Genomic DNA, 144,179 nt, shown 5'->3' on the forward strand with positions numbered 1-144,179 from the left:
CATCATCATCACTCTCCACCAAACCCTTTTTAGTACAGATTTCACTAGCTGGCTGTCCCTCGTGTGTTGTTTCTACAGCTCCAGTGGACTCTTTGCCTCCTCCCTGAACATAACATCATACCTGCTTTCCTCTCCGTTTCCGGTTCAAATGCTAGATAACCGACCACTGGGATCTGGGACAATCACACACATCACAGCACCACTAACCATCACTGTGGGACCCCTGCACCAAGAAAACCTTCCCGTCCTCATCATCCAGGAACCCGTACACAAAGTTATCCTCGTCCTCCCGTGGCTCCAATGCCACGACCCCACCATCTCCTGGTCGTGAATGAAGATCACGGCCTGGGCACAGATGTCGGAAGACGTGCTTTCCCTTACCCTGTGGTTCCACGTCGGTTGAGAGTCCTGTGGTTGCCCTCCAGTCCAACATCCCGGAGGTTTACCAGGATCTCCGGGAGGTTTTCTTCAAGACCTGTGCCACCTGTCTCCCTCCTCATCGCCCCTGGGACTGTGCCATCAACCTGCTAACAGACTCTGTGCCTCTGCGCAGCCGCATCTACCCCCTGTCGATGGCTGAAACCAAGGCTATGGAGGAGTACATCCAGGAGGCTCTCCAACAGGGTTTCACCAACCTGTCCGTCTACCCTGTGTCGGTAGGTGTCTTCTTCGTAGCCAAGAAGGAGGGGAGTCTTCATCCATGTATTGACTACAGAGGTCTCAATGCCATAACCACCAAGTACCGCTAACCACTCCCATTTGTGCCGGCCGCCATTGAAAAGCATCGCAGGTCCGGGTTTTTACCAAGCTGGACCTGCGGAGTGCCTACTATTTGATGAATGGAAGACGGCCTTCAGCACAATGTCTCGGCACTACGAGTACTTGGTGATGCCTTATGGATTAGCAAATGGTCCATCAGTGTTCTAGGCATTCGTGAACGAGGTGTTTCGGGACATGCTTGGGCGTCAGGTGGTCGTGTAAATCAACGACATCCTGATCTACTCGGCCACCTTGGAGGAGTACATCACCCACATCCAGGTAGACCTGGAACACCTCCCGGCAAATCATCTGCACGTCAAAGCGGAGAAGTGCCAGTGCGGAGAAGTGCCAGTTCCATCAGGCCGCCGTCTCCTTCTTGGGATATCGGATCAGCCCGCAGGGAGTGGTTATGGAGGAGAGGAAAGTAGATGCAGTCAGGTCATGGCTTGTCCCAACCACCATAAAGACACTACAACGGCTTTTGGTGTTTGCCAACTTATACCGCCGCTTCATTAGGAACTTCAGTTCCATCGCCTCTCCTCTCACCTCTCTCCTCAAAGTTGGTCCCCGAAAGTTGGTGTGGAATCCTACAGCCGATGAGGCCTTCCGCCTACTGAAGGGGCATTTCACCTCCACTCGTTGCTAAAACACGCAGATCCTACGCTGCCCTTAGTGGTGGAGGTGGACGCCTCAGAAATGGGTGTGGGTGCCGTCCTGTCACAACGTCAAGGTAATCCACAAAAATTGTATCCATGTGCATACTAAAGTTCCAAAGGCAGGCCTAATATAGTGTATATGAGGTCATACAAGAAGTTTTGTAGTGATTCCTATGTTGTTGATGTAAAGAATATTTGTTGGTTCGTTGTGTGTAATGAGGAGCAAACAGACGGTGCACTTGACACATTTATGAAATAGCTTATTCCATTTACTAATAAGCATGCACCCATTAAGTAAATGATTGTAAAAACTGTTAATTCCCCGTGGATTGATGAGGATTTGGAAAGTTGTATGGTTGAGAGGGATGAGGCAAAAGGAATGGCAAATAAGTCTGGCTGCACAACCGATTGGCAAACGTATTGCAAATTGAAAAAACATGTAACTAATCTGAATAAAAAGAAGAAGAAACTACACTATGAAACAAAGATAAATGACAAAGAATGATAGTAAAAAGCATTGGAGCACCTTAAATTACATTTTGGGAAAACAGACAAACTCAGCTCCATCCATTGAATCAGATGGCTCATTCATCACAAAACCGAGGGATATTGCCAACTACTTTAATGATTTTTGAGGAGATTAGAAAATGTAGGCATGACATGCAGCAGCAAACGCTGACACTACACATCCAAGTATATCTGACCAAATTATGAAAGACAAGCATTGTAATTTTGAATTCCATAAAGTGAGTGTGGAAAAGGTGATACAATTATTGTTGTCTATCAACAATGACAAGCCACCGGGGTCTGACAACTTGGATGTAAAAATACTGAGTATAATAGCGGATGATATTGCCACTCCTATTTGCCATATTTTCAATTAAGCCTACTAGAAAGTGTGTTCCCCCAGGCCTGGAGGGAAACAAAAGTAATTCCGCGACCTAATAGTAAATCAAATCAAATCAAAGTGTATTTGTCACGTGCGCCGAATACAACAGGTGTAGACCTTACAGTGAAATGTTTACTTACAGGCTCTAACCAACAGTGCAAAAAAAAGGTATTAGGTGAACAATAGGTAAGTAAAGAAATAAAAACAACAGTAAAAAAGACAGTGACAAATAACAGTAGCGAGGCTATAACAGTAGCGAGGCTATCTACACTAGCGAGGCTATAACAGTAGTGAGGCTATAACAGTAGCGAGGCTATATACACTAGCGAGGCTATAACAGTAGCGAGGCTATATACAGGCACCGGTAGGTCGGGTTGATTGAGGTAGTATGTACATGTAGATATGGTTAATGTGACTATGCATATATGATAAACAGAGAGTAGCAGTAGCGTAAAAGAGGGGTTGGCGGGTGGTGGGTGGTGGAACACAATGCAGCTAGCCCGGTGCTTCTTTCATCAGAACAACAGTTTTCAGCTGTGCTAACATAATTGCAAAAGGGTTTTCTAATGATCAATTGGCCTTTTAAAATGCTAACCTTGGATTTGCTAACACAACGTGCCATTGGAACACAGGAGTGATGGTTGCTGATAATGGGCCTCTGTATGCCTATGTAGATATTCCCATAAGAAAATCTGCCGTTTCCAGCTACAATAGTCATTTACAACATATTAACAATGTCTACACTGTATTTCTAATCAATTTGAAGTTATTTTAATGGGCAAAAAATGTGCTTAACTTTCAAAAACAAGGACATTTCTAAGTGACCCCAAAACGGTAGTGTAGCAAACAGTAGTGTAGATGTGTATAGGGGTTAGGTGACTAGGCATCAGGATGTATGATAAACAGAGTAGCAGCAGCATAGAATATGATTGTATGTGAGTGTGTGTGCGTGTGTGTAGAGTCAGTAGAAATGTGTGTGCATGTTATGTGTTGGAAAATCAGTGTATGTGAGTGTGCATAGAGACAGTGCAAAAATAAAAAATAAATAGTCTGTGTAGCCATTTTGTTAGCTATTTAGCAGTCTTATGGCTTGAGGATATAAGCTGTTCATGGTCTTTTTGGTTCCATACTTGATGCACCGGTACCGCTTGCTGTGCGGAAGCAGAGAGAACAGTCTATGGCTTTGGTGGCTAGAGTCTTTAACAGTTTTCCGGGCCTTCCCTTCACACCACCTGATATCGCCTGATTTCACACTGCATATACAGTTGAAGTCGGAAGTTTACATACACCTTAGCCAAATACATTTAAACTCAGTTTTTCACAATTCCTGACATTTAATCCGAGTAAGAATTCTCTGTTTTAGGTCAGTTAGGATCACCACTTTATTTTAAGAATGTGAAATGTCAGAATAATAGGAGAGAGAAGGATTTATTTCAGCTTTTATTTCTTTCATCACATTCCCAGTGGGTCAGAAGTTTACATACACTTAATTAGTACTTGGTAGCATTGCCTTTAAATTGTTTAACTTGGGTCAAACGTTTCAGGTAGCCTTCCACAAGTTTCCCACAATAAGTTGGGTGAATGTTGGCCCATTCCTCCTGACAGAGCTGGAGTAACTGAGTCAGGTTTGTAGGCCTCCTTGCTCGCACACACTTTTTCAGTTCTGCCGACAAATTTTCTATGGGATTGAGATCAGGGCTTTGTGATGGCCACTCCAGTACCTTGACTTTGTTGTCCTTAAGCCATTTTCCACAACTTCGGAAATATGCTCGGTGTCATTGTCCATTTGGAAGACCCATTTGCAACCAAGCTTTAACTTCTTGACGGATGGCTTGAGATATTGCTTCAATATTTCCACATCATTTTTATCCCTTATGATGCCATCTATTTTGTGAAGTGCACAAGTCCCTCCTGCAGCAAAACAACCCCAAACATGATGCTGCCACCCCCGTGCTTCACGTTTGGGATGGTGTTCTTTGGCTTGCAAGCCTCCCCCTTTTTCCTCCAAACATAACGATGGTCATTATGGCCAAACAGTTCTATTTTTGTTTCATCAGACCAGAGGACATTTCTCCAAAAAGTTAGATCTTTGTCCCTATGTGCAGTTGCAAACCGTAGTCTGGCTTTTTTTGGCTTCTTCCTTGCTGAGCTGCCTTTCAGGTTATGTCGATTATAGGACTCGTTTTACTGTGGACATAGATACTTTTGTAGCTGTTTCCTCCAGCATCTTCACAAGGTCCTTTGCTGTTGTTTTGGGATTGAATTGCACTTTTCTTACCAAAGTACGTTCATCTCTAGGAGACAGAACGCGTCTCCTTCCTGAGCGGTATGACGGCTGCGTGGTCCCATGGTTTTTATACTTGAAATTTGCTCCCAAGGATGAACCAGACTTGTGGAGGTCTACAATTTTTTTTCTGAGGTCTTGGCTGATTTCTTTTGATTTTCCCATGATGTCAAGCAAAGAGGCACTGAGTTTGAAGGTAGGCCTTGAAATACATCCACAGGTACACCTCCAGTTGACTCAAATTATGTCAATTAGCCTATCTGAAGCTTCTACAGCCATTACATAATTTTCTGGAATTTTCCAAGCTGTTTAAAGGCACAGTCAATTTAGTGTATGTAAACTTCTGACCCACTGGAATTGTGATACAGTGAATTATAAGTGAAATAATCTGTCTGTAAACAATTGTTGGAAAAATGACTTCTGTCATGGACAAAGTAGATGTCCTAACCGACTTGCCAAAACTATAGTTAGTTAACAAGAAATTTGCGGAGGGGTTGAAAACGAGTTTTAATGACTCCAACCTAAGTGTATGTAAACTTCCAACTTCAACTGTATATACGTGGTGTGTATAGACTGTATGTCATTTGGAAAAGAAAATAGTATTACAGTAGTAGGTATATTAGGATGGGCTACTGTATGTCGAGAATACAGTATATACATACACTGTGAGTAAACAACAGTATATAAACAGAATATGAGGTGACCAGCGTTCAATTACTCTATCTGTATACATGGGGTATTAGTCTCAAGGTGCAGGGCTGAGTACTGGGCAGGTAGCCGGCTAGTGATGGCTGTTCAACAGTCTGATGGCCTGGTGATAGAAGCTGTTTCTCAGTCTCTCGTAGTATGTCCCACGCTATATGGCAGTATCATCATGTTAATGACAGTCTAGTTCTTGACAATGCCTGCTGGCCTTCTGTTGACAAAAGCAAACTGATGACAGTCAAAGAGACACAGCATGCAGCCATGTTAGGGAGAAACTCCACTGTTGACCCTGCCCAGGTGGGATTTACGGCTTGGCTGGCTACCAGTAGTGGTAGACATGATGGAGTGTTGTAATGACTAACTCAATGGCCTCTTTTTCATGTTTAAATGGCAATATATTTGACCAGGAAGAGGGAAATTTAACAACTTCTGGTTGAAGAAGGAAACTATCCTGTTTGAGGTGCAAATCAAACATGTCATTAACGATGCACTGTTTGGAGTTTTGCTGACATGTAGCCAAGGGAAAGGCTGCTCAAGCAGACTCAGTTTAACTTTTCAGGTAGAGGGTTGGAGTAAATGGTTGAGCTGGGACGGTAAACCGAAAATTGTCGATACCGACCGGTGCAACCATTTATCGAGAACTTTTTACTGATATAAAAACGATAAGTAGCATTTACTAGAGGAATGTGAAGTTTGAAATGAAATACCTCTGCTATTATGGGCTATGGCTAATGGGACAATTGATAACTACAACATTCATGCCACCAGGGGTCTTTTCATAGTACCCAAATCCAGAACAAATTCAAGAAAACGTACAGTATTATACAGAGCCCTTATTGCATGGAACTTCCTTCCATCTCATATTGTTCAAACAAACAGCAAATCTGTTTTCAAAAAACAGATAAAGCAACACCTCGTGGCACAACGCCTCTCCCATATTTGACCTAGATAGTTTGTGTGTATGCATTGATATGTAGGCTACGTGTGCCTTTTTAAAAATGTATGTAGTTCTGTCCTTGAGCTGTTCTTTTCTATTGATGTTCTGTATTATGTCATTCTGTATTATGTTTCATGTTTTGTGTGGACCGCAGGAAGAGTAGCTGCTGATTTTGCAACAGCTAATGGGGATCCTAATAAAATACCAAATACCAAAAGTGATAGTAGTAGTTTTAAAGGTAATATAAAAAAGTAACTGGTACACACTTATGTTATAAACTTATCGTTCCATCAGTGGTGGAAAAAGTACCCATTTGTCATACTTGACTAAAAGTAAAGATACCTTAATAGAAAATGACTCAAGTAAAAGTGAAAGTCACCCAGTAAAGTCCTACTTGAGTAAAAGTAAAAAACGTATTTGGTTTTAAATATACTTAAGTATCAAAAGTAAATGTAATTTCTAAAATATACTTAAGTATCAAAAGTAAAAGTATAAATCATTTCAAAATCCTTAAATTAAGCAAACCAGACGGCACGATTTCCGTCTTTTTTTAATCTACAGATAGCCAGGGGCATACACCAACACCCAGACACAATTTACAAACAAAGCATTTGTGTTTAGTGAGTCTGCCAGATCAGATACAGTAGGGAGGACCAGGGATTTTCTCTTTATGTGCGTGAATTAGACCATTTCCCTGTCCTGCTAAGCATTCAAAATGTAACGAGTACTTTTGGGTGTCAGGGAAAATGTATGGAGTACAAAGTTCATTATTTTCTTCAGGAATGTAGTGAAGTAGAACTAAAAGTAATCAAAAATATAAATAGTAAAGTACAGATACCCAAAAAAACTACTTAAGTAGTACTTTAAAGTATTTTTACTTTACTACACCACTTTACTACACCACTGCGTTCCATTAATCATTATTGTGATAATTCAGTCAATTTATAGTGATATGGATTTTGGTCCGTATTGCCCAGCTCTAGTAAATGCTAAGATACACCTCTGACATTTGAACCGAATAAAGAGATTCCTTCAGAGTGCCTGTTGAACCTTTAACATTTTAATGGCTATGTTTATCCATGTGTGTCTGGCTTTGTGTATCTGTCTGTTGTAATGTATTTAGACAGCAGCTCAAACAACACACCAATTACACTGACAAATTTCACAGAGAAAATTCCACTGGAGTCTATGGCCAGTTGCCCCTCTAGTTAGTGAGATGTTCAGCCTTGTAAGACTCTGATAAGGCTACCGTAATGGTGAGAAGCACTGCAGTTGGTGTCAGTGGAGAGACTGGTAGTCAATATATCCAGCGTTTTACGCCACCGGTCTCCGTCTGCCTTATCTAACCTCTCTCTCACACAAGTGATTCAGTGTCCAAATCTAATCCTGCGAGCCAGAGCAATCATCATCATCGCATTTATCATGAGGAACGTTGTCAATGATGTTTGGTTCCCATGCATTCAGAACTGAAATGAGTGAAACAACTTTAGTTTCCCGTGATCCATCAGCTCTCAGGTCGAAGTACTCCAACACATTGCTAATCATATTCTTAAGATATTCGTTCATTAGCTAATTTCCTTATTTTTCAAACCTATTGTGATGATGTAATATGATTATGATATACTATATTCACCTTGGTTCCTCAACCCCATGACTAAAAATAACAACCAGGTGGTGGATGCAAGAGGAGCTTTGAAGAGTAGGAAGACAGGATGACAAGGAAAGGTAGTATGTGAGACAGGTTCATCTATTTGGAGATAGACAGAGCTCCTGGGCTGGGGCAAACAGTCTATAACAGCATGTAAATGAAGTAGCCTGTGCCAACAAGCCACTACTTTCTCTCTATCATGAATAAATATTAGTGGTTCTCACTCTCCCTCCAGATTGTGGGTGCTTTTTCTCCGCACAAAGCCATCTTTGGTGTCACATTCTATGTTGCTTCCTGTTGCTACACTGAGCGTCTTTATTAAAACAGTGGAAAAATGGGAACGGTAGGGCTGTCCTGTTATCAAAGAGCAGGTTGGATGGCAAACACAAAGTCATTAACCTCCGACCTCGCTCGATCACAAGCCGGGGGATGGTGATCTCCTCATCCCACTGTTTGGAAAGGAGATTCCCAGGAGCTTTGGGAGGTGTCAGGAAGAAATGGGCTCAAAATGGGCTTGCTTTACAGCGATACTGACAGTTGTTAACCTGTATAAATCTCCATTCATGTTTGTAATGTGCTTCAGAGAGAGTCCTTTCAGAGCAAATACAATGTATCACCTATATCCATATTGAAAAGAGCAGGAAATTAATGAAATTAAAGCGGAAACAAGAATATATTTGATTAATCATAATGACTATTGAGATAAAATGGAGCGAGAAGTCATGGGAGTCATATTAATGTATCGCTCACATACGGTAAGACGAGAGTGAGTCGGGCGACAACTTAATGAAACTCAGAGCACTGTACGGGGCCACGGCTAAACAGGCTAGCGGCGTTTGAGGAGTTGATTTGAGCTGGTGACAGACTGTCTCTGGTGACAGACTGCTGTCTACTTGGCAGTGAGCTTTAAATGGTTTCTCTGTCAGGGGGAATGGAGGGGATAAACTGCACTCTCCAATCCCCTGACCCATTTAGGGAGCAGATGAAAAGGCGGACGGACAGGCAATGCATGTTTCTCCTCTATTATTCAGAGCCAGCCAGCTGATAAACAAAACAGTAAATATCCAGTGCATTTTTGACAGCCACTTTTCACCTGCCACTCCACATAAAGAGACAAGCGGCCCCCGAATTCTCACATGGCTTTTTCTCTATCACTGTTACTCATACGCTAGCCTTCCAAACTCTCTCTCTCTTTCTCTCTCTCTCTAAAATTCTCTCTGCATCTCCCTCTCTCTCTTTCTGCAACTCTCGCTCTCACCTTATCTCGCTCTCTCTCTTTGATGGCACAGTGACAAAAGATTAATCCAACTCAGCTGCTGAAAATAATTATTTCATTATGGGAAGAGTAATCATTACTAAGAACATGATTAAATATGTCTGCGTCTATTGACTCGGGCCTGTGTGTTTAATATATTTGTTTAATCAGTAGTTTAATGGAAATGTTGTCATTAATTAAGGACGGTGGTGTCAGAGGACTGCTGGGAGAGAATGAAAGAACAAGGCAGAGGACTGCTGGGAGAGAATGAAAGAACAAGGGTCTCCTCTGGTTCACATGACAAGAGGAGACCCTTGTTCTTTCGTAAGATGACGATCAGCAGTTTGGGGAATTCCTCAGTCCCAGAATTAATCTCTCTCTCCATCTCTGGTTTTCTCTCTCACTTGTTCTCTCCTTCTCTTCCTGGCTTGTTCACTCTCTCTCTATCTCTCTCTCTCTCTCTCTCTGAGTAATTTACAATGTCCCTGGTTCCTGGTTCCTGGCTCTTGTTCCTCATTCATCCTATGTGATTGAAAGGTCTTGTTAATCTGATAGAAGCGTGCTGCTCTGCTCTTGTTAAAACAATGGAATAAGTCATCTCTTTGAGCTGGTGAAATAGTGCAGCTCAAGTACAATTGGTGAAATATAGCAGTTGTGGTTGCAAGGGAGTTCTCTTAACAAGAGAGAACTGAAAATAATCCTAACTAAAACTGTATGTCATCTACAGATGTAGGATCTTAATTTGATCACTCTTTTCTTGCTGAGAATATATATGGTCATAATAACAGTATTGCACTTTTCATGTAGCCTACTTTTGGCCTAACCACAAATCAAGCAACATTTGGACTAAAAGTTACAATCCTGTTGCTGCAGGATTATTTTGCTGTGACAATATGGGTCAAATTAAGAGCGATCCTACATCTGTACCGGCTTCATGTATCATTGTTCAATTGGATAGTCCGGATAGTCCCATATAGATTATCTACAGATGGTCATACTACAGTGCATTCGTAAAGTATTCAGACCCCTTGACTTTTTGCACATTTTGTTACGTTACAACCTTATTCTAAAATTGATACAATAATTTTTTCCCCTCACCAATCTACACACAATACCCCATAATGACGAAGCAAAAACAGATTTTTAGACATTTTTGCTCATTTATAAAACAATCAAAAGACAGAAATACCTTCTTTACATAAGTATTCAGACCCTTTGCTATGAGACTCGAAATTGAGCTCAGGTGCATCCTTTTTCCATTGATCATCCTTGGGATGTTTCTACAACTTGATTGGAGTTCACCTGAGGTAAATTCAATTGATTGGACATGATTTGGAAATGCACACACCTGTCTATATAAGGACCCACAGTTGACAGTGCATATCAGAGCAAAAACCAAGCCATGAGATGAAGGAATTGTCCGTAGCGATCCGAGACAGGATTGTGTCGAGGCACAGATCTGGGGAAGGGTACCAAAACATTTCTGCAGCATTGAAGGTCCCCAAGAACACAGTGGCCTCTGTCATTCTTAAATTGAAGAAGTTTGGAACCACCAAAACTCTTCTGGGGCGAAGGTTCACCTTCAAACAGGACAACAACACTAATTACACAGCCAAGACAACGCAGGAGTGATTTTGGGACAAGTCTCTGAATGTCCTTGAGTGGCCCAGCCAGAGCCCGGACATGAACCCGATCGAACATCTCTGGAGAGACCTGAAAATAGTTGTGCAGCAACACTCCCCATCCAACTTGACAGAGCTTGAGAGGATCTGCCGAGAAGAATGGGAGAAACTCCCCAAATACAGGTGTGCCAAGCTTGTAGAGTCATACCCAGGAAGACTCGAGGCTGTAATCGCTGCCAAAGGTTCTTCAACAAAGTACTGAGTAAAGGGTCTGAAAACGTATGTAAATGTCATATTTGAGTTCTTTAAATTTGCAAAAATGTCTAAATACCTGTTTTTGCTTTGTCATTATGAGGCTTTGTGTGTAGATTGATGAGGGGGGAAAACTATTTAATCAATTTTAGAATAAGGCTTTAACTTAACAAAATGTGGAAAAAGTCAAGGGGCCTGAATGCTTCCTGAATGCACTCGATCAACAAACTATCTGTTGATAAGCAACTGCTTGCTAAGGTTACGGTTACGGTTACGGTTAGGGTTAGGGTTAGGGTTAGGGTTAGGGTTACGGTTAGGGTTAGGGTTAGGGTTAGGGTTAGGGTTAGGGTAAGGGTTAAGTTTAGGATTAGGATAAGGGTTGAGGTGAGGGCTAGGGTTAGGGTTAGTAGATGTTACTGAGTAGATGTTAGTAGATGTTATAGTCTGTAGAAAGTCTGTAGAGCATCTACAGATGGACTACCCAAATAAAGAGTTACCTATTGGTCTTGATCTAATCGATCTCAAACAGGTATTATTCTACATTATTTACACTCTCTCACCTCATATCTTACCACATCTCCTCTCTCTCGCTCTTTCTCTCTCTCTAACTCTCCTCTCTCTCTCAATTCAATTCAATTCTCTCTCTATCTCTCTCTAACTCTCCTCTCTCTCATCTCTCTCTTTCTCCTTCTCTCTTTTTTCTCTGTCTCTCGCTCTCGCTCTCGCTCTCGCTCTCTCTCTCTCTCTCTCTCTCTCTCTCTCTCTCTAACTCTCATCTTTCTCTCTCTTTCTCTCTCTCTCCCTCTCTCTCTCTGAGGGATTGCGCAGTCAGCCTGTGGTCTCACTGGGAGGTCAGGGGTTGCCCACAATCCCTTGTCAAGCCTCAACGAAGTAATTTCCATTTTAATGTCACACTTCTAATCTATCAAAGATGTGATGTACACGACACAAAGGGTTTAAGTGCTCTTCATAAATCACAGGGCCCCTGTGCTTTCACCTGGGTAATCAGTAGAATGACCCCCATATCTCACTATCTGTTGCCCCTGGTGCAGTAACACGACTGCCTCCGAGGCAGTGGAAGTGTGTGGGGATACCTCACTATCCAAACACCATTCAGTTACACGTTTCATCCCTCTGGATTTACTGCCCTGAGGATTATTCATATAGCCCATAATGATGACATTGTGTTGTTGATGTCTATCTTAATATTATTTATGACATTTCTTATTAAGCAAATAATCATTAGCTATTTTCTAGAGCAAATAATCATTATCTCTTTAATGACATTATATTGGGATTAAGACATCCCCTATCCTGGGGGATTCCATCCAGAGAGGTTGTTATGTGGGTTATATGGACCGTGGTCAGGCTGAGCTGCCGCGCACGACACACACTGCACGCCACACATGTCTGGGGGGGTAGAGAAATCTGCAGAGCAACCTTAGCGTGGAATGTTGATATTTCACAAATAAAATGATGTTTTCAACATTGTGAGATGGGTGGTGGTTCCAGTGGCTGCCCTTCCCTCATGCCTGATGCAGGTTATTAATGCGCTCCAGTAACTGTTAATTTCACTTTGGAGAAGTGATTTATGGCTAGATGGAGAGGAGAGGCATAATCTAATTGAGATCAGAATGGCTGTTTCTAACACAGTCACGCCTGTACCCTCCAGATGGGCCACCATGATTAATGCATAATGAGCAAATAATCCATGAAATTAATAAAAACTATTATTCAACCACTCGCCTCTCTTCATGGGAGAAAATAATAAATACAAATAGGAATGGAAGTGTTTTTGTCATTTTTTTACACACTTCAGAGGAGATCAGCAGGACAATCAATGGAGAGGAGCGGCATAATCAATCTCAGATTGTCTTGTCTGTCTGCACGCTTGGATTATAAAACAACAACAAGGTGCTGGACCATTAATGTCTTCATCTAAATGTCTACATGTCTCAAACCACAAGACGGAGAGACAACTGTGTCAACATATGGAAATGGAAGCACTATCAAAAGCAGCCAAATAAGAACTCAAAGTCAAATTCACTTAGCAGGTGCTGAAATGTTTCATTTTCCATGGCTTTGGTGGACGTTTTTCTCCTTGGCAGTGTGAAACTGGTTGTCAAATAGACACAGCAATCACTGATTCTCAAGGAATCTGACAAGAAAACTTGTTTTATTAGGCTGTGAGATGGATGAGCTGGGATGAATGAAGCAAAGGAGGAGTGGATGTGGGTCAGACCACCTGACCCTCTCCTCTCCCCTCTAGCTGTTGCTCTCCCTCTCCCTCTCCATTTCTCCCTCTCTCTCTCTCCCCCTCTCCCTCTCTTGCTCCCTCTCTCTCTCTCTCTCTCTCTCTCTCTCTCACTCTCTCTCGCTGTCTCCAGGGTAATGACCTGGACAAAATATTAAATCAGGACGAGCATAAGCCTATCTCTCCCTCAAGGGGTGAGAGGGGACAAAACGCAAAACAAAGCATTTAAGCATATGATATTACTTAGATACCCACAATGCCTCACCATTCGAAAATCCAGAGAATCGGGTGTGACCTGTTTCACGTAAAAAGATGAATGCTGTGTGAAAAGGAACGTTTTCATCTTATCTGTCAAATGATCCATAATACTATTCTAGAGAATATCCTGTATTGATTTTATCATAACGATCAATCTTTCTGCATTATAACACACCAAAGACACACTACAGATGTAGGATCTTAATTTGAGCCAGTTAGCTACAGCACAAAAATAATCCTGCAGCAACAGGAAATATGAATTATTATGTGGATTATAATGAATGGACATTTTTAATGACAAACTTTAGAATCCTTTTTAAAACTCAAATACACTAGAAATGTGCATTTCCTGCAATAAAAGAGTAATCAAATTAAGATCCTACACTTGTAATGTTCACTTTTTGAATAGTATATTTACCATTATTTGATGTATGCCTCAGCATTGAAAGGGGACACGAGGACATTAGAGTTGTATGGGAATAAACATGTCTCATTGGTAATGAAGTGTGGGTTGAATCTGGAGGGGCTGAGATAGTCTCTTTGTGCTATTACATCACACTATTTATTTGCCTAGCAGGACTCTTACCCATTCTGACCTGCATAGCTTACATTTCATGCATAACCCATGTATACAGCTGCAGCTGAGAGCCTTGGGGGCCACAGAGCTGAATACAGAAGTAGGATTTTAATTTGATCACTCTTTTGTTACTGATCATGTGTAGCTTGTAGTCTATTTAAGGTTTTAAAAGGTTTCTAAAGTATGTAGTTTCCACTTTAAAATGTCTGACTTTATTTGCCCTAACTACAACAAATGTCCATTCATTATAAATACACAATAATTCACATTTCCTGTTGCTGCAGGACTTCTTGCTGTGGCAAACTGACTCAAATTAAGATCTGAACTCACTCCACTTGGCTGAGTGTGTGTGTACATATCTGGTTCAAACCCACACTTTACATCATGTGAGAAGTGAGCCATATACATAAAGTAGCTTTTTTTCTTGTGTGGTCTACATTTATGTTTAACTAAAGAGTATTATGTAAATTGTTCAATTGTTTTTTTCTTCTCAAAAGAAGATCAAAGATAACTCTTAAAACAAAATTCACTTTTTTAATTACATAAAATAATTAAAATCTTGGTACAATAAATATACATACATTTAGATTCCTAGGCAATTAAGAAAATGATCCCTGGCCTCCATGAAATCCTGAGGCTATTTTCAAGTCATCAAATTCCGTTGAAAAGATATCCCAAGGGGGAGGAAAGATTTCAATTTACTTAGCGAGCAGGTCTGTGCTTCCCTCTTAATAAATACCTGATGATTGGATTGAACACACTTTAAGTCATTGGCTATACACGAGAGAAACTGTGAGGTCACCAGACTTTATAGAACCATTATAATGCCTGAGAGTGACCCGGTGATAAAATTTCTCAGAACGTGGGAAGTATTGCTTTGTGAGAACTGCGGAGTGCTTCACCTTTACACTCCTGTCGACGTTTCCCGCAAACATATACAGCAAACTGAATTATTTAAGGTCATTGTTACATTAATCCAATGTATTGAACCAGCCCAAACACCTCCTCTCTGGATTGGGCAGCTCTGATTGACCAATAGATAGATTGATTGCTCCATTTATACAGCTCCTTAACTAGGCTGATGTTGCTCTGTGTTCTACATGTCGCTGATTGGCAGTTTTTAGTATTTCTGTGGTACAAAAACCAATGAAACGTCTTTAATTCTCATGAGTCAGCGTGTCACAGATGTGGACCGTTCCAGGAGATCCATGCTGTTTGCAACACAGTTTGGAGTTATGATCTGTCTATTAATCAATAAGTCAACAGCCCCACTGCAGTAACTCTGGAAAGCTCATTCTACATTGAATTAATTAGTACTAATTACTTTGTGTCCCAGTGTGTCTTTATATTGACCTCCTGTATTTTAAAAGAAAATAGAGGTAACTTACGGTTAAATCAAGTGTGTGTGTTTATGCGCATGTGTGTGTTTGCGTGCGTGCGTGAGAGTGTGTGTGCGTGAGAGTGTGTGTGTGTGTGTGTGTGTGTGTGTGTGTGTGTGTGTGTGTGTGTGTGTGTGTGTGTGTGTGTGTGTGTGTGTGTGTGTGTGTGTGTGTGTGTGTGTGTGTGTGTGTGTGTGTGTGTGTGTGTGTGTGTGTGTGTGTGTTTTCCTGAGTCTTGTGTCTTCTGGAAGGAAATGGATTGATCTATAAGTATGTCATTCTATAATGGTGTGATTTAAGAATGTCTGGCTGTCCTGCTTCTCCCTATGGCATTATCATTATAATTGATTTATCATAATATATAAATTATAATGTCCTTAAATTGGTATGGTAATTAAATTGCCAATTTTAAAAAATACAGCCCTTGCCTCATATACAGTACTTGCATTGTACTCTGTATTCCATGTGACTTCTACTTTATTTCTTACTAAATTCACTAATTAAGTAGAAAGCTAGAAAGTACACTTCCATTAAACATGAATAAATATAAAATGATCTGTCCATTCAAAGACGAGACGGGTTGAAACTAAATACAGAAACAATCCACAGAGACCAATGTGCTGTGTTGTCTCTTTTTTCAATCGCATTCTAGAGTTTTGGTTATTTCATAAAGATCTAAAGTTTATGAGACACTGTAACATTAATGTTCACCTTACCTTGCTAGTACACAATACAATACAATACAAGTTGTGCCATACATAACCCTTCCAATGACTTCCCCAGACAGTATAGATCTGTAGTAGGAGTGGGGGACAGACAGCTGTTGAGTCTGTGTCCTGGGGGCCTGGGGCTGGTGGTGGGCAGAGATCAGTGATCAAACCCCTCTTTAACATCTTACACTGCTGTGAGACAAATTGCGACAAATTTATATTTTTCCACTTTATAGGATTACAAAGGGGCCCCTTACGGGCGTCTCCATAGGCTAGAGACAGCATCAGCAGCAAGGAGGGAGAAACAGGCCGTTAATGAACAAAGAGGCTCAGGGAATTAGCTGCCAACCGCTGTTGCAGCCAGGCCAGGCCATATGGAGACACCTCAGGACAACTGACAACCTGGGATCCCTGACAATCTGACGTGTAATTGTAAAGTAATGCTGGTAATAGCCTACTGTTATAGAAATATATATTCTTATGATATTACCTGTAGTAGTACAATTATTTCAAAGTTTCCATAAACATTTATAGGAAGTCGTTAAGCTAGCATTGACATTTATGTCTGGTTTTGGCCTTTTTTAATTAATTAATTCAATAAATGAACAAGCACCTGTAAATTCAAGTCTAGGTATTGAGTAAAAATATCAAATAAATCTATCCTGTGTACTTTAAGGTCAGTGAGTGACTAGGTCAACAGAGCAGGGGTGTAATTACAAAACAGAACGTTTTGCAACTTTCTGGAGTAATGATTACACCCCAGGATTGAGACGGTGGCCTACTTTCTGCCACAGCCTTGAGAGACCTGCAGGGCCTTGCATGCCGGAGAACAGACTAGAGCTGTGTCTGTCCACTTGTTGTGTCTGCGAAGAGAGGCAAGACCCTGCCAGCTTGATTTATCACCTCACACACAGGAACAGTGCCTTTTATGGACCAGATCCTGCCTGGGAAAGTTAGTACACATGATAGAAAGTTGTCAGGTCCACGTAGATAGGCTGGGGGATCGACTCTACAGGACAAGGCTCAAATTGTGCCTTGTTTTCCTGGTCAATTCACTCCCAGGAGGCTATAATGACATTTTCCCATGCTCGCCAAGGCCCTGGTGTTTGTTTAGCAATGTCGCAACTGGGTGTTAATGCCTCTTTAGTTATGTCACCCCAAGCAGCTGAGGAGGTGCAGACTGCAGAAAAGAGGCGTCTGTGTCTCTGTCTTTGCTCTGTGTCTGCTCTGGCTCTGCTTACCACTGGGTTCTATACAGAAGCCAAAGTATCTCTGGCTGGCCGCAACTCCAACCTCAACTCTATTTCCTTATTTCTCTCTCAAACAGAGAAGATCCTTCTGTAATGAAATCATACAGCATCATGGAGGCTTAGTTTCTAGTTACAGTGCAGGACATGTGACCGAATCTTGCTACAGATCGTCTGGTATGGTTTACTAATCAATGATTCCAGAGATGTGTGTAAAGACTAGAGAATGTAAATCAGTAGGTCCCTATCCTCATTCCTCTCACACACGATGAGGTAAAAGCTGCAGGCCCATTAACCTAGACACCCGAGAGAGTATGCTAAAAACCACAGCCAAGTCCAGTACTTTGTTTCTCTCTCTGTATATACATAGAAACTGTTGCTATTGGCCTTTATTAATGAAGTAATTTGTGCTTGGATTTTCGAAAAATGCTAAGCCGAAACAAGTTCACTGATCTCTTTAGTGTCCTACCAGCCCACACATAGACACACAAACACATACACCATACACCAAATGTATTTGCATAAACATTTCAATTGTTTCTTCTACGATGTAAGCTTCTGTAACTGCAAGAAAAACACGACTTTTCCAACCTTCTCTGAACACTCTCCTGACAGATACAACTAGGACCACACAGAAAGGGAAACATATCAATATTATAATCCGATTGTTCTTTGTTGTCTGTTGAAGCTTTGGTTACGATCTCTTTCGTCTCTGACCTTGCCATCTCCACAGAGTCATGTGCAGCTTGGTCCGACCTGCACTCCGCCTAGTTTGGTTTATTGACTGACCGCAGACACAAGGCTATACCTCCGCTGGGTTAAATGGGTTTTCATTTTTTATTGGCAGGCCAATGACTGAGGTGTTTTGTTGAAGCTCTTTAGAGTTGAACAGTTCGGGGCCTCAATGTGTGTTTTATTGGCTCTCGTAAAATAGAACAAAATTAAATAAAATCTAAAGAACCACAGACGGGAGAATGTCCATTGAGAACAAATCGACAGAGAGGACATGGGGCTTGCAGTATGGGATGACACAAAGCAGGAATACATAGCTACATTCTGACTGTATGTACAATCCATACCTTAAACAACAAATCAAATTTTATTTTGTCACAGGCGCCAAATACAACAGTAGACCTTACCGTGAAATGCTTACTTATAAGCCCTTAACCAACAATGCAGTTCAAGCAATAGAGATAAGAAGATATTTACCAAATAAACAAAAGTTTAAAAAAAAAATACAAATAACACAATGAAATAACAATAACAAGGCTATATACAGGGGGTACCTGTACCGAGTGAATGTGCGGGCGTACAGGTTAGTCGAGGTAACTTGTACAGGTAGGTAGGGGTAAAGTGGGGGTCAATGTAAATGTGAATAGTCCGGGTGGCCATTTGATTAATTGTTCAGCAGTCTTATGATTTGGGGGTAGAAGCTGTTAAGGAGCCTTTTGGTCCTAGACTTGGCGCTCCAGTACCACTTGCCGTGCGGTCGCAGGGAAAACAGTCTATGACTTGGGTGACTGGAGTCTTTGACAATGTTTTGGGCCTTCCTCTGACACGCCTAGTATATAGGTCCTGGATGGCAGGAAGCTTGGCCCCAGTGATGTACTGGGCCGTATACAAAGGCACACTACAGGCAGGTAGCCTAGTGGTTAAGAACGTTGAGTCAGTAACCAAAAGGTTGCTGGTTTGAATCTTCAAGAAGACGAGTTGAAAAATCTGACTGTGCCCTTGAGCAAGGCACTTATCCTTAATTGCTCATGTAAGTTGCTCATGATAAATGACATCTGCTAAATGACTAAAATGTAAACACTTAAAGTGCCTAACAGAGGAGTGGCTTTACCTGGGTACAATTAACCCTCTGGCCAAAATCCACTTTGTCCATTCATTGGTTTGAGAGAGAACTGTCCCACCAACATTGCTACTTTGACAACAGTGAGGGGTCATAGAAGCTCAGTGTCAGATCAAGCCTTCACTACGCCAGAACCAAGGTCCACAGCACCAGTGATCTCACCCTGACCTCTGATTGGGAGGGCCACACACACAGAGAGTGGTTGGTTTCCCAGGCAACTGGCACCGCTGAGTGTCCTCTGAGATACCTCCTTGGTTCCTCAGCAGTCTTTCTCTGACAGGCAGCCTGACAATAAATAACTCTATGAAAAATGAGGAGGTAGGGAGAGCACAATAACCTGCTGAACTAGAGAACCTCTTATCATTGATTATGGAAATGTCTCTCGCGGTGACCTGAGTCTTAAGTATTGATTAAATGCAACAGAGAAAATACTTTGGCAGTTAAATCAGAGTTTTATTTGATGTACCTCTCCCCCTCACCGCACAAAATCACCACTGTTTAAAAAATCATATAATTTTTGTGTATATACTCTGTTGTCTTGAAAATTAAATTACCTGCTCAGAAATGTTAATGTCGGGTGACCTTGGGGCGGGTTTCTTGACCTTTGCCCTTTGATACTGGGGAGTGTCTGGAGCAGTGGTCATGAGGGGAGTCGCAGGGAGGAGAGCCAGGAGGTCAGGACCATGTACTTAAGTTCCCCTCTCTCCTTGGTCCGGCCTGATTTGGCATGGACAGACATCCTATGATTTGGCATTCAGATCAATAGATTCTCCCAGATTGACTTCATAAGTAGGTCATAAGAAGCATTTTAGATATTAGCGCTTGACAAAGTGAGGCTGTCTGGAGTTCATGCTCCTGCCTCTCACTTAAGCTCTCACCAGAGCAATAAACTCTGAAAAAATACGGGTGAATCATCCACATTTACCTTAAGTCGCCGAAAAATATAACATTAGGAAAATCGTCTCCACCTCTGGTTCAATAACATCATAGAGGTGTGTAGAGGCAATGGTTTCAATTCCATTTTCATCCTGAAAATACCAGTACTTGTCGGGATGACTTATTCACAGTAAAAGGGACTCTTAAAGGGGCACTTATCAGTTGCTACATCCATTTTAGGATTTATAAATTAATGATATGTAGTGTACCCTTAATTTGCTTTGATCAACCCCTACAAAAAATGTCCATTCATTATAATCCACATAATAATTCACATTTTGCACAATTTGCTGTTGTGCAGGATTATTTTCCTACTGTAGCAAACCGGCTCAAATTAAGATCCTATGTCTGTAATTTACACTGAGTACATAAAGCATTAAGAACACCTTCTCTTTCCAGGTGAATCCAGGTGAAAGCTATGATCCCTTATTGACTTCACTTGTTAAATCCACTCCAATCAGTGTAGATGAAGCCCTTTCCAAAAGCGCCCTCTTTGGCCTCATGGGTTGAATGTTATTAATGCTTTTTATAATTGTACAATTAATAAAGATTATACAAATTTTAAAAACGATCAAAATCCGGTGTTTCTATGTCAAACACTTTTGTTGTATTTCAGTGTTCTGTGATGTACTGTATATAAAATGTAATATTGGGATGCAAACTCGGTTGTATGTTTTTTTCTCCTCCTTTTTTAAAGCCCATAACCATGTGTAAGGTGTATACTTTTGTTTCAAAGTAGATTTCTTTAAGACTACCAAGAAACACTCTGTGTAACCCTGATTTAGCACACTGCAGTAAAAGGTTAAATAATGATTTTTAAGCCTTGAGAGAATTGGGACATGGATTGTGTATGTGTGCCATTCAGGTGGTGAATGAGCAAGACAAAAGATTTACAGTAAGTGCCTTTGAATGGGTTGTGGTAGTAGGTGCCTGGTCACCGGTTTGTGTCAAGAACTGCAACGCGGCTGGGTTTTTCACACTCAACAGTTTTCTGTGTGTATCAAGAATGGTCCACCACCTAAAGGACATCCAGCCAACTTGACAAAACTGTGGGAAGCATTGGAGTCAACATCGGCTAGCGTCCCGGTGGAAAACGTTCCACCGGGACACTGTAGAGTCCGTGCCTCAACGAATTGAGGCTCTTTTGAGGGCAAAGGGGAGGGCAACTCAATGTACATAGCCTCGCTATTGTTATTTTACTGCTGCTCTTCAATTATTTGTTACTTTTATTTCTTATTTTGGTAGGTGTTTTTCTTAAACTGCATTGTTGGTTAAGGGCTTGTAAGTAAGCATTTCACTGTAAGGTCTACACCTGCTGTATTCAGCGCATGTGACAAATACAATTTGATTTGATTTGAATTTTAGTAAGACGTTCCTAATGTTTTGTATAATCAGTATATAAATGCCTCATGAGCTTAGTTCAGCTGTTGTACCCCATCAGAACCCAAAATATAAGCTTGTTGTACTCAAATGTTTATAAACTAAGTAAATGTAAACAAACATTATATACTGTAGCCTCAAAATATGGTTAAAACTCTAATTTTGATATCATGGACGGTCAGTCTTTGCATCCAAATCTCTGTCTAAGAATTTGAGAGTGGTTACATTTCTCTAGCCCCATCCCTCAGCGTTTTACTGAAACAGGGGCTGGGAGTCATGTTGTTATTGGTTCTACTGCTGATTGCCCCTTTAAAGACATTAGACCAATAATACTTTGGGGACAGAGAGAATTGTAGGAAATTAGTTTTTAAATCACCATTTTCAAAATGCAGTTATCCATGTAGAAGCGGCAACCTTGGGACTACACACAAATTGCTAGCCATCCTTTAAAACCAACCAAATGCATCTTGAATGGGAATCTCTTATTCCCCCCAAAATATCACTGCACATGTAAAGCAGCACCAGATGTGACAATAATATTTCTGTGGCTACAGGGGATGTTCACCTTTTCTTCATTTTTCTTCCGGGCCTAATATTTAATGCTGTTTCCCCCAAACGCACCGACAGTCACAATGAAAATGCTGTCATTGGCCACGTGTCACAGCGACACCGCGTTCGCTATTGAGTGAGCCGTCTACAGTAATGGAGTGACGGGCCTGAGTAGAGACACCCCCTGAAACACATTTAGGTAATATGGCGGGTCAGTTCCCTGTTTATCATGTGATGCATTCGGCGGGATAGGAAGGGAGGCTGACGACGGCGGTGTCACGGCCGGGAGGGAGGCACATTATCATAATTCACAGGCTGCATTTGTCAAAACATAGGATCTGTATAGAAGCTAATGATCCGGATTAAATTAATGACTCCATAAAAAAGAAAAATCCACCACTCACACAGCTATGACAGGATCTTGAGACTTTGATCAACCATTAAATGACAGATAATCAGATAATCCCGCCCCACCAACACCCCCCAAGATAAATGTACTATTAAAGTAGAAATTCTGGATATAGAATGAGAAACTTGCTCATGTCTCTATAAATCAGAGATCACATGCATTGGGAAGCTGCTCTGGATTACATACCTCGATCTTAGAATAACCAGTGCTGATTTTACCATGAAAATATTGGTAGGGAAAACTCAATCAACAAAGCTCATTATATTCATCGAAACCGGCAGTGCACTACACTGGATACACATTGAATGCACTAATAACCAATCCCAGAAACGAGTTTTGAGCCACACACACAAACATTAGAACATTTGGGCTATGACCAGTCTTTAGCTCTTATTGCACAGAAGACCACAGTAGTCGAGCATACTTGTATAGAGTAAACTAGCTAGTAATTGGTCGACAATATTGCGACACTGTGTGTGTCTGACTACCTGTTACATAGAGGCCAGGTTAACAATATGCAACGTTTGTAACGTTATTGCACATTTCCAGATTCATCAGATATATTTATTACTAACCCTTCTTCTATATGTGGTTCCATGGGTATTACAGTCTGCCATCAAACAACAATAATACAGTGCTGTCGTAAAGTATTCAGACCACTTGACTTTTTCCAAATTTTGTTAGGTTACAGCCTTATTCTAAAATGTATCAAATTGGGTTTTTTTCACTCGTCAATCTACACACAATACCCCATAATGGCAAAGCAAAAACAGGTTTTTAGAAATGTTTGCAAATTTATTACAAATAAAAATAAAAATAAATCTACAGATCTGTGCCTCGACACAATCCTGTTTTGGAGCTCTACGGACAATTCCTTCGACCTCATGCCTTGGTATTCAATTGAATTTACCACTTGTGGACTCTAATCAAGATGTAGAAACATCTCAAGGATGATCAATGTAAAAATGATACTTATGTAAATAAGTTATTTCTGTTTAGTTTTTTCAGAAATGTGCAAAATCTCTAAAAAACTGTTTTCTCTTTGACATTATGGGGTATTGTGTGTAGATTGATGAGGATTTGTTTTATTTCATCCATTTTAGAATAAGGCTGTAACGTAACAAAATGTGGAAAAGGTCAAGGGGTCTGAAAAATTTCTGAAGGCACTGTACATGAAGCCTATACAGTAGGATATTATAGCTAGCCTGGATATTATAGCTAGCTTGGATATTATAGCTAGCCTGGTTATTATGGCTAGCCTGGATTATATAGCTAGCCTGGATATTATAGCTAGCCTACCTCAAAACAGATGTTAGCCACTGCTCCATGAACCACCACCAACCACTCAACTTATTTTAATGGATGGCTATATTTTAACGTGTAGGTGGCTTATGAGCATCAAGACGTTTTAGCTCTACATTTCCTTCATAACGCTAAGTTTGAAAATTATTTGCTAGGCAAAAACTAAGCTAGTCAACATGTTTCATCTAGCTAAGCTACCTTGCTTGAATACTTGATAACAGTGCAAGGTAAACAACTAGCTATCTATAAAGTTGACAGATCAGTCCAATCAAAGTTACCGGGTATAAGACGTTGATTTATCTGTGGCCAATGACAATGAGCCTTCTTGGGCGGGCACTTCTACTGTAAATCAATGGAACACCGAAGATGGGCTTTTGCTGGCTAGCTCTCCCGGCAGGTGCTGCGGGGACATAGTGTCCCCCACCCTGATCCAATCACGTGCAACCAGAGAAGATCAACGATGCCTACACACTGTAATTTCTCTGTCTGCCCCTCCTCTAAAGAAAAGACCAAGCGAGGCTGAAACAGTTGCATTTTGGAGCTGCCTTACTCAACGAAAATGTTTCAAAAAACAATACAATGGAAAAGCAACCATTTATTCTTTATTAGATCAAGCTATTTTTTATCAAATGTAATTGTTTGCTAAACTGGTGTGTTATATTGTTGTGACATGAAATAACAGAGTGGCATGCAAATATCCTGAATATTGGTGCAGCTCTGCCCAACGTGACGCATAGTCACTAAGAACAACACGTTAAATCACTGAAACTCAATCACCAATTGGAGCACAGTTACTGGGCTGGGTCATTCCATTTCATAGTTTAACTGAGCATCAATCATTATGTACAGTACATGAAACAAGAGCAGTCTCATACTGTAACAGCATTGTGTGACCATTCCAACAGACAGTCAGAAGGTAACAGTTCCCCTACCTGGGCTCCTCCAACACATGTATCAACTTAGCTAATACTCCTATAACACCTCTGATTAACAACTCCAGACTGCTGGGAACTCTACACGTAAGCATGAAACTGATTCAACCTACACCAACCAGTGGACACTTTCATTCCCTTCCTTCCCCTCTCTACACCTAGATAATATACACTCCATAAGACCATCAGTACATGAAAGGAATCCAGCACCATACTGCTGCTTTAATTCCATTAATTAAGGGCATAACACATTATGAATGCACTTCATCACTTTTTAATTAATTACCCTATTACACTTTGTGGTAGCAATAACTCCAACTTGGTGAGTGAGGGCTTTGCATCCTACGTCAGGGATCCAGCCCCAAATGAATGTATAATCAGGCTTTGATCTCTATGGCAGACTCGGCTAAGGCCTCCTCAGACCGCCAGGGCACAATCTATTAATTCACCACCATTTTCCTAAGTGTTTGCACCCCACCATGACCCTGCCACTTTATCTGTTGGTTTTTATTTTCAGAGTGCATGCTGTCCATATGTTCCTGTAATAGTTGCTATAATTCTTGAGCAATAGGGGCTAGTGTTTTATTGGTCCTTAGTAAAAAACGAAGAGGGAAAGAATGCATTTTAATAAAACCCCTTAGCAATACACTAATGGGCGGGCACTGATGTATTTGCATAGAGATGAATTGCACTTGGCCGGCTTGACGTGACTTTTAAAATATGATTGAGGAGGTTATTATTGGTGGACTATGATAAGTGTTAACAGGTTATTTTAGCACGGCTAATGCTAATAAAATTCAGAGCGAAAGACTTGGGTGATGAGGGCAGGTTTTTTCGCAGCCAGTCCACTGAAGGTGCTCATTTTGTCATTACTTAGCCCAGCTTTACCCCTGCCCTCATTCCCCTATTCCAAAGCAAGAGAAATGACACAAAGTCTTTAACCAAGCAGCGAGCTTCTGCGCAGAGCTCTTTGAACAAGGCCATTCCCAACTTTAGTCTCTTCATCAATCACAACAGTTTACGTCCCTTTTTTTTAATAAGAAACAACATTGATAAGAGCAGTATTAAAAATAGCATACGCTCAGAGACAGAACAGTCTGAGAATGAGTTATTACTAGTACACCTACAACCTGTGTTGTCATCTGACTGTCACGACTTCTGCCGAAGTCGATGCCTCTCCTTGTTCGGGCGGTGCTCGGCGGTCGACGTCACCGGTCTTCTAGCCATCGTCGATCCATTTTTCATTTTTCCATTGGTTTTGTCTTGTCTTCCCACACACCTGTTTTCAATCCCATCCATTACCTCTTGTGTATTTAACCCTCTGTTTCCCCTCATGTCTTTGTCAGAGATTGTTTCATGTCAGTGTTGTTTCTTGCTGTATAGGTGCGCGACGGGTCCTCGTACCCATGTTTATTTTATGTATGTACATTTTCGTGTTTGGAGCATGTTAAGTGGACAGATATTAAAAGACTCCATTTACACTCCGTTTGACTCTCCTGCGCCTGACTTCCCTGCCACCTATACACACGACTCTGACACTGACTGAGTAAGGATTAGCTTTAAAGCTATAATCCTTAGTTGCTTGTTACATCAAATTTTTGACTTATTAATTAAATAATATATATATCCATTGATTTTTGTACCGCTACATATTGACTCAGTACCATTTGTCTACTTATTGTTATTTTATTGTTTTACTATTTCCTTATTTGCTCATTTATCTTACTTTTTAACTCTGCATTGTTGGGAAAGGTCTCATAAGTAAGGAGTAAAGTCTACACCTGTTGTATTCAGCGCATGTGACAAATACAATTTGATTTGATTAGAGATGTCTCATTAGCTCAGTTCAACTGTCTTACCACATCAGAACCCAAAATATAAGCTTGTTTTGCTCTAATGTTTGTAAACAATGCAATATATATATTTTAGTCTCAAAACATGGTTAAAACTATCATTTTGATATCATGGATGGTCAGTCTTTGCCTCCATACCTCTGTCTATGAATTCGAGAGTGTTTACATTTCTCCAGGCCCATCGTTTAGCTTTTCACCAAAACTGAGGCGGGGTGTCCGCTTTGTTATTGTTTCAATTAAGGATCCTAGCTTTAAGTATAGTTTTCATGTTTACTTACAACTCTCTATTTGTGAAACTACATCTGTTCATAAGCCAGTATAAGAGTGGTGGCATTGACAGGAGGAGAGAGGTGATACATCATTAGAGGAGATTATCTCAGAAAAACTACTTGAGAAACATCCCACCCAGTGTGTCTTCCCCAGACACAGAGTCAGGAGACAGTCAGGGGACGTTGAGAAAACATCCCACCCAGGGTGTCTTCCCCAGTCACAGAGTCAGGAGACAGTCAGGGGACGTTGAGAAAACATCCCACCCAGTGTTTCTTCCCCAGACACAGAGTCAGGAGACAGTCAGGGGACGTTGAGAAAACATCCCACCCAGGGTGTCTTCCCCAGACACAGAGTCAGGAGACAGTCAGGGGACGTTGAGAAAACATCCCACCCAGGGTGTCTTCCCCGGACACAGAGTCAGGAGACAGTCAGGGGACGTTGAGAAAACATCCCACCCAGTGTGTCTTCCCCGGACACAGAGTCAGGAGACAGTCAGGGGACGTTGAGAAAACATCCCACCCAGTGTGTCTTCCCCAGACACAGAGTCAGGAGACAGTCAGGGGACGTTGAGAAAACATCCCACCCAGTGTGTCTTCCCCGGACACAGAGTCAGGAGACAGTCAGGGGACGTTGAGAAAACATCCCACCCAGTGTGTCTTCCCCAGACACAGAGTCAGGAGACAGTCAGGGGACGTTGAGAAAACATCCCACCCAGGGTGTCTTCCCCAGACACAGAGTCAGGAGACAGTCAGGGGACGTTGAGAAAACATCCCACCCAGTGTGTCTTCCCCGGACACAGAGTCAGGAGACAGTCAGGGGACGTTGAGAAAACATCCCACCCAGGGTGTCTTCCCCGGACACAGAGTCAGGAGACAGTCAGGGGACGTTGAGAAAACATCCCACCCAGGGTGTCTTCCCCAGACACAGAGTCAGGAGACAGTCAGGGGACGTTGAGAAAACATCCCACCCAGGGTGTCTTCCCCAGACACAGAGTCAGGAGACAGTCAGGGGACGTTGAGAAAACATCCCACCCAGTGTGTCTTCCCCGGACACAGAGTCAGGAGACAGTCAGGGGACGTTGAGAAAACATCCCACCCAGTGTGTCTTCCCCGGACACAGAGTCAGGAGACAGTCAGGGGACGTTGAGAAAACATCCCACCCAGTGTGTCTTCCCCGGACACAGAGTCAGGAGACAGTCAGGGGACGTTGAGAAAACATCCCACCCAGTGTGTCTTCCCCAGACACAGAGTCAGGAGACAGTCAGGGGACGTTGAGAAAACATCCCACCCAGTGTGTCTTCCCCGGACACAGAGTCAGGAGACAGTCAGGGGACGTTGAGAAAACATCCCACCCAGTGTTTCTTCCCCAGACACAGAGTCAGGAGACAGTCAGGGGACGTGGGCACGACACTAAAAAGGCCACAAAGGCTAAGGACTGTAGATGTTATCTGATCGATGAAATATACATACACACACCACACACACACACCAGGTGAAGGCACCTGCCACCTGCCACCTGCATAAACCCTCATCTACCGTGGGATCGAGTTAATCATCAACATAAGTTGTCATTTATTTGCTCAAGCAGACAGAGCAATTAACATTGACTTTATTTCCAGGCTCTATGGGCCACTGATTACTACGCTCACTGAGCAGTGTAACACTGCAAGAATGAATTAGCTACATTCTTATGGAACGAGGTGTATTCAGAGCTCTAGGACACACTATGGTTTGATTCAAGCATAAATGTGAAGAAACAGGGGAGAGATGATAACATAAAGATGATGTGTCTCTAATGTGAACACTGTGAAAAGCCCCTGTTTTGGTCCTCTCTGTGTGGCCAGATAGATTTGTATAATTGGGGCTCCCAAGGTGCTCCTTATCACAAGCCTCCAAACGGGAGAAGGAAGAGATAAGGCTGCAGGCAAATGTGAGCTGAGTGGGATCCACAGCCTCCTGTGACACATGTCTTTGTGTGCAATCTCTTGTAGAACATGGTCAACTGAGAGCCCCATCAACGGGCTCTTTATGAAGATAGCCAGCTAAGGCTAACACATTAGTCACACCACTAAACAGCAAATTATTTATTGGGGTTTCAACAGGCAGGGATATGAAAACATAGTTAAAACCATAAATGGTATTGTATATTTTGGGTATTATGATGAATCCATTGGGAGGTTTTGTTTAACCTCAATAAAAAGCTTCCCAAAAACATGTTATTTTCAGAACCATGCAGTTAGTCATCATGCCATTACATCGCTCCAAGCTAAATGTTTTTTTACCACAAATTCACTGTCTGATATAACAATAATACTACTGTATGTAACAATGTACATTGAGACAAGGGCTGAGGCATAGTGAAACTGTGTAGGTCAGACTGTACAAATGCCTTGTTTAGAAGCAGGGCATTTATTTGTCTACTAATGAACCTCTCCTCCGGGGTGTGTTTTATTGGGGAAGCTGGAGACCCAGTAGCATCTGGCAGATCTAGTAGGACAGCCATGGTTGGCAGAGTGGTGTAGGTGAGTGTTGTCAGAGAGCAGGCTGACAGGCAGGCTGGCAGGCAGGCTGGCAGAGCAAGTCGGCAGATGCTGCTGCCAGTCCCTGGGGGAAACTACTCATGTTCTCCACACCTGGAACGCACAGAACCAGTGTTCACCACCCCTGGAACCCACAGAACCAGTGTTCACCACCCCTGTGTTATCCACAGAACCAGTGTTGTCCACACCTGGAACCCACAGAACCAGTGTTCACCACCCCTGGAACCCACAGAACCAGTGTTCACCACCCCTGGAACCCACAGAACCAGTGTTCACCACCCCTGGAACCCACAGAACCAGTGTTCACCACCCCTGGAACCCACAGAACCAGCGTTCACCACCGATGGAACCCACAGAACCAGCGTTCACCACCCCTGGAACTCACAGAACCAGTGTTCACCACCCCTGGAACCCACAGAACCAGCGTTCACCACCCCTGGAACCCACAAAACCAGCATTCACCACCCCTGGAACCCACAGAACCAGTGTTCATCAACAATTCATATTTAGCACTCTAGCACTCATATTGTGCTAGAAATCACATCTTGTAAAAATCTCACAAGAATAAAATCATCAATGTCAGAATATTTTGGGTGGAAACACTTATTCTTCCACCAGTTTTATTGAGAGGCCTCGTCGTGCCAAAATGAAAACTATGTCCAGTGATAACCACTTTGGTTGCTGCTTTTCAGAATAACTCGATTTTTTTAAAATAAAACATGCACTCTTTAGTTCTCACCCAGAGTGAGTCCGCATTTCATTACTCATTCAAAATCCATTTGAGGAGGTGGACAGGACAAAGCTCATTTTGAGTGCTTTTTGTGCTGACTGATATTATAGCCATAAAAAGAAATTGAAAAGTAGCAGCAGCTAAGAATGACAAGTAGCACACACTGCACTGACCCATGTGGCAGTGTGAGATGCCAGGTACAAAGAGGAGCTATCTCCCCAGCGCCATGACATGACATTGCCATACCGCAACCTCCATCTGAAATAATTCCATTGAGTGTGGCCACTGCAGAAGGCCTAGCTACTCAATTTAATAATAATGGAGTAGCTAGTCATCTTAACCACTATTCACGCTGGTCACCAGCTTGCTGGTCTCATGAGCTCTCTCTCAGGTTGCATGGTCCTCGTGCATCACACTTTGGGTTGGAGGTAGTTTCCCCTAATAGGATGCCTTCAAGGAACTCACAGTTTTGTGCAAAGAAATTCATTTTCACTGCCAGTATGAACAGAAAAGGGGAATAAGAGCACAGTGATAGGAGCAATGGGAGTAATTGAGTAAAAAGGATAAAAGTCAAACATTGGCTTTTGCAAAGAAAAAAAGCATTATGTGGTCTGTATTTTACTCCAGTACATTTAGAAAATGCATGCCAGTTATATTGGGATAGCCTACAAACATAAAGATCTTTAGTAGGACTGTTGACCAAATCTTTAAAAATTGCCAAATGTTAAGGCCTCTAACTTGAACAGGGTTTCCACTAAATAGCACAGTCACAAAAGTCAAAATTGGTTTTAATAGTGAAGACATCAAAACTATGAAATAACACATATAGATTCATGTAGTAACCAAAACAGTGTTAAACAAATCAAAATAAATGTTATATGTGAGATTCCTCAAAGTAGCCACCCTTTGCCTTGATGACAGCCTTGCACACTCTTGACATTCTCTCAGCCAGCTTCATGAGGTAGTCACCTGGAATGCATTTTAATTAACAGGTGGGCCGTGTTAAAAGTTCAGTTGTGGAAATCAGTTGTGTTGTGACAATTTAGGGGTGGTATACAAAAGACAGCCCTATTTGGTAAAAGACCAAGTTGTCACGCCCTGAGAGGCTTTTATTCTCTGTTTTGGTTAGGCCAGGGTGTGACTAGGGTGGGCATTCTAGTTTCTTTATTTCTATGTTTTCTGTTTCTATGTTTTGGCCGGGTATGGTTCTCAATCAGGGACAGCTGTCTATCATTGTCTCTGATTGGGAATCATACTTAGGCAGCCTGTTTTTCCACCTTAGTTGTGGGTAGTTGTCTGTGTTAGTGGCCTGTATAGCCCTAGTCAGCTTCACGTTCGGTTTTGGTATTTCTTGTTTTGTTGGCGACATTTATAACATTAAAAGAAATGTACGCTCACCACGCTGCACCTTGGTCCTGTCATTTCCACCCTGACGACGATTGTGACACAAGTCCATTTTATGGCAAGAACAGCTCAAATAAGCAAAGAGAAACAACAGTCAATTACTTTAAGACATGAAGGTCAGTCAATCTGGAAAATTTCAAGAACTTTTCATGTTTCTTCAGGTGCAGTCGCAAAAACCATCAAGTGCTATGATGAAACTGGCTCTTATGAGGACCGACACAGGAATGGAAGACCCAGAGTTACCTCTGCTGCAGAGGATGAGTTCATTAGAGTTAACTGCACCTCAGATTGCAGCCTAAATAAATGCTTCACAGAGTTCAAGCAAGAGACACATCTCAACATCAACTGTTCAGAGGAGACTGCGTGAATTAAGCCTTCATGGTCAAATTGCTGCAAAGAAACCACTACTAAAGGGCATCAATAAGAAGAAGACTTGCTTGGGCCAAGAAACACGAGCAATGGACATTAGACTGGTGGAAATCTGTCCTTTGGTCGATGAGTCTAAATTTAAGTTCCAACCTCCGTGTCTTTGTGAGAAGCAGAGTAGGTGAACAGATGATCTCCGCATGTGTGGTTCCCACCGTGAAGCATGGAGGAGGAGGTGTGATGGTGTGGGGGTGCTTTGCTGGTGACACTGTTAGTGATTTATTTAGAATTCAAGGCACACTTAACCAGCATGGCTACCACAGCATTCTGCAGCGATACGCCATCCCATCTGGTTTGTGCTTAATGGGATTATCATTTGTTTTTCAACAGTACAATGACTCAAAACACACCTCCAGGCTGTGTAAGGGCTATTTTACCAAGAAGGAGAGTGATGGAGATCTGCATCAGATGACCTGGCCTCTACAATCACCCGACCTCAAACCAATTGAGATGGTTTGGGATGAGTTGGACCGCAGAGTGAAGGAAAAGCAGCCAACAAGTGCTAAGCATATGTGGGAACTCCTTGAAGACTGTTGGAAAAGCATTCCTCATGAAGCTGGTTGAAAGAATGCCAAGAGCGTGCAAAGCTGTCAACAAGGCAAAGGGTGGTGTAATGGGTGCGTGTTGGTGGCAGGGAAGTCAGGCGCAGGAGAACGAACTTGGTATAAACGGAGTCGTTTAATAAGTGCTGACCAAACTCCAAAAACCAAAATATATAAAAATAACAAAGTGGGTACAAAACCCGTCGCACACAATCTCCGACAAGGACATGAGGGGAAACAGAGGGTTAAATACACAACATGTAATTGATGAGATTGGAACCAGGTGTGAAGGAAGACAAGACAAAACCAATGGAAAATGAAAAATGGATCAGTGATGGCTAGAAGGTCGGTGACGTCGACTGCTGAACACCGCCCGAACAAGGAGAAGGACCGACTTCGGTGGAAGTCGTGACAGTAGGATTAACTTGATTAACTCTCTCCACCTGCCCATTACTCTCGGGGTGAAAACCTGAGGTAAGGCTGACCGAGACCCCCAGACGTTCCATGAACGCCCTCCAGACCCTCGACGTGAACTGGGGACCCCGATCAGACACTATATCCTCAGGCACCCCGTAGTGCCGGAAGACGTGTGTAAATAGAGCCTCCGCAGTCTGTAGGGCCGTAGGGAGACCGGGCAACGGGAGGAGACGACAGGACTTAGAGAAACGATCCACAACGACCAGGATCGACGTGTTACCTTGTGAAGGAGGAAGATCAGTCAGGAAATCCACCGACAGGTGCGACCATGGCCGTTGTGGAACGGGTAAGGGTTGTAACTTACCTCTGGGTAGGTGTCTAGGAGCCTTGCACTGGGCGCACACCGAGCAGGAGGAAATATAAACCCTCACGTCCTTAGCTAAAGTGGGCCACCAGTACTTCCCACTAAGACAGCGCACCGTCCGACCGATACCAGGATGACCAAAGGAGGGTGACGTATGGGCCCAATAGATCAGCCGGTCGCGGACAGCAGACGGAACGTACAGACGCCCAGCCGGACACTGAACGGGAGCGGGCTCTGTACACAACGCCTGCTCAATGTCCGCGTCCAGCTCCCACACTACCGGTGCCACCAGGCAAGAGGCGGGGAGTATGGGAGTGGGATCCATGGGCCGCTCCTCTGTGTCATACAGCCGTGACAATGCATCTGCCTTAACGTTCTGAGACCCTGGTCGGTAGGAAAGGGTAAACACAAAACCGGTGAAAAACATGGCCCACCTTGCCTGGCGAGGGTTCAGTATCCTCGCCGCCCGGATGTACTCCAGATTGCGGTGGTCAGTCCAGATGAGAAAAGGGTGTTTAGCCCCCTCAAGCCAATGTCTCCACGCCTTCAAGGCCTTGACGACAGCCAACAGCTCCCGGTCCCCCACATCATAGTTTCGCTCCGCCGGGCTGAGCTTCTTCGAGAAGAAGGCACAGGGGCGGAGCTTAGGTGGCGTACCCGAGCGCTGAGAGAGCATCGCTCCTATCCCAGCCTCGGACGCGTCCACCTCCACTATGAACGCCAATGAGGGAGCCAAGGTAAACAGAGGCCTCAGGTGACTAAAAGCCCTGTCCGCCTCAGCTGACCACTACAAGCGTACCAGGCCCCCCTTCAGCAGTGAGGTAATGGGAGCCGCCACCTGACCAAAATCCCAGGTAACCTCCGGTAGTAGTTGGCAAACCCTAAGAACCGCTGCACTTCCTTTACCGTGGTGGGAGTCGGCCAATTACGCACGGCTGCAATGCGGTCACTCTCCATCTCCACCCCTGAAGTGGAAATGCGATACCCTAGAAAGGAGACGGATTGTTAGAAGAACAGGCATTTCTCAGCCTTGACGTACAGGTCATGCTCCAACAGGCGACCAAGCACTCTGCGCACCAGAGACAAATGATCAGCGCATATAGCGGAGTATATCAAAATGTCATCAATATACACCACTACACCCTGCCTGTGCAGGTCCCTGAAAATCTTGTCTATAAAGGCTTGGAAGACTGATTGCGCATTCATCAACCCGTACGGCATGACGAGGTACTCATAGTGCCCAGAGGTGGTACTGAAAGCCGTCTTCCACTCGTCCCCCTCTCGGAGAAGCACCAGGTTGTAAGTGCTCCTGAGATCTAGTTTAGTGAAGAAGCGCGCCCCGTGCATTGACTCTATCGCTGTGGCTATGAGCAGTAGCGGGTAGCTATACCTCACAGTGATCTGATTCAGACCCCGATAGTCAATACACGGGCGTAGACATCCCTCCTTCTTCTTCACAAAAAAGAAACTCGAGGAGGTGGGTGAAGTGGAGGACCGAATGTACCCCTGACGCAGGGATTCGGAGACATATGTTTCTATAGCCTCCGTCTCCGCCTGTGAGAGGGGATACACGTGACTCCTGGGAAGTGCAGCGTCTACCAGGAGATCTATCGCACAATCGCCCCGTCGATGAGGTGGAAATTGAGTCTCCTTTTTGGAGAAGGCGAGAGCCAAATCGGCATATTCAGGGGGAATGCGCACGGTGGAGACCTGTTCTGGACTTTCCACCGTAGTAGCACCAACAAAAAAACCTAAACACCTACCTGAGCACTCTCGCGACCACCCTGTGAGAGCCCTCTGTGGCCAAGAAACAGTGGGGTTATGACAAGCTAACCATGGTAGGCCCAGCACCACGGGAAACACAGGAGAGTCAATAAGGAAGAGACTAATTCTCTCCGTATGACCCCCCTGCGTCACTATGCCCAAAGGCGCGGTGACCTCCCTAATCAACCCTGGCCCTAATGGTCGACTATCTAAGGCGTGAACGGGGAAGGGCACATCCACGGGAACAATAGGGATCCCTAAACTATAGGCTAAAGCACTATCAATTAAATTCCCAGCCGTGCCTGAATTGACGAGCGCCTTATGCTGGGAATGCGGGGAAAATTCAGGGAACGTAACAGACACAAACATATGTACAACAGAGGGCTCTGGGTGAGAATGGTGCCGGCTCACCTGGGGTGACGCCAGAGCGCCCTGCCTGCTGCCTCGATTCCCAGAGGAACCAACCTGGCACCGACCGGCAGTGTGACCTCTGCGGCCACAGATGGTGCACGAGCGGGGACCCCCTCCGGTCTCCCTGCGCACCGCCCCTCCCAGCTCCATGGGTATTGGAGGGGGGGTGCGGGAGGTTGGAACCACCAAACCCCGATCTGAATGTCCGCAAGTAGCCAGCAGGTTGTGGACAGGTCCACCAGCTGGTCAAATGTGAGGGTGGTGTCTCTGCAGGCCAGCTCCCGACGGACGTCCTCGCGCAGACTGCAACGATAATGGTCGATCAGGGCCCTGTTGTTCCATCCCGCGCCGGCAGCCAGGGTCCTAAACTCCAGGGCGAACTCCTGGGCGCTCCTCGTCTCCTGCCTCAGATGGCAGAGGCGCTCACCCGCCGCTCTACCCTCGGGTGGGTGGTTGAAGACTGCCCGGAAAACGGCGGGTGAACTCCTCAAACTGGTCCAACGCCGCATCTCCCTCTCTCCACACGACGTTGGCCCACTCCAGGGCTCTCCCGGTGAGGCACGAGACGAGGGCGGACACCCTCTCACAGTCCGATGGAGCCGGGTGGACGGTGGCCAGATAAAGATTTAATTGTAACAAGAACCCCTGGCAATTCGCAGCCCTCCCGTCGTACTCCTGGGGCGAGGAGAGACGGATCCCACTGGGTTCAGCCGGGAAAGGGACGCTCAAGAGAGACCCCGGTTGTGCTGGTGGAGGCGCTGGAAGAACTCCCTGTCTCTCCCAGCGGTCCATTGTCTGGACAACGTGATCCATGGCGACGCCAAGATGGTGAAGCATAACTGCATGCTCCTGAACGTGCTCCTCAAACTCAATGACAGGGGTACCTTCTCTTGCTGACTCCATAGTTGTGGTCGGAGATTCTGTAATAGGTCCATGTTGGTGGCGGGGAAGTTAGGCGCAGGAGAACGAACTTGGTATAAACGGAGTCGTTTAATAAGTGCTGACCAAACTCCAAAAACCAAAATATATAAAAATAACAAAGTGGGTACAAAACCCGTCGCACACCAACACATACTAGCACAATCACATACAATAAAACAATCTCTGACAAGGACATGAGGGGAAACAGAGGGTTAAATACACAACATGTAATTGATGGGATTGGAACCAGGTGTGAAGGAAGACAAGACAAAACCAATGGAAAATGAAAAATGGATCAGTGATGGCTAGAAGGTCGGTGACGTCGACTGCTGAACACCGCCCGAACAAGGAGAGGGACCGACTTCGGCGGAAGTCATGACAGGTGGCAACCTTGAAGAATCTCAAATATAAATATATTTTGATTTGTTTAACGCTGTTTTGGTTACTACATTATTCTATATGTGTTATTTCATAGTTTTGATGTCTTCATTATCATCATACAATGTAGAAAATAGCAAAAATAAAGAAAAACCCTTGAATGAGTAGGTGTGTCCAAACTTTTGACTTGCATATATATATAAATATATATATATATATACATTACAAGTCAAAAGTTTGGACACACCTACTCATTCAAGGGTTTTTCTTTATTTTTGCTATTTTCTACATATATATATATAAACTTTTGACTTGTACTGTATATATATATATATATATATATATATATAGATATATATATAGATATATATGTATAAACTCAGCAAAAAAAAGAAACGTCCCTTTTTCAGGGCCCAGTCTTTCAAAGATAATTCGTAATTCAAAAGGCACTCGCACATCTGAGCAAACCTTTTGCAGGTGCATGGCAACAGAGATAATATTAAATAATTTGTAAAAATCCAAATAACTTCACAGATCATTGTAAAGGGTTTAAATACTGTTTCCCATGCTTGTTCAATGAACCATATACAAATCATGAACATGCACCTGTGAAACTGACTGAAAAACACCAAAAGAAAGATGCCCAGGGTCCCTGCTCATCTGCATGAATGTACCTTAGGCATGCTGCAAGGAGGCATGAGGACTGCAGATGTGGCCAGGGCAATAAATTGCAATGGCCGTACTGTGAGACGCCTAGACAGCTCTATAGGGAGACAGGACGGACAGCTGATCATCCTCGCAGTGGCAGACCACGTGTAACAACACCTGCACAGGATCAGTACATCCGAACTTCACACCTGCAGGACAGGTACAGGATGGCAACAACAACTGCCCGAGTTACACCAGGAACGCACAATCCCTCCATCAGTGCTCAGACTGTACGCAATAGGCTGGGAGAGGCTGGACTGAGGGCTTGTAGGGCTGTTGTAAGGCAGGTCCTCACCAGACATCACCGGCAACATCGTTGCCTATGGGCACAAACCCACCGTCGCTGGACCAGACAGGACTGGTAAAAAGTGCTCTTCACTGACGAGTTGCGGTTTTGTCTCACCAGGGGTGATGGTCGGATTTGCGTTTATCGTCGAAGGAATGAGCATTACACCGAGGCCTGTACTCTGGAGCGCGATTGATTTGGAGGTGGAGGGTCCGTCATGGTCTGGGGCGGTGTGTCACAGCATCATCGGACTGAGTTTGTTGTCATTGCAGTCAATCTCAACACTGTGCGTTACAGGGAAGACATCCTCCTCCTTCATGTGGTACCCTTCCTGCAGGCTCAGCCTGACATGACCCTCCAGCATGACAATGCCACCAGCCATACTGCTCGTTCTGTACGGGATTTCCTGCAAGACAGGAATGTCAGTGTTCTGCCATGGCCAGCGAAGAGCCCGGATCTCAATCCCATTGAGCACGTCTGGGACCTGTTGGATTGGAGGGTGAGGGCTAGGGCCATTCCCCCAGAAATGTCCAGGAACTTGCAGGTGCCTTGGTGGAAGACTGGTAAATCTGGTGCAGTCCATGAGGAGGAGATATACTGCAGTACTTAATGCAGCTGGTGGCCACACCAGATACTGACTGTTACTTTTGATTTTGACCCCCCCCCCCCCCCCCCCCCCCTTTGTTCAGGGACACATTATTCCATTTCTGTTAGTCACATGTCTGTGGAACTTGTTCAGTTTATGTCTCAGTTGTTGAATCTTGTTATGGTCATACAAATATTTACAATATTAAATATTTGCTGAAAATAAACGCAGTTGACAGTGAGAGGACGTTTCTTTTTTTGCTGAGTTTATATATACACCATTATACAAAACATTAAGAACTCCTGCTCTTTCCATGACAAACTGACCAGGTGAATCTAGTTGAAAGCTATGATGCCTTATTGATGTCACCTGTTAAATCCACTTATATTTAAAATCACATTTTAATAAGAGAAATTGTCGAAATAGGCGGGGTTTATGACTTGTAGCTGTGGTAACCAGTGACGACTCTTGAACGGCCACGATGTTTCACGTATTCATGGTGTTGTCATTTGACAGTGACATCATTTCAGTGAAAATATAAAACCATGTTTACCTGTGCAGTTTTTATTTGACTATTCCTCCAACACGACCGGACATCTGTAAAAGTAGGCCTATAATACTTGGAGAGGCGCATGCGTGAAACTGAAACATGAAGGTTGGAACTGTTGCATTCCTGTTATGCCCTAGTGCTGTTAATAAATGGCATCAAATATACACAGGAATTCAATTCTAAAATATATTCTTAAATATGCCACAATAATATTTCTCGTTTGAGACATACAAATCATAATTGTCGGCTTTTGTAGCCTACTTGTATCAATCAACATCGTGTTAAAAATGTGGTGGCAGTGTATTTTGGCTTACTAAGTTGTCACTCTGTCCACGTTCTCTTGAAGATGTAGCACAACTGCAGGATTTCAATACACGTATTTTGATCTGACATTTTGCCTCAAGTAGCCTATTAGGAATATATATATGAACCTTTATTTAACTAGGAAAGTCAATGAAGGCCTACCCGGAATAAATTGATGATACAAATAGCAGACTCTACTGGTGCGCATAGGCCTACCTTTCAAGTCTACAAGCCTTTTACTGCGTGACTGCCCTCAGTAGTGTACTGTATCATCTATAAGATACAGGTCCTTCTGTCTGGTAGCAAGTACTTCGTAGAGGCTTACGTCGGAGCAACTAACAATTTCTGCATTCGAAATCATATCTATCTGAGAAATCGTTGTATTCTTTCAGTTTTATGAACTGACTTTTTTTCTCTCTCAAAATTGTCATTGTATAGATGAAGGCCTGCTATTAGGCCTACTATATTGCAAATGTACAATACAACTGCAGATTAGATTTAGAAATGAGCATTTGTCTCTAGACTTATCATAAAGACCACATTTTGATGACACTATTCACAGACTCCGCTCACTAAAGTCTTAAATCCAGTATTTACCAACAGTGAGTCAGTCTCCTATGCCTGGCGAAAGCCGCATCTTCGATCCACATCTGATCAATTAAATATTTACTTGAACTGTTTGTACATCGGTTGAGGGATTTCCAATTTTTTTTTAAACATGCTGATGTAATCACGCGAATCTGTAGACGCACAGACACTGCAGAATTAATTTTCTAGATTCCGCGCCAGATAAATTAATTATGAACTTTTCAGGCCATGTTTTAACTGTGACTGTTGAAACACATTCTGCCCATCGTATATATCTTCACCCCATCACACAAAGAACAATTTCAGCCAGATACACAATTTTAATTCATTATTATGGACGATATGCGATGCTGTAAATGCAAGTCAATAGGCTACTAGTCAGACCCTCTGTGGTCAAGGCTTACTTATTCGATATTCAAAATTATATTTTGTGATTCAGTAATCTAGGGAGAGGGCAGAAGATTTTTTGATAAAAGCACTGGAGAGTGAATGCTATTATAGTTTTATTATAAATATTAATAATTATAAATAAAAATAATCAGTATTGTTATTGTTGTTATTATAGCTTGGTTATAGGCAACAATAGATGTTCCTATATCATCGCATGTCTTGGAAGGAATAGTGGCATAATGTAATCATCATCAATAATAATCATAATTATCATAATCATCATACATACATATGAAATGTTTGCATAAACAAATAGAAAACCACTTTACGTCGCCCTGCTAAGAAAGATAACCCCTAAATTAAGATGAATAGTGACCATCATATCTCCAAATATAATATATTTACATATTAATATTATACATTCAGGTGTCTTTCGTTAGCGTGCACAAATATAAATTGATAGGTAGATAAAATAAAACGAAATTAAATCGAATACTTGAGCTTCCTCCTATGCTTCTCCCTTTATGTCCTCCATCAGGTGATTACTGCCAAGAACGCAATTTAATTGTTTTATGTATATCCAGAGTAAAGCAACGTTTATTTATTTGTTTAAAGTGCATTACATATGAACCCGCGATACACATTTTTGCAGGATTCAGTCACTGTTACAAACTTAAAACATTATATAAATTAAGTAAAGTGTGAGGGGAAACCATTTTACCATTAGAGAAACACACAATGTGCATTTATTTTACAAATGTACTTCAATTGCGTCACAACCGGTATTCTTTACACTTAAAATATGTGGCTAATTTCATTTCCATTTATTTTGTAAATATATATAAAAAAAGATTCTTATAGTCCACAGACCCAACGGGGTTGCCTGTTAAGCTTGTTCGGATATTTTTGGGCAGGCCCTAATGGTTGAAAATTGGGCCCTACAAACAGGTGGATCTTATTACTTCACTATGAAATGCAATGTATATGTCAAGTTTCAAAAACAAAACTAAACATGAAAATATAGGCTATGCTTTTTGCAATTGACAAAGCTGTAACGATGTCAGACGTCAGAATAACTAAGAGGAAGAGACTCAGCAGTGCTTTCTATACAAAAAAAAGTTTTTTTACACATAAATATTCACAGTAATATAATTTCTATTGAATACAACTCACGTTTCTATTTACATGTAAGTATCATCTTCGTAATGTTCAAACTTCTATAAATTGTGTCCATGTTTTGGCCACTGTTCCAGACTACACAATTGCGTCTATTCCTTTGATCCTCCGTCCTCGTGCAAACTTATTCATTTAAAATTTTGGACGAAAAAAGGGACACAACCTGCACCAGTTCCACGATTAAATGTTTCATCAAAAGTATTTTTTCCCCGTGTCTGTCTACGAACTGTCGTTTTCTGATGTATTAATAAGGAGTGAGGAGTTTGGTTTGTGTTTTTTCAGTAATTGTGTTATTTTCTCGTCGTCTGAGTTAGGGTCCAACGGCTTGTTATAATCATCATCATCGTCTTCATTCTCCGAGGCCCCGTTCAGCCTCTCCGTCTCCGAATCCTGCTTCTTCTTTGCCGAAGCCATCTCAGCCGCGTGGCGTTTTCTCCATTTCGTTCTTCGGTTTTGAAACCACACCTAAAAGGTTAATATTCTTTGATTACATGAAATCAACAAATAATATGATTACCCATGACTCTATTGCAAATATATTGATTAACAACCAGACATTTACAAATCATTTATGTAGCCTTGGCCTGCCAAAGTAAAAGGGCATACGTCTAAGTCACGTGAAGTCAACAGATAATAATAGGTTATATGTCATTCTAATAATGCATTCAGAAAATGGGACTCAATATTTTTCTAAAGAGAAAACATAGGTTTAATTTGCCTCCTTCCATGTTGTTTGCAAACATGCACATTTTCTATATACTGCTGTGCAAAACGTTGCTACCATTATTTCCACATTTCCATGACATAAATTAACAAATTGTTTGGTTAAATGATAGTATTATATATTATTAATTTATTAGTTATACATACTAATATTTTAGAAATATTTATAGTTGTGAATATGACAACAATTATTTGGGAATTATCTTTAAAGATGTATTATTAAATGCAATAGTCATTTTAATTTAGATTAGTTTGACCACTGTTATTCGACTTTAAGTGTAGGCGATATCTATCTATTTATGAATATTGAAACGAAAGAAACATTACTGTCTAAAATGCATGAGGCACTTTAATGGAAAGCGTGAGACAAATTCTAATTGAGTAGAAGAGGCTATGCAAGAGGTCTTTGTGCTCCTCCTTAGTGACAGGTTAACTAGGCTACTTATTAAACAATATTATACATCTTATTGGACTTTATAAAGACTATTTCAGAATATGTCTTACCTTTACTTGGCTCTCTGTCATTCCCAGCGAGTAGGCCAGTCGTGCTCGCTCCGGTCCAGCCAGATATTTCGTTTGTTCAAAAGTCTTTTCTAGGGCAAATATTTGCTGTCCAGAGAAGGTGGGACGTGTGTGCTTTCTTTTTCCATCTTTGTCAAGCAGTATAGAATTTTGATCTGAAAATATAAAACATAAAGCTTCTAATTCATTAAAGGAAATGTCGCCTATTGTTATGCATTGATATAATGTGCCAATATTAGGCTATATTAACATGTATTTGATGTTGGGATGGGCCGGCCTACTGTTAGGCTATTCTCATTATAATATCACAATCAACTTAATTTGAGCTGTTATAAAATAAGCCTTTGTTAGTCAATTTTAATTCACATTGCAGCTAAACATTCAAGTCAGATCTGCTTCAGTTTTTAGGATGAAATATCATAGGCTACTGGGGAATAATTAATAACCCCTCCAGCTATAGGCCTACATCATGCATCAAAATACGATAAATTGAAGTTCAGATAGCTCAAAAACGTGGACTAGTTACTTACGCGGTGAACATGCGAATCTGGCGTCTCTCCAATGTGGGCTTTGCATGACTCCTGGCCAGAATATCGGGGTCCTGCCTGGAAGGTCTGTCAAGGGCTTGGGGTAGCGAGCCACTGCCACAGCACTGGGACTGAAGTAGAGTCCAGGGGGTGGCGGGGGGCTCAAGCTACTGAAGCGGGGCAGTCCGGACAAGATTCCGGCAGAAGAGGACGCAGCAACGGCAGCAGCAGCTCCTGGGGCAAGGACCGAAGGACGACTGAGGATGTCGTTTATTCCATGAGGTGTGCCTAGCGCAATGCATTGATGGAGCGATCCGAGAGATGACATTCCGGAGGATGTTTTGATCCCCGGTGAGGACATCTGGATGCCACCGGGGTTTGGAGAGGTGGCAGTAGGTGAGGTAGAAGAGGCCGGACCGGTGGAAGATAATGGGTAGGCTGGGTAGAGTGGGGTCTTCATCTCCGTCATGCTATGCAGAGCCGCTAAAGGTGCGGTGCTTAGCAGGAATGCGCTCTGTCGGGACCCGTCCATCTGCCCCACTGCTAACATAACCGAGACTAGGTAAATGTGATGGTTTTGTCAAAAAAAATATCCTCAATGCTCACGCTCTCAAGACGCCTAATAATGCAAAGTTTTGCTCAAATCGACCAACAGACGAAACAATATACGTTTCCTTTGGGGTAGGCCTATATTAGCCCAAATCTTCCAAATGTGCACGCCTGAAAAATGGTTTATCTAAAATGAAAATGTCCTGTTTTAAAACTAAACCATGGCAAAATGAAATCCCAGATTAATTTCGCAGAGATTCAAAAGTCATTATTACAGGGATAACACCGCTTCTTCAACCTTGTAAATTTTAGGAATGAAGTTGTTCAAATAGGATGGATTTCCGAAGTTGTCCTCACTGATTTGGGCAGACTGCTTTAGAGAAATTGATATTGTTGAATGTTTGAAATCTATTGTTAAAAAGCTACCCTTTCTTTCCGATGCATAAGACGATCTTTAAGATAATAAAACATTATCATCACTTTCGGGAGTCTTTTGCCGCAAAAGTAAAAACTTTGAGAGTAAACAGAAAGTAGATGAGGTGTTTATGTTGCGATTGGGTAATCCGACGGTGACGTACGCAGTGTGTCAAGTGCAAGAGCCAACAGGATTTAGGAGTGTGTCCTCATTGGCTGGCCATCATAGCTTTGATTTGCACGTTCAAACAGTTGCAATCCGAACCGCTAATAAACACAAAAGGAACCGAATCAATCGAGTCAATTCTACATCTATTTTTTTAGATAAAGGGACATCTGCATGTGCTCATTTTATTTTAATTTTACATTTATTAAACTAGGGAACAAATTCTTATTTACAACGACGGCCTACCAAAAGGCAAAAGGGCCTTCTGCCGGGATGGAGCTAGGAATAAAAATATAGGACAAAATACACATCACGATGAGACACCACAACACTACATAAAGAGAGACCTAAGACAACAACATAGCATGGCAGCAACACATGACAACACAGCATGGTTGCAATGCAACATGACGGCAACATGGTAGCAACACAACATGGTACAAACATTATTGGACACGGACAACAGCACAAAGGCAAGAAGGTAGAGACAACAATACATCACGAGAAGCAGACACAACTGTCAGTAAGAGTGTCCATGACTGAGTCTTTGAATGAAGAGATGGAGATAAAACTGTCCAGTTTTAGTTTGTTGCTCATCCTGTGACATAGACTACTAGATCCAAATGTAGTTTATCCATCCATATTCATTCATATGAATTGTAGGCTAAAGCATTTCACTGTAAGGTCTACCTGTTGTATTCGGCGCATGTGACAAATAACATTTTAATTAATAAAGAAGCTGAATAGCTTATTGAGATATACATTTAGCCATGTATCTAAATATATGGCTCTGCATTAAGCCATAGATAGACCTAAATATGGGTAATACTCCATGATCTATTATGCATTCAACAAGGCCAAATAGTAGGCCAAACGTTGTCATTTATGTGCTCCTGGATTAAAATGTAGCACGGTGTCTGTATGCGTGTGTTTGTGCTTTTGTAGCCTAATTAGATCAATAGAGAACACACAAGACTTTAACTATTCTAATATAAATACATATGGAAACTTTTTGTCTCTGTATGACATCCTCAGCAGAATTGTACATGTCTTTATCAAATGCTTATTGGTAACGGTCTGGTATTGATTTTAATTCAAGCATAGGTATATGCTGTCTGGGCATAGGCTATCAATTGAGAGTGAGAAAATGTAATGCACGAATAACCATTCAATAAATCGGCTATTGAAGACTTAAAAGTCTTTAACAACGGATGTCAATATTATTCTTCTGCATTGGAAAAAATATATATATGTATCACCGCTGTTTCAGTAGGTCTAGGCTACAGTGCGCCCTATACTAGATTTAAGGATTGCAAGACACCAGTGACACCCTGTGGTATACTCTAATACTGCAGTTAATAAAACGCTGAATTTCCCCAATATTTTCTAGCAATTACTTTACATTTTATCAAATCTGGACCTCAACTGATTATATATTTTTATTCTAAGGAATGGATCGAAATTTACAGAATGTTTACCTGGAGGAAATGGGGGAGGGTCATGCTTTTTCAATTTCAGTCAAGGGGAGGGATTCATATTTTTTTAATCTAGTCCAGTGGACAGTCATGTAATTTGTACTTGACAACATTTCAATATTTCTCATTTTAGAGTTAGTTTTAGAATTAGTTGCTTATTAGGCTATATATCAATTTGTGTCCGATGCTGCCCCTCACCTCTGATTCTCCGCTGAGCACGTAATATCAAGTGCACGGATAGGCTATTTAGTGTGAGCTCAATCAAATGATCCATAGCCTATAGGCTACAAAGTGCATGATCGGAGAAGCACGGGGCAAAGGTATATTTGTGGGATAGCTGGTGGGATGGTATAAATAAAACTAGGATGCATTACACACTGTAATGGATATTCCAACCCTGATTCCCGGTCGGCTCTGCTCTTGCTGATCATAAGCATGTTTGTGTGCTTGCCTAACCAATGGCTGTGCTGTGTAGGCCTACGGTGGCAGTACGGGAGACTCAAAGGCTTCTTCCTTAAACGGTGCGCGGGCGGACTAGCCCATAGCCCCTTCAAACTCAACTCTGGACCTCGAAGCCAGTTCAACTGCGTTTTTTCATTGTTCCCATTTAATCAGGGACTGATTTAGGTGGGTGCAATTAATTACCAGGTAGAACAGAAAACCAGCAGGTTCCAGACCTAAGAGTTGAATAGCGTTACTATAGCCTATGTTCAGTTTGAGGAGAGCGCGAAGATCGGAAGGTCCGGAGGTAAATTTTGATAGCCTGCTACTATAATTGATTTGATTAAAAACAGTATGTTTCAGGGCCTCCCGGGTGGCGCAGTGGTCTAGAGTCTCTGGGTTCGCGCCCAGGCTCTGTGGCAGCCGGCCGCGACCGGGAGGTCCGTGGGGCGACGCACAATTGGCCTAGCGTCGTCCGGGTTAGGGAGGGTTTGGCCGGTAGGGATATCCTTGTCTCATCGAGCTCCAGCGACTCCTGTGGCGGGCCGGGCGCAGTGCGCGCTAGCCAAGGTGGCCAGGTGCACGGTGTTTCCTCCGACACATTGGTGCGGCTGGCTTCCGGGTTGGAGGCGCGCTGTGTTAAGAAGCAGTGCGGCTTGGTTGGGTTGTGCTTCGGAGGACGCGTGGATTTCGACCTTCGTCTCTCCTGAGCCCGTACGGGAGTTGTAGCGATGAGACAAGATAGTAATTACTAGCGATTGGATACCACGAAAATTGGGGAGAAAAGGGGATAAAATTAAAATTAAAAAATAATAAATTTAAAAAAAAACAGTATGTTTCTTGCACATAATGTATGTATCAGAGTTATTGACTTCACAATAAGCCAGATTCGAGTTACTTACATTGTGTGGCTGAAACTTGAAGCAGCAGCCTCAGCACAATCAATCCGAGAAGGGCAGCTCATGGTGCTTAAATTAGGCACATTTGAGTAGGCATAATTCATTTCAATGTCTTCATTTTAATTCAACTTTACTAACAACAAGAGGGCTTTGTGTTGGAGCCTATTTCTTCCTATTTAAGAAATAAGAGGTAGGCCTACCTGTTTGAAAGATTAAATTAGACTTTAGATTTGTGGTCAATTTCTCCACCCACCATGCACTCTTTAAACAGCCTACCTCCGTATCAGTGAAGGGCTGTTAGGTTATATCAAACACTCGAATTTAGGGGGTATGAAAGGGTGTATGCCATAGGCCTACCTTTTATTAAAGGAAATTATCACGACTAAGGATAAGACCCAGATGCAGACACTGGAGGTGGATAGTTAGAATCTCAGAAGGTTTATTTTAACACAGGGGGCAGGCAAAGGGCAGGTCGAGGGCATAAAACTCTCATCAGTCCCAGAGTCAATGAGCACTCGGAGAGATTTGGACCGGTCACAGCAGGATGGCATAAAGAGGGTTACGAGTAATGGGAGATTGGAAACTCCCTGTATGGCTCACCAGCGTACTCTTACCTACTGATGAGCATGTTTTAATAAAAAAATGTATCCCCTTTACTCCCCAATTTCATCATATCCAATTGGTAGTTACAGTCTTGTCTCATCGCTGCAACTCCCATACGGACTCGGGAGAGGCGAAGATCGAGAGACATTCGTCCTCCGACACATGACCCAACCAAGCCGCACTGCTTCTTGACACAATGCCCGCTTAACCTAGAAGCCAGCCACACCAATGTGTCAGAGGAAACACCGTACACCTGGCGACTGTGTCAGCGTGAATGCGCCCGGCCCACCACATTTCTCGCTAGAGCACGATGGGACAAGGACATACCTGCTGGCCAAACCCTCCCCTAACCCGGACGACACTGGGCCAATTGTGCGCTGCCCCATGGGTCTCCCAGTCGCGGCCGGCTGCGACAGAGCCTGGACTCGAACCAGGATATCTAATGGCACAGCTAGCAACTGCGATGCAGTGCCTTAGACCACTGCGCCACTCGGGAGGCCCTGAGCATGGTCTTTTAATGGACAGGTAGATATGTAATGTCCTGTAGTACAACAATACAGACAGCTCTTGGTGCTCAGTCAGGAGACAATCTTGCCCTCCCCAGTTGCATGGGCTCCAGAGGAGACGCGTCGACTGCCCTCTGTGAACTCGGGTGACATCGGATTCTCCCGGCAATATAGACTTCGGGAACTTCCGGGATTCCTCAGAGGCGAGGTGGGATTCGTGGATGAGCGAGTGTGACCGGGAACAGACCTCTCCCTCCTACGTTCCCGTAGCCGCCCATCAATCCGTATGGTCAAGGCTATGAGAGAGTTAAGGTCCATGGGCAGCTCCCGGGCTGCGAGCTTGTCTTTAACCACAACCAATAATCCATGAAGGAATGTGTCAAACAGGGCTTCCGGGTTCCAGGCACTCTTGGTGGCAAAAGTGCGAAAATCCACTGCGTAGTCTGCCACGCTACGGGAGTCTTGACACAGTTGAAGTAGCTTCCGAGCAGCCTCTCTCCCAGACAATGGAGAATCGAACACCTTTCTTATCTTCGCCATGAACTCCTCCAGACTGATGCAAACAGTGGATTGTTGCTCCCACACCGCCGTAGCCCAGGCAAGTGCTCTCCCGGACATGAGCGTTAGCAGGTACGCTAAAGGGAAATTAAGAAGGCTGCGGCTCGAAGATGAGAGAGCACTGGGAGAGAATCGCCCGGCAGGTTTCTCGATCTCCCACATAGCGCCCCGGAGGAGCTAAGTGGGGTTCACAGGAAGTCAGGGTAGGCTGGGGAGAAAAAACGCTGGTAACGGGGTTACTGAGAGTCTGGGAGGTGATCGTAGTGGCTTGCTGCCTGGTAAATAATCCACGGAATAGCTCCAGTAATGCATTGAAAGTGTGGTCATGGTGTTCCGCCAAGATCTGGAGTCTTTCCATAAGGCTTTGAAGGAACTCTTCATGTCTTCCAATGGTGGCTCCTTCATGTCTTCCGGAACAGCGTTCCGGAGCTGGTCTGAGTCTGTTGGATCAGTCATAGCTAGTTCGTACTATCACAAATCAGGATAAGACCCAGATGCAGACACAGGAGGCAGATAGTTCTAATCTCAGAAGGTTTATTTTAACACAGGGGGAAGGCAAAGGGCAGTTCGAGGGCAGGCAGGGGTCAGTAATCCAAGGCAGAGTCAATCAGGATAGAACGGCTTGCAGGCATAGGGCAGACAGAATGGTCAGAACAGGGAAGATTCGAAAACAAAATTAGAGAAACAGGAAAAACGGAAAACACGCTGGAACTCCCTGACACGATGAACCAGCATTGACAAACAGAAAAAGCAGGTATAAATACACAGGAGATAATAGTGACAAAAGGGAGACAACTGGTGGGGGGTGGAGACAAGCACAAGACAGGTAAAACAGATCAGGGTGTGACAGAAATTGAAACGGGTCCGCAATGCTTCATGCTAGAAACAAGCTGTAAAATACAGTGCATTCGGAAAGTATTCAGACCCAGTGTCGATTTTAGCATATAAATCTTGGGGCAAAAATAATATAAATAAATGTGGGATGTATGCCAGCAAAGCCACTACACAACACTAAACAATGCACAAATGGCACTATAACGGTGACAAACGGTGCCCACAAACTGTTAGGGCCTACATAAAGCTGTCCCAACACCTTACCACTGCTACACCTGGCTATCAGCAGAGCCTTGTCTGGCAGCAAACCAGTTCATTCAGCCTCATTTACTGCCTTAAAAAAAAACATAGCTGGGTTCCCGAGTGGCGCAGCGGTCTAAGGCAACTCAGTGCTAGAGGCGTCACTACAGACCCTGGTTCGATTCCAGGCTGTATCACAACCGGCCCTGATTGGGAGTCCCATAGGGCGGCGCACAATTGGCCCAGCGTCTATATAAGGTCCCACACTGAACAGTGCATGTCAGAGCAAAAACCAAGCCATGAGGTCAAAGGAATTGTCCGCAGGGCTCCGAGACAGGATTGTGTCGAGGCACAGATCTGGAGAAGGGTACCAAAACATTTCTGCAGCATTGAAGGTCCCCAAGAACACAGTGGCCTCCATCGTTCTTAAATGGAAGAAGTTTGGAGCTGGCCGCCTGGCCAAACTGAGCAATCGGGGGAGAAGGGCCTAGGTCAGGGAGCTGACCAAGAACCCAATGGTCACTCTGACAGCGCTCCAGAGTTCCTCTGTAGAGATGGGAGAACCTTCCAGAAGGACAACCATCTCTGCAGCACACCACCAATCAGGCCTTTATGGTAGAATGGCCAGACAGCTGTCTTGTTAGACTTTTGACATTATTGATTATAGTCTGCTGCTGGAAAAACTTATGTGTTATGGCTTTACACAGTTACTTGCCTAACAGAACACAGAGTGTTCTTTAATGGAAGCCTATCAAATATAATCCAGTTAGAATCCGGAATTCCCCCAGGGTAGCTGTTAAGGCCCCTTGCTTTTTTAAATTTTTACTAACGACATGCCACTGACTTTGAGTAAAGCCAGAGTTTCTATGTATAGGGATGACTCCACGCTACACACATCAGCTACTACAGCGACTGAAATGACTGCAACACTCAACAACGAGCTGCAGTTAGTTTGAGTGGGTGGCAAGGAATAAGTTAGCCCTAAATATTTCTAAAACTAAAAGCATTGTACTTGTAACAAAACCCTCACTAATGTGGAAAATGAGGAAGTTCAGATGACTAAACTGCTTGGAGTAACACTAGATTGTAAACTGTCATGGTCAAAACATATTGATGCAGTAGTATTCTGTCTATAATAAAGCGATGCTCTGCCTTCTTAACAACACTATCAAGAAGGCAGGTCCTACAGGCCCTAGGTTTGTCGTACCTGGACCACTGTTCAGTCGGGTGGTCATGTGCCACAAAAAATGACTTTTTTGCAATTGAGCCAATTGCAATTGGCTCAGAACAGGGCAGCACGGCTGGCTCTCTGATGTACACAGAGAGCTAATATTAATAATATGCATGTCAATTTGTCGTGGAGGAAAGATTGACTTCATCACTACTTTTATTTATGAGAGGTATTGACATGTTGAATGCACCAAGTTGTCTGTCTAAACTACTGACACACAGCTCAGACACCCATGCATACCCCACAAGACATGCCACAAGAGGTCTCTTCACAGTCCCCAAGTCCAGAAGACTATGGGAGGCACACAGTACTACAGTCGTGGCCAAAAGTTGAGAATGACACAAATATAAATTTTCACATTTTGTATGATGGCAATTTGCATATACTCCAGAATGTTATGAAGAGTGATCAGATGAATTGCAATTAATTGCAAAGTCACTCTTTACCATGCAAATGTACTGAATCCACCCAAAACATTTCCACTGCATTTCAGCCCTGCCACAAAAGGATCAGCGGACATCATGTCAATGATTCTCTCGTTAAAACAGGTGTGAGTGTTGACGAGGACAAGGCTGGAGATCACTCTGTCATGCTGATTGAGTTCGAATAACAGACTGAAACTTCCAAAGGAGGGTGGTGCTTGGAATCCTTGTTCTTCCTCTGTCAACCATGGTTACCTGCAAGGAAACACCTGCCGTCATCATTGCTTTGCACAAAAAGTGCTTCACTGGCAAGGATATCGCTGCCAGTAAGATTGCACCTAAATCAACCATTTATCAGATCATCAAGAACTTCAAGGAGAGCGGTTCAATTGTTGTGAAGAAGGTTTCAGGGCGCCCAAGAAAGTCCAGCAAGCGCCAGGAACGTCTCCTAAAGTTGATTCAGCTGCGGGATCGGGGCACCACCAGTACAGAGCTTGCTCAGGAATGGCAGCAGGCAGGTGTGAGTGCATCTGCCCGCTCAGTGAGGCGAAGACTTTTGGAGGATGGCCTGGTGTCAAGAAGGGCAGCAAAGAAGCCACTTCTCTCCAGGAAAGACATCAGGGACAGACTGATATTCTGCAAAAGGTATGGGGATTGGACTGCTGAGGACTGGGGTAAAGTCATTTTCTCTGATGAATCCCCTTTCCGATTGTTTCGGTCATCCGGAAAAAAAGCTTGTCCGGAGAAGACAAGGTGAGCGCTACCATCAATCCTGTGTCATGCCAACAGTAAAGCATCCTGAGACCATTCATGTGTGGGGTTGCTTCTCAGCCAAGGGAGTGGGCTCATTCACAATTTTGCCTAAGAACACAGCCATGAATAAAGAATGGTACCAACACATCCTCCGAGAGCAACTTCTCCCAACCATCCAGGAACAGTTTGGTGACGAACAATGCTTTTCCAGCATAATGGAGCACCTTGCCATAAGGCAAAAGTGATAACTAAGTGGCTCGGGGAACAAAACATCGATATTTTGGGTCTATGGCCAAGAAACTCCCCAGACCTTAATCCCATTGAGAACTTGTGGTCAATCCTCAAGAGGCGGGTGGACAAACAAAAACCCACAAATTCTGACAAACTCCAAGCATTGATTATGCAAGAATGGGCTGCCATCAGTCAGGATGCGGCCCAGAAGTTAATTAACAGCATGCCAGGGCGGATTGCCGAGGTCTTGAAAAAGAAGGGTCAACACTGCAAATATTGACTCTTTGCATCAACTTCATGTAATTGTCAATAAAAGCCTTTGACACTAATGAAATGCTTGTAATTATACTTCAGTATTCCATAGTAACATCTGACAAAAAATATCTAGAAACTGAAGCAGCAAACTTTGTGGAAATTAATATTTGTGTCATTCTCAAAACTTTTGGCCACGACCGTACATAGAGCCATGACTGCACGGAACTCTACTCCACATCACCTGACACAAGCAGTAAAATTAGATTTAAAAAACAGCTAATAAAACACCTTTTGGAACAGCGGGGACTGTGAAGCAACACAAACATTGGCACAGACACATGCATACACACACACAATAACATATGCACTATACATACACATGGATTTAGTACTGTAGATATGTGGTAGTGACTGAGTAGGGGCCTGAGGGCACACTGTGTTGTGAAATCTGTGAATGTATTGTAATGTTTTTAAATTGTATAAACTGCCTAAATTTTGCTGGACCTCAGGAAAAGTGCTATGACAGCAGCTAATGGGGATCCATAATAAATACAAATACTCAGTAAAAGGCACATGGCAGCCTGAATGCTAAGTGTCACGTCTGGAGGAAACCTGGCACCATCCCTACCGTGAATCGTGGTGGCAGCATCATGCTGTGGGGATGTTTTTCAGCGGCAGGGACTGGGCGACTAGTCAGGAGAGGGAAAGATGAATGGAGCAAAATACAGAGAGATCCTTGATGAAAACCTGCTCCAGAGTGCTCAGGACCTCAAACTGGGGCAAAGGGTCACCTTCCAACAGGACAACGACCCTAAGCACACATCCAAGAGTGGCTTTGGGACAAGTCCCTTAATGTCCTTGAGTGGCCCAGCCAGAGCCCAGACTTGAACCCGATCGAACATCTCTGGAGACCTGAAAATAGCTGTGCAGCAACGCTCCCCATCCAACCTAAAAGAGCTTGAGAGAATTCGCAGAGAATAATGGGAGAAACTCCCCAAATACAGTGGTGCCAAGCTGGTAGCATCATACCCAAGACTCGAGGCCGTAATCGCTGCAAAAACCTGTTTTTGCTTTGTCATTATGGGGTATTGTGTGTAGATTGTTCAGGAATAAAAACGAATTAATCAATTTTAGAATAAGGCTGTAAAGTAACAAAATGTGGAAAAAGTCAAGGTGTCTGAATACTCTCTGTATATTGTTTTGTTTCTTTGACATTCAGAGGCTGAGCTACAGCCTATAGCCTACGAGACCAAAAATGGATTTTGCTTGAGAAGTAATCTAATTATGTTTCTATCAATTGATTAAGCGATTCACTTTCTGTACAATATATGTTTAAACGCAGACAGCTTTTGAGGTAACAGTTGTGACCTTGTCTTGTTGGGTTAAGCAACGGAAGGAGAGTAGCCAGCAGTTAAAGCTTTAATCTTTTGGTGTCCGTAGTCTAACTCTAATTCTTACAGGACGAAGTGTCAACAACTACATATCTAAGGCTGGTGATCTGTCTTCCACTTTGTTTAATTATTATTTGGAATATATGGGTAACTTTTCTCAAGCATTCAAGGAGTGTTTAGGTGAATATATATTTTTCTTAAGGGACGGCCATAAATTGGAGGTAACCCATATAACGTTTACTCCCTAACTTGCCACTGATTCAGACATAGGGCTCCAGGTGAGACCGGGAAATTCTTTTATTTAAATCAGGCAAGTCAGTTTAGAACATATTCTTAATTACAATGACGGCCTACCCCGTCCAAGCCCTAACCACGCTGGGCCAATTGTATGCCGCCCTATGGGACTCCCAATCATGGCTGGTTGTGATACAGCCTGGAATCGAACCAGAGTCTGTAGTGACACCTCTAGCACTGCGATGCAGTGCCGTAGGCTCCCGAGTGGCGCAGTGGTCTGAGTGACAAACTACCAACCGGGGGAGGAAACGGTAAGCTACTCCACTTGCACGTTGCGCAGCATAATGGTATGTACTGAACTACACGTTCCCCTAAAACATTCAAACATTATTGAACAGGAGTATATTCATTCAGCCGGACGAAACAGGGAGACTTGAATTTGTCCAATAAATTTGCAAAACAGAGCAATTGGACTAATAATTAGGCCTACACCCGACACGTACGCTTGCAGCGTTCTCCAACCGACAACCACTCCCCATTTTTCAACGTGTCGTTCAGAACAGCACTGCATATGGTTAATTCAACGTTGCAATGTTTTTTCGTACTGAAAGCAGACCAGACTGGCTCTCAAATTTGAGTAGGCTACACCTGCCCTCTGTTGGCGGTCTTGACTAAGCAGTTTGTAACTAGCATTCGATTGAAAACTAATTGTAGACAAAGTCCTTCCATGATGTAGGCCTATTCAAACAGGCAGATGTTACTCAGGTGACTATTATTCGAATATTACTAAAATGGTGCCATGGTTAATCCTGTAGAGGCCTACATCCTGTGTAGGGCTCAAATCTGGACATTGGCACCACCAAGTGGAGAAAGGCAATTATCCAAGTGTAGACTAAGTCAAATGCACAATTTGCTCCTTCATGTGCACAGCCCTGGTCTAAAATGCTAGAGGGGGTTCCTGAAATCCTCAGACATATGTGCCATTTTTGTCTATCGTGGACTCAGTCACTGCCATCTTTACAGATCCATCCACCCCTCCTATGAAGACTGCATTAGTCACAAATGCTTGCTTTCACCATGTACATGCATGCTGTGGTTGTTACAGAATTTTACAATGGATTCATCTCTTATAAGGCCGCAATATTTTCAGTTCTGCGTGTGATATTTCAGCAAGTAACAAACTGCATCTGAACAGCATTGCCGCTAAGCTACACGACTGTCCATTTATTATGTTGGTTTGTTTGAAACCATTTGCCTCGATATGGAATATTGGATTTAAACATTTTACACGAGCAGTAGGGAATTTCCAAATACACTCATGAAGTAATGAAGCGTGAGACTGTTTTGGTAAGAATGGTTCCATTTTATTTACATTTACTCCCGTGCCATGAGTTTCTGCTTCTTCAGCTTCTTCTGAGAAACCTGCAGGACAAAGAATGTCAGACCAACATAAACACCATACCAATTCTGATAATACCCACATTCGAACAGAATGACAAATGTAAATGTGTGGTTGCTCAGCCTCGTTCACATTTCTTTTCATGGGTAATCCAAAGGTGTCCTAAGAAAGTCATCACTGCAACCATCTCATACAGGAATGTATAAAAACCATACTGGTAAGGTCTGATTAGACTTCATGATTTATGATGCCAGAAGGACAGTAAACCATTTTGTTCCCTCTAATGATGCTACTTTTACATGAGAAATGTGGAAGAGTAAATATTATGAGAAAGATACTAAGCAGATTGTGCAAAAGGCTTTGGCGCATGTGCACCTTTTTCTTAGTGGCGACCTCCTCCTCTGGTTTGGGAACAATCTGCTCCTTCTCTGTGAGGATCATCTCAATGTGGCATGGAGAGCTCATGTAGGGGTTGATGCGACCGTGGGCACGGTATGTGCGTCTGCGCATCTTTGGGGCCTTGTTCACTTGGATGTGTTCGATCACCAGGGAGTCTACATCCAAACCCTGTCAGAATAGAGCGAAGACAAACCGGTCAACAAGTAAAGCCACGTAGTTGTCAGATTTATAGACAGTACTTAATGCATACCAAGTTAGATTGGTCATACAAGAATCATGACGACTCAATTCCAAGAATTTTCATGGTTAACGGTCATTGCAATCATGAATTGTGTGCATTACACAGCTTGAACACAAATAAAAGAACAAATCCCAAACATGCAGACTTTGCTACAAGCTTGATAGCATCATACTTTCACCCATCTCTCCACTAGGGCTAGGAATTGCCAGGGACTTCACAATATGATATTATCACTATACTTTAGGTGCCGATGCAACATGCATTGCGATTCTATATGTATTAAGATTCAATACTGATTTTATTGAGATTCCATGGTCCAAACACATTGCTCACCATGTCTACAGCAGAGGGACAAGAGAAAGCCATGAAAAAAGTACTACTCTCCACTACAGGCACGGCACAATAAATCTCAGGCCTCTAGCAAATAACTCAACCTTACCTTAAGCTCAGCGTTGCTCTCAGCGTTCTTCAGCATGTGGAGAAGGAACTCTGCGCTCTTCTTGGGCCAGCGTCCCTGTGTCCAGTCAAACTGCTTGGCCTGCAGAAGAAAGGTTGTCAGTTGTGCATACCAGACTGGGCCAGAATAAGTGACCCCATTTCTGGTCCACATTAACGTAGACATAAGTGCAAATGTATGGTTGCTCAGCCTCATTCATGTTTCTTTTCATGGGTAATCCAAAGGTGTCCTAAGAAAGTCATCACTGCAACCATTTCATTTCAGTCACGCATTAAAAAAACATGATTAAGTACAAGGTCTGACACCTTTTCAATATTGCAAGGCATTTTGTACCAGTCTCCAAAGCACGTTAAAAAAAAAGAAAAAAAAAGAAGCAATTTTGTAACTTAAAATCCCGCTACTTTTAAAAATGGGAAATATAGGAAAGAGTTAATATTCTCATAAAGATACCAAGCAGTCTCCCCTAAAGCCATTTCAATAGAGGCTAGGTCAAATATAACTGAAGCTCACCTGGGCACACCTGCCAACACCCCCATTGTAGCGGCGGAAGGGAACACACTGATGCTTGATGGTAACATCCTTCAGGTACTTGGTGGCCTTGCGGATGTGCATGCCTTTGATGGCCTGAGCTGTCTCACGGGTGTTCTGTTGGGAAAAATAAAATATCAATATGCTGTAGTAGCTACATATATAAATAACATGTTATAACTTGGTCCAATAGGCATGGATGCAAAATTGCTCAGTTATTTGTTAGATATTGTCACATTTGATTCCAAAGGTCTCCAATGTTGTCATCATAGCAAAACACCACACCTACGTCTGTACTCATTTATGTCTACCAATAAATACCAATTACCACCAAACGTAACTCCCACATTGCTAGAATTACAGTAGACAACCAGACTGAAATCAACTTCGTGTCACTCAGTTAGAAAAGACAAGGACTTACCTTGAAGTGAACCCGGAGATTAGAGCCCCTCGACTTGCATGCTGTGGGGGGGGGGGGGGAGAAATCCAGCAATAATCAGTGAGGTCACAAAACAAGTATGGTGATTAAACAATGATAAGTTTACGAACATGCGGTTGCTCAGCCTCATTCATATTTATTTTCATGGGTAATCCAAAGGTGTCCTAAGAAAGTCATCATTACAACCACTGCATATAGGTACGTATGACTTAATATCATGGGTAATTGCAATGTCCGTTAAGACTTAACCATGCATGCTGCCAGAAGGATAGTACCTAGCTAGCATTAGCGAGCTAGCCAATGAATGAAGCCAGGGAGACAATCACCACCCAGTAGATACTCACACTTAGTCGGGTTCTCGGGGTCGAGCGAATAGCGGACCATTTTCAGAGACCTGCAAACGATAAAAGGTTTGTTAGTTTGTAACAGACCGGTGCCCTAATCGGCGAACATGTCAGTGGGTTGTTTGAGAAAACAAATCCGACATACTGGAGGATGCGCTACGTGTTAGCTAGCTAACATTAGCATAACTAGAACGTTTCTGCTTTAGTTACAACCAAATACGAATAAATCAATACGACAATGCATTTTTTTATAAGGATTCAGTCATAGGACGTTTTCTTGTTGGTAGCAAAGGTAAAAATGGCTGGAAACCGGCGTGCTACATGGGGCCAAGAAAATCCCCAATATGACAATATTTTCTTGAAAAGATACAAGCATGAACGCCGACGTTTCTTGGTAGTAGTTGGAATACATGTAAATTAAACATTTAAAGAGTCGGGATGCCGTAGATATTGAAGAGATTAGATGGATTTTCGGACCCATTTGTATGTCTGTTCACTTACTTTCTCAGGCCGCGGAAGGGAAGAGGTAGAAAAGAGCATTCTGGGAGTAGAAGTCGTGAATGTCTTCTCGCGAGATTTTATGAAATTTCAACGGTTCTTTGGTGTAATTTCTGACAAGCATTTATTCCAATGGAAAGAACAATATTAATACTTATTGATGACACACATTTCTCTAACTACCTTCGTATGTATCATATAACATCATACATTCTTATGTGCTTGTACTGTTTTTTGGGGGACCACTCATCTCCACCACAAATTATAAGGTGTGCTGCAGGTCTTATCACTAGAGGGGCTAATCATTAAAATGTTTGTCAGCTAAAAGAGTCTCTCATTTCCTGGTGCTGCTACCTTGGCAAATATTCAACATGGGACCACCTGTGACATCACTGATCTTCAAAAGAGCTCCTTGTTATCAGATAACTAATGCAGATTGTCAGGTAGATCCATGATCATGTTTTTTCTGGATCGCTTATATGTGTTCTCCCTATAGAAGAGGCATATTGATATTTATACTTGGGATATCGCTTTTCAACAGGAAAAGTAAAAAAATCACTGGAGGGCTTCTTTAACCCAAATATTTGTATCAAGTTTTAACAAATTATACTGTAAATATATAAACAGTACCAGTCAAAAGTTTGGACACACCTACTCAATCCAGGCTTTTTTTTTATTTCCACTATTTTCTACATTGTAGAATAATAGTGAAGAAATCAAAACTATGAAATAACACATATAGAATCATGTAGTAACCCAAAAAGTGTTAAACAAATCAAAATATATTTTATATTTAAGATTCTTCAAAGTAGCCACCCTTTGCCTTGATGACAGCCTTGCACACTCTTGGCATTCTTTCAACCAGCTTCATGAGGTTTCAATTAACAGGTGTGCCTTGTTAAAATATCATTTCTGGAATTTCTTTCCTTCTTGGTGCGTTTGAGCCAATCAGTTGTGTTGTGACAAGGTAGGGGTGGTATACAAAATATAGCCCTTTTTGGTAAAAGACCAAGTCCATATTATGTCAAAAACAGGTCAAATAAGCAAAGAGAAATGACAGTCCATCATTACTTAGGACATGAAGGTCAGTCAATCCGGAACATTTCAATAAATTTGAAAGTTTCTTCAAGTGCAGTCAATAAAACCATCAAGCGCTATGATGAAACTGGCTCTCATGAGGACCGCCACAGAAAAGGAAGACCCAGAGTCATTAGAGTTACCAGGAATTGTAGCCCAAATAAATGCTTCACAGAGTTCAAGTAACATACACATCTCAACATCAACTGTTCAGAGGTGACTGCATGAATCAGGCCTTCATGGTCGAATTGCTGCAAAGAAACCACTACCAAAGGACACCGATAAGAAGAAGAGACTTGCTTTTGGCCATTGGACATTAGACCAGTGGAAATCTGTCCTTTGGTCTTTTGAGTCCAAATTTGAGATTTTTGGTTCCAACCGCTGTGTCTTTGCGAGATGCAATTTGTGAACGGATGATCTCCGGCTGTGTGGTTCCCACCGTGAAGCATGGAGGAGGAGGTGTGGGGGTGCTTTGCTTTGCTGTATCATTTGTTTTTCAACAGGAAAATGACCCAACACACCTCCAGGCTCTGTAAGGGCTATTTGACCAAGAAGGAGAGTGATGGAGTGCTGCATCAGATGACCTGGCCTCCACAATCACCCAACCTCAACCCAACTGAGATGGTTTGGGATGAGTTGGACCGCAGAGTGAAGGAAAAGCAGCAAGTGCTCAGCATATGTGGGAACTCCTTCAAAACTGTTGGAAAACCATTCCATGTGAAGCTAGTGTGCAAAGCTGTCATCAAGGCAAAGGGTGGCTACTTTGAATAATCTCAAATATAAATATATTTTGATTTGTTTAACACTGTTTTGGTTACTACTGTCACACCCTGATCTGTCTCACCTGTCCTTGTGCTTGTCTCCACCCCCCTCCAGGTGTCGCCCATCTTCCCCATTATCCCCTGTGTATTTATACCTGTGTTTTCTGTCTGTCTGTGCCAGTTTGTCTTGTTTGCCAAGTCAACCAGCGTTTTTCTCCTAGCTCCTGTTTTTCCTCATCCTCCTGGTTCTGACCCTTGCCTGTCCTGACTCTGTGCGTCAGAGTCCAAAATGGTACAAGGCGGCAGGCAGACTCGAGGTCAGGGTCAGGCAGAATGGTCTAAAATAAATATCAGAGCTCAAACCATCTGCCTCCCGTGTCTGCATCTAGGTCTCTCCTTGTGTTGTTATAACTACATGATTCCATATGTGTTATTTCATAGTTTGATATCTTCACTATTGTTCTGCAATGTTTAAAATAGTAAAAATAAAGAAACCCTTGAATGAGTAGGTGTGTACAAACTTTTGACTGGTACTGTATATATATTTTTTTATGTCACGTGCACAAGTACAGTGAAATGCCTTTCTTACAAGCTCCAAACCCAACAATCAATATCAATGAAGCACTAAAACTAATATACGGTAGAACAAAAACAAACAAGAAATTGAAATCAGAAGAACATGAGAAATTAAGAAGCTTTATACACGGTCAGTTCAAATACCATATTTACAATGTGCAGTGATACGGGAGGGATAGAAGTAGATACTGTATGTACAGTATATTGGTAAGGTGACTAGGCATCAGGATAAACAGTGCAGAAACTGTTCAAACAAACTATTCACTTTTTCCACATTTTGTTGTGTTACAGCCTGAATGTATAATTGATTAAATTTAGATTTGGTGTCACTGGCCTCCACACAATATCCCAATATAGAAGTGTTTTTAGAAATGTTTACAAATTAATAAAAAATTAAAAGCTGAAATGTGTTGAGTCAATAAAACATTTAAACATAAAATGTTTAAACGTGTTAACCCTCGCAAGGCTGCAGTCCCAGACGGCATTCCCAGCCGCGTCCTCAGAGCATGCGCAGACCAGCTGGCTGGTGTGTTTACGGACATATTCAATCAATCCTTATCCCAGTCTGCTGTTCCCACATGCTTCAAGAGGGCCACCATTGTTCCTGTTCCCAAGAAAGCTAAGGTAACTGAGCTAAACGACTACCGCCCCGTAGCACTCACTTCCGTCATCATGAAGTGCTTTGAGAGACTAGTCAACGACCATATCACCTCCACCCTACCTGACACCCTAGACCCACTCCAATTTGCTTACCGCCCCAATAGGTCCACAGACGACGCAATCGCAACCACACTGCACACTGCCCTAACCCATCTGGACAAGAGGAATACCTATGTGAGAATGCTGTTCATCGACTACAGCTCAGCATTTAACACCATAGTACCCTCCAAACTCGTCATTAAGCTCGAGACCCTGGGTCTCGACCCCGCCCTGTGCAACTGGGTACTGGACTTCCTGATGGGCCGCCCCCAGGTGGTGAGGATAGGTAACAACATCTCCACCCCGCTGATCCTCAACACTGGGGCCCCACAAGGGTGCATTCTGAGCCCTCTCCTGTACTCCCTGTTCACCCACGACTGCGTGGCCATGCACGCCTCCAACTCAATCATCAAGTTTGCGGACGACACTACAGTGGTAGGCTTGATTACCAACAACGACGAGACGTCCTACAGGGAGGAGGTGAGGGCCCTCGGAGTGTGGTGTCAGGAAAATAACCTCACACTCAACGTCAACAAAACAAAGGAGATGATTGTGGACTTCAGGAAACAGCAGAGGGAGCACCCCCCTATCCACATCGACGGGACAGTAGTGGAGAGGGTAGTAAGTTTTAAGTTCCTCGGCGTACACATCACGGACAAACTGAATTGGTCCACCCACACAGACAGCGTTGTGAAGAAGGCGCAGCAGCGGCTTGTCACCAAAAGCACTCATAAACTTTTACAGATGCACAATCGAGAGCATCCTGTCGGGCTGTATCACCGCCTGGTACGGCAACTGCTCCGCCCACAACCGTAAGGCTCTCCAGAGGGTAGTGAGGTCTGCACAACGCATCACCGGGGGCAAACTACCTGCCCTCCAGGACACCTACACCACCCAATGTCACAGGAAGGCCATAAAGATCATCAAGGACAACAACCACCCGAGCCACTGCCTGTTCACCCCGCTATCATCCAGAAGGCGAGGTCAGTACAGGTGCATCAAAGCAGGGACTGAGAGACTGAAAAACAGCTTCTATCTCAAGGCCATCAGACTGTTAAACAGCCACCACTAACATTGAGTGGCTGCTGCCAACATACTGACTCAACTCCAGCCACTTTAATAATGGAAATTGATGGAAATTGATGTAAAAATGTATCACTAGCCACTTTAAACAATGCCACTTAATATAATGTTTACATACCCTACATTACTCGTTAGATTACTCGTTGGTTATTACTGCATTGTCGGAACTAGAAGCACAAGCATTTCGCTACACTCGCATTAACATCTGCTAACCATGTGTATGCGACAAATAAAATTTGATTTGAACCCCTTTGTTATGGCAAGCCTAAAAATTTGCTTAACAAGTCACAATAGGTTGCATGGACACACTCTGTGTGCAATAATAGTGGTTAATATTACTTTTGAATGACTCCCTCATCTCTGTACCCCACACATACACTTATCTGTAAGGTTCCTCAGTCAAGCAGTACATTTCAAACACAGATTCAACCACAAAGACCAGGGTATTTTCCAATGCCTCGCAAAGAAGGGCATCTATTGGTAGATGAAAAAAACACAACAAAACATACATTGAATATCCCTTTGAGCATGGTGAAGTTATTAATTAGACTTTGGATTGTGTATCAATACACCCAGTCACTACAAAGATACAAGTGTCCTTAACTCAGTTGCCGGAGAGGAAGGAAACCACGCATGGATTTCACCATGAGGCCAATGGTGACTTTTAAATTGTTACAGAGTTTAATGGCTGTGATAGGAGAAAACTGAGGATGGATCAAAACATTGTAGTTACTCCACAAAACGAACATAAATGACAAGAGTGAAAAGAAGGAAGCCTGTACAGAGTAAAAATATTCCAAAACATGCATCCAGTTTTCAATAAGGCACTAAAGTAAAACTGCAAAAAATGTGGCAAAGAAATTCACTTAATGTCCTGAATACAAAGTGTTATGTTTGGGGCAAATCCAACACAGCACCTCACTGAATACCGCTCCTCATATTTTCAAGCATGGTGGTGGCTGCATCATGTTATGGGTATGCTTGTCATCGGCACTGACTTTTTAAAAGATTTAAATAAACAAAATAGAGCTAAGCACATCCAAAATCCTAGAGGAAAACCTGGTTCAGTGTGCTTTCCAACAGACTTTGTAAAGTTGAAAAACATTGCCTGGTACGACGAATAATGATTCCTGTTGTGTCATGCATGCTGATGGCAGTCAGGCTGTTCTGGAGGCAAAGGAGGGTCCGACCCGGTACAAGATGGGTGTACATAATAAACTTACCACTGAGTGTATATCCTGATGCCTTGTCACTTTACCCCTGCCTACATGTACATATCTACCTCAATTACCACATATCCCTGCACATTGATATGGTATTGGTACTACTTGTATGTACTATAGCTTCATTCTTGTGTGTTTTGTTTCTCATGCATTTAAAAAAAAAAATCTTATTTAACTCTGCATCGTTGGGAAAGAGCTTGTAAGTAAGCATTTCACTGTAAGGTCTACACCTGTTTTAATCGGCACATGTGACAAATACAAATTGATTTGATTTAATGTGTAATTGGCAGAACCAGAGTAAGAACTTCCATTCAAATACAGAGGGTAGAGAAACTAGCCTTTCGACTCTCATCAATATGTAAAATGTGTGACATTTTGTTTCAGAAATGTTATTTGTTGTGATCCTCAATGTCAAGATATATAAACAGTCATCGAGCAGTATCAAAATATTATTCCCATAAAGGTCATAGAGCCATCATATCTACAGTAGTAGCACAGATAGAACAATGAGACAGATATTTCACCAGATGTATAAATGTGAAGCATCAGCTTGGCGTTACCACGGAGGAAGCCCAGTGGCTGGCAGTAGGAGAAAATGGAACGAGATGGATTTTGGCCGAAATTATGCTAATTTTCTCATCGATTAAACATTTAATCTCAATACAGTTTTCTGTTTCCAAAACTAGAATCTCTAACAAAAGTTTCAATTTTGTTTGTTGTTTAGGAGGGAAAAGGCTAATTGAATTATTGCACACGCGCAATTCACAGAGTATGCCTTCCCTAACAGACATATGCAAATGTATGCTAGCTCGTGCTTGGCTCTGCCCACCTCCTTGCTTGTTCTTTCCACTATAACTGAGTTGTTCGCATTTGAAACGACAGGCTGTGGTCTATCTTGGTTTAGTTATAAAAATCTTTGGTAGTAATGTGTAAAAAAAAAAGTAGAAATGAAAAAGACGGGGCCTCCCGGGTGGCGCAGGTCTAAGGCACTGCATCGCAATGTGCCACCAGAGATTCTGGGTTCGAGCCCAGGCTCTGTCGTAGCCGGCCGCGACCGGGAGGTCCATGGCAAATCGTCGTCCGGGTTAGGTAGGGTTTGGCCGGCAGGGATATCCTTGTCTCATCGCGCACTAGCGACTCCTGTGGCGGGCCGGTCGCCAAGGGTATGTTTCCTCCGACACATTGGTGCGGCTGGCTTCCGGGTTGGATGTGCGTTGTGTCAAGAAGCAGTGCGGCTAGGTTGGGTTGTTTTTGGGAGGCTCTCGACCTTCGCCTCTCCCGAGTCCCTACGGGAGTTGCAGCGATGAGAAAAGACTAACTACTACCAATTGGGGAGAAAAAGGGTGAAATGAAAAAGACTCAACAATATGGTAATATTAAAACCAGTACTTGGCATACTTTGACCAGCTACATATAAAATTGTATGTACACTCTCACATTGGCCAAGACAGCCACAACATCGCACTGTAAATAATGTTGAGTGGTGACAACTTGTGTTGACAAACAAAAATAAAGATATTACACACAAATGGTGTATTAACTTGTTTCTTCCATGTTTTAAACATATTGCAGTATCTCCCCATGGCAGTGAAAAAACATCTTGAAATAAATTCCTCTTCCAACATGACCACAAAGTCTTATGACTCAAGAGGTCTTCTTTTTCTGTTTCCTTTAGAGAACATTATATTTTATTTACATACAATGATAATTTTTTAACAAGTCTAATGAGAAACCGAGTACCTTTCTTACTGAAGTTGAAATGGCATATCACATATACATCACACCATGGTTTGGTCAGGATATGTTAAAATGAAACATCTTTTCAAATCCAGCTGAACTGGAATTTCCTTGGCATAAAGGCAGTCCCCTGATCTTACATAATACACTCAACAAAAATATAAAACACATGTAAAGTGTTGGTCCCATGTTTCATGAGCTGAAATAAAAGATTCCAGAAATTTTCCATCCACACAAACAGCTTATTTCTCTTACATTTTGTGCACAAATTTGTTTACATCCCTGTTAGTGAGCATTTCTCCTTTGCCAAGATAATCCATCCACCTGACAGGTGTGGCATATCAATAAGCTGATTAAACAGCATGATCATTACACAGGTGCATCTTGTGCTGGGGACAATAAAAGGCCACTCTGAAATGTGCAGTTTTGTCACAAAACACAATGCCACAGATGTCCCAAGTTGAGGGATAATGCAATTTGCATGCTAACTGCAGGAATATCCACCAGATACTGACTGGTTTGATGATCCATGCCCTTATTTTTTTTAAGTTATCTGTGATGCATATTTGTATTCCCAGTCATTTGAAATCCATAGATTAGAGCCCAATTCATTTATTTCAATTGACTGATTTCCTTATATGAACTGTAACTAAGTAAAATATTTGAAATTGGTGCATGTTGCATTTATATTTTTGTTCAGTATGTCTGTCATAATATGTAAGACCCAGCATTTACTTCATATGATACATCTGTCCATTCACAAAGGCTAAAGCAAAGAATAAGGTCTGTACATGGGTAATGTGTGTTCAGGAGAATGTGGTTCATGTATTTGGCTATACAAGACAGTATTTGGTTTACAAACAGCATGATAACGTAGGAGGTTAAGTCAGTTCTCTTTCCTACGTTCATCAATCACAACCTTGACATGTGGACAGAATATGCAGCATTACTGGAAGTTAGAATGGGTAGCAGTCCAGCCAAGAGGTTTCCAACATTTCATGACACCACTAAGTAGTAAAGAGGAAACCAGTCCAAGTCTTTGCCCACTCATCTCTCTTGTTGTTGAATTGATAGCATGGATAGGTTGATTTCCTGTGTTTCGTCTTGGGTAGGTTGTAGGCAGAGGTTTGTCAGAGTTTTGGAGGGCAGTAGAGAGTAGTTGGAAAAGACACTGCTTGTTGATGGCTTGCATGGGTCTTAACAACCCAGGTTTGCTTTCAGCCAAAGTCCTTTAATACCATCTTTGTCACCATGGTGAGGCATGTAGTAACAGCTGGATAACCTAATAAAATTAAGGGGTAAAAAAGGACAATATTAGACACTCTTACTTATAATTAGATAGTTTGTCAATTACATTTCAACAGTGAATAGAAGGCTCTAAGCATCCAACCCTCTAGTTACCAACCTATGACCCTTTCGAGGCCAATCCTGCAATAATATTTCAGGATACTTACAGTTATCTGCTCTGCTCCATCCAGCTGACGGTGCATATCTCTGTGACCTTGCATGGCTATGTGTCCAGTCAGGCTGCTGCCTGGGTAGGTTGAGGAGATTCAGAGGGAGAGCTGGGGTGTGGTGTTCAGACTCAGGAGTTGGCTAGAGAGGCAGACAGCGTGAGGGTACAGTCAGACAGGACAGGACAGGACAGTAGAGGCTAGGCAGAAGGGCTCATTTGAGACAGGGGCTGACCACGGTGGGCATAGGGGGGTAAACCAGTGCCACGTTGACCCGCTCCGAACCGTTCTTTGGGCAGATGATCTCAGTCAGCCCCTCGGGGCGCGGCTGGCTTAGCAGCTCACCTGAGAGAGCGAGAGAGTGAGAGAGAGAGCGAGGTGGCAGAGAAGAGGGTGAGTTAGTTTATACAGTTGAAGTCTGAAGTTTACATACACCTTAGCCAAATACATTTAAACTCAGTTTTTCACAATTCCTGACATTTAATCAGAGTAAAAATTCCCTGTCTTAGGTCAGTTAGTATTACCACTTTATTTAAAGAATGTGAAATATCAGAATAATAGTAGAGAGAACGATTTCAGCTTTTATTTCTTTCATCACATTCCCAGTGGGTCAGAAGTTTACACACTCAATTAGTACTTGGTAGCATTGTCTTTAAATTGTTTAACTTAGGTCAAACGTTTCAGGTAGCCTTCCACAAGCTTCCCACAATAAGTTTGGTGAATTTTGGCCCATTCCTCCTGACAGAGCTGGAGTAACTGAGTCAGGTTTGTATGCCTCCTTGCTCGCACACGCTCTTTCAGTTCTGCCCACAAATTTTCTATGGTATTGAGGTCAGGGATTTGTGATGGCCAATCCAATACCTTGACTTTGTTGTCCTTAAGCCATTTGCAACATCTTTGGAAGTATGCTTGGGGTCATTGTCCATTTGGAAGACCCATTCGCGATCAAGCTTTAACTTCCTGACTGATGTCTTGAGATGTTGCTTCAATATATCCACAATTTTCCCTCTGATGATGCCATCTATTTTGTGAAGTGCACCAGTCCATCCTGCAGCAAAGCACCCCCACAACATGATGCTTACACCCCCGTGCTTCACGGTTGGGATAGTGTTCTTCGGCTTGCAAGCCTCCCCCTTTTTCCTCCAAACATAACGATAGTCATTATGGCCAAACAGTTCTATTTTGTTTCATCAGACCATTTCTCCAAAAAGTATGATCTTTGTCCCCATGTGCAGTTGCAAACCGTAGTCTGGCTTTTTTATGGCGGTTTTGTAGCAATGTCTTCTTCCTTGCTGAGCAGCCTTTCAGGTTATGTCGATATAGGACTCGTTTTACTGTGGATATAGATACTTTTGTATCTGTTTCCTCCAGCATCTTCACAAGGTCTTTGCTGTTGTTCTGGGATTGATTTTCACTTTTCGCACCAAAGTACGTTCATCTCTAGGAGACAGAACACGTTTCCTTCCTGAGCGGTATGAAGGCTGCGTGGTCCCATGGTGTTTATACTTGCATACTATTGTTTGCACAGATGAACGTGGTACTTTCAGGCATTTGGAAATTGCTCCAAAGGATGAACCAGACTTGTGGAGGTCTACAATTTTTTTTCCTGAGGTCTTGGCTGATTTCTTTTGATTTTCCCATGATGTCCCGCAAAGAGGCACTGAGTTTGAAGGTAGGCCTTGAAATACATCCACAGGTACACCTCCAATTGACTCAAATGATGTCAATTAGCCTATCAGAAGCTTCTAAAGCCATGACACAATTTTCTGGAATTTTCCAAGCTGTTTAAAACTTAGTGTATGTAAACTTCTGACCCACTGGAATTGTGATACAGTGAATTAGAAGTGAAATAATCTGTCTGTAAACATTGTTGGAAAAATGACTTGTGTCATGCACAAAGTAGATGTCCTAACCGACTTGCCAAAACTATAGTTTGTTAACAAGAATTTTGTGGAGTGGTTGAAAAACGAGTTAATGACTCCAACCTAAGTGTATGTAAACTTCCGACTTCAACTGTATATAATACTTAACTAATTGACAGAGATTATTTATCCAATGATATCAGGATATGGTGGATTTTGTACAGGAGCCCAAGTCAATGTTTAGCCAAGATTGAAAGAGATTTGATCTGTAAAAAAACAGTTCTTTATTTGTTCCCTAGATGGCAATTTGACTTCATTACCACTGATTTCCAGAGCCCACAACAGAGCAAAATGAGCACAGTAACCACATGTTCAATTCCCTAGAGACCACTGGAGTGGAGGACTCCATCACCTGGCTTAAAAACTGCAGATCAACTCATATTGAAAGGGTTTGTCTTCATCAGCAAAATCACAAGGCACTGGCAGGTTGTTGGGGAATGTGTGTGTAAGTGAGAGAAAGAGCCTGTATGTGTGTGTTTGACTGAACGTGCATGTTAATTATACAATTTCCTGTACTCAAGACCGTTTCCTGACTACCAGCACAGAACAGGCAGACACCTCAGCAGTAGAGGGACTTCAGAAAGTATTCACACCCCTTTACTTTTTCCAAATGTTGTGTTACAGCCTGAATTTTGTATTTATTAAATCAAGATTGTGTCACAGATCTACACACAATACCCCATAATATCAAAGTGTAATTTTGTTTGTAAAACATTTGACAAATGAATAAAAAAATGAAAAACTGAAATGTCTTGAGTCAATTAGTATTCATTCCTTTTGTTATTGCAAGACTAAATAAGTTCAGGAGTAAAAATTTGCTTAACAAATCACATTTGCAGTTGTTGCATGGACTCATTCTGTGTTCAATAATAGAGGTTAACATGATTTTAGAATGACTACTCCATCTCTGTAACCCACACATACAATTATCTGTAATGTCCCTCAATCCAGTAGTCAATTTCAAGCAGGGATTTACCCACAAATATTAGGTGTAAAAAAATGCAACAATAATAAGCAGACGCTGATCCCTTTAAGCATGGTAAAGTTATTAATTAGGCCTTGGAAGGTGTATCAATACACCCAGTCACTACAAAGATACCGCCATCCTTCCAAACTCAGTTTCTGGAGAGGAAGGAAACTGCTCAGGAATTTCACCATGAGGTCAACGGTGATTTTACACCTCCATTGCTTGCCGTTTGGGCTTTTAGGCTGGGTTTCTGTACAGCACTTTGAGATATCAGCTGATGTAAGAAGGGCTATATAAATACATTTGATTTGAAAACAGTTAGAGTTTAATAGTTGTGATATGAGAAAAATGAGAATGGATCAACAACATTGTAGTTACTAACCTAAATGACAGAATGAAAAAAAAAAGAAGGTCTGTACAGAATACAAATATTCCAAAACATGCATCCTGTTTGAAACAAGTAATAATGCAAAAAATGTGGCAAAGAAATGTACTTTTTGTCCTGAATACAAAGCATTATGTTGTTTGGGGCAAATCCAACACGTCACTGAGTACGACTCTTCATATTTTCAAGCATAGTTGTGACTGCATCATTTTATGGGTATGCTCACCATTGGCAAGGACTAGGGAGTTTTTTTCCCCCTAGTCCTAGGAATACAGCTAAACACAGGCAAAATCATAGAAGAAACCCTGGTTCAGTCTGCTTTCCAACAGACACTGGGAGACAAATTGACCTTTCAGCAGGACAATAACATCAAACACAAATCTACACTGAAGTTGACATTGAATGTTCCTGAGTGGCGTAGTTACAGTTTTGACTTTAATAGGATTGAAAATCTATGGCAAGACTTGAAACATGCTTTCTAGTGTCACGTTCGTCATAATGATGAGACCAAGGACAGCGTGAGTAGAGTTCCACATATTTAATAAAGAGAAACTCATAAACAAAAATAACAAAAAGCACAAACGAAACGTGAAGCTACTGATGTGCACAAAGGCAACTATACGTAGACAAGATCCCACAACACAAACGAGGAAAATGGCAACCTAAATATAATCCCTAATCAGAGACAACGATAAACAGCTGTCTCTGATTGGGAACCATATCAGGCCAACATAGACATACAAAACCCCTAGACATACAAAACTAGCGTACCCACCCTAGTCACACCCTGACCTAACCAAAATATATAGAAAAACAGCGATATCTAAGGTCAGGGCGTGACAGTACCCCCCCCCCCCCCCCAAAGGTGTGGACTCCCGGCCGCAAACCTGAACCTATAGGGGAGGGTCCGGGTGGGCATCTACCCTTGGTGGCGGCTCCAGTTCTGGACGCAGCTCTGGAAGCTCCGGACCGTGGATCGTCGCCGGAGGCTCTGGACTGAGAACCCCTGCTAAAAGCTCCGGACCGGGGACCGTCGCTGGAGGCTCCGGACCGGGGACCGTCTCAGCAGGCTCCGGACCGTCTCAGGAGGTTCCGGACTGTGGACCGTCGCCGGAAGCTCCGGACTGGGAACCGTCGCCGGAAGCTCCGGACTGGGAACTGTCGCCGGAAGCTCCGGACTGGGAACTGTCGCCGGAAGCTCCGGACTGGGAACTGTCGCCGGAAGCTCCGGACTGGGAACTGTCGCCGGAAGCTCCGGACTGTGGAGGCGCACTGGAGGCTTGATGCGTGGGACCGGTACCGGTGGCACCGGGCTGATGACACGCACCTCAGGGCGAGTGCGGGGAAGAGGCACAGGGCGTACTGGACTGTGGATGCGCACTGGAGATCTGGAGCGTAGAGCTGGCACAATGCGCCTCTGGCTGGATGCTCACTTTAGCTCGATAAGTGCGGGCGCTGGCACAGGACGCACTGGGCTGTGAAGGCGTACTGGCGATACAGTACGTAGAGCCGGCGCAGGATATCCTGGTCCGAAGAGGTGTACTGGAGACCAGGAGCACTGAGCCGGCACAACCCGTCCTGGCTGGATGCCCATTCTAGTGCGGCAAATGCGGGGAGCTGGAATAGAGCGCACCGGGCTATGAATGCGCACTGGAGACACCGTGCGCATCACTGCATAACACAGTGCCTGACCAGTCACACGCTCCCCACGGTAAGCACGGGGAGTTGGCTCAGGTCTAAACCCTACCTCCTCCAATCTCCCCGTGTGCCCCCCCCCCCCCCCCCCCCCCAAAAAAAAATCTTTGGAGCTGCCTCTCGGGTTTCCGTGCTAGCCGTGTCCCCTCGTATCGTCGCCGTTCCTCTTTCGCTGCCTCTATTTCCTCCTTCGGACGGCGATACTCCCCAGCCCTTGTCCAGGGTCCTGCTCCATCCAGGATTTCTTCCCAAGTCCAGGATACTTCTTCCTCCTGGGCACGCTGCTTGGTCCTTTGTTGGTGGGATCTTCTGTCACGTTCGTCATAATGATGAGACCAAGGCGCAGCGTGAGTAGAGTTCCACATATTTAATAAAGAGAAACTCATAAACAAAAACAACAAAAAGCACAAACGAAAACGTGAACCTACTGATGTGCACAAAGGCAACTATACATAGACAAGATCCCACAACACAAACGAGGAAAATGGCAACCTAAATATGATCCCCAATCAGAGACAACAATAAACAGCTGTCTCTGATTGGGAACCATATCAGGCCAACATAGACATACAACACCCCTAGACATACAAAACCCCTCCATTTCAGAACAATAGCAGGACCAGAGCAGGTGCAGCATGACGGAACAGAATCAGGAAAACAGCAAAAAGCTAAAACAAACATCCCAATTCCTTCATCCTCTGCTGCATCCTTAATGGAAGGAAACTAGTTCTAAAAGTAGTCCTGAGTGGCACAGCCAGGGTTCCTCCAAACGCTGTCAGCCAGTCCACAACTAACACGGTATGGGATGTTGTGCAGGAGTTTGTTTGTGATGCTGGGTATTGGTCTGAGGCAGGCAGAAACAATGGGTTGTTACATCATTTGTCACTCAATAACATTACGGTCATCCCGCCTGGCTGCCTCCACCTATGACAGTAATGCAGTGCAGCACATACTAAAGCCACTCACTGTCTGTACAAACAGTCTGACCAAACACTGCTACTGTAACTAGCTGGATCATGTACTCACATAGTGTTTTGAAAGGCATGAGACAACAGTAGTTAAATCCTGTCAGTAATACTATATATTATAACATCTCTGTTGCATGCTGGAAAGGTAATCCCAATCAATCTTTTATAGAAAGAGAGAGAGAAAGACAAAGAGAAAGAGACGGCACAAAACAGAGCACAAGAAGAGAGAGGGAGAGAACATTGCATGCTACTTTTTCTGTGCAAGCTATACTTCTCTGTACCATGTTCAGAGCTCACATGGTTTTTATAGTTAAACTATGGGAATGGATTAGGCCTCGATGTTAATTATTAAACCCTTTTCCTTGGCTAAATACTGCTGCACCCCTCTTGTTTTGAGCAAATCATAATTGGCACTAAAAACCTCTGTTAGGCATCTGCCTAGATAGCTCACTAATATTGTATTGACCCATCAACAGGAGGATCTGGGCTTATCTGCTACAGACACAGATTGACCTGGATTCACTATCTGAAACCTCATATCCTCCAGACCTGCTGGATCAATCAATGTATATCAATCAATCAGTCAATGTATAACATTAGTTTGCTATACAGGACGTCCTGACATGATGTATTAGTGGTTCCTTCCTGAGAATGTTGCTGGCTCCAGATCTCTCTGTGTGGAAATAGGGGGAGGGAGTCTGTTACAGGAAGCAGCACAGATGCTGAATCACACAGCCAGTTCTCTGCCTTTTCATCTTGGTCAGAGAGAGTCACTGAGAACACTAGTCTCACCTTCATCACTCCTGACTGGGTGTTGGCTAGTAATGCAGTATGCAGACGGATAGAGGAATTGGTTGACCCTGACATCAGGGACTAGGAATGTGCAATTCATCTCAACTCCCAACTCCCCCTCACTGAAATATCATCAGCAGGCAGGTAGAATAATGAGCCTGTACATTCCTGTGCTACTGCTCTGCCCTGCTGGGCTTGATCTTCTGCCAGGCCCTCCATTTCTGCTCTTTCTCTATTTAATTCTCCAGAGAGCTCTACCGCTGCCTCCATAAAAGGAAAACTGATATTTCTCCAGAATTGCTATAATAAGAGCCCTTTCTCTGTCTCTAAGAAAGTCCCAGTAGGATGCTGAACATGTTTGGAAATCCCCAAGAGTTTAGCTGAGAACGTCCACGTCTGATCCTTTCACAATGGACTCCAGAGGCCTCAGTCCCTTCCACTTCTCCTTCTTTTGTTTCCTGACATTAGCAGCATGGTCAGAGAGGGAGGGGGCAAAGAGGGTTTGGGGGTTGGAGGAGGGTGCTCATTTCAAAGAAGGCTATTGACAATGATCGATGACAATACACGCAAAGAGATGGGTGGAGAAGAAGGATATGTTTGAGGGTGTCTGGCTCAATTACTTTCACATGTCTTTCTCTGTACAGGTTGTTTCTGTAGGAAGATCAGATGTGTCACTTATGGCCAGCCTCTATCCCTGCAAAGGGAATGACCCCCAGCATCCAATCAACTGACTGATTTTACAGGCCTTGTCCCGCCTCCTCCATTCCTTCACAACGTCATAATTTTCCTAAGTTCCAATCAACATCGTCTGATTTTACACACTAATTTCCTCTTACTCATCTCATCCATAGGTTACATCATTATCCAATAAAACAGAGGGGTTCCCTCCCTCTTTCCACACTTCTTTTCACAGCTGCACTTCTCTCCGCAATGGTAGCTGAGAACTCAAAATCACACTAGGGTTTGAAGGAGCTCTTGATAAGCTCTTGATGAGATCGATACAAAGTTATTCACAGGGAAATTACTTGTCAGCTATTCTTTGGCAGTTACTTTGTCAGTATCTGCCAATGCCATGACAAAGCTGGCAGTGTGCCCAGGTCAGGCCTAAAGCAAACAGGGCTGCCAGCTAGCTGCCTTCTGCCCTGTCACTCCACATGAATGAGGGGAGAGAGGATAACTTTTGACAGCTAACTCAACAGCCATGGATGACAAACTACATCAAAACGAAGTTCACACGGAGAACAAACACACTGAGCATGTTACAGCCATATCCATAATCACCATTAAGGCAAAACAGGGCAGAGGGAGGGATTGGACAAAGAACAAAATATTATATTTAATCTCAATACTGAAATCTGCTTAGATCACAGCAAAGGGATTTCAGGAACCAATTCCACAGTTTAATCCTCCAACCCCATGGATAATGGTCCTCGTGATAACATCTACACATGCCTCAGGCAGCCCCACCCCTCTACTGCAGCATTACATGTGCCTGCCATAAGAGTAAACAGATCAATTATTATTCTCTTAAATCATGTCCACACAAAGGAGAACATAACATTACACACTACACACCCCTACCAACCTCTGTCTGCCTACACAGCCCCCTCTCCCAACTGTCTGTCTGTCTGTGTTGGGGGGGACATGTTTAACTATACTTGAGGACCAGATGTCCCCAAGAATAGTAATCAAACCATAAATTAGACCAACTGGGGACATTGACGGTCCACACAAGGAAAAAGGCTATTTAAGAATTTACATTTTTAAGTATCGGCGCATAGCAATTTGAATGATTCAGAGGTCCAAAACTCTAGCACACAATGGCCACACAATTGGAGAGGCTGTGCGTGTGTGTGAAAGAACGCCCACCGCCCAATCATCCATAAGCATGCACACTCAACACACCAGAGGAGGATCTCTACAAGCTCCTGTGTGCTAATTAGTCACACAGGACTGACTGCAGTTTGTTGAAACAGCCTGAATAAACAGCCTGAATAATCTGACAGGGAATCAACCTGTATATGGGATTCTCCACGTCATGTGCATCTTTGAAAATATATGAACTACAGATATCTAAGGCTGTGTTTAGAAAGGCTTCCCAATTCTGATGGTTTTCCCACTAATTGGTCTTTTGACCAATCACAGATCTTTTCACATCAGATCTTTTTCAGAGCTGATCTGATTGGTCAAAATACCAATTAGTAAGGGGATAAAAATCCTAATTGGGCTGCCTGTCTAAACGCAGCCTAAGAATGTCAGGTTTATGGACTCATGTCAGAAATGACCACACTTTGTAACGCCGTTGCTTTAAATACTGCATTTGAACTAAGCCCCATGAATACTGTTTATTGTGTTGTAATAACATCCTGTAATAAACTATACCAATACAGTCCTAACAATCTATTACATTTTCAGTGGTGCATTCAATAGTGCTGAGTGATTAGGGCTTTTTGAGGACGGCTCGGTTTTGTTTAGAATCGTTAAATTATCATGTTTTCATAATTTTTTGGACATTAAATGCACTATACATTGTGGGTTGAATTTCATAACAGAATAAAACAATTCATAAAAGTCCTATGATGGTAGTGAATGCCCATTACTGCTTATCACTTATTAACCATCATTTAGTCACATAACTTTAATAAAATATTTTGTGGTATATGACCAATATACCATGGCTAAGGGCTGTATCCATGTTGCCAGCCTTTAGTTGTGGTATATTGGTCATATACCACAAACACCTGAGGTACCTTATTGCTATTATAAACTGGTTACCAACGTAATTAGAACAGTACAAATAAATGTTATTTTTAGGGTGATTTATCAGGACAGACAAGACTAGCCTGTATCTCACAACCTCAAATCAGTACATAAGATCATCTTTCACTTCTTCAGGTGAAGTGTCCTCTGTCCTTCAGTTCAACAGGCCCACACATGTCCCTCAGCAGCCTACCATTTGACACGTTCACAGAGAAGTGAGGGAAAGCCAAGTTCAGGTTGCCTGTACATAGATCAGTTCAGGTTATTCCTGTAAAGTAGATCAGTGTGACTCATACAGTTAGATCAGGAATTAAGGATGTTTAAATGTCAGAGTGTTGTTGAGACAGTGACCTTTGAGTTTCTAGTAAACAGATCAGACATCTTGGACAGTAGAGAAGACACAGCGCTTGGGTTGCTACCAGTCATGGAAGCACCCATGCAGCAGTGCCTGGTGTGGGCGTGAGTGAGCAGTGAGCGAGAGGGATGCAGAGGGCAGAGGACACAGACAGCTGCTCTGAGATCACAACCAGAGGCCAGAAGCTCGGTCAGAGGACTAGCACCACAGTGGGTTAAACAACAATAAGGCCAAGCACGTCACATGAAGCACCCGGGCCACACTAGTCACGATCAACACATTGCCAGACATAGACTGACATATAGCACAGTGCTAAATACACAAAAACACACACACAGAGAGAGAGAGCTTAGCAGCCTTCTAGTGGTCAGATGCAGTTGAGTCAGGGCTGTGCGCTAATGAGATTTTCACACAGGCAGCTGACTGCTCTGCCCACTCTGTACTGTATTGGTGAGAAGGCTCAGGCCCAGACAGAACACCAGTCAAATGTCTTAATGAAAACCACAGCCCCCTAATAACTCTTTCTACTTTGCATAACACACATTTTTATCACCAGGGTCATTACCTGCATAATGAGGGTTTTAGATCACCAAACGCCCTGTTCTCTTCCTAGCCTGTCTGTGACAACGTCTGGTGTGGAAAGTACATTTTGGTCTGGGTAGCCTCAGCCAAGACCTACTCTGTCTCTGTTAACAATTATGCAATCTGATTGCCTTTGGGTGTTGGAACTCGCTTTCCTTGGCCGGCAAACGTAACACCAAAGCTTTCCAGTTTTAGTTGCTGCGTCAAATTGGACTGCCACCTCAATGAGCCCATCATTCGTCTGATGAGGTAACTGACTATAGTTGTTTATGAACAATGCACAGCGCCAGAAAGTGGGCTTGCGAATTACACAGAGTTTCCTTCTTAGGCCAGTCGATCATTGACTAATTGAACAATTCCATGAGCTGACATGTGATGGGGACAGGGTGACGAATTGGGTTGCCACCTGGGTTTGGGTCAATTTAATTTAAATTCCAGTCAATTCAGGAAGTACACTTAAATTCCAAATTCAATTCTGTTCAATGCTTTTCAACTACGAAAATTAGGAATTGGAATGTGGTTTACTTTCTGAATTGACTGGAATTTAACTGGAATTGACCCCAACCCTGGTGGCCACTAACTAAACATTTCCTACATTTGGGCTCAGATTAACAGATTGCACAAACAGTAGTTTGTGACTGTTGGACTCATTCTACAGTGAGAGAAAGCAGGCCAGAGGACATTTTAGAGGCTAAAATCTAAAACTGTGGACGAGCATTCTCTTCACTGGATCAAACCAGGAGCTGGGAAATGACTAAAGGTTACACAGACATAGACTGGAGACACGACTATCTTAGAGACTGCTTAACAAAGAGAGACAGGAAGATATCGTGAACATTTTCTCAAACACGTTAAATTAGATTAAACTTGTTTGAACAGCGAGCAGCTCCTGCCTCCTGAAATGGATGGGCCCACAGCCTGAGGAATGTGTGCCCTACTCTGTCAGAGGAGATGCCTAAAAATGACCCATTCTGGCCAGTCAATAGAGGGTTGCCTTGGAGTCTGTGGAGTTGGGCCTGCCCTGCAAACAGCAAGTGGCCCTGCAGAGACTCTAGGGACCTTTAAGATGGAGCGGAAGGTGTGTGTGTGGGGGGGGGGGGGGGGGGCTTCCAGCAGCACCTTTGTGTTCAAGATGGCTGTGGTTAAAGTGGAGCTTAATCCAGGCAGGCAGAGGTGAGTTTAATCACAGGGGCATTATCCTGCACACAACTACACTAAAGAGAGGGGAGGAGGCGGCAGTAACATAGTGCAGACAGGCTCCTATCATAGCCAGGGTAGGCAATGAGCTGGGATAAATATCAAATTAATACATCACTCTTCTAGTCATCTGATGACTATGGAAGGAGTACTAGAAGACCATTATATTCTCCCCTGTACATTGCATTTGTATGTACTCAGACAGCTGCTGGTCATCTGCTTGGACAGTGGTGCATGTACCATGAGCGCACACGCTGCAGGGTCAGATGTTAACATCTGCTGCATAATGAGCTGATCACCCTGCTGCAGCACAGCAGGCAGAGCAGCCCCAATGTGCTCCTCTCACTGAAGCTGTCCAAATCACATTAAAATCAGACCACTCACACTGATGGGCCTGGCTGATAAGGATGACATAAGGCCCCAAATTACCATCATGTTGATTTTGGACTGACACAATCATGGGGTTTTTCTAAAGGAATGCTAATTAAGCAATAAGGCCAATATACCACAGTTAAGGGCTGTTCTTAGGCAAGACTTAGGTGGAGTGCCTGAATACAGCCCTTAGCCGTGGTATATTGGTCATATACCACAAACACCCGAGGTGCCTTATTGGCATTATAAACTGGTTACCAATGTAACTAGAACAGTCAAAATAAATGTTTTGTCATACCCGTGGTATACAGTCTCATACACCACGACTGCCAGCCAAATCAGCATTCAGGGCTCGAACCACTCAGTTTATAATATACAGTAATGCACTTTTGGATATCTGTTTAAACGCTGGGTTCTGTATATCGGCTTGTAGCATGAACAGATACGCAACAACGAAATGACTAAACATGGGTTTAACTTTGCCAATTGGTGACTGTATCACGCAGGCAAATACACCATATGGGGAAATGGGAGAGAAAGTGAGAGAGATTCCCTCTGTCACGGCCGTCGAATGAAGTGGACCAAAGCGCAGTGTGGTGAGTGTACATATTCCTCTTTATTTGAAATGACGCCGACAAAACAATACAAAAACGACCGTGAAGCTTAAGGGCTATGTGCCACAAACAAAGTTAACTTCCCACACAGAAAGGAGGGAAAAGGGATACCTAAGTATGGTTCCCAATCAGAGACAACGATAGACAGCTGTCCCTGATTGAGAACCACACCCGGCCAAAACATAGAAATACAAAATCATAGAAAACATAGAATGCCCACCCCAAAGCACACCCTGACCAAACCAAATAGAGACATAAAGGCTCTAAGGTCAGGGCGTGACACTCTCCTAAATTAATGTAATGATTGTCCACTCGAGCAAAAAAGCACATGTTCCTCTGTTTCAAAACATGTTGCATAAACTCTGTAAAATAAATAAGCTCCCAGTAATGGGTTGGGTAAATCACCCGCGTTTCGGCATCACTGTGCCTTCTTCAGGGTAAAATCAGGAATGCTCACATTCAAATATAGCCTATATCAAAACATTGCAAATGAACACAGTTCAGTATCCTCTTAAAAATCAGCTAGAGCATTGGATATACATTACTTACATGGTAATATGGCAAAACATGAAAGAAACCATATATACACACAAAAGTATGTGGACACCCCTTCAAATTAGTGGATTTGGCTATTTCAGCCACAACCGTTGCTGACATGTGTATAAAATTGAGCACACAGCAATGCAATCTCCATAGACAAACATTGGCAGTAGAATGGCCCATACTGAAGAGCTCAGTGACTTTCAACGTGGCACCGTCATAGGATGCCACCTTTCCAACATGTCAGTTTGCCAAATTTCTGCCCTGCTAGAGCTTCCCCGATCAACTGTAAGTGCTGTTATTGTGAAGTTGAAATGTCTAGTAGCAACAACGGCTCAGCTGCGAAGTGGTAGGCCACACAAGCTCACAGAACGGGACCACCAAATGCTGAAGCGTGTAAAAATATGTAACGACGTGCGCTGAGAGTCGTGAACCAAGTTCAGGGAGTGAGTGTTTTAATAAATAAACACACCATAATACAAAATAAGAAACACGAACAACGCACAGACATGACACAGGAACAGAAACAATAATGCCTGGGGAAGGAACCAAAGGGAGTGACATATATAGGGAAGGTAATCAGGGAAGTGATGGAGTCCAGGTGAGTCTGATGCAGGTGCGTGTAAAGATGGTGACAGGTGTGCACCATAACGAGCAGCCTGGTGACCTAGAGGCCGGAGAGGGAGCACACGTGACACTCACTACCGAGTTCCAAACTGCCTCTGGAAGTAACGTCAGCACAAGAACTGTTCGTCGGGAGCTTCATGAAATGGGTTTCCATGGCCGAGCAGCCGCACACAAGATTAAGATCACCATGCGCAATACCAAGCGTCGGCTGGAGTGGTGTAAAGCTCCCTGCCATTAGACTCTGGAGAAGTGGAAACGCTTTCTCTGGGGAGATAAAATCACGCTTCACCATCTGACAGTCCAACTAACTAATCTGGGTTTTGCTACCTGCCCCAATGCATGTTTGGTGGAGGAGAAATAATGACCAGGGGCTGTTTTTCATGGTTCGGACTAGGCCCAATACAATTACATTTTAGAAGATTCTGTGTTTCCAACTTTGTGGAAACAGTTTGGAGAAGGCCTTTTCCTGATTCAGGATGACAATGCCCCCGTGAACAAAGCGAGGTCCATACAGAAATGGTTTGTCAAGATCGGTGTGGAAGAACTTGACAGGCCTGCACAGGGCCCTGACCTCAACCCCATCAAACACCTTTGGGAGGAATTGGAACGCCGACTGCGAGCCAGGCCTAATCGCCCAACATCACTGCCCGAGCTCACTAATGTTCTTGTGGCTAAATGGAAGCAAGTCCCTGCAGCAATGTTCCAGCATCTAATGGAAAGCCTTCACATAGGAGTGGAGACTGTTATAGCAGCTAAGGGGGGACCAACACCATATTAATGCCCATGATTTTGGAATGAGATGTTTGACGAGCAAGTGTCCACATACTTTGGTTGTGTATTGTATATCCACCAATTGTGAAAATCAATTAAAGTACAACCAACAACAGAGGAGTTCATAAAACAGAAGGGCTCCTAAAATAGCTGTCCATGCCTGGGGGGGTTGGGGGGTTACCACTCCAGGGGATCATTGTCCGAAGGGGGCTTGAACAGGCTGTGGATGGAATGCTGCTGAACAGCCCTGTGTATTAATTAGGAGCTAACAGTAGTAGCTAGGTTATTATGGTCATTAAAACAGACAGCTCGCTCATCTCTGCAATGCTTCCCATCCCCCACCACATACTATAAATATATACACTGACTGGTTGGGTTTAAAGCTGATTAATTTATCGTTCCTTGTGCAGAGCTGAGTAAGACAGGAGGGCCGCGCTTAGTACAAAAAACCTAGTGGAGGGTTCAATTAAACCGAAACGGTGCTGTTCTGAATGACCAGTTAAAATGGGGAGGGTTTAGGTTGTGGGTTAGGGCTGGGCGATATGGCCAACATATTATATCACGGTATTTTTTTTTTTTTTTTTTTTTTTTTTTTTTTTTTTTTTTTTTTTTTTTTTTTTAAATTGGACGGTATTTTTTGTTTTTGAATAATAAAAAAGTTGTACATTTGCTTTATGAGTAGTGAGTGATCCTAGGGTGGCAACACATACATTCTAAGTGATTTCAATGAGTCTTTCTCCATTCTGATTGTTTTATACAAATTTCAGCACTTTTATCATTTCTGCATTTCCTGTAAAATACTACTTGAGTAAAAGTATTTGGTTTTAAATATACTTAAGTATCAAAAGTAAATGTAATTAATACAATGTACTTATTAAGTATCAAAAGTAAAACTATAAATAATTTCAAATTCCTTATATTAAGCAAACCAGATGGCACAATTTTTTATATATTTCTTAATTTACAGATAGCCAGGGGCACACTCCAACACTCAGACTTAATTTACAAACAAAGCGTTTGTGTTTAGTGAGTCCTCCAGATCAGAGGCAGTAGACAACCAGGGATGTTCTCTTGACAAGTGCGTGAATTGGACCATTTTCCTGTCCTGCTAATAAGCATTCAAAATGTAACGAGTACTTTTAGGTGTCAGGGAAAATGTATGGAGTAAAAAGTACAGTATTTTCTTTAGGTATGTAGTGAAGTAAAAGTCAAAAATAAATACAAAAATAGCAACTTAAGTAGTACTTGAAAGTATTTTTACTTAAGTACTGCTCAATTGAGAATTTCCACACTGCCACGTAGGGCTGAACAATATGGGCAAATAATCTCTGACTTATTTTTAACCAAATGTTGCAATTGCAATTTTACCTGCGAATTAGAGAAAAACTGTTGGAATCATGGAAACAGAATGACTATTCTAATTCTATAGTTAGAATATAAGAGTGGGCACTTTGAATACAGTGTTGTTTGAGATGACAATGAATTAAAATACCAGGGAGGAGTTATTGTGACTGTCACGCCCTGACCTTAGAGATCCTTTATTCTCTATTTTGGTTAGGTCGGGGTGTGACTAGGGTGGGCATTCTAGTTTCTTTATTTCTAGGTTGGCTTCGTATGGTTCCCAATCAGAGGCAGCTGTCTATCGTTGTCTCTGATTGGGAATCATATTTAGGCAGCCTTTTCCCACCTGTTTGTTGTGGGATCTTGTTTTTGTATTGTTGCCTTAGAGCACGACAAACCCGCACGTTCGTTTCTTTGCTCTTTATTGTTTTTGTGACGGTTCTCATAATGAAAGATGAACCCAAACCACGCTGCATTTTGGTCAGATTCTTACAACGTTTGCGACAGTGACAGGGTAGGAACTAAAGTGTTGATAAGTGTTTCCTAGGGTACACTATAAGCTTTGGCTACATTGCATGTTTTCTCTTAGCTACTTCATGTAGCTAACATATTCCTCTGATTTAGAAGATACTGTTGCACAAACATGCTGATTTAGGTCTACACCATCACTGGTATAATCAGGCTGCATTAGCTAGCTACGTTTGCTCTTACTCAGTACATTTATTAGCAGCTAACAATTAGCATCTCACAAGATTTAGGGCAACTTGCTAAGAAAAGACAAACTAGCTGATGTAAGAAACAAACTAATAGTGTCATTACAGAACGCTAGTGGATTTATATTAAGGAAAGTGAAAACAGAATTGTCGTCAACAATGTTGCATGTGCTGCATTGACCATGCAGACTGAACGCAAGTGTCTCGTGGTTGAGGAACATCAAGTGCTCTCCTTGAGTGACAGGGGGCGTGGCTAGGTCTGTGTGGAAAGCGGCACGGAGAGAGATGACTCAAGTAGCGAGGTAAACTATAAAAATTGACATTACACATGGCGTATCACATTTAACAAACCAAACATTCGAATACCGGTATAGAAGGTAAAAACCCAAACCGGTCCCTGCATTAATACCGGTATATCATAAAATACGGTATACTGCCCAGTCCTATTGTGGGTTAGGGTACAGTCAGCATGGCCGCTGCCCTTTAAATTCATCATTGCTCATTGCTTCAAGCCACACCCATCACCCCATGCAAATGTACCTCAAACTCTGTTCAAGAATGTTGAAGGTTGAGAGGAAACGCACCCCAGGCAAGGCAATCTGCCAGGAACTGATCTGAGTACTGCTTCCTTTTCCTTCTTCCTCCCCACAGCTCTACATCCTCAACCTTTCCCTTGACACCACATCCTCAAATTCAAGGATCTATCTCAGCGGCTGCCTGCCCAAGCCAAGATGGAGAAAAACACAATCTGATCTTGAACTCTTTATTCTTCACCGTGACACTGCTTTACTTGACTTACTGGCCTGGCAGACCAGGAACAACAAGTTATACAGCTGAAATATTCAAAAGCAGCAATTCAGGTCAAGTGCTCATGCTCCATCCAAGACTGTCTGACCAATGGCCCATTTCCACTATTACTATCAGTTCCAGATCTCTGACCACGTCTGACCGGAAGGAAAGCCTGAAGGTGCAGGGCTATAAACAGGAGTGCCCTAATTTAATTTCCAGACACCATTTCTCTTTCACGGTAGACAATGGCCTGACAAATTCAAATAAGAACTGCTCCCTTCTAGGAAAACTCTACGTTTTAGTCTTGATGGCTTTGTTCATTTCATATTCATTCAACACATCCAGGATTTTGACAGGTTGCCAACTAGCATCAATGTTGAAAGGGATTTTATATAATTCATAACACAAAACGAAGGCTGGCACCAGGCTTCTAGAAACCATAGATGATGAATACAGCAACACCACTATCTTCGCACAGGATTGTGGACGAAAATAAATCTGCAAGGAATGCTGGATTCACTAGAAAATATATTGACTAGAAACTGTGGCAGTGGTGGGACGAGCATTCAGCAGCAGTGTCGCTGTGGTTGCAAGGCCAGTGTTTAGTACACACATGGTTTCAAACTCTAGCCAGCCTCTTGGCTGTACACTAACAGTCCACTCCAGACCATTTTCAGCCAAGCAGCATTTCGCTACACTCGCATTAACATCTGCTAACCATGTGTATGTGACCAATAAAATTTGATTTGAGTACTGTAGATGTGTTCTGGGAGGAATACACAGTAATCACAGCAACATAACTTACTTGCTAAGTCAAGTCATTATTTTGTATTCTTATTTTTTAAGAAAATTAATCTTGACAGACTAAGTCAAGAAAAACAAATCTAGACTTTTATGGCCAAACATTTCAAGAGTCTATGCAAAGATTTTATTACAATATACTGTGTAATGCTCATGACTCAGCCATAGAAAAACAACAGTATTTGATATAGTAGATAGAAAATTGCCTTTTTTGTCCATCTGGGAGTTGTATGTAAGCCAATCTTGTTTAGAAGAATCCTTTATTCACCTCTTTAACCTCAGACATTATGTCTCCACCCACCCCATTGGTGTACTGCCTATGTGATGAGGTCGGGCTCCCAGGTGACCATTGACATCATTGCCTCTGTGGTCCTACAGAATAGAAGCTGTGAACCAATTCCACCCCCACTACCACCGTCTCTGCCACGTCTGAGAGATAATGCAGCAGACAGGCTTACTGCTTTCAACTCCAGGCAGATTTCATACAGCAAAATAAAATAAAAAGTAGAAAATATGAAAAACATTTAGAGCAGACTAAACAATCCAAAACCTGCAGCAACCTACAGCAACTCCCAGAACTGATTTAGCTCACTGGTGTCTCATCTACCTAAGCCGTGTCATTCAGTGTTCATGTGTGGTTGAGAGGACAGGAGTAATTCCTCAGGCTCTCAGCCAGATATTTAGCTCCTAGCTATAGCATGAATGAGATATACTTTACAGGTAGAAAATAAGAACATTTCAGCATGAGCTGTACAGGAAGACAATCTTAGTAGGTAGACCTATGTTGCCCTATTTAACTCTATGTAAGGTCCATATTTACTGAGAGATGTCCATAAGACCATTACCCATATGATGGCTACAGTGTTAAAAACAAAACAAAAACGGCCTAATCTTCTTTCATGTCAACAGCTCATTCACCTCACACAGACATACACAAACACACACAGAGAAAGACAACTCAGAAGGTCACAGCAGCACATCAGTACGAGGGGCAATATGAGCTCTATCCTTTTCACTTCCAGGCTTGTCCCCGAGCCAGGAAACTCAAAACATCTGAACCTCTCCATCAATGCAGAACCTCCCCCAGGTTCTGCCACTAATACGATGGCTACAGGTAACTGCAAAAATAATGGAAACACAAGTAAATGAGGGATACAAAGTACACTGCTCAAAAAAATAAAGGGAACACTAAAACAACACAATGTAACTCCAAGTCAATCACACTTCTGTGAAATCAAACTGTCCACTTAGGAAGCAACACTGATTGACAATAAATTTCACATGCTGTTGTGCAAATGGAATAGACAAAAGGTGGAAATTATAGGCAATTAGCAAGACACCCCCAAAAAAGGAGTGATTCTGCAGGTGGTGACCACAGACCACTTCTCAGTTCCTATGCTTCCTGGCTGATGTTTTGGTCACTTTTGAATGCTGGCGGTGCTCTCACTCTAGTGGTAGCATGAGACGGAGTCTACAACCCACACAAGTGGCTCAGGTAGTGCAGTTCATCCAGGATGGCACATCAATGCGAGCTGTGGCAAAAAGGTTTGCTGTGTCTGTCAGCGTAGTGTCCAGAGCATGGAGGCGCTACCAGGAGACAGGCCAGTACATCAGGAGACGTGGAGGAGGCCGTAGGAGGGCAACAACCCAGCAGCAGGACCGCTACCTCCGCCTTTGTGCAAGGAGGTGCACTGCCAGAGCCCTGCAAAATGACCTCCAGCAGGCCACAAATGTGCATGTGTCAGCATATGGTCTCACAAGGGGTCTGAGGATCTCATCTCGGTACCTATTGGCAGTTGTACCTACCGACACTTGTAGAATCTATACCAAGGTGCATTGAAGCTGTTCTGGCTCGTGGTGGCCCAACGCCCTATTAAGACACTATTTTGGTGATTCAGAGGGGTTGGTTAAATGCGGAAGACACATTTCGGTTGAATGCATTCGGTTGTACAACTGACTAGGTATACTTTTCCCTTTCCTTTATTTTGGCAACCTTTATGTCTCTGCCTCAACAGTTGTGATTGACCCACATTCACTAGATATAACAACTAAACATTAATGTAGGCCCTTCAGCAGCATACAAAGTTAGTATTAATCAATACTCTTCACTTCATGTGTATTTGTAGTCTAGTCTGTGAACTCTCAGATCTCCAGTCCATGGAACTTTCCCAAAAACAGCTTTACTTTGGTTGTGAGATTCTGGCTCATTCTGCCAGAGTTCCTTGTGCTTGGCAGTTACTGTGTGGCAACAATCATCCCCAGCCTTGAGTGTCTCCTCCTGACCCTGCAATCAGTCCTTGGCCAGAGTGTCTGAGCTGTGTCATTTCCCAGCACTTCCACGAGCAGAATGTTTTTATTGGTAAAACACTCAGTCATAACCGGCCGGGAAGTCCCAGCTCAAGAGCTTGCAAGAGACTGACAGGATTTCAACTTTTGCCTCATTAATACTCTCTGTATTGCCAATCCATGTAATCAATAAAGCTACTGGTACTGACAGCTACATATTCCTCAAGATTTCTAAAGCTGGTTTGCTCAATTTACAAACAATAAAACTTAGCCGATCCTGACATCTTCTCTGTGATAGGTATAAATGTTGTGACTTCTTACTTTCTCTTGGAGGCCTTTGGTTACATTGGCAACACACACCCATAAAATGAGACAGTCTTCTCTGGCTCCTGGGGTAAAGCACACCAAGTTATCTTAAGTTGGCCTAAGCTTTTTCAGGATATTCCCCAGGGGATGTACGGAACCTGTAAGAAGCCCAATTAAAATGTCTGCCATGTGGTGAGAAAACAATACATGATGACTGTATGACTGATCTATGCTCCTAGATGGAAGGAAGAGGATAGACTAAGACTGTAATAACTGGCAAGCAGGGAGCCCTAGGGGCATGTATGACTCCACGCTATTCATACTCAGAAAACAGCTAGCTCTTCCACAGTGAAAAGACTCCAGTTTTCATATTCACTTCAACAAAAAAGGTATCAGGTCAGAATTAAACTGAAATAGGGTCCAAACAAATGTTCCAGTGAACAGAGTTGTCTTCATACCACCGTTACTGGGCAGGCAGCCTCAAGTCTTTCAGCCAATCGCATCTCTTTCATAATACAAAAGAGTGCAGCAATTAAAACAGGAAAAACTGTCTAACTATTATACCACTAAAGGTGTGGGTGGAGGAGGCTGTGAGGCTACACTATGTAAACAGCTTGAGGGTAAATGGCTTTTGTGTTTGTGTGTGTAATTGTACCTATGTGACTATGAGTGTGTTTTCTGTGATTATCTAACCATCTCACCTTTGCCTTCTTGGCCAGTCACCTGCAGGACACTTCTCACTAGCGGCCTAATCCTATCATATCTCCTAACTGGATTAGAGGGGCTTCCTCAGCGGTAGTGAGTCAAAGAGGGGAAAGTGCTCAAGGATTCACCTGGATCCCTACCCCTCAACTGTAGGCTATACTTCAACCTGGTAACCACAAAGTCAAAAGGACATAAATATGATTTCAAAAGAGTTGTTCTACCCAAAAGACCAACCTCTTACATATCCTACTTTGAAGTCACACCTTTTATTGAAAAGCAACAGTGATATGTAAGAAAATACACCATGGTATGCCAATGAAATGCATCTATGTTGGTTATCATCTTGGGATGTAATTGCACCATGTATGCTAAGTAGTTCACAGGTTGTCAAGCTGATAGGCCAGCGGGCCAAATATATTTGTTGTAATGTTACTGTACAGCTATTCTCAGAGTAGTAAGCAGTTGGCCAGGCAGTGAGCAGGTTGTGGTACTGTACTGGAAAAGGGCAGACCGTGGGTGTCCAGCCAGAGATCAGGCTCTGGTTTCTCACACGTCTCCCACTCAGGGTCGACTGACGGCAGCTCGGATATCTGCACACACACTTTGATCTGCTCAGTTTTTCAGAAACATATACCATACCTCCAGCAAAGCCCCAGGGCATGTCCTCAGCAGGGTTTCCATTATTTTATTTTTTGTAAAGCCGATAAATAAAAACTTCCACCGACCAATTGTCCCATTGCGAAAATGTTTTTTTGCCTATTCATTGATGGAAATACGTACATTTAAACCAGTCGTACTTATCGGTCTATGGGTTAATTTGTATAATTTAGTGGAATTAAATTGCTGTGTGTGTATATATTCATTATGCATCTTATTTATCACACATACACAGCATAAAGATACAGCGCCTTTGAGTGGAAAATCTGAGACAGCGTTTTTATGAACCCAACCATTGCACAACAATTCTAAAACTGCAATCGTGTGTTAAAAATAGTTTTGATGGCCACGATTAAAAAGAGATACTACTTCTAGGCCTATTTCTCAACCGGTAGAATAACTAAAGCACACTTCCAATTCGCCATTCAAATGCAAAGGCAGGCTTCATCAGTAACCTATATCTCTCATGTACTTTGACATCAGTGTTTTCCTGCTAATTGTATTATTAAACTAACGTTTGCACGTAGACTATGGCCTTGTGAGCATTGCTGCACTTATAATGTGAAGATCTAATAGTTTGTCAACATTTTAAGCTAAATGTTCTGATCGGTTGCATCAGACTCATTGCTTTTAAACTTTTTTTATTTTTATGTAGCCTATGCCTAATGGTTGTATGAATTTAGGTTCTATCGTCCCACAACTGTCCCAGAGTCTGCCTGGAATAGGCTATTTCTTTCTCGACAAGCTGACCAATAGAATAGGTCAACTTTTCTACTGTGGGAGAATAGTATATTGATGTAGGCTAGTGATTGTTGCCCATTACTCATGTTGACTGAGGAAAAGTAAATGTGGACAGTTATGCTAACATCTTCGAAGTCCGCATCGGAATTCGGTAAAACGGGCGCACATCCTCGGCTTGCATGTTCTGTTAAAATGAATTACCGGGCGGCGCAGTGGTCTAGGGCACTGCATCGCAGCGCTAGCTGTGCCACCAGAGTCTCTGGGTTCGCGCCCAGGCTCTGTCGCAGCCGGCCGCAACCGGGGGGTCCGTGGGGCGACGCACAATTGGCCTAGCGTCGTCCGGGTTAGGGAGGGTTTGGCCGGTAGGGATATCCTTGTCTCATCGCGCTCCAGCGACTCCTGTGGCGGGCCGGGCGCAGTGCGCGCTAACCAAGGGGGGCGGGTGCACGGTGTTTCCTCCGACACATTGGTGCGGCTGGCTTCCGGGTTGGAGGCGCGCTGTGTTAAGAAGCAGTGCGGCTTGGTTGGGTTGTGCTTCGGAGGACGCATGACTTTCGACCTTCGTCTCTCCCGAGGCCGTACGGGAGTTGTAGCGATGAGACAAGATAGTAATTACTAGCAATTGGATACCACGAAAATTGGGGAGAAAAGGGGGTTAAAAAAAAAATATATATATATTAATTACCATAATCTAAAATGTGATTTTTGTTATTCTGAGCACCATGGGTGGATGCCCTAATCATTTATGCACCCAATGCATATGGGTCTGGTAAATTTCTCAAATGTCTGGTAAATTAAAATGCTGCTGGTCGAATGTCCGGGTGCCACGATTTCATAATGGACACCCTTGTCCTCAGGTTAACCCCATGTGGATGCTGTACTCAACACCAGCATCACACGAATGACCCTGAATGATGCAACAGGGTGATGACTTAACAAAACAGGTCTAGGGGACCCTATATACAAACTAGCCCAATGTCAGGTCTGAAGCTGAACCTTTTCATATCAGTCTGTAGGTCTACAACACCCAGTTCAAAACACAGCAACATTGTTAAGCTCAAGGTATGCAATGGGACCAAAATATCCACTGTTCCAATAACCTACAAACATAAATAGCACCAGTGACCAAATCTACATCTGGTCTGACACAGGAGTTGCTCACCAGAAAGAACTCGCCAAATGACCTTCAAATACAAGTAGGACTGTTTTTCCCATGAAATCCCCTAGGAGGTCAATGACAATTCCACCAAAACTAGGAATATTTGAACAGTCTATCACATCCTTTCAGGTCACGATAAGCGTTATTAACTGTCAGATGAGCAATGAACCAATCTGGGTGTGTGGAAATAATTAACAGCACACTACTAATTACATTTAATTAAGTCATTTAGCAGAGTGACTTAAAGTAGTGAGTCCATATATTTTCATACTGGTCCCCTGTGGGAATCAAACCCATAACCCTAGCATTGCAAGAGCCATGATCTACCAACGGAGCTACACGGGACCACTACTCACTCACAACCCTCATTCTGTCATTTAACAAATGCAGTCACAAGCACAGACTCTCTCTCGCTTACACAACAAACATATGTTAACACACACACACACCATAAGGTTGGAGAGGTTACATCGTGTAGGCATCTGCGTAGCTGAGACTTTTTCCAGCCATACAGAGGCAGATCAGGTCATGAATAGAAACAGGAATGTATGCCTTTGTTTGATTCAGAGATTTAGCAGGAAACAGATGCAATTAAAGGTTATTGCAATAGAGGTCTTCTCTATAGATTTCACAGAAGAATGAGTGTATTCAAGAGCCCGCCATGTTCAGTCAAACGGAGAGAGAGGAGCCCCAAAAGTGAATCAACAAGCAGCAGCAGCCAAAAATATGTCTATATAACAGATAAAAAGCTGTGCAGCTAAACGGAGGACAAATAGGTTGTGGAAAAAGAAGTCAATTTGTATTTCTTTACGGGGACAAAGCAGGGGCAAAGGGACAAACATCACATTCTAAAGGAACTGAAATAATCAGACAGCATGCATACATGAGAGAAATCTATAACAGCAACCATTGAGTTGCTCCAATTAACAGGGCACAGTCCATGGCGATACACAGGTGCAGCTGAGAGCCAGTCACCTGCAAAAGTAAGTACTTGAGTCACTGTTTGCTTCTGCTTAACCTGGTCTAGACACACACACCATGGGAACAGTGGTGGGGGTGGGGCATTCCAAGTGCTTCAGGGAGCTGCCAAACAGACGAGCACATCCTGTCGCAACGCAAATCTAGGATAAATCCCTCATTAAACTCTAGGATAACACTCAAGGGAGGATGTTACCACCATAGAATACTACAATGGACATCTCTATGGTTACCACCTTTACCAGGGCTTAGGACCTCAATGAAAACAAACTCCCTCGTAAAACCAAGGGAGAATCAGTGAGGGAACTTCATTTAGGATACATTGATGAATCATATGCCAACAGTCTAAATGAATGCCAACATTGTAAGGATTGAAAACAATCTATATCCTTTTTCTAATTTACAATCAATTCATGTCATATTTGAAGCTCTGTCCACCCTTCCAGTTGTTCAAGTTCAGATATTGGCCAGTCTAAATTATGAAGCGTACAGTTGGTGAGGGTCAGGAGTAGGCTACAGTGTTAAAGTTCCATTCCAATCACTAACCTGTAACACATTACACCCCCCACTCCATCAACAAAACAGTCACCTCCCTTCATTCCTTCTCCCACCCCATTCACTGGGTCAAAGTCTCCCAAGTATCCAGATTGACAGTTGAAGGAGTTCCTAAGTAAATTGTGATGATAAACTGAGAAGGCCTTGGTGTGGATGGAAGTGGACACAGAGAGAATGTAGAGGAAGTTGCAGTTGTACTGTAGAAGAATAAACATTCAACTTTATGAGAGATCAGATGCCATAACATTGCTGCCTCACAAAAATGTGTTGCCGACAAAGTAGAGGAAATGCTTTGACCCTTCCAAATAATGGCAGGGTTGTTTTTCTCTGGTCCAGACACTAAAGAAACAGTTTTCTTTTCAACTCAAGCCAAACCATCAGCGTATGATAGCAGATCCAAACTTACTTCATTAGCCAAGCAGAAAGCCTAGATTGTGGTGAAGTAACTAACTCCTATCTAGCAGAAATTACAACGAAGCATGCCATGAAATGTGGTACATTTACATGAACACAAAGCCATCACCATCTACTTACTACGCAGTTAAAAAAAAATATTAAAAATAAACTGTTTAGTACACCGAAACAGTTGACAATCATCTTGCTAAACTTAATGTCTACACTGAGTATATAAAATATTTGGAACACCTTCCTAATATTGAATTGTCCCCACCTTTTGACTCTACAAGGTGCCGAAAATGTTCCACAGGGATGCTGGTCCATGTTGACTCCAATGCTTCCCATAGTTGTGTCAAGTTGGCTGGATGTCCTTTGGGTGGTGGACCATTCTTGATACACACGGGACACTGTTGAGTGTGAAAACCCCCAAAAGTGTTGTAGTTCTTGACACAAACCAGCACCTATGTTACAGCCCTTGGTTTTTCCATTTTATACTTGCAGGTTGGAAGTGCACTGATTTGTGTCACCTCGTTAGTCAGTCTATAGTACACCTGTGCTGGTTGGTCATCTCGTCAGAGGGAAGGTGTTTCACCTGTGCTGGCCCAGGTGCAATTTAAGAGTGGCTGGCCCAGTGCTACAGTTGTCTTGAGAGACCGAGGGTTAAAACCTTTAGTTGGCTTTCCCTATTCTTATTTCTAGACAAACAATCCTTTATCTCATTTAGTTTTTCTTCCTGTCTTTAAGTTTGGTGTGGGGTTTTCTTTTGTTTTGCTCTTCTTGGGCAAATTTAGTGGGCGTGCATGGTAGGTGTCTTAGGTTCCAGATGTTGTTGCTAGTTAACTTTCAGTGGACACCCCCATGAGTATCTTTCAGAACCCCTTTTAAAACCCCACCTGTTTGGTTTTGGTTGTTGGTCAGTGACTCTTAGTTAATTCCCTCTTCTGTTTGAGTGACATTTTTGGTTTTCTTCCTGGGGAACGTAACACCTACCATACCCTGTTCAAAGGCACAAATCTTTTGTCTTGCCCCTTCACTCTCTGAATGGCACACATACATAAACTGTCTCAATTGTCTTAAAAATCCTTCTTTAACTTGTCTCCTCCCCTTCATCTACATTGATTGAAGTGGATTTAACAAGTGACATCAAGGGATCATAGCTTTCACCTGGATTCACCTGGTCAGTCTGTCATGGAATGAGCAGGTGTTCTTAATGTTTTGTATACTCAGTATATGTTGTGAAATGTGGCAAACTACAAAGGCATACAACACATTGTGCTTGTATGTATTTTCCTCCCATGTCTCCTCTTCTAGTTAGACTAGATGTCATATACTGTATCTGCCAGAGAACTGCCTTACTTTGATCTACCAGCCAGTTTATGTGCCTAGCTAAGCTCCAGTGTATTAGTATAGTAGGGGCTGGTCTGTGTCCCGGCTCCCAAACCAGTCAGACTGACAGTTGCTCCGGAAGCCCAGGCATGCCAGTGGAAGAGCTCTGAAAAAGCACTGCCTCGTGTCTAATGATTCAAACCAGCAACAGCGCAGATGTGAACTAATCCACAAAGAACGCCAAAGCGCTCCCTGAACCAGAGAGGGGGATGAGGGGAGCGGAGCGTGAAAACGAGAGTATGTGGGGAGCCGACACAGGGAAAATGAGGAAGAAATAAGACGAAGGCCAGGGAATAGGGTAGATACAGCTACCCATCCAGCTGGCAGAAACCCAGCTGTCATTCTTATGCCTGCTCCATTCAGGGCCACACCTACCTCAACAATCCTGGTTGGCGCATAGCTCCAGCACTAGACTGCTTCAGCACAAGATACAAACAAGATCTGCAGCATGAAAAGGCCTATTTAAAAACACTATTTAAAATGGAAAGACATTTTAGAAAGATTATCTCAGAGTCAGGCAGACTTTCTGTCATAACATAGGGGCAGGAAAAGGAGTAGGTATTCTATTCACACTGAGGAGGTAATACGATGATATCACAGCAAAATTCTCTAAATATTAATGAGACAATGTACACTTGTTCCCACTGAAAGCACAAATAGGGAAATCTTTACTGATTTTGCCATATGTGCGTACACACACCTACGGATGTCAGGATGGCATCGTTTATTTCATAACAAAGAGCTGACTATGGGCTTGCTCATGCTGTATGATCTATTGTACTCTAGTCACATTATAAGAAAATAAAGGCAGTTGCATTGCCATGGCAACTCTCGGTCTACACAGCCATGTCAGAACTTGTCCATGATCTCAGCAGGAGGCCCAGAACAGACAGCTACGAGGCCAATTTGTGTCTCTGAGGTGGGGCTTGGAACCCACCTCACCTTGTTTAGCCTCCATCCCCACTGACTGATAGAACTTCAACCTAAAGAGTAATCTTCTCACCCACAGCAATAAACCCCTATTTCTATTGAATATAGAACAAGGGCAGTGCATGAATGTACAGTATGGTTTTCTCTTTCTCACTCAAAGCAAGAGATATTGTTTTTAGACATTTATAATAGGAAGAAACGTTATTAGCGTTGAATTATTCCCTTTCATCCAATAAAATGTATCAGATGTCCCTTCCATGAGATATTTCCATAATGCCATGATTCTAAACCCCTGGTAACTGAGGGGTGGGGGGGGTCAGAAAGAGAAGGGACAGCATATTTACCCGGAAAGGTGTGTGGGTTGGGTGACCCTCTCTTGAGGCACTTGGAACACAGAACATGAACAGTGTAGTAGAGCCCGGGCCACTCCTGCAGAAGGACATTCAGCTCCTCAACCAGTGGGATTATCGCTTGCCAAGCAGTCCAGATATTTGGCAGGGAGGCATGGCTGGCTATGGACAGTGACTCGGCCTGCAGCCTGCCCCGAGCCGGCTGGTAACTGACCACCACAGGCACTTTACCGCGATAGGCAAAGATCTGGTGCCTACCGTCTGACCGCTGAACCACATGGCTGTTGATCTGCACACTGTAGCGTGCAAACAGTCCAGGAGGGAAGAGAAAGGGGAAGCTGTATTCAATCTGCAGCTGCTCCACAGAGAAGAACTGACTAGCAGCCACTGAGCTGCCGTTCACCCAGGCTTCGGCATGGGGCTCCTCATTGCTGACATAGCTGGGGAACTTGTACCAGACGGTGGCCCCGTTCAGAAGCTTGCTGCGGGGCTTGTTAATGCAGTAGCAGACCCCCATCTTCTCTAGCAGCTCCATGATGAGGTGGAGGTCCTGCTGGGTTTGGATGAGAGGTCTCAGGAGCAGCCGGATGACGTTAGAAGGCAGGAGGCCGTGGCTGAGGAAGCCCTCCACTTGGTGCTGTAGATGGGTAGCCCTGAGGTTCTCTCCCTTCTCCCCATCTATAACTACACTGGTCCTCCTCTTGTCCCCCTTCTCACTGTCCGATAGTAGTCTCTCCAGCAGCGTGGACTCATCCCTCTGGAAGAAAACGTTGAGGATGGCAATGAAGCGTGGCAGGTTGTGGAAGACATACTCCTTTAGTGTCAGACTGTCCTCGAAGTAGAGTAGCTTCCCACTCTCGTGTAGGTAGGACAGGGCACTCTGCAGGCGGTCCTCCGTGAGCCCAGCCTGGAGGCCCAAACGGGCCGAGTCCCACCACGAGAGCCACAGATCCTGGGGCTTAAAGTGCAGCTCCTCCAGCATCTGCCAGGACTTGGGCAGCACGCGGTGGAGGTTGGGGAAGATGTCGCGATGGTCAGCCACTGACATGAGCTTCTCCCTCAGCCTCTGGATATTTATCTGGCTCTCCGTGCAGCTGACACACAGGACAGGGGACAGGATCTGTAGCCTGTGGTTCAGCATGTACTGCAGCTGGGCTTTCTTCCGTCTCAGGTTTTTGTCTGTGACGCCGTAGAAGAGGATGTGAGGGCTGGAGGTGCGGACGTTGTAGCCCTGCTCCAGGGCCTGGTCCACCTGGTGGGCAAGGCTCCGCAGGCAATGGGTGTCCCACTTCTCCTGCAGGGAAATCTGTCTGTGGATATCAAGGCTCTTCCCCTCCACCTCCATGTCTCCACACAGGTCTGTGTGCGTGCCCACCATGCAGACCACAGCGTGGGGCACTTTGGCATTGAGGAGATGGAGGAAGTAGCCCACGTGGGTGTAAAAGTTCTTGGGTGAGTATGTTTTCAGATTCACAACAAGGATGTACAGAGCACCAGGTGAGAGAAAAAAAGGTTTGATGAGGTCATAGTTTGGCTTCCCTGACAGGTCATACACTAAAAATGTAAGACTGCGATCGGCGTCCGCTACCCAGTTAGTCACATCAACCCCTTTGTTTCCCTGAGCAGAGTTGGCATCCTGCTGCTCACTCACAACACTCTGCCTGAGCTGTGTTTTCCCAGCATTTTTCATTCCCATCAGGACCAGTTTTAACCTGGGTTTCACAGCCAGCTGGGAATGTGCGAGTTCCTTTTGATAAGCACCGATGTAGGGGATCCCCTTCATACAGACCTCATAGGGAGGCTGGATGAGGGGGTTATCCTTCACCTTCCAAATGTTTACCTTGGAGAGTTTTCCAAAGTTATCTGGAAGTATGGCTATTTGGTTACCCTGTAAAACAAGCTCCTCCAATCTATTTAGCTCCACAATGGAGTTGGGCAGATAAGTAATGTTATTATTGTCTAACCAGAGGTTTGCCAGCCTATGCAGCTGGCCTATCTCCTCTGGAACAAAAGACAGTTTATTTCTGCTCAGGTAAAGCTCTTCTAGTCCTGTGATGTTTAGGATAACCTGGGGAAACTCCTCAAGCTCATTAGAGGATAGATTCACCATTTTAAGTCTCTGCAGGTTGCCAAAGGAATGAGGCAGAGCTGTGAGGTTGTTACTGTCCAGCATCAGGCTCTCCAGGTTGTGCAGGTGACAGAACGTGTCTGGTAACGTGGAGATGTGAATGCTGCTGAGCCACAGGTTCTTGATGGACTGCAGCTTAATGATGTCATCTGGTAGACACGCAAACGTATTTCCAGAGCAGTCGAGCTCCTCCATGTCACTGAGGGCAAGAATCTCTGGGGGAAACTGGTTCAGCTTGTTGTGATCAGCATCCAGAGAACGGAGCCTCTTGAGCTGTGAGAAGGACCTCGGGAAATCACATATGTCATTGAAGCTTATGTCCAGCTCCTCTAAACAATGCAGTGCCCCAATCTGTGATGGCAGGTACTGGATGTTGTTGTGACTGATGCAGAGCTTTTTCAGCCCCTTCAGCAGGCCTATGTCCTCAGAGAAGTGGCCCAAGCAGTTGTGGCTCATGTCCAGCTCCACAAGAGGACCCAGTTCAAACACCACAAAAGGAACTGTGACAAATTTATTCCTGCGGAGGACAAGGCTACGCAGGTTTGTGAGGGTTGCCCCCAATCCTTCTGGTAGCTCGTGCAACGAGTTATTGCCCAGATTGAGTACCTCTATATCGCTTATATTTTCAGGTAGAATGATCTTCTCCCTGTTTTGGGAGCAGATGGTGAGTTGTCGCAGGTTGCTTCGCAGCTTCCTAGAGCGGAGTGCAGCATCTCTCCACAATTTAGCCGTTTTGAGATTGTTCTCCTTGTCCCCCATAGTTTTGCAGACCGACACCTCCTCCTTGTTTTCATTGGGAGGAATCATCAATTATCCTGGCAATATGGTGGTCTAGGTGCCCTTGTGTCATCGATTAGTGTTCTTATCATGAACAATCCAAACAGAGAAAACGACAGTAATTCCATTTCGAGCAAGAACAAGAAAACATCATGCTTTTCAATCGAATCAATACTGGACTTGGCCAGCAGTGCTTCACGCATCTTTATCTACGGCCGCGGACCGCACAATGAACAGGGAAACCTACCGAAATTTCAAATCCATTTTAGAACACAGGCGGTTGGGCTGGACTCGCCAGCACATTCTCTAGTATCGTGGCATCCAATCGCGTCCTATTATCAAAAAACAAAGCATGAAATCAAACAGCGGCCAACGTCTCATCCTTGTGCCTCGCTCATCTCTCTGCCTATGATCTCTCGTAAACTAGTCCTTACTGCTCAAGAGGGAGTGAAACAGCAGCAACGCCTAGATTAACACTGCGTCAGATTTTTTCCCCTACTTGGTTTAGTTCTCGATTGACTGCCCATGATGACAATGTATTGTTATTGCTAGGCAAGAACATTTATAAGATTAAATAAAGGAATATGTCTTTTATCTAGAGCGAGAGGTGTTTTCCTTGTTATTTAGATTTTAAAAACTTTTTTTACATCTATTTTCCACACCCATTGAGTTGAGAAAGTTAAATGTATTATTCTATATTAAGCTAATTTTTCCATAATTATTCTGGTCAGGTTGGATATAAAATTATTTTATAAGAAAAAGACCAAATAGTATATAGAATGTAGTTTCTGCAATGCTGTTTTGATCAAACACCAGATGTTATTGCGGAAGATAAAAATATCCCTCTGCGAAAAGGTTATTTTCAGTAGCAGACATTGAAACTTATATGGTGCAAACATGACTCACTGGGACAAATACAAAACACGTACCACTTTCTCTTGATGGGAAACAGTGGGTGTTCTTTCGGCGCGTTATCTGCTATGTCTCCATCTAATGGCTATGATGCGACTGCACCGGGTTAAGCAAAACCATTACGTCACCATATTGTATAGAATGTTGAAATGTATTTAATTTAACTAGAAATCATAGACTTGCCGCTTATGGTAGACATTTGATTGGTTTTGTACTTAACAAAAAAAAATCTTGAACCTGATGCCATGAAGCACAGATGTGTTAGAAATGTTAGGGATTGTACCAATTGTACATTGAAAGATTTAATGCAAATGTTACGCTAGTGTGTATTACAATTGTCCTTATCCATCGATCAGTTGGCACTGTACATCGAGTCCATCAAGTTCAAATCGATTATAAAATGCAGCACAACAAAAACCAGACAGACAATACATGTCAAGGTCTGTCAAAGGCCTTTAAACTATACTGCCCCCAGAAAGTGAAGAAAGCAGGCTAAAAATGAACATCACCCACTACTAACTCCTATTAACCAGAACTGCCAATAGTTAAGCAGTATAATAATAGGCATTTATATAATTACCAGTGTCAGGGAATTAATAGAAAAATAGAAGTACATTTTAGTTGCTTAAAAAAAATAAAACAATTGTAGTTGGTATGGTTTGTAACAAGGCAGTAGAATTACTGGAGTTTATACATATTTATTAGTACTAAAAGAAATTGTTAAGACAATAGCTAAATAGTTCATACATTGTTTGCATGTGAGCTTGTGCAAAAATGTATCATGTAAATCACAAAGTATATGCATTGCTTACACCAAACTTAAAGCCGACATCCTCAATTGTCTTGAACCTATTTTAAAAGCCTTGTGTGCTCTGTAAAACTCATGCAAGGCCTCTAACAGACACAGTCAAGTAAATTTGGCTGCTTTACACTAGCAGCCCATTTCTGATCTTTTGCCCACTGATCTTTTACCCAATTATGGGCAAGAGATCTGATCTGATTGGTCAAACGGTTAATTAGTGGCAAAATATCCAAAGTGGGCTGCCTGTGTAAACTCAGCCTTCGAGGGTTAGCAGCAAAGATGTTTTTGTTTTCAGACAATATGAAAGACAAATTTAAAAATCATTCTTTAAAGAAAATCCCTAGCAGATGTCTTAGTCCTACTGTAGAAATCTACAGAGGATGTCAAAAGGCAGCAACAAAATTCACATTGTGGTAAGTGGCACTACTAGTCCAATTAAACAACTATCCACACAGTCCCACAATTTTGAAAAAATAAAAAATAAAAACAGACTCTTCGATTGAGTGGGAAAAGTGCTATGATTTTTTTTAAACCATGGGGGTAAAACAGACATGGGATGCCTGCTTGAAGGCCTCAATGCAGGACTCTCAGAGCCAGGGGATGCGGAGCCAAGGTCTAGTCTCTGCTGCGGGGGGTATGTGGGGGTGGGGCTCCTTCCACAGGGGCAGAGCTGGGCACAGTCCGCAGCTGTCCTTCGTGCATGCGCTCGTTGATGCGCAGTTGGCAGCCGTCTTGCAGCATGCGCATCACAATGTGGGCAATATTGCGTGAGTCATCCAGGCCAGAGTGAGGGCGGCCCTCGTATTTTAGTCCCAGCTTCTCAAGCATGCTACTCAGCTTGGTCTGGGTGCGAGGGACCTGTGGAAAAGGGAAGATTCTATTCTACTCAACATAGTGTATCTAAGGAATGTCTTACATGCTTCTACATTTAGAGAGATTTCAGCTAATTGCATATCATACAAAAAAACAAACCTTATAGAAGTTCCCGTATAATTTTTTGATGTTGATCCACTTCTTTGCAAACTGTGGATATCTGAGACGATTTAAACGGCACTGGGTGTTCATGAACTTGCTCATGTCCCAAGATCTGTGGAAATAACAAAAGCATATAGTTGTATACTAATGAGAACACTTAATATCTTGCTAGCGTTATCATTAATACACCAAAGCAGTGTTAGTACCCTCTGCCCACACTGACATACCCGTCTGTAAGAAGAGTGTATTTGTATTTTGTGCCAAGCTCTTTCTCCTGAAGCCAAAGCACAACCCGCTCAAGGACATCAGGGAACGTGTCTGCGTCATCAACCATTTTCTGGCCAAAAAAAAGCAGTTACAAACTCTTTTATCAACATTACATTGTGTGAAGTATTTTGAATCATACTATTCAAGTCCTTCAAAATAGTTCAGTCAACGTCTATGCCCCGTGTCTCACCTGTGTTATTCCTGTCAACTTTACACAGAACTCTGACAGCTGTGTGTTGACTTCTGGTCTGACATATTCCTGAAAGGTGTCTTCCTACAAGTAAAACCAGTGTCAATCATGATACCAAAACATTTGTGTATTATTTGCGTCAACAACTAATGTTAAATCAAAAGTCTATACAGCTATGACCTGTATGATCGTACACACAAGCCTAACAATGCATTGCTTCTAACAATGTCCCCTCCATTCCCACTCACAATCTCTAAAGTGTGCGTGTTGAGCAGGACCATTGGGAACTCAATGATTTCATGAGTAAAGTCAGCGGGGTTGTCCTGTTCACACGTTGCTTCAAAGTCCACCACGCAGACGTAGTCGTAGTAGGTATCCGTGGCTTCACCCGCTGTCACAGACTGCGTCATCGACAGCTTCTGTTTCTTGTAGTAGTTCTTCAACCGCTTCTTCATCACATCCTTCACACCCCTACACACACACACACAAATTGGGATCATTTAACATTCAGTGGAATGGACCTTCTTCAGTGGCATGTCTAGCAGCCCTGGGATTTCCTAACACAGAGATCCTGGGGCATATTCATGAAGCTGGTTCTGTTGCAAAACATTTCTTAAAAACAGGAGCAAACGGAATGGGGAGGGACCAACCTGAATTTGTCAAATAAAAAAATCTCGATTTAGTTTGGAATAATGATTACACCCCCGATCTCCAATGGATTATGATTGTAGCCATCTCCTGCTGAAACACTACACTAGTTACAGGATTGTAACGTGGTATGTGATTACATACAGCACAATTCCTTAGCAACTGAAACAAGTGTTCCTACATACCTTGTGTCAAGCTTCAATTCTGCCAGTTTGGCCCGAAGCTCATCCTTGTTCATGCGGTTGATATGTCCATTTGCAAGAGCAATCTCTTTGTAAACAGGATCACTGAAGTCGCCGTGAGTAGGAGATGCTTGAGGGACGGGTTCACCGATGTTACTACAAACTCTGACTCTGCTGCAAGACTTTGACATATAGGAAGGAATGTACCGTCAATGTTAGTCACATACTGTAGCTTCCTAGCTAGTTTAACATATCCCTGGATTCTATTTCTACTCCAATCTTGCAAGCTAGCTAGCAGTAGCTACTAACCTTGTCATCTTCCTCCGGTTTAGAGGACAATTTCACATTGCCACCCCTGTCTTGAACATTCTCCTTGTATTCCTCCATTTTTCAACCAATTTGGGGGGAGGTTAGCTTGCTAGTTGCTAGCTAACTGGTAGGGTGTATCTTGACTGTGCTGACTCTTGACTGTGTTGTTTCCGCGCTTTCTTCCCGCGTCAGTGCTCTACTACGCGCATTAAATTATTATTATTTTTTTTTAATATCCGAAGTGTATCGCTGATCAACGTTACATGATAATAGAAAACCACTGTTTTTATTCATAGTTTTCCAATCTTGTTCTGACAAGACACGTTGTCGGAATAATTTGGTTAAGTAATAGTGTGTGAAAAATAAACAAACATTCCGGTGTGGTGATAATCATGATTTGTCGACGGCACAGATGGTTTGTGTACATAACAGGTTAGGATAATTAACGTGGCAGGTTAGGAAAAGGGGTAGGCTAATATTACAGTTGTCAACAACTTGTCCCCGACGCGACCAGTAGATGGCGCTGTAGGCCTACTCCATCTAGCCAGACGGGTAGAACAAGAGGTGGTGCTGAATCCAGACCCCTCCTCTCTATAGGAAACATACGGACAGGAACACCTTCCTTAGAGGTGACAGTTTTCCTCCACGTCTACTTATTAAAAGTCTCCCTGTAAATCAATTCAGCCGCACCAGAAGAGTATGCAGCTCTGATGCTTCTTACCAGAAACAGACCATGTACCTCACACAAAGGTTTAAGGAAAGGGGGTACAAAGACAATTGGGCAAAACATACCAATTATCGTTTTGAAGGGCTAACACAGTTGGAACGCCTTCTTCCAAAAGTTAAAGAAAACGCAGAACATGTCCCCCACTCTTCACCCAATACTCACCATTGGGGAAGGCATTTAAAGACATTATCAGGAAGCACTGATACATTATTGATAGTGACCCACAATTGAAACCCATCTTTAAATATCACTCAAGTATGGTCTTTAAAAGACACCCGAAACGTGAAAGAAATTGTGGTCAAATTTGATTATCCATCAGAGAAAAGGGAAACTTCTTGGACAAGGTTCTGGAGGGTAATTACAAATGTGGCCAATGAGCTCAATGCAGTTTCAAGTACAAATTTGACTAATTTACCCACCCCTGCACAGGACGAAGATGTAAGATCAAAAGCCTGATTACCTGCATGTCAAACAATGTTTACATATTGAAATGTCCTTGCGGTCTGTCTTACATAGGGAAGACCCGTAGAAGCCTTAAGACCCGAATCAGTGAGCACCGCAGCAATATACCGACTTGTGAGACAAAACATCAGGTTGCTGTTCCTTTTGTACAAGCAGGACATCCTATTAGTTCTTTGAGATACATTGGAATAGAAATGGTCAAGATGTCACACAGGGGAGGGGACATTGAGAGGAAACTTCTTCAATGGGAATCTTTCTGGATCCACAGGCTCAACACACTGTCGCCACTTGGTCTTAACGAGTTCGACTTAAAACTGTTTTTAGATTCAAAATGTCCAAATGATTTCGTTTTTTTTTTTATCCTAATTGAATATTGTGTGTATATACACAGCACCAGTAAAAAGTTGACACACCTACTCATTCAAGGTGTTTTTCTTTATTTTTACTATTTTCTACATTGTAGAATAATAGTGAAGACATCAAAACTATGAAATAATGCATATGGAATCATGTAGTACCCATAAGTGTTAAACAAATCAAAATATATTTTATATTTAAGATTCTTCAAAGTAGCCACCCTTTGCTTTGATGATAGCTTTGCACACTCTTGGCATCAGGAAGTGATGTCACTGAGTACTGCCCCAATACTATTCATGATTAACCACTCATGGTGTGATCGTGATAACATACAGAAACTCGACCTAGAATACCTCACAATCAAATGCCGACCGTATTACCTCCCAAGAGAATTCTCTTTGGTTATAGTCACAGCCGTGTATATTCCCCCTCAAGCCGATACCACAATGGCCCTCCAAGAACTTCACTGGACTTTATGCAAACTGGAAACCACATATTCTGAGGCCGCATTTCTTGTAGCTAGGGATTTAGACATAGCAAATTTGAGGAAAACGCTACCGAAGTTCTATCAACACATTGACTGTCGTACTCGCGCTGCTAAAACACTTGACCACTACTACTCCAACTTCCGGGATGCCTACAAGGCCCTCCCCCGTCCTCCCTTCGGCAAATCTGATCACGACTCCATTTTGCTCCTCCCTTCCTATAGGCAGAAACTCAAACAGGAAGTACCCGTGCTAAGGACTATTCAACGCTGGTCTGACCAATCGGAATCCACACTTCAAGATTGTTTTGATCACACAGACCTGGATATGTTCCGGGTTGCCTCTGAGAATAACATCGACGAATACATGGATACGGTGACTGAGTTCATCAGGAAGTGTATAGGAGATGTTGTACCCACTGTGACTATTAAAACCTACCCTAACCAGAAACCGTGGATAGATGGCAGCATTGGCGCAAAACTGAAAGCGCGAACCACCGCATTTAACCATGGAAAGGTGACTGGGAATATGGCCGAATACAAACAGTGTATTTATTCCCTCTGTAAGGCAATCAAACAGGCACAACGTCAGTACAGAGACAAAGTGGAGTCGCAAGTCAACGGCTCAGACACAAGACATATGTGGCAGGGTCTACAGACAATCACGGACTACAAAGGGAAAACCAGCCACGGACACCGACGTCTTGCTTCCGGACAAGCTAAACACCTTCTTCGCCCGCTTTGAGGATAACACAGTGCCAACGACACGGCCCGCTACCAAGGACCGTGGGCTCTCCTTCTCCGTGGCCGACTTGAGTAAGACATTTAAGCGTGTTAAACCTCACAAAGCTGCCAGCCCAGACGGCATCCCTAGCCGCATCCTCAGAGCATGCACAGACCAGCTGGCTGGAGTGTTCACGGACATATTCAATCTCTCCCTATCCTAGTCTGCTGTTCCCACTTGCTTCAAGATGCCCACCATTGTTCCTGTACCCAAGAAAGCAAAGGTGACTGAACTAAATGACTATCGCCCCGTAGCACTCACTTCTGTCATCATGAAGTGCTTTGAGAGGCTAGTTAAGGATTATTTCACCTCTACCTTACACGCTAGACCCACTTCAATTTGCTTACCGCCTCAATAGATCCACAGACGATGCAATCACCATCACACTGCACACTGCCCTATTCCATCTGGACAAGAGGAATACCTATGTAAGAATGCTGTTCACTGACTATAGCTCAGCATTCAACACCATAGTACCCTCCAAGCTCATCATTAAGCTCTGGGCCCTGGGTCTGAACCCCGCCCTGTGCAACTGGCTCCAGGACTTCCTGACGGGCCGCCCCCCAGGTGGTGAAGGTAGGAAACACCTCCACTTCGCTGATCCTCAACACAGGGGCCCCACAAGGGTGCGTGCTCAGCCCCCTCCTGAACTCCCTGTTCACCCATGACTGCGTGGCCACGCACACCTCCAACTCAATCAATGAGTTGAATAACTTCACATAATTGTAAGGGAGGGTTTGACATACATACATTAGTCTAAATATAATATTTCTGGATTAGAATTAGGCTAAAGGTAAGGCGTCCTTATGTCCTACATATGTCCAAGCAGCTGGCCGTAAGGTGTTCAAGCTGAGTTTGTGATGTCTATGCAATGTATCTGTATGAGTTTCATGTCAGGTCATGCTGCCAAGGGAAATGCACACTCTCAATGTGGAATTTTGTATTTTCTTAAAAATTAAAATTACCTAAATCACATGTGTCTTGCTCAGCTGTGATATGAGAGTGATATGCCTTCGAGAAACACACACAAAAGTAGGTAGTCATTACTGCCCAGAATCCCACCAGTCTAGTCTCACAGTAGTTGAGCAACATAACTGAGGATGATGTTTGTGATGTTGACTCAACTTCATGTCAGATCATGCCAAGGGAAATTCACACAAATTGTAGAGCCCTTTTCCTTAGTAAAGTTTGTCATCACTTAAAGGCGCTGAATGGTCAATCTGACATCTGCATTTGCCGTTCAGCATTTACGGTGATATGGCCTCTGCAGAAGTCAGGGCATTCATACTTATTGCGCTTTGCGAAGCAGCGCAGAGCTGTTGTCAAGATGGTAGGTCTACATGGGATCAGACACCGCAGCCTTCCAGTGGCAATAATGCTTACGTTTGTTATGTAAATTTGTTTAAAAGTCATTCAGATGTCATGGAAAATGTGTATAAACCCTTAATAGTGAATAACCAGGTCTCTATAGCATAATGTAATTTGTGAATTTCTGTGAACATAGTCTAATGGACCGACTTGGAAATAGATAGCTCCTGCACTTCTTTCATCCCAAGTCAAGCACTGCTTAAAAATACCATTTATAAAGGCAGCATATTGCTCTTTGTGATCAAGACAGATCAGACTATTCTCCTCCTCACTTAGTTCACCTTTAGTGAAATTGTTTTAGGTGTATTTGACATAGCCTAGCAGTGAACTCTTCAGCAAACAGTCATCTGTTAATGGGGCAATCTCAAATCAAATCAAATTGTATTTGTCACATGCCGAATACAACAGGTGTAGACCTTACTGTGAAATGCTTACTTACAAGCCCTTAACCAACAATGCAGTTAAGAACATTTAGTTGAGAAAATATTTACTAAATGAAGTTAAAACAAAAAGTAAACTCAAAATAACAATATATATATATTTTTTTTTTTCCACCTTTATTTAACCAGGTAGGCAAGTTGAGAACAAGTTCTCATTTACAATTGCGACCTGGCCAAGATAAAGCAAAGCAGATAGACACATACAACAACACAGAGTTACACATGGAGTAAAACAAACATACAGTCAATAATACAGTAGAAAAATAAATCTATATACAATGTGAGCAAATGAGGTGAGATAAGGGAGGTAAAGGCAAAAAAAAGGCCATGGTGGTGAGGTAAATACAATATAGCAAGTAAAACACTGGAATGGTAGATTTGCAGTGGAAGAATGTGCAAAGTAGAAATAGAAATAATGGGGTGCAAAGGAGCAAAATAAATAAATAAATACAGTAGGGGAAGAGGTAGTTGTTTGGGCTAAATTATAGATGGGCTATGTACAGGTGCAGTAATCTATGAGCTGCTCTGACAGCTGGTGCTTAAAGCGAGTGAGGGAGATAAGTGTTTTCAGTTTCAGAGATTTTTGTAGTTCGTTCCAGTCATTGGCAGCAGAGAACTGGAAGGAGAGGCAGCCAAAGGAGGAATTGGCTTTGGGGGTGACCAGAGAGATATACCTGCTGGAGCGCGTGCTAATAATGAGGCTATATACAGGGGGTACCGGTACCGAGTCAATGTGCGGGGGTACAGGTTAGTCGAGGTAATTAGTCGAGCAGCAGTGCAAAAACAAAGTGGGGTGGGGGTGCAATGCAAATAGTCCGGGTGATTAATTCATTAATTGTTCAGCAGTCTCATGGCTTGGGGGTAGAAGATGTTAAGGAGCCTTTTGGACCTAGACTTGGAGATCCGGTAGCGCTTGCCGTGCAGCAGAGAGAACAGTCTATGACTTGGGTGACTTGAGTCTGCCAATTGTTTGAGCATTCCTCTGACACTGCCTAGTATATAGGTCCTGGATGGCAGGAAGCTTGGCTCCAGTGATGTACTGGCCTGTAGGCACTACTCTCTGTAGCGCTTTATGGTCGGATGCCAAGAAGCTGCCAAACCAAGCGGTGATGCAACCGGTCAGGATGCTCTCGATAGTGCAGCTGTAGACATTTTTGAGGATCTGGGGACCCATGCTAAATCTATTCAGTCTCCTGAGGGGGAAAAGGCATTGTCGTGTCCTCTTCACAACTGTCTTGGTGTGTTTGGACCATGATAGTTTGTTGGTGATGTGGACACCAAGGAACTTGAATCTCTCGATCCGCTCCACTACAGCCCCGTCGATGTGAACCGGGGCGTGTTCGGCGCTCCTTTTCCTGTAGTCCACTATAATCTCCTTTGTCTTGCTCACGTTGAGTGAGTTTGTTGTCCTGGCACCACACTACTAGGTCTCTGACCACCTCTGAGTTCTGCAGTTCCTACATCCATTTTTGGACTTATAAATGAATGATATATACCCATTGATTTTTGAAGAATATAACTTATAAATGCCTCATGAGCGTAGTTCAACTGTCAGAACCCTAAATAGAAGCTTGCTTTACTCCAATGTTTGTAAACAAAGTAAATGTAAACAAACTATATAGCCTCAAAACATGGTTAAAACTACAATTTTGATATTGTGGATGGTCAGACCTTGCATCCATAGCTTTATTTATTTAGTGGTTACATATTTTCAGCCTCATTCCTCAGATTTGACCAAAACAGTGGTGGGGAATAACTTTGTTATTCTTTCAACTTCTGATTGCTGCTTTAATGTATGGCTTGGTGCAAATTGGTGTCTGAGGGTCTTTCTGAATATAGGTCGGCTGGTAGACCTTTGTACAGGTTGCATGCATCAGTCACATCTATAGATATCTGTAAGCTACAGTATCGTGGTTCATAGTGACTAGGTCATCATTAATGATGAGTCAAACAAACCATTGGTTATTCTTTTAGCCCTGAGTGCCAGTGAGGGGTATCCTATGGAGCAGGTTTGAGGGGTTAGCGAGGCAACTTTAGTCAACAGTATTTGTGTGTATTATGGATCGTCATTAGTTGGGGTCAAGCAAAATTAAGGCAGTTATACAATTTTAAAAACATTACAATACATTCATAACATATTTCACAACACACTAAGTGTGTGCCCTCAGGCCCCTACCCGTCACACCCTGACCTTAGAGAGCCTTTTTTATGTCTCTTTTTGGTTTGGTCAGGGTGTGATTTGGGTGGGCATTCTATGTCCTTTATTTCTATGATTTTGTGTTTCTATGTTTTGGCCGGGTATGGTTCTCAATCAGGGACAGCTGTCTATCGTTGTCTCTGATTGGGAATCATACTTAGGCAGCCCCCTTTCCCACATGTGATTGTGGGTAGTTATCTTTGTTAGTGGCACTTAGCCCTGTAAGCTTCACGGTTGTTTCTTCGTTTGTTGCCGACATTTACTCAAATAAAAGAAAATGTACGCTGACCACGCTGAAGTTTGGTCCACTTCTTTCGACGGCCGTGACACTACCACATATCTACAACACAAAATCCATGTGTATGTTATCATGTGTCTATGCCTAAGTTTATGTTGCTTCACAGTCCCCACTGTTCCATAAGGTATATTTTTATGTTTTTTTGAAATCTGATTCTACTGCTTGCATCAGTTACCTGATGTGGAATAGAGTTCCATGTAGTCATGGCTCTATGAAGTACTGTGCGCCTCCCATAGTCTGTTCTGGACTTGGGGACTGTGAAGAGAACTGGCATGTCTTGCGGGGTATGCATGGGTGACTGAGTTGTGCGTTTGTCGTTTAAAAACAGACAGCTCGGTGCATTCAACATGTCAATACCTTTCACAAATACAAGTAGTGATGAAGTCAATCTCTCCTCCACTTTGAGCCAGGAGAGATTGACATGCATATTATTGTTTGCTCTCGGTGTACATCCAAGGGTCGTGCTGCCCTGTTCTGAGCCAATTGGAATTTTCCTAAGTCCCTCTTTGTGGCACCTGACGACATGACTGAACAGTAGTCCAGGTGCGATAAAACTAGAGCCTGTAGGACCTGCCTTGTTGATGGTGCTGTTAAGAAGGTAGAGCAACGCTTTATTAGGGACAGACTTCTCTCCATCTTAGCTACTGTTGTATCAAGTCCGAGTTCAACTCCGGATAACCGGTCATACGAAAGTGGCTTACTTTTTATACAGATACATTTCTATGCTAACGAATCCTAACTTGTTCCAGGGCAGGCTAACACAGCTAATTCCACTTACCCTGAATGAAATGACTCTGCCACAGTGCTTGACTTGAGATGAAAGAAGTGCAGGATCTTTTTCCAAGTCTGTCCATTAGACTATGTTCACCGAAATACACAAATGACATTATGCTAAAGACACCTGATTATTCCCTGTTAAGGGTTTATACACATTTTCCATGACTTTTAACCAAATGTTCATGACTATTATTACAGCCTACATGAAAAAGTAAGCATTGACACTGGAAGGCTGCTGTGTCTGATCCCATGTAGACCTACCATCTCCTGCCGTTGATCTTAACCCCCAATTTCAAACCGTTTACTGTCACGCACAGATTCACAGACTAGCGGCAAATAAACTTGAACAAAGCGGAATCAGGAAATGAATGCCCACTCTCCATTTTATTCAATGTAGAACCCGCCTTCATTCTGCTTTGATCAATCGATTTTGCCTCAGTGTGTGTATCTGGGCCGGCGATAGGCTACTTAGTTTCATAGAAGAGGTGGTACGCAATTCCTCCAAAATATTAAGTGCCGTTACGGCACTATGGACAGCACTTGCCCAAATCAAGCACTGCTCTGCCACAAGTTGAAGACCAATTAAACCAGATTCCCTCCCTCTTGATTTTTAAAATGTTTCACTAAAGTAGTGCACTGAGACTTTACAACAGCTGTATTAGCGGACCAATACAGCCTTCTGCAGCGGGTAGAAAATGTTTTACACACACACACATTTTAGAGCAGTTGTTTCTAAAAATGTGTATGTGGGAATAAAGTTTGTGACCTGGGAAAAGTCATGACCTGGGAATCACCAGGAACTTCACAATACGATATGATGATAATTAGGTGCGGATACGATATGTATTGTGAATCTCACAATTCTATATGTATTGCGATTAGATACCCCCACACCATCATACCTCCTCCTCCATGCTTCACAGTGGGAACCACACATGCGGCGATCATCCGTTCACCTACGGTACTCTGCGTCTCAAAGGCACAGCGGTTGGAACCAAAAAAAGGACAGATTTCCACCGGTATAATGTCCATTGCTCGTGTTTCTTGGCCCTGTTGGTCAATTTCTTCAACAAATAATCAGGTCTATATAATTATCAAACATACATTAGTAATGGAAAGGAAACACAGACTCTAAGTATTAAAATACTCCTTTTAGTAATACAATTTTAGGCAGAAGTTGATACAGAGTATTGTATAACAGTATATGATAGTTCTCCCTAAGTTCTGAAAAATGTCTAAGACATCCTGTAACTCATATAGCCTCCCCAATCCCCCATACGTAGCTTTCCCTAGCAACAACATTTTAATAAATCTAACCTCCCACTGACAGCAGGATGAGTTTGACCGAAACTTGACCTTTCATCACAAGTATAGAGCCATAACAATGTGAACGAGTGTAAGCATATTCTGATAGGTGGCTGGTTTCATCAGGTCTGTGGCAGCCTTGTGTTCTCGGAAAACCAGAGAACCACGGTGGGATCCAGACAGGAGGAATCTGAATGTAGACGCCTTCTGATAGTGTCTGAAGGTCACAACACTCAAAACAGGTTTTAACACACACAGAGGTCTCCTGAAGAGGAGACCTTACAGTTTATCATAACATCATTTATTAACCCTTTAAAAGGTATAAGGCCTTGGTTTAACCTTCTTCATTCCCCCTTTGAGGCCACCAGACCTCAACAAAAGTAAAGCAACTCAAGCATAGTAATTATAAGAATCATCCATAAAAGGTGTATTAGATTGCAAGCAATCCTCAGGAGATTAAGGATAAACAATAAGGTTCTGGGGGATGAGGAACATGAAGCATAAACATGCCTGGCATAGCCTTATGAAGTACACATTTGCCAGCTGCACAGAATGCACAAATGCAAATCAGCAGAACAAGCACGGGGGCCAATAATGGGACTAAAATGGAAAACAACTTAAAACCAACATTTCCTAGTTTATCTTTCAACCACCCAAACGGGAACCAGGAGTCTTCTCCTGTGGGGGTGTAGGTGTCAGCCAACTGTTAATTCTTTCAAAATCTCTTGTCATATTATCAGAGGAGTCAGGGAGAAGCATAACACATTCCGTGGCAGAAATAGAATTTAGGGCCCTGCAATATCCCCCCTCCTTAGCTAGGATATAGTCTAATGCCAAGCTATGCCTGGCTGTAACAGCTTTAAGATTCTGAACATCAGTGGAAAGGAGGGCAAAACCAGCAATAGTCAAATTCATATGGGCCTGCATGGAGTAGGTGATGTTGTTAATCCAATCACCTATGACAACTGATCCGAACAACTCACTCTGACGGTTTTTCAAAACGACTACAAACCACTAGGCGTGGCTCGTCTACTCAGATTTTGGACCATGTTTACCCATTGATTACTGGTTTTCAATTGGTTCTCCTGGATCTCTATTCATTTGAGCAGAGACTGCTGGTACAGAATAAGAAGCACCAAAAACATGTACCTTAAAGGTTTACCCCAAGTTTTATTTTTAACAATGTGACCATAGTGGTCATGTGTAATAACATCTGGGTCTGGATGTGCACTCTTATCTGTTATGATGGTTGGGACGTCTTCTGGCAGTGTGATAGGTGGTGCCATCCCTGGCGCTCCTGGACCTTCACTGCTCTTGGTGTTGCTGCGATGACCTGGTATGGGCCCATCCATCTGGGGTGGTTCCATTTTCTCTTGTGGAACTTCAGCTTGATCCATTCTCCAACATCAACAGGTAGGCTGTCTGGGTCACCCTGTTCTGGAACTTCCTGGGCCTTCCTGTATTGGGAATACAAAGACCTAACAGCATGGGTTAGTTCCTTCATATATTTGTTCAAATCATCATCCAGAGCAGTCAGGTCAGTCAGTTTTGGAGTCATTCGTCTGTGTCTGAACGTTCATTGGACGGCCAGTTAAGAGCTCATGTGGGCTAAGCCCTGTTCCGCGGTTTATACTATCGTGCATTTTCATCAAGACTAAGGGGAGACACTCTACCCATGACTTCCCTGTGGATTGGCATGCTTTGGCAAGCCCTTTATGGTTCGATTAGCCCTCTCAGTAATCCCGTTACAAACAAACCTCTGGTCTATCCCCAATTGGGCAGCCACCTGTGCAACCACATCTCCTTTGAGATGGGTGCCATTGTCTGCGGAGAGAACTTTCCTTACCAAAAGTTTTGCTACCGTTTTAGCATCACAGTGCACGGTTTGAAATGCTTCAACCCACCTGGTAAAGCAGCCAATTATTACCAGGCAGTATGTCTTTCTTTCATTTCGTTCAGCCATGTCTATGAAATCCATAGCTAAATGGGTGAACTGGCGGGCCGGCGCTGTAAATTTCCCTGGTTTCAGGGGGGTACCCTTACCAATGTAGTATTGCATGCATGTAGTACATTTATTTTGCAAATTTCAGGCAACACAGGAGACAAAAGGCAGAACTGGTTTTCCAGAGAGTGATTGCCTCCACAGGCCATCAGGGCCTCTGGAGCAGCCTCTAGACTCCCACAAAGGGTGATTAAGTGCATCCGCAGCCTGGTGTTGGTCCAGATCAGGGGAGGCAAGCAGAACAGCATGAGTATGGCAGCGGGAAGCAGCATTCTTAGCAGCAGCATCAGCAGCTGCATTATCCAAACTAACACTGTCAATGTTACCTGTGTGGGCAAGGACCTTAATAGCCAACTTGGCAGGAAGCAACATAGCTGCAAGCAAGGCTTCTATCTGTAAATGGTGTTTAATAGGGGTACCAGACGCATTAACAAAGTTCCTACCTTTCCAAAACCCCTATCCAAGACAGGCAAACACCAATGGCATATACAGAGTCAGAATAAATGTTAACCTTCAAACCACTACCTAATTTACATGCTTCAGTAAGTGCTAGAAGCTCAGCTTGTTGTGCTGAGCAATGTTCAGGCAAGGGCTGTTCAATCAACTTTGACCTATCCAGTGAGACAATATCAAACCCTGCATGTTTCCTACCAGTCTCCCTATCAATAAAGGCAGAGCCGTCAACAAAGAGAGTAACATCAGGGAGCTCAAGAGATTCATCATAAAGGTCAGGTCGGGCCTTTGAATCGCATTGGACTTGGTCAGGAAAATGTCTCTACTCAGTAGGCTAACAGGAGTGGCCGGAGAGTTCAGAAAGGGAGTCTTAATAGTATTACCTTCCCCCAGGCCAATTGTTGTATCTTCAGTCCAGTACAGCTTTTGAGATATCCCAGCAACTCCCATCGCCCTCACTGACTTAGATGTGAGTCCCAGGCCGAGGTGTTGGCCTGTAGATCCAATGCAGGAGGTGTGAGCTCCAGTGTCTATTAAAAATGGTACCTCTTGATCGTTGACCTTCATAGTAATGATTGGTTCTTTGGTACCATCCGGAAATATGTACTGGTGACACTGGAGAAGGGGGTCAGGGAATTCCTACTGTTGCTTATTCTGCGGTGGGAACCACGGCTGGTTTGTCACAGGAGGCTGTTGGGGCCATCCATATTGTCAACCATTCATTGGTTGAGTCTGAGAAAAGCAGGTTGTGGCTGTCCAGTGTAGACTGATCTTCCACCTTGGAAGTTCCCTCTGCCAGCGTTCCCTCTCCATTGACCTCTCCCTCTCTGCTGCCAGGGTAACTGCTGCTGTGGTTGGTGAGGCACATGTTTTGCATATGGCCTGCCACACCGCAATACCAGCACACTGGCGGTTGTCTCAGTGTTGGTAGGTATGGTTGTGGGTTCCCATATGGTTGAGGAGGGAACGGAGTAGCAGGTGCTTGGGTAAACTGTGGAGCAGGCAGTGGAGGAGGCTGCTGCTGCTCTAGGGCAGCTTTTGTTACAGCCACCATTAGATTGTTGGTATTTCCTGTGTCCAGTTGGGCTAGCTGGGCCTTCTTGAGCTGTGTCTCAAGGCCAGTCTTCCTTGCTTTTTCTTCAGTCTTCATCTTTTTCCAGGCTCTGCAGTGATGCGGGGCAATTGTTTCGCTGTGTCCAAGTCCCCAAAACTCCTTTTGCTGCATACTCTGTGAACCGGCAGCACACGCATGAGAGTCCTTCAGACTCGCCTTCTTCAATTTCAGCTCCACTTTCATGTTCTTTCAATTGTTCACGTTCTCTCTCTTTTCTTCCCACTGTCTTATGTATTGTTCACTTCTTGCTCTTTCTTCACTTTCCGCTCTCTCTCGTCTTATCTCCTATTCTCTTCCTTTGTTAAGTTACTTCCACTTATCCTTTTGTCTCGGTCTTCATCATCACAATGTCGTCTGATTTTGTCAACAGCTTTATCCATTTCTCTCTGCACCTTCTTTTCTTGAGCTGCCATGAGGTCCTTTGCCATGGTAACTCCAGGATAGAGAGGTGTTGATTGTGTCTTGGCATCATTCCATACATCTCCTAGTTCTTGATACATTCTACCTGGTGCCGGTGGTGGAGAAGAATTATCGCCTGGAGCTACTAGTTTGTTTGCGAGTAGTGGATAAATTCCTTTAAACCTATCTCTGCAGTAGGGAGGGTGTGGTGGAGCGCTGCATTCTAGAGGAAACTTCTGTCTTGACGGAGGCAGGGTCTTTCATCTTTGTCAATTCCTTTTTCAAACAGGTAGCTTTCTGTTGAGTCCAGAATAGGTTACTGATAAAATAATTTAAATGTTGAAAGATAATGCTTAAATAATTCCACTCTGAAACCTTATAATTGTATGAAATTGATTAGAATCATAAAATTATAATCTAATGATGTGTGTAGTTTTAGTCAGAATTAGGTTAAACAATGTATCTGTATAGTGGAAAAACACAGACTGTCTGAGCAAGGCGTAGCTCAGGATTTGAACTTGTATGTGAGGGCCGAAGAAAGATACCGAGAACAGTTGAACTGTGTTTGGACCGACCTGGCTAGGTCTCTGAGGAATTTATGAGGGCATAGGGAGTACTTCTCAAGGTTTCCCTAATCTCGGGGGAATGTAACTGTCGGCTGGGTAGTGATACAGTGGTGAGAACTATGGAGAAGGATAAAACTCACCTACTGTTTGTGTGGAAGTATGTGCGTAGGATACCTACTGTTTGTGTGGAAGTATGTGCGCAGCTATAAAATGGATGTCTTTGTATAATGGACTTCAGAACATTCTCGTGAATAAACACGTTGATTTTTGTAAGCTGGGACTCGTCTGCTTCATTCAACCAGAATCTTACAAACTCTGGGTTGCAGACTGAGTAGATTAATTGAAGTTTATGAACATTGATAACAAAATTCTCATAACAGTTACCCTCAGTTTTTAACATCGACCAAGCAGTCACAGAAAACAGGGTGGATTTTTTAAATGTTCCTCTTTCCCTTGGTCTTATTTTCCTGCCTTCTTTTCACGATGTCCTGCACATGTTGATATTTGGTTTTATTAAATGACCCATCTGTAGGTCATCTATATTCAGTGGCGTCTTTAAAGCTGAAAGCTGAGGTTAAGTATTTTTTTATAGTGGGGTATTTCCCAATTAAAAACTGTAGAGGGGTGGCAGGTTTCATTGCGAGCGGCCCCTCAGACAACTCTGAGCTCCCGTCTGCCATATAAACAAAAATGTTCTTATTTTTGAATTAGGCTCTGCGTTTAATGTGAATATAGATAAATGAATGCAAAATAACCCTATATGTGTATAATCTGTCCCTTAACTCGCATAAATTCATTTAAAGCAGGGTGATAAGTGACAACTGAATACCATGTAATGTATGGGTGGTGTAAAATAATCATTCTCTATAATCATCCTCTTTTAAAAATGAACCTTTCCAGAAATAAGTCTCTCACTGTTGCCGCCTGCTATCGACCCCCCTCCGTTCCCAGCTGTGCCCTGGACACCATTTGTGAATTGATCGCCCCCCATCTAACTTCAGAGTTAGTTCTGTTAGGTGACCTAAACTGGGATATGCTTAACACCCCGGCAGTCCTACAATCTAAGCTAGATGCCCTCAATCTCACACAAATCATCAAGGAACCCACCAGGTACAACCCTAAATCCGTAAACATGGGCACTCTCATAGACATTATCCTGACCAACTTGCCCTCCAAATACACCTCCGCTGTTTTCAATCAGGATCTCAGCGATCACTGCCTCATTGCCTGTATCCGCTATGGGTCGAAACGACCACCCCTCATCACTGTCAAACGCTCCCTAAAACACTTCTGCGAACAGGCCTTTCTAATCGACCTGGCCCGGGTATCCTGGAAGGATATCGACCTCATCCCATCGGAGGATGCCTGGTCATTCTTTAAAAGTAATTTCCTCACCATCTTAGATAAGCATGCCCCGTTCAAAAAATGCAGAACTAAGAACAGATATAGCCCTTGGTTCACTCCAGACCTGACTGCCATTGACCAGCACAAAAACATCCTGTGGCGGACTGCAATAGCATCGAATAGTCACCACGATATGCAACTGTTCAGTGAAGTCAGGAACCAATACACGCAGTCAGTCAGGAAAGCAAAGGCTAGCTTTTTCAAGCAGAAATTTGCATCCTGTAGCTCTAACTCCAAAAAGTTTTGGGACACTGTAAAGTCCATGGAGAACAAGAGCACCTCCTCCCAGCTGCCCACTGCACTGAGGCTAGGTAACACGGTCACCACTGATAAATCCATGATAATCGAAAATTTCAATAAGCATTTCTCAACGGCTGGCCATGCCTTCCTCCTGGCTACTCCAACCCCGGCCAACAGCTCCGCCTCCCCCGCAGCTCCTCGTCCAAGCCTCCCCAGCTTCTCCTTCACCTAAATCCAGACAGCAGATGTTCTGAAAGAGCTGCAAAACCTGGACCCGTACAAATCAGCTGGGCTAGACAATCTGGACCCTCTCTTTCTAAAACTATCCGCCGCCATTGTTGCAACCCCTATTACCAGCCTGTTCAACCGCTCTTTCGTATCGTCCAAGATCCCTAAAGATTGGAAAGCTGCCGCGGTCATCCCCCTCTTCAAAGGGGGTGACACCCTAGACCCAAACTGTTACAGACCTATATCCATCCTGCCCTGCCTATCTAAAGTCTTCAAAAGCCAAGTTAATAGACCATTTCGAATCCCACCCTACCTTCTCCGCTGTGCAATCCGGCTTCCGAGCTGGTCACGGGTGCACCTCAGCCACGCTCAAGGTACTAAACGATATCATAACCGCCATCGATAAAAGACAGTACTGTGCAGCCGTCTTCATCGAGCTGGCCAAGGCTTTCGACTCTGTCAATCACCGTATTCTTATCAGCAGACTCAATAGCCTTGGTTTTTCTAATGACTGCCTCGCCTGGTTCACCAACTACTTTGCAGACAGAGTTCAGTGTGTCAAATCGGAGGGCATGTTGTCCGTACCTCTGGCAGTCTCTGGGGGTACCACAGGGTTCAATTCTCGGGCCGACTCTTTTCTCTGTATATATCAATGATGTCGCTCTTGCTGCGGGCGATTCCCTGATCCACCTCTATGCAGACGACACCATTTTGTATACTTCTGGCCCTTCCTTGGACACTGTGCTAACTACCCTCCAAACGAGCTTCAATGCCATACAACACTCCTTCCATGGCCTCCAACTGCTCTTAAACGCTAGTAAAACCAAATGCATGCTTTTCAACCATTCGCTGCCCGCACCCGCCCGCCCGACTAGCATCACCACCCTGGACGGTTCCGACCTAGAATATGGGGCCAACTATAAATACCTAGGTGTCTGGCTAGACCGTAAACTCTCCTTCCAGACTCATATTAAACATCTCCAATCCAAAATCAAATCTAGAATCGGCCTTCTATTTCGCAACAAAGCCTCCTTCACTCACGCCGCCAAACTTACCCTAGTAAAACTGACTATCCTACCAATCCTCGACTTCGGCGATGTCATCTACAAAATAGCTTCCAACACTCTACTCAGAAAACTGGATGCAGTCTATCACAGTGCCATCCGTTTTGTTACCAAATCACCTTATACCACCCACCACTGCGACCTGTATGCTCTAGTCGGCTGGCCCTCGCTACATATTCATCGCCAGACCCACTGGCTCCAGGTCATCTATAAGTCTATGCTAGGTAAAGCTCCGCCTTATCTCAGTTCACTGGTCACGATAACACCCACCCGTAGCACACGTTCCAGCAGGTATATCTCAATGATCATCCCCAAAGCAACACCTCATTTGGCCGCCTTTCCTTCTAGTTCTCTGCTGCCAGTGACTGGAACGAATTGCAAAAATCGCTGAAGTTGGAGACTTATTTCCCTCACCAACTTTAAACATCAACTATCTGAGCAGCTAACCGATCGCTGCAGCTGTACATAGTCCATCTGTAAATAGCCCACCCAATCTACCCACCTCATCCCCATACTGTTTTTATTTTATTTACTTTTCTGCTCTTTTGCACACCAGTATCTCTACTTGCACATCATCATCTGCTCATTTATCACTCCAGTGTTAATCTGCTAAATTGTAATTATTCGCTCTTATGGCCTATTTATTGCCTACCTCCTCATGCCTTTTGCACACACTGTATATAGACTTTCTTTTTTCTACTGTGTCATTGACTTGTTTATTGTGTTATTGACTTGTTTATTGTTTACTCCATGTGTAACTCTGTGTTGTTATCTGTGTCACACTGCTTTGCTTTATCTTGGCCAGGTCGCAGTTGCAAATGAGAACTTGTTCTCAACTAGCCTACCTGGTTAATTAAAGGTGAATTTTTTAAATAAATAAATAAAAAAATAAATATGGAGCAACCACGAAATAGTAAATGGTTCAAGATGATTTAACCTCCACAACAATCCTGGGATCTCTGTGATAATCTTTTCCTTCCAAGGGAGAAACTATTACTTCAACACTATTTCTTTTTAAAATAACATGGGTCAGTAACACACGGGTAGGTCTATTTCCTAATACAGCAAGGATGTATGTATTAAGTTTTATACCCCCACAGGCAACTCTTCCAGCATCTGATCCGAATGTCCACTCAGCTAATTCAAATACACGGGCATTATATTGTTTATAACGAACTCCTGATTTAAATGTCCCACCATCCAATCATACCACACAGAAGACATGATACATAGAACAATTACAGAATACCTTATCAGAATAATCTCAACAATCGGTGTTTATACTTGGAATTTCGCCTTAAATCCGCTCACCAAGTTTCATCGCAATGATAACAATCGGCATTTATACTTGGAATTTCACCCTAAACCTATCACCAAGTCTCACAATAATAAACATTTAACCCAGGAACGTATAACCTATTTCCACCTATGTGGTCTGTGCTTCCTCCCACGGGTTGTGTAACAATTATTCCACTATTACAAAGAAATGTAGGTTCATATAAATTTAATAGCGAGGCGCCACTTACTTGCCAGAATGACTCATTAACCACAACGTGCTATAGATAATTACAGACTTTAGATATAACAGGCGTCTGCTTACCTTAAAATTTTGTAGCGCTTGACGTGGATCAATGGTCAGTCCAGCGATGTGGTCACTGACTCCTGGCTAGTTCGTCAAAATGTTGGTCAATTTCTTCAACAAATGATCAGGTCTATATAATTATCAAACATACATTAGTAATGGAAAGGAAACACAGACTCTTGTTTAAGGAGTAATATACTCCTTTTAGTAATACAATTGTAGGCAGAAGTTGATAGAATACAGTATACGATAGTTCTCTCCCAAGTAATGCAAAAAAGTCTAAGACATCCTGTAACTCATATAGCCTCCCCAATCCCCCTTACGTAACTTTCCCTAGCAACAACATTTTAATAAATCTAACCTCCCCGACAGCAGGAACCATCTTACCAGCAAGTAAAAACTCAGGAGTTTGACCAAAACTTGGACCTTTCATCACAAGTATAGAGCCATAACGATGTGAACGAGTGTAAGCATATTCTGATAGGTGGCTGGTTTCATCAGGTCTGTGGCAGCCTTGTGTTCTCGGAAAACCAGATAACCACGGTGGGATCCAGACAGGAGGAATCTGAATGTAGACGCCTTCTGATAGTGTCACAACACTCAAAACAGGTTAACACACACACACACACAGTCTCCTGAAGACGAGACCTTACAGTTCATCATAACATAATTTATTAACCCTTTAAAAGGTATACGGCTTTGGTTTAACCTTCTTCAGCCCAAGCAAGTCTCTTCTTATTGGTGTCCTTTAGTAGTGGTTTCTTTGCAGCAATTTGACCATGAAGGCCTGATTCACACAGTCTCCTCTGAACAGTTGATGTTAAGATGTCTTTTACTTGAATTCTGTGAAGCATCAATTTCTTCAATTTCTGAGGCTGGTAACTCAAGGATGCTTGTCCTAGGTCTCAAGAAACAAAGAGATCTTCTGTTGAATCTGATAATTAATCTTGATGGTTGTACAGTCGTCTCAAATAAAACTGTGAAGGACCTCGGCGTTACTCTGGACCCTGATCTCTCTTTTGACGAACATATCAAGATTGTTTCAAGGACAGCTTTTTTCCATCTATGTAACATTGCAAAGATCAGAAATGTTCTGTCCAAAATTGATGCAGAAAAATTAATCAATGCTTTTGTCACTTCTAGGTTAGACTACTGCAATGCTCTACTTTCCGGCTACCCGGATAAAGCACTAAATAAACTTCAAATAGTGCTGAATACGGCTGCTAGAATCCAGACGAACTAAAAAATTTGATCATATTACTCCAGTGCTAGCCTCCCTACACTGGCTTCCTGTTAAGGCAAGGGCTGAATTCAAGGTTTTACTGCTAACCTACAAAGCATTACATACCTATCTTTACGATTTGGTCCTGCTGTACATACCTACACGTATGCTATGGTCACAAGACGCAGGCCTCCTAATTGTCCCTAGAATTTCTAAGCAAACAGCTGGAGGCAGGGCTTTCTCCTATAGAGCTCCATTTTTATGGGATGGTCTGCCTACCCATGTGAGAGATGCAGACTCGGTCTCAACCTTTAAGTCTTTATTGAAGACTCATCTCTTCGGTAGGTCCTATGATTGAGTGTAGTCTGGCCCAGGAGTGTGAAGGTGAACGGAAAGGCACTGGAGCAACGAACCGCCCTTGCCGTCTCTGCCTAGCCGGTTCCCCTCTCTCCACTGGGATTCTCTGCCTCTAACCCTATTACAGGGGCAGAGTCACTGGCTTACTGGTGCTCTTCCATGCCGTCCCTAGGAGGGGTGCGTCACTTGAGTGGGTTGAGTCACTGACGTGGTCTTCCTCTCTGGGTTGGCGCCCCGCCCCCCCTTGGGTTGTGCCGTGGCGGAGATCTTTGTGGGCTATACTCGGCCTTGTTTCAGGATGGTAAGTTGGTGGTTGAAGATATCCCTCTTTTGGTGTGGGGGCTGTGCTTTGGCAAAGTGGGTGGGGTTATATCCTGCCTGTTTGGCCCTGTCCGGGGGTATCATCAGATGGGGCCACAGTGTCTCCTGACCCCTCCTGTCTCAGCCTCCAGTATTTATGCTGCAGTACTTTATGTGTCGGGGGACTAGGGTCAGTCTGTTATATCTGGAGTATTTCTCCAGTGTCCTGTGTGAATTTAAGTATGCTCTCTCTAATTCTCTCAGGGGACCTGAGCCCTATGACCATGCCTCAGGACTACCTGGCATGATGACTCCTTGCTGTCCCGAGTCCACCTGGCCGTGCTTCTGCTCCAGTTTCAACTGTTCTGCCTACGGCTATGAACCCTGACCTGTTCACCGGACGTGCTACCTGTCCCAGACCTGCTGTTTTCAACTCTCTAGAGACAGCAGGAGCGGTAGAGATACTCTGAATGATCGGCTATGAAAAGCAAACTGACATTTACTCCTGAGGTACTGATCTGTTGCACCCTCGACAACTACTGTGATTATTATTATTTGACCATGCTGGTCATTTATGAACATTTGAACACTCCACTCGGCACAGCCAGAAGAGGACTGGCCACCCCTCATAGCCCGATTCCTCTCTAGGTTTCGGCCTTTCTAGGGAGTTTTTCCTAGCCACCGAGCTTCTACACCTGCATTGCTTGCTGTTTGGGGTTTTAGGCTGGGTTTCTGTACAGCACTTTGAGATATCAGCTGATGTAAGAAGGGCTATATAAATACATTTGTTTTGATTTATTGAACTTATCCTCTGCAGCAGAGATAACTCTGGGTCTTCCTTTTGTGTGGCAGTCCTCATGAGAGCCAGTTTCATCATAGCGCTTGATGATTTTTGCAACTGCACTTGAAACTTTCCAAGTTCTTGAAATGTTTCATATTGACGGACCTTCATGTCTTAAAGTAATGGACTGTTGTTTCTCTTTGCTTATTTGAGCTGTTCTTGCCATATGGACTTGGTATTTTAGAAATAGGGCTACCTTCTGTATACCACCCCTACCTTGTCACAACACAACTGATTGGCTCAAACACATTAAGGAAATACATTCCACTAATGTCCTTTTAACAAGGCACACCTGTTAATTGAAACGCTTTCCAGGTGACTACCTCATGAAGCTGGTTGAAAGAATGCCAAGAGTATGCAAAGATGCCATCAAGGCAACGGGTGGCTAATTTGGAGAATCTCAAATATATTTGGATTTGAACCCTTTTTGGTTACTACATGATTCCATATGCATTATTTGATAGTATTGATGTTCACTATTATTCTACAATGTAGAAAATAGTAAAAATAAAGAAAAACCCTTGAATGAGTACCTCTGTCCAAACTGTTGACTGGTACCATACATACAATTCAAAAGTTTGGGGTCACTTAGAAATGTTCTTGTTTCTGAAAGAAAAGCACATTTGTCCATTAAAATAACATCAAATTGATCCGAAATACAGTGTAGACCTTGTTAATGACTATTGTAGCTGGAAACGGCTGATTTTTATGGAATATCTACATTGGCGTACAGAGGCCCATTATCAGCAACCATCACTCCTGTGTTCCAATGGCATGTTGTGTTAGCTAATCCAAGCTTATTTTAAAGGCTAATTGATCATTAGAAAACCCTTTTGCAATTATGTTAGCACAGCTGAAAACTGTCGTTCTGATTAAAGAAGCAATAAAACTGGCCTTCTTTAGACTAGTTGAGTATCTGGAGCATCAGCATTTGTGGGTTCGATTACAGGCTCAAAATGGCCAGAAACAAATACCTTTCTTCTGAAACTCAGTCTATTCTTGATCTGATATTATAAACCGGTAGACTAATAACTGACATCAACATTACTATTAAGACTAAGTGAGGTGTTTGTGTGTTTTGTTAACAAATGGCACAGTATGATTCTCTATCAAGAAGAGTGTCTTTTATATCTCCCAGTCTTGTTTCAGTCGGGAACTGACCAATAAAAATGTTAAGAAACGAAAAACACCCTCAATCAAAACCATCTAATTACAGAGTGCTGGTATAATCGCTGTTGATCCTCCCACTTGTTGACACACCCACTTTCAGACACTCCACATATGTAGTTAACCATACTTGTAGCCATGTGCGACATGCATGAGCAGTTACAAGCCTGCTTAAGTTAGCGGCAGGCGGACGAGCAATATCCACTGTCGTATTAAGGATGAAGCCTGAGCTGGAATGTGAAGCTAACTGAAGCTGGTTAGTTTTTAGAAAACCCTGAGTAGATATAGGTTGCTTCAAAGGATACCCATTATCATTTACCGATTTGTAATCAAAAAGCTTTTCATATCACCCACAGTAATAATACCACCTCTGTACTTCAAAGATTTTAAACTAACAAAATATTCTTGAGCTCTGAACATTTATTTCACGTTTTCAGAATCAATATAATACAGCATCTTAAAAAGATAATTTATCTGACCTACAAAATCCATCCTAATACTTGTTTTTAAAAACATATCCAATGACTTATTTACATCAAGCAGCATAGTGAACACAGTAAAACATTTCAATTGGAGTAAATGAAAACATGAGCAAACAGAAATGTGCATTTCTAAAGTTGAGTCCCAAATTAATTCCTACCGTTCCCTCCTTTAAAAATGGAAGGAATTAACACACAACCACACCAGAATGAACTTTGTACAAACGTATGGTGCAAATCCTGAAGTGACTTAAAGGCCCCATTTCAATTCTGAGGTCTACTTAACAGACATCAAATTAAAGAACTCAAGATATGTGACTTGAGGACATGGACGTTTGGTTTCCAAATAGATTATTTACATCACTGAGTTTGACATCCATAATTAGAAACACTGTTCTTCCAATTATTCAGACAATTATATATGTTATGTGCATCATACAGATCAGCATAAGTGAAAAACTATACAAGTAGTTTTTTTTTTTTAACTAGATCAACCATAGCTCTTTTCTATTTCATGAGATAGTTGTTTTGCATAAACTCCTCTGTTTTTGTTGCTTTTTGTGATAAAAAATATATTTCATATTCAATAGGCTACATTGATATTATATTAATTAGTCTTACCAGTTAGTGTAATTTTCCTGTTGAGTCAACAATGGCTCATCTCAACACATAGATAAGATACAAAAGATAGATGGTCCAGTAAACACCTACACTGAGAAATTTCTGTTTATTAAACCGGTCATGCAATCAGTAAAATGTCCCATCTGAGCATTGAAGTTATGATCATCCACAGAGAGTATATAGCCCCCATCCAAAAACCTTAATATCCTTATAACACCCCCTTTCTTTGCCTTATTGCTTTTGTTCCACCAAGCATGGCAAACCTGGCCTCCTGTTGAGTGAATTTTAAAAGAAATTTAAAAATTTCACAACTGATCTGGAACAGCCCTTTGAACAAAAACACACTTTAAAAGGATACTTTGGGATTTTGGCAAAGAGGCCCATTATCTACTTCCCCAGAGACGTTTTTATGTCTGTGTCCAGTATGAAGGAAGTTAGAGGTAGTTTTGCGAGCCAATGCTAACTAGCATTAGCACAGTGACAAAGTCTATGGGTATCTGCTAGCAGATACGCATAGACTTCCAGTCATTGGGCTAACACTAGTTAGCAATTGCGCTGGCGCTAGTTAGCAACTTCCTTCAAACTGCACACAGAGACAAATGGTATCTACGAATTAATACGACTCTCATTGCCAAAATCCTGAAGTATCCCTTTAAGTATGATTATTATTTTATTTTTTTCAGTAGTAAGGTCGAATCTCCTCATATCCTGAATATCTTGGCCACTCTGGGCAGATCCCATGGGAGCACCTGGGACTACCGTAGTGATCGAAGTGAATTCCCAAATCAAAGGAGTGCATCTGCTGGGTACTGCTGAAGCTACCCTGGCCATCACTCTTCAGAGCAGACCGGATAATCCTGTAGTTCTGGCCCTGGTTGCTGTCCCAGTATGTCTGGCCATTGACTTCATAGCAGATGGCAAACTCTACCTTCTCGTGTGGTATCAGTGCAGCTGGAAGGGAAACCTCGAAGGAGAAGGTGTCACGGTCCGAGCCTGTGTATGTGTCCTTGACATAATGGCACTCCAAGTCGGTGTAGCTTTTCCAGGTGTCAAAGGTCAAACGCACCTTTAGAGACTTCTCAAAGGACAAGTTTTTTACCTTCACAGTTCCAGCCAGTGCCCTCTTTTTCAACATGCAGTTTTCCAAGCAGACAAGCTCGGTCTCCAAACGCTGGCGGAAGAGCAGGTAGTCAGAAGAGGGCTGGGTGAAATCCAGCACCAGTCTGTCCTCATCTGTTAATTTGAGCGCAGCGCTGAACAGATCTGTGAGGTTGAGTGGAATGTCAATGGCATCGTCGAACAAGGAATAAACCTTCACCTTGGTGAGGGCCAGGCCATTGTGGTCGGCAAAGGACACTCGCCTTTTGGGTTTCCCATTCTCCTCATGAATAGCACCCTCTGATTTAATCTGTTTAGGAGGAGCAGAGGATTTGAACCTCAGGCAAGGGTTCAGACAGGGTCGTAGTGGTTTCAGTGACTTTGGGGTCCTGTAGCAGAAGTCGTCGTTCGACAGGTAGAGCGGCATGGCAAACTCAATCAGCCTGGTGGACTTGAGGAAAAAGGCCAAATACACTAAGGGGGAAAAAAAAAAAAACATACCAGAAAGTTGTGGTGAAACAATTGTCATTCGACATCTGCTTCAAACAATGTTTGCCAGAGAACAAATTCTCTACTGAAATGCATACAGTATTCTTGCTGAATTTGCACACAAAACATTGTGCAACAGTAGGCTACATGTGTGGTCACAGAGAAACATAGCGTCTTTGACTTTCATGAAAGGAAATAGCCTATTTCAGCTGACAGAGGTCCCGATTTATGTGCAGCCATCACATGCCTCTGTGTTGTATAAGATCAATGTTTAAGTTACCAAAAGGTATTCTCTAACCTTCTTGTTCAAGGTGTATTTGTACAGTCATTTGAAAAAAGGGAAGGTGATCATTTATAGCCTTCTGAAATGCTGTTTTTTTATTGTCTCCATACCTACATTTCATGTACTTGACACTTGATTGGCTAGTCCTGTCTTGAGGTGGTGAGGCAGCAGCACTGTCATCAGTCCTCTGATATCTGACTAGGCAGCATACATTGCATTCGGGAAAGTATTCAGACCCCTTCACTTTTTGTTACGTTACAACCTTATTCTAAAATGGATTCAATTATTTCCCCCCTCAATCTACAGACAATACCCCATAATGACAAAGCAAAAATTGGTTTAGAAATGTTAACACATTTATTGAAAAAAATAACTGATATACCTTTTTTTACAAAAGTAATAAAACCCTTTGCTATGAGACAAGAAATTGAGCTCAGGTGCATCCTGTTTCCATTGATCATCCTTGAAATGTTTCTACAACTTGTTTGGAGTCCACCTGTGGTAAATTCAAAATGATTGGACATGATTTGGAAAGGCACACCTGTCCATTTAAGGTCCCATAGTTGACAGTGCAGGTGTAACAGTATAACTTTAGACCGTCCCCTCGCCCCGACCCGGGCGCGAACCAGGGACCCTCTGCACACATCAACAACTGACACCCACGAAGCGTCGTTACCCATCGCTCCACAAAAGCCGCGGCCCTTGCAGAGCAAGGGGCAACACTACATCTAGGTTTCAGAGCAAGTGACGTAACTGATTGAAACGCTACTAGCGCGTACCCGCTAACTAGCTAGCCATTTCACATCCGTTACACTCACCCCCCTTTCAACCTCCTCCTTTTCCGCAGCAACCAGTGATCCGGGTCAACAGCATCAATGTAACAGTATAACTTTAGTACGTCCCCTCGCCCCGACCTCGGGCGCGAACCAGGGACCCTCTGCACACATCAACAACTGACACCCACGAAGCGTCGTTACCCATCGCTCCACAAAAGCCGCGGCCCTTGCAGAGCAAGGGGCAACACTACTTCTAGGTTTCAGCGCAAGTGACGTAACTGATTGAAACGCTAGTAGCGCGTACCCGCTAACTAGCTAGCCATTTCACATCCGTTACACTCACCCCCCTTTCAACCTCCTCCTTTTCCGCAGCAACCAGTGATCCGGGTAAACAGCATCAATGTAACAGTATAACTTTAAACCGTCCCCTCGCCCCGACACGGGCGCGAACCAGGGACCCTCTGCACACATCAACAACGGTCGCCCACGAAGCATCGTTACCCATCGCTCCACAAAGGCCACGGCCCTTGCAGAGCAAGGGGCAACACTACATCTAGGTTTCAGAGCAAGTGACGTAACTGATTGAAACGCTACTAGCGCGTACCCGCTAACTAGCTAGCCATTTCACATCCATTACACTGGTCAGAGCAAAAACCAAGCAATGAGGTCGAAGGAATTGTCTGTGGAGCTCTGAAACAGTATTGTGTCGCAGCACAGATGTGGGGAAGGGTAACAAAACATCTCTGCAGCATTGAAGGTCCCCAAGAACAGTGGCCTCCATCATTCCTAAATTGAAGAAGTTTGGAACCGTCACAACTTTTCCTAGAGCTGGCCACCCAGCCAAACTGAGCAATCAGTGGAGAAGGGCCTTGGTCAGGAATGTGACCAAGAACCTGATGGCCACTGACAGAGCTCCAAAGTTCTCTGGTCTGTGGGGACCAAGCTTGAACTTTTTGGCCTGAATGCCAAGCGTCACATATGGAGGAACTCAGACATCACCTGGCCAATACCATCCCTACAGTGAAGCATGGTGGTGGCAGCATCATATTGTGGAGATGTTTTTCAATTAATCAATTTTAGAATAAGGCTGTAACGTAACAAAATGTGGAAAAAATGAAGGGGTCTGAATACTTTCCTAATGCACTGTAGTTCCTGTAAACTTTGCATTAGGCATATGGTTGTTTTTGTCATACTAGTTGGCGTTGTTTGGTATGCCTACTTTGTCTGTCCGTATAACTATTCTATTTCTAACGACATCTGTCGGTATTTCGTGATCCAAGCCCATGCTTGCTTGATATTATTTATTCTCGCCTAGGCATGTTTACAGAGCGACAGATCATTAGAAAAAAAAAAATGTAGATAGTTTAAGTGTCGGGAAAGAATATTTTCACTCCGCTCGAAAGTGAAACATGGGGCAAGCGATTTAGCCTAACTTAATCTAAATCTGTGTCTGGAATAAATGAAAGCAGTAGTAGCCAGCCATGCATGCATTAGGCTATTTATTAGCCTATTTTGTTGATAATTGAATAGGACTTAGTAAATCATGTGCATTTTCATCTGTCGGGGTCGTTTACCTTTGAACAAAGATGCGCTCTGAGTGATAGGCTTCTGGTTCATAGTATGAGGACAAAAAAAACATAACTAGTAGCTAGTATTTTAATAATCTTCGATTTGATAGCGTCAGTACGTTCAGACCCGTGGGGTTCTCCAGCTGTATTTACAGCGCACTTCCGGGTTTTCCGATCACAAGTCAATCTGATTACGAGTATCAACTGTGATAAAACGGATACGATAACGAGGAGATCGGCACAACCCTAGTGTTCACTTAAGACCATGCAGCAAAACGTTGTAGCAAATTCAGAGTGCAGGCTGACATGGACTCAATCCTAGGTCTCTTTGCATGTCAGTGGCAGAGCCAACAGTTTCTTCACTTGGTTGTGCTCATAGCGCACCATGGCCGTTAGATTATACCTATAGTCTGAAGTTGCAGGGAGAAACGATGTGTGTGAACAGTGAAACCTCACCCACAAAAGGCCCCAGTCCTTGACTCAGCATTCGCCTTTACCCGCTGTCCTGTCTGCTCTGGGGCGCCTGTGAAAGATTTCGCCTCAAATGCCCACATTCATTTACTACTGTGGATGAGCTGGGTCTCTGTCCTGCACTGTAATATTAGCGTCCACTTGAACCATTTTAGAAATCACTGTTTTCCTAACTGCACCAATATTTCAACTTTAATTTTTCAAACTACAAGGTAAATTAGAACATTTGGGAAAACGTTATAAAAATCTTTTTTACAGGGTAGAACATTTTTAAATGTAAGTATTTTTAAAAGTTTCATACTTTTACATTTTACGAGTGCGTCTGAACATTTTGAAAGTTAAACATACTAATATTATTCAATTTGAACGATCATATTCTATAATTGGATTAATAAGAGTAAGAGGACTATACATTGTGGTTCAAAGCGATGTTCTACGTGCCGTTCCCAAAATGAAAATGGCTGCTGTGGCTTCTGTTACATAGTATGAGGGCAAAAAAAAAAAAAAACATAACTAGTAGCTACTAGTTTAATCATCTTCGATTTGATAGCGTCAGTGCGTTCCGACCTGTGGGGTTCTCCAGCTGTACTTACTGCTGAATACACAGGTCGGACCTATTCTGGCTAATATCTGGCTAGTCCAATGCTAGCGCCTTGTATAGGGCTGGCTGTATGCCCCCATTGGTTCTCGAGAGCTAATTTGACAGACTTTTTTGGCTACACTACTAAACTTTAACCACTTACATGGATTTCAGAACAGTAATGATACAGATATGGCCATTATTTACTCAGTGTTACGTACATGCTGTCCTGTATTTAGTATTATACCAGATGAGATTCGTTCTCCGCTCTATTCTTTCAGGGGTATATTCATTCAGCCCATTCGGTTGCAAAACGTTTCTTAAACAGAACCTAAAGGAACGAAGCGGGGACGGACCAAAATGAATTTGTCCAATAGAAGTTCCGAGTTTTGCTCAGTTTGGTTCTTAAACGGTTTCCGTAATGAATATACCGCTGGTTTCAGCTTCTTTGAATATGGAACAAAAACAGTGAACTCAATGTTATAGGCTAGGTTACTAAAAACTGCAAACTGGAGTGGTTAGTAACTAACACAAAAGTTATATTTTTATTCAGTCAAGAAACAAGCTTACCTTCTGCAATTTGTTAGAAATATTTGCAATTAATTAAGTGATAGGGTACGTCTGTCTACCAGTCAGAAATCACCATTGCACGGTCCTCAGCTGTAAAAGCTCCTCTTCCGTGTCGTTTATATGTGGGCTACAATGTAGGTATAGATATCACTTTTGCAGCAATGTTACTCTATAATTGCTACAAATCGCAACTTCACTGTCGCAACTGCACTGTCGCAATTTCACGAACTGTATCCAGTTTCAGTCATGCCACCGGCTCGTTGCTTTAAACGCCATACTGGGTTCACAGGGTATATAAATAAAAGAAAACATGCTGGTTTCACGTGAACGTGTACCTGTAGCCAATCACAGTAGGCCGTGAAGGAATGCTCCGTGAATGATGGGGCCTGTTCGAGACAGTGGTTATGGTTTTGTAGAACGACTGTGAGACCGTCTGTTCCGGTGACTTTTTCAAAGGACATTCTACTCCAAAATGAATGAAAATAAAAACATAATCTCAATATAATAGAATTAAACCCAATAACATATTGGTCCAGATTATGCTGTTTTGCAATAAGCATTATCACCTGTAGCCCAACTGATCGTCAGTAGTAAGGGGGAAATCAATAGTTACATATCGCAATATTATTTTGAATGATATTATATCGATGTTTGGACTCCGCTAGTATCGATTTGTAAAAATAGGTAGTGTTAGCTAGCGCTAGTCGGCTGTATTTGCACCTGCACCAGGACTCTGATATTTTTTATGTTTTTAAATAGTCTGCCAACGTGTTTTCAGCTCTTTTAGTTCCGTTACTGATCAAAACTAATTTTCACGTCTCGCTGCAGCAGACATATAGTGAGCAATATGTTTGGAACATCAAATCGCAGTATCGAATCACAATACATACACGAAGAGAGTCAGGAAGCAGGTACAGAATGAGAGTTTAATAACAATGATGAAAGGCAAATGAACATAACAGGAGATGCATACTGAACATGAAAACAAACCAATACTGCGTGATGACTGAGGCTAAATAAAGGGAAGGTAATCAAGGTGATGATGAAGTCCAGGTGTGCGTAATAATGTGGAGACGGTGTGCATATAATCAGTTGCCAGAACCGGTGGTTAGTAGACCAGCGATGTCTAGCGCTGGAGAGGGGGAGCAGGTGGGGGTGTGACAGAATCGGGAGAATTGCAATACATATTGTATCGGCACCTGAGTATGAGATCATATCGTTTCGTGAGGTCCCTGGCAATTACCAGCCCTAATAATCAGTGGCTATAAATAAAAAGGCTGAAGGAGAGGGTTGCCCATCTGCATTTACACCATTGGGCTAGTCATTACCTAGTCCTAGATCACAAACACTACAATTTATTTTGTTGTTAGTTAGCAATATATGACTTGATTGTCCCCCAAAAACATGTATTGAATGCTTTTAAACCTGTTAAACCCGATCTGTGTTACATTGGGTGTGTTTGAGCAGTAAGGCTAGATGAAAAGTAGACGAAAAGTCAAGGAGTGAAGTTGGGGGAGGTGCATCTGCGACAGCTGAGTTGGACACTGTTGTGGTTTACCAACAGCATGGCTCTGTGCAACATGGCAGTGTTGCCATTGTTTCTAAAAGTTTTTCTTTGTAATGTCCAAATAAACACGTCTCCAACCCCCATATCACACACTCACAAGGTGTCAAAAGCATTCCACAGGGATACTGGCCCATTTTGACTGCTTCACACAGTTGTGTCAAATTGGCTGGGTGTCCTTTGGGTGGTGGACCATTCTTGATACACACAGGAAACTATTGAGTGTGAAACACCCAGCAGCGTTGCAGTTCTTGACACAAAACGGTGCGCCTAGAAACTACTACCAAACCCCTTTCAACCAATCATTAGGGTGTTTTTATTTGATCCACACGAACGTGACCAAAGAAGTGACTGAAACAGGAACCAACTTTGGCATTCATGTATACATGAATGTGATATTTGAGGCTCTCTCTCATTAGTGGCAATTGTGTGTAACGATGCCAGAACTCAGATATGATGTCATTGTTTTAGCACTATCCACTGAGTTTTTAAAATACGGCGCTCACTATGCTTCAATGTGCCAATAAATCTACTTTTTAGTTTTTTTCAAATTGCTGGTGTCTTGAAGTTAAAATTGGGGTCATGTGTGCTTTGCTAATAACCATACCAAAAAAAGAGCAATGTACGATACTGCGAAATTAGCAAAATTTGTGGTAAGTGCATTGAGGCCACCATCTTTATGCACCTCCGCTACTGATAGTAAAATGTACACACATATATTTACAGTTTGTTAGTGTTATATAGGGGTTAGAGACATGTTTATTTCGACAATACAAAGAAAATATTGTATAAACAATGGCAACACTGGCATGTTGCACTGAGCCTTGCTGTTGGAAAACCACATCAGTGTCCAACTTTCTGCTGTAACGGATGCACCTCCCTGATTTCCCTCCTGCAGTCGGTTGCTTCAGCCTTACTACTCAAACAAGCCCTTGCAGAGAAACTACATGATCAAAATCACATCACTTCATTGGTCTGACATCATATAGAGGGGAGGAGCAAGCTTCAAACTAGAAGCTCATCAAAGCACATGGTAAAAAAAAAGAAGAAAAAAAGCACATGGTAAGATCAGTGACATAGCTTTTTTTAATGTTTTAATGTTAAGGTTATAAAATTGTCATAACTAATGCACTGTGCCAAATTGTTACGTAAACATGCATACTATGTACTTGTACATCAAAATAAATTAAAAAGTTGACAATATTATGTTTACATTTTCTAATTGAGTAATCTTTGTTGTTGTCCCGCTTTACAAACTATAGCTAGCTAAGGTAGGACAGTATTATAATTGGATCTCTTTCCAATGTAGGAAAAATATCCAGTTTACATCAGGATTCCCTGTACTTAGGTTAGGCAGGGCTCTGGTTCCTGTAGTACCGTTATCCTGTTTAATTTACATATGTGCCAATACAATGGCATCAAACAGAACAATAGTAGGGTGAATTCAGAAAAGTGGGACACTTTTTGCATTTCTGTCTTCTCTGAGCTCTTTCGATATGTATCCCACACATGATAATATAACAACAAAGCGTAAATTGAATTGTACTAGTGGTACAATTAGGACTATAACAATGTTGTCCGAGTTTATCTAACCTTCTGTCCAGTTTACCAAAAGCAAACTGAGAATATGGTTTGGCTCAGTGTACACAAATGGGTGTGCCATGCCTCCTGTGAATAGGATATCAACATTTGTCCTTTTTGTGTGATTAGGAAACATCTTGAGGATTTCAGAAATGTATCATGTGTTGGACTAATATGTTGGATATATGTCGAAAGAGGTTACAGAAGACAGAAATTCACTTTTTTCTGATTTCAGCCTAAAGATCCACTGTATACATCCAGTTGAAGTCAGAGGTTTACATACACTTAGGTTGGAGTCATTAAAACTATTTTTTCAACCACTTCACACATTTCTTGTTAACAAACTATACTTTTGGCAAGTCAGTTAGGACATCTACTTTGTGCATGACACAAGTAAATGGACAATGACCCTAAGCATACTTCCAAAGTTGTGGCAAAGTGGCTTAAGGTCAACAAAGTCAAGGTATTGGAGTGGCCATCACAAAGCCCTGACCTCAATCCTATAGAAAATTTGTGGGCAGAACTGAAAAATTGTGTGTGAGCAAGGAGGCCTACAAACCTGACTCAGTTACACCAGCTCTGTCAGGAGGAATGGGCCAAAATTCACCCAACTTATTGTGGGAAGCTTGTGGAAGGCTACCCCAAATGTTTGACCCAAGTTAAACAATTTAAAGGCAATGCTACCAAATACTAATTGAGTGTATGTAAACTTCTGACCCACTGGGAATGTGATAAAATAAATAAAATCTGAAATAAATCATTCTCTCTACTATTATTCTGACATTTCACATTCTTAAAATGAAGTGGTGATCCTAACTGACCTAAGACAGGGAATCTTTACTCAAATTAAATGTCAGGAATTGTGAAAAACTGAGTTTAAATGTTTTTGGCTAAGGTGTATCTACACTTCCGACTTCAACTGTATGAATCAGGCCAAAGTTGGTTCCTTTTTCACTCCAGCTTTGGTCACGTTCGCATGGGTCCAACAAAAACATCTTATTGATTGGTTGACATATAGTGCCTCCCACAAGTCAGTCGATGGCTGCATAGTGCTTCCGGTGAGAAGCAACTGCAGCAACATCAAAAGAGGCATGACCTTTGATCACATGTAGGTTTATGCAGTTGACATGTAGGCGTAAGTCTGACATTTTTTATCCCCATAATGGAACAAACTTTGAAAGGCGTTGGTCACTGATGTAGCAAAATAGAGCCGCTAGAACTCCGACCATTTACTCCCGGTGTCCCCTATGCACTCAAAGTAAATGCTGAGCAATATTGCCAAGCAATGTTGCTGGCAATGGGGTGGGGTATGATACACTGGACCAATGATGAAGCATATATTAACTTAAAACAACATTTCCCCATTGAATTACTCATCTCATATAGTTTGTTGTTGCCTGTTGACTGCCACATATGTAGTGGAATGTAAACTCAGCAAAAAAAGAAACGTCCTCTCACTGTCAACTGCGTTTATTTTCAGCAAACTTAACATGTGTAAACATTTGTATTACCATAACAAGATTCGACAACTGAGACATAAACTGAACAAGTTCCACAGACACGTGACTAACAGAAATGGAATAATGTGTCCCTGAACAAAGGGGGGGGTCAAAATCAGAAGTAACAGTCAGTATCTGGTGTGGCCCCCAGCTGCATTAAGTACTGCAGTGCATCTCCTCCTCATGAACTGCATCAGATTTGCCAGTTCTTGCTGTGAGATGTTACCCCACTCTTCCACCAAGGCACCTGCAAGTTCCCGGACATTTCTGGGGGGAATGGCCCTAGCCCTCACCCTCCGATCCAACAGGTCCCAGACGTGCTCAATGGGATTGAGATCCAGGCTCTTCGCTGGCCATGGCAGAACACTGACATTCCTGTCTTGCAGGAAATCACACACAGAACGCGCAGTATGGCTGGTGGCATTGTCATGCTGAAGGGTCATGTCAGGATGTGCCTGCAGGAAGGGTACCACATGAGGGAGGAGGATTCTTCCCTGTAACGCACAGCGTTGAGATTGCCTGCAATGACAACAAGCTCAGTCCGATGATGCTGTGACACACCGCCCCAGACCATGATGGACCCTCCACCTCCAAATCGATCCCGCTCCAGAGTACAGGCCTCGGTGTAACGCTCATTCCTTCGACTATAAACGTGAATCCGACCATCACCCCTGGTGAGACAAAACCGCGACTCGTCAGTGAAGAGCACTTTTTTCCAGTCCTGTCTTGTCCAGCGACGGTGGGTTTGTGCCCATAGGCGACGTTGTTGCTGGTGATGTCTGGTGAGGACCTGCCTTACAACAGGCCTACAAGCCCTCAGTCCAGCCTCTCTCAGCCTATTGCGAACAGTCTGAGCATTGATGGAGGGATTGTGCGTTCCTGGTGTAACTCGGTCAGTTGTTGTTGCCATCCTATACCTGTCCCGAAGGTGTGATGTTCGGATGTACCTATCCTGTGCAGGTGTTGTTACACATGGTGTCACACAGCCAGGAGTGGTGGGTGCGGAGTCAAGCGCAGAGAGCAGAGGATAATGGGGAAAACCAAACTTTATTACGGTATCCAAAAGTAACGCCAAAAACGACAGGCGAAAATAAATATGTCCAACCCAAAACTGGACACCAAACAGTCAGTGAACATAACACGCAACCAACCTAGACAAACAGAGAACAAGCCCGCACAAAAGCAGGCGGGCCTAACAGGCTGAAATAGCCCTGAAACAAAACTCAAACAAGAAACATGTGCAACCAATAAGACATAACAAACAGAAAAGGAAAAGGGGATCGGTGGCAGCTAGTAGACCGGCGACGACGACCGCCGAGCGCCGCCCGAACAGGCAGGGGAGCCACCTTCGGTGGAAGTCGTGACAGTATCCCCCCCCCCTGACGCGCGGCTCCTGCAGCGCACCGCCGCCGGCCTCGAGGGCGACCTGGAGGGCGAGGCGCAGGCCGATCCGGATGGAGGCGGTGGAACTCCCTCAGCAGTGATGGATCCAAGATGTCCTCCACCGGTACCCAGCACCTCTCCTCTGGACCGTACCCCTCCCAGTCCACGAGGTACTGTAGGCCCCTCACCCGGCGTCTAGAGTCCAGAATGGAACGTACTGTGTACGCCGGGGACCCCTCGATCGATGTCCAGAGGGGGCGGAGGGACCTCCGGCACCTCACCTTCCTGCAGGGGTCCAGCTACCACCGGCCTGAGTAGAGACACATGAAATGAGGGGTTAATACAATAGTAAGAAGGAAGCTGTAACCTATAACACACCTCGTTTATCCTCCTCAGGACTTTAAATGGCCCCACACAGTGCGGCGCCAGCTTCCAGCAGGGCAGGCGGAGGGGCAGGTTTCGGGTCGAGAGCCAGACCCGGTCCCCCGGTGCGAACACGAGGGCCTCACTGCGGTGACGGTCAGCCAGCTTGCTTGAGTGATTCCTGGACGGCTCTCCAGGTCTCCTTTGAGCGCTGCACCCACTCCTCCACCGCAGGAGCTTCGGTCTGATTCTGATGCCATGGTGCCAGGACCGGCTGGTAGCCCAACACGCACTGGAAAGGTGACATGTTAGTGGAGTGGCGGAGTGAATTCTGAGCCACCTCCGCCCATGGGACGTACCTCGCCCATTCACCTGGCCGGTCCTGGCAATACGACCGCAGAAACCTACCCACATCCTGGTTCACTCTCTCCACCTGCCCATTACTCTCGGGGTGAAAACAAGAGGTCAGGCTGATCGAGACCCCCAGACGCTCCATAAACGCCCTCCAAACTCGGGACGTGAATTGGGGACCCCGATCAGAGACGATGTCCTCAGGCACCCCGTAGTGCCGGAAGACGTGGGTAAACAGGGCCTCCGCAGTCTGTAGGGCCGTAGGGAGACCGGGCAACGGGATGAGACGGCAGGACTTATAAAAACGATCCACAACAACCAGGATCGGGGTGTTCCCCTGACACGGGGGAAGGTTGGTGAGAAAATCTACCGACAAATGAGACCACGGCCGTTGTGGAACAGGGAGGGGCTGTAACTTCCCTCTAAGCAGGTGTCTAGGAGCCTTGCTCTGAGCGCACACCGAGCAGGAGGAGACATAAAACCTCACATCCTTGGCTAAAGTGGGCCACCAGTACTTCCCCCTAAGACCCCGCACTGTCCTCTCAATACCAGGATGACCCGAAGAGGGTAGCGTATGGGCCCATCTAATCAAACGATCACGAAAACCAAGCGGCACGTACTGAACACCCGCTGGACACTGAGGAGGTGCAGGTTCCAACCGTAACGCCCGCTCAATTTCCACGTCCACCTCCCATACCCCCGGTGCTACCAAACATGAAGCTGGAAGGATGGGAGCAGGATTGATGGACCGCTCCTCGGTGTCATAGAGACGGGACAGCACGTCGGCCTTAGTATTAAGGGAGCCTGGCCTATAGGAGATAGTGAACCGAAATTTGGTAAAAAACATGGCCCACCTTGCCTGACGCGGATTCAATCTCCTCGCTGCTCGGATATACTCCAGATTACGGTCAGTCCAGATGAGGAAAGGGTGCTTGGCCCTCTCAAGCCAATGTCTCCACACCTTCAGAGCTTTTACCACAGCTAACAACTCCTGGTCCCCCACGTCATAGTTCCGCTCCGCCGGACCGAGCTTCCTCGAAATGAAAGCGCAGAGGCGGAGCTTCGGTGGCGTGCCCGAGCGCTGTGACAGCACGGCTCCAACCCCAGCCTCAGACGCGTCCACCTCCTCTATGAACGCCAAAGAGGGGTCCGGATGAGCCAGCATGGGAGCGTTGGTGAACAGCTCCTTCAGAAGACTGAAGGCTCTGTCCGCCTCCACTGACCACCGCTAACACGCCGGCCCCCCCTTCAGCAGTGGGTGAAGGGTGCAGCCCTTGTGGGTGACTGGGTGAAGGGTGAATGGGTGCAGCCACCTGACCAAAACCCCGGATAAACCTCCGGTAGTAATTGGCAAACCCTAAAAACCGCTGCACCTCCTTTACCGTGGTCGGAGTCGGCCAATTACGCACGGCTGTAACGCGGTCACACTCCATCACCACACCAGAGGTGGAAATGCGATAACCCAGGAAGGAAACGGCTTGTTTGGAGAACACACATTTCTCAGCCTTGATGTACAGGTCATGCTCCAGCAGTCGCCCAAGTACTTTACGCACCAGAGACACATGCGCGGTGCGTGTGGCGGAATAGATCAGTATATCATCGATATACACCACCACACCCTGCCCGTGCAGGTCTCTGAGAATCTCGTCTACGAAAGATTGAAAGACGGCTGGAGCATTCTTCAACCCATACGGCATGACGAGGTACTCATAATGGCCAGATGTGGTACTAAACGCGGTCTTCCACTCATCTCCCTCCCGGATACGCACCAAATTATACGCACTCCTAAGGTCCAGTTTTGTGAAAAAACGCGCTCCGTGAAATGATTCTACCGCCGTGGCGATGAGAGGCAGCGGGTAACTAAACCCCACTGTGATGGATTTTAGACCTCTATAATTAATGCACGGACGCAGACCTCCCTCCCTTTTCTTCACAAAAAAGAAACTTGAGGCGACAGGTGACGTGGAGGGCCGAATGTACCCCTGTCCCAGAGATTCAGTGACATATGTCTCCATAGCCACGGTCTCCTCCTGGGACAACGGGTACACGTGACTCCTGGGAAGTGCAGCGTTTACCTGGAGGTTTATCGCGCAATCCCCTCGTCGATGAGGTGGTAATTGGGTCGCCTTCTTCTTACAGAAAGCGATAGCCAAATCGGCATATTCAGAGGGAATACGCACAGTGGAAACCTGGTCTGGACTCTCCACCGTTGTCGCACCGATGGAAACTCCTCTGTACCTACCTGAACACTCCTCTGACCACCCTTGGAGAGCCCCCTGTTTCCATGAAATCTTAGGATTGTGATTAGCCAGCCAGGGAATCCCCAGCACCACTGGAAACGCAGGTGAATCAATAAGGAAGAGACTAATCCGCACCTTATGATCCCCCTGCGTTACCATGTCCAGTGGAACCGTGGCCTCGCTGACCAGCCCTGACCCTAATGGTCGGCTATCTAAGGAGTGCACGGGGAAGGAGTGATCTATCGACACCAACGGAATCCCTAGCCTCAACGCGAGTCCACGATCCATAAAATTCCCAAAAACATGTGACCAACAGGGAGCTCTGGGTGAGTCTGGTGCTGACTCACCCTGGGGTGACCGAGAAGTGCTCTGCCTGCCCTCTCGACTCCCAGACGAGCTCCTCCAGCACCGATCGGCAATGTGTCCTCTCCGACCACAACTGGTGCAGGAGGAGCCTCCTCCTCCGGTCCCCCTTGATGCGGCCCCCCTAACTCCATAGGGATTGGAGCGGGAGGGCCAGGAGGTGGAACTAACAGGGCCCGTTCTGGACGCCCGCGGGCAGCCAGCAGGTTGTCCAGTCGGATCAACATATCAATGAGTTCGTCGAGGGAGAGGGTGGCGTCCCGACAAGCTAGCTCCCTGCGGACGTCCTCCCGGAGGCTACACCGATAGTGGTCCATCAGGGCCCTTTCGTTCCACCCCGCTCCAGCGGCCAAGGTCCGAAACTCCAGCGCGAAGTCCTGCACGCTCCTCGTCTCCTGTCTAAGGTGAAACAGCCGTTCACCCGCCACTCGGCCCTCTGGTGGGTGGTCGAACACGGCCCGGAACCGGCGGGTGAACTCTGGGTAGTGGTCCCTAGCAGAGTCTGGGCCATTCCACACTGCATTGGCCCACTCCAGGGCTCGACCCGTCAGACAGGAGATGAGGACACTCATGCTCTCCTCACCAGAGGGAGTCAGACGAACGGTAGCCAGGTACAGCTCAAGCTGTAGCAAGAACCACTGGCACCCAGCCGCCGTTCCATCGTACTCCCTGGGGAGTGCGAGACGAAGAGCACTGGATCCGGACGCCGCCGGAGGAGTAAGTTGAGCAGGTGTAAGTTGATTGTACCCTGATGAAGACAGCTTGCCTGTCGAAACGTTGGTAAATTAAATATTTTTGCATCTGAGCTCCTAGAGTGTGCGGCTCTCCTTTATTTTTAAGTTTTCTACTCCGCTAGCCAGCACCTCGCCTAAATAGGTGTGCGTTACTTTTTCTTCTAGAAGTCTCTATGGGGGTGCCACAGGGTTCAATTCTTGGGCCGACTCTCTTCACTGTATACATCAATGATGTCGCTCTTGCTGTTGGTGAGTCTCTGATCCACCTCTACGTAGACGACACCATTCTGTATACTTCTGGCCCTTCTTTGGACACTGTGTTAACAACCCTCCAGACGAGCTTCAATGCCATACAACTCTCCTTCCGTGGCCTCCAATTGCTCTTAAATACAAGTAAAACTAAATGTATGCTCTTCAACCGATCGCTGCCTGCACCTGCCCGCCTGTCCAGCATCACTACTCTGGACGGTTCTGACTTAGAATATGTGGACAATTACAAATACCTAGGTGTCTGGTTAGACTGTAAACTCTCCTTCTAGACTCACATCAAACATCTCCAATCCAAAGTTAAATCTAGAATTGGCTTCCTATTTCGCAACAAAGCATCCTTCACTCATGCTGCCAAACATACCCTTGTAAAACTGACCATCCTACCGATCCTCGACTTCGGCGATGTCATTTACAAAATAGCCTCCAATACCCTAATCAATAAATTGGATGCAGTCTATCACAGTGCCATCCGTTTTGTCACCAAAGCCCCATATACTACCCACCACTGCGACCTGTACGCTCTCGTTGGCTTGCCCTCGCTTCATACTCGTTGCCAAACCCACTGGCTACAGGTTATCTATAAGTCTCTGCTAGTTAAAGCCCCGCCTTATCTCAGCTCACTGGTCACCATAGCAGCACCCACTCATAGCACGCGCTCCAGCAGGTATATCTCACTGGTCACCCCCAAAGCCAATTCCTCCTTTAGTCGCCTTTCCTTCCAGTTCTCTGCTGCCAATGACTGGAACGAACTGCAAAAATCACTGAAGCTGGAGACTCATATCTCCCTCACTAGCTTTAAGTACCAGCTGTCAGAGCAGCTCACAGATCACTGCACCTGTACATAGCCCATCTGTAAACAGCCCATCTATCTACCTCATCCCCATACTGTATTTATTTATTTATCTTGCTCCTTTGCACCACAGTATCTCTACTTGCACATTCATCTTCTGCACATCTACCATTCCAGTGTTTAATTGCCATATTGTAATTACTTCGCCACCATGGCCTATTTATTGCTTTAACTCCCTTATCTTACCTCATTTGCACACTGTCACGCCCTGGCCATAGAGAGGTTTTTATTCTCTATTTTGTTAAGGCCAGGGTGTGACTAGGGTGGGCTTTCTAGTTTCTTTATTTCTATGTTTTCTATTTCTTTGTTTTTGGCCGAGTGTGGTTCCCAATCAGAGGCAGCTGTCTATCATTGTCTCTGATTGGGAATCATACTTAGGCAGTCCTTTTTCCCTCCTTCAGTGTGGGATCTTGTCTTTGTTTTGAGTGCATGTAGTTTGCACGACGAAGCTGTTCTGTCGTTGTATTGTTTATTGTTTTTTGGTGTACATTTAAATTAAAGAAGAATGTACGCCTACCACGCTGCACCTTGGTCTCATTCCGACGACAAACGTTACACACACACTGTATATAGACTTTTTGTTTTCTTTTTTTCTACTGTATTATTGACTGTATGTTTTGTTTATTCCATGTGTAACTCTGTGTTGTTGTATGTGTCGAATTGCTATGCTTTATCTTGGCCAGGTCGCAGTTGCAAATGAGAACTTGTTCTCAACTTGCCTACCTGGTTAAATAAAGGTGAAATAAAATAAAAAATAAAATATATTGTATTCTATACTATTCTACGGTATC

General features: G+C 43.5%; 5 protein-coding genes and 3 non-coding genes across 8 annotated transcripts; all 8 read right to left on the reverse strand.

Moving 5' to 3' along the window:
- Window positions 1-41,617: 41,617 nt before the first annotated feature.
- LOC120044996 (homeobox protein Nkx-6.1-like) lies at window positions 41,618-43,720 on the reverse strand. Its single transcript, XM_038989798.1, has 3 exons — window positions 43,174-43,720; window positions 42,626-42,798; window positions 41,618-41,863 (listed from the first exon to the last, which is right to left on the reverse strand). Exons 1-3 carry the CDS (start codon window positions 43,718-43,720, stop codon window positions 41,618-41,620), a joined length of 966 nt encoding a protein of 321 aa, XP_038845726.1.
- An 11,992-nt stretch (window positions 43,721-55,712) lies between these two features.
- Window positions 55,713-58,714, reverse strand: LOC120044999 (60S ribosomal protein L17). The gene is made up of 7 exons (XM_038989802.1): window positions 58,681-58,714; window positions 58,180-58,229; window positions 57,818-57,858; window positions 57,379-57,513; window positions 56,851-56,949; window positions 56,147-56,338; window positions 55,713-55,794 (listed from the first exon to the last, which is right to left on the reverse strand). The coding sequence occupies exons 2-7, from the start codon at window positions 58,217-58,219 to the stop codon at window positions 55,747-55,749; spliced, it is 555 nt and encodes a 184-aa protein (XP_038845730.1). The 5' UTR covers window positions 58,220-58,229; window positions 58,681-58,714; the 3' UTR covers window positions 55,713-55,746.
- Window positions 55,885-55,954, reverse strand: LOC120045225. The gene has a single exon (XR_005476657.1). It is a non-coding gene; the product is annotated as a small nucleolar RNA SNORD58 (small nucleolar RNA).
- LOC120045224 lies at window positions 57,049-57,118 on the reverse strand. The gene has a single exon (XR_005476656.1). It is a non-coding gene; the product is annotated as a small nucleolar RNA SNORD58 (small nucleolar RNA).
- LOC120045226 lies at window positions 57,951-58,020 on the reverse strand. The gene has a single exon (XR_005476658.1). It is a non-coding gene; the product is annotated as a small nucleolar RNA SNORD58 (small nucleolar RNA).
- Window positions 58,715-66,255: 7,541 nt separating the features above from the next.
- Window positions 66,256-98,862, reverse strand: LOC120044814 (malignant fibrous histiocytoma-amplified sequence 1 homolog). Its single transcript, XM_038989486.1, has 3 exons — window positions 95,922-98,862; window positions 67,288-67,632; window positions 66,256-67,115 (listed from the first exon to the last, which is right to left on the reverse strand). Exons 1-2 carry the CDS (start codon window positions 98,860-98,862, stop codon window positions 67,502-67,504), a joined length of 3,072 nt encoding a protein of 1,023 aa, XP_038845414.1. The 3' UTR covers window positions 66,256-67,115; window positions 67,288-67,501.
- Window positions 98,863-99,881: 1,019 nt separating this feature from the next.
- On the reverse strand, window positions 99,882-103,287 carry LOC120044995 (3'-5' exoribonuclease 1-like). Its single transcript, XM_038989797.1, has 7 exons — window positions 103,118-103,287; window positions 102,812-102,990; window positions 102,227-102,449; window positions 101,979-102,062; window positions 101,749-101,858; window positions 101,519-101,633; window positions 99,882-101,404 (listed from the first exon to the last, which is right to left on the reverse strand). The coding sequence occupies exons 1-7, from the start codon at window positions 103,193-103,195 to the stop codon at window positions 101,162-101,164; spliced, it is 1,032 nt and encodes a 343-aa protein (XP_038845725.1). The 5' UTR covers window positions 103,196-103,287; the 3' UTR covers window positions 99,882-101,161.
- A 23,567-nt stretch (window positions 103,288-126,854) lies between these two features.
- On the reverse strand, window positions 126,855-132,460 carry LOC120044997 (protein phosphatase 1 regulatory subunit 3B-like). Its single transcript, XM_038989799.1, has 2 exons — window positions 132,191-132,460; window positions 126,855-127,927 (listed from the first exon to the last, which is right to left on the reverse strand). Exon 2 carries the CDS (start codon window positions 127,878-127,880, stop codon window positions 127,035-127,037), a length of 846 nt encoding a protein of 281 aa, XP_038845727.1. The 5' UTR covers window positions 127,881-127,927; window positions 132,191-132,460; the 3' UTR covers window positions 126,855-127,034.
- Between the last annotated feature and the right edge of the window lie 11,719 nt (window positions 132,461-144,179).

The sequence above is a fragment of the Salvelinus namaycush genome, chromosome 3, assembly GCF_016432855.1.
Source record: "Salvelinus namaycush isolate Seneca chromosome 3, SaNama_1.0, whole genome shotgun sequence".
In the NCBI taxonomy this organism is placed as follows: Eukaryota; Metazoa; Chordata; class Actinopteri; order Salmoniformes; family Salmonidae; genus Salvelinus; species Salvelinus namaycush.

Coding starts and splice junctions, on each gene's coding strand:
- LOC120044996 (XM_038989798.1), bottom strand. CDS start 43,720: ATGTTAGCAGTGGGGCAGATGGACGGGTCCCGACAGAGCGCATTCCTG. Junction 42,799..43,173: donor CAGATTCGCATGTTCACCGC/GTAAGTAACTAG, acceptor TTATATTTTCAG/ATCAAAATTCTATACTGCTT. Junction 41,864..42,625: donor TGACAGAGAGCCAAGTAAAG/GTAAGACATATT, acceptor TTAACCTTTTAG/GTGTGGTTTCAAAACCGAAG.
- LOC120044999 (XM_038989802.1), bottom strand. CDS start 58,219: ATGGTCCGCTATTCGCTCGACCCCGAGAACCCGACTAAGT. Junction 56,339..56,850: donor AGAGCAACGCTGAGCTTAAG/GTAAGGTTGAGT, acceptor CTATTCTGACAG/GGTTTGGATGTAGACTCCCT. Junction 55,795..56,146: donor AGGTCGCCACTAAGAAAAAG/GTGCACATGCGC, acceptor TTTGTCCTGCAG/GTTTCTCAGAAGAAGCTGAA.
- LOC120044814 (XM_038989486.1), bottom strand. CDS start 98,862: ATGATTCCTCCCAATGAAAACAAGGAGGAGGTGTCGGTCTGCAAAACT. Junction 67,633..95,921: donor CAACCCACACACCTTTCCGG/GTAAATATGCTG, acceptor TCGCTCTCTCAG/GTGAGCTGCTAAGCCAGCCG.
- LOC120044995 (XM_038989797.1), bottom strand. CDS start 103,195: ATGGAGGAATACAAGGAGAATGTTCAAGACAGGGGTGGCAATGTGAAA. Junction 102,063..102,226: donor ACACGCACACTTTAGAGATT/GTGAGTGGGAAT, acceptor TTTTACTTGTAG/GAAGACACCTTTCAGGAATA. Junction 101,405..101,518: donor TATACGGGAACTTCTATAAG/GTTTGTTTTTTT, acceptor CCTTTTCCACAG/GTCCCTCGCACCCAGACCAA.
- LOC120044997 (XM_038989799.1), bottom strand. CDS start 127,880: ATGCCGCTCTACCTGTCGAACGACGACTTCTGCTACAGGACCCCAAAG.